General features: G+C 39.4%; 1 protein-coding gene across 3 annotated transcripts; it reads left to right on the top strand.

Moving 5' to 3' along the window:
• Positions 1-37,365: 37,365 nt before the first annotated feature.
• Positions 37,366-121,916, top strand: UBE3C (ubiquitin protein ligase E3C). 3 transcript variants are annotated; one of them, XM_075212116.1, is made up of 24 exons: positions 37,366-37,533; positions 41,261-41,373; positions 47,745-47,798; positions 48,288-48,362; positions 49,390-49,530; positions 50,650-50,765; positions 51,415-51,572; positions 57,858-58,011; positions 64,085-64,305; positions 64,705-64,853; positions 65,732-65,919; positions 82,573-82,659; positions 82,832-82,989; positions 87,043-87,275; positions 90,074-90,178; positions 91,956-92,043; positions 94,853-94,950; positions 96,213-96,345; positions 96,903-97,150; positions 110,436-110,648; positions 112,325-112,513; positions 113,324-113,390; positions 114,609-114,739; positions 121,046-121,916. In XM_075212116.1, the coding sequence occupies exons 2-24, from the start codon at positions 41,308-41,310 to the stop codon at positions 121,214-121,216; spliced, it is 3,243 nt and encodes a 1,080-aa protein (XP_075068217.1). In that variant the 5' UTR covers positions 37,366-37,533; positions 41,261-41,307; the 3' UTR covers positions 121,217-121,916. The 3 variants fall into 3 exon arrangements, with proteins under 3 accessions (XP_075068217.1, XP_075068218.1, XP_075068219.1); XM_075212117.1 differs by having other exon boundaries at positions 37,367-37,444; XM_075212118.1 differs by lacking the exon at positions 37,366-37,533 and adding an exon at positions 38,781-38,799.
• Positions 121,917-144,179: the final 22,263 nt, after the last annotated feature.

Here is a 144,179-nt window from a genome sequence, read left to right as displayed (position 1 = left end):
CAATTCTGAGCAATATCCAATTGTTCCTAATTAGGTGTTGACCGTGACTGCTCATAGGACCAACTAGGGATCAGTTTGGTCTAGAAAGAACTTAAGTGTGAAACATGTATTTTCTTACACCAAAGATAAGAAGTCGGTGGCTCTCCAGCTAGAAGTACAAGTCCTAGCATTCCATGCCAGCTGTAGGGTGTGTTGGGTTTCCATAACATATAAAAAGCCACAGTAGGTCCACAATGTCTTATACACACTGTGTAATTTTTGTCAATTGACAACCGACTTAATAATACAAACTTTTTATTATTCTCCCTAAATGTTCGGCATCTCCATATTTATAGAGTTCCCCCTTCATAGCTTGCAAAGCACAGTATATTCCGTAATTCTCAAAGTCAAGCTATACATGTAAAAGGTCACTGCCCCTTGATCTCTTTTCACCTTAATCTACTTAAATTTTTGATACAGAAATTGAAATGCTTTTACGATATTACCCAATGCAATATAATAATCATATAAATTACTTAAACTACTGGGAAGCCCCATAAATCTACATGACCAATTCTATTTACTTTTTTGTCATTACATAGGCCTTTCCACATAACACTGATTTTGGGTCTATTTAATTTATCTTAGGTCACCCATATAAAGACATAAATTCATAGCTATACATACATGCTTCCATACCTGTGCTCACAGCCTACATACTAATTCTCATCTATTTTACTGTTGTTGCTGGGGGTTTTTAATGTCTTCACCCAATAAATCATCTGGGAATTTCTGAATCTGACGTAAAGCATATGACACCTCAATCTATAGAAAGACAGTGCATGCCATGGAAAACCAGTTCTATTACTGCAGTGCGCTGTATCCAGAATGACTGGCTTGTTTCTCCTGTTTCCTCACACCTCACTAATCTCCATGTTGGCCATTATGGCACAATTGGGAGTATTTTACCCTATGCATAGTACCACACATATACTATATTGTAGGTGTCCTTTTATGTAGATAGTATAGCATATATTGATATAACTTGTGTATTATTATTATTATTATTATCATTTATTTGTTAGGCGCCACAAGGTTTCCGCAGCGCCTTACATAGTACAAACAGTAGACCATACAGGGTGAAACAGTACAGAACAATAAACACAAAGTACCAATGCTTCAGAAACTGCGGGCAGACATGTGGAGTAAAGGCGGAGCAGAAGAATAGGTATGGAGACAGGAGGGGAGAGGGGCCCTGCTCATGCGAGCTTACATCCTAAGGGAGGGTGGACAAAACAGGTACGAAAGGGAGGCAGTAATGCAAGAGAGAAAAAGGGACCAGGGGAGAGAGGGGAGAACGAGCGAAGGAGATGAGGGGGCTAAGTGGATGGTTGGTAGGCTTTCAGGAACAGGTGAGTTTTGAGTGCCTGTTTGAAGGAGCACAGATTGGGTAGCGAGACGGATGGAGCGAGGGAGGTCATTCCAGTGCAGGGGGCAGCTCGGGAGAAGTGTAGTGGTAGCATTAGGGACAATTTCAATATTTTACCTTAACAATTTCTCAAATGAAAAGTGACACATTACTTTCTTATTTGAATGAACAATGACTACTTTAATATATATATATAAAACTCATGTAATAGAAGCACAAACATCCTATATGCTATAGATCGTAAGTGTGGTGGTCGAGACGGATGGGATTTCCTTACCTTACCTTGTCCTCCAGACACGAGCCACGTTCTTTTCTGTTCGGATATCCGGTGGTCAGGAGATAAATACTTTAATGAAAGGGACAAGGATTGGTCAAACAACTTGGGTTTATTAAGAATGCGGTAAGGATAATTTTGGTAAGCCATCGCGCCACTGACCCCTTCAGCTTAATGGTAATGACAAATTAATCGTTTGATCAGCATAGAGCTCAATAGCATTTAACATAAAATATACACCTGGTGAGTATAAGGCACAATAGCGATAACATCTTCAATATCAATAAATCAATTTTTAGGTAAATCACTTAACATTAACATTCATCTAAAACATTTGGTGCACCAATATTATCCCTGGTAACGTTACCATATTTTACACTCAGTCCTGGGTTCAACTGTGCACGGGAATTTTGTAGTGTTTAAATATCCTGCAGAGGTTTCCAGAAGGGTTAATAATACTGATTAAGTCTCTGTACTTTCTCTCTAAAAGGTAGATGTTAAACTGTAGGCAGTGTTAAAGATTATAACAAAACACAGGACTGTTGCTCAATTCAGTCACAAGATGGCGCTGTTCTCTCATCACTCTTCCTTCTGACGCTGGGGTGTGTGCAGTACACTGCAGGCTAGGATTTTACCTTGAAAAGGTTCCGCAGTTCGTGGAGACTGTGTTGGACGCCCCACTGTGTGTCCCCAGCCGTTCTCCAGCCGTGTGTGTTGGCAATGTCACCAGTTCCAGCAGCAGATCAGTCTCTCATGTCAGCTTTCCCTTTCTTGTTGCTGTATCACACACTCTTCTTTCCTGCACATCCTCCTGGGTACGTCCTTTCAGTTCAACTGTCAACTGTCATTCCCACTGTGTCTTCCTCAGCCTCTAGTAACCCCTTGTAGCCCTGCATTTTAAAAGCGTTTATGCACTTCCTCTGTGCTGTTTAATAGGGCTTTGGGGCACCACATAAGCTTATGAGCAGGGCCTTCTTACCTCTCTGCCTGACTGTATTACCCAGTATTGTTTCATTACTATGTTTGGTCCCAATTGCAAAGCGCTAAGGAATTTGCTGGCACTATATAATTAAATGTTTTGCCAAAAACAGTTTAGGGCTTTAGGCACTGTAGGAATGGTTTGACTGATTGTCACCACCTATAGGCCACAAGGAGCATTGCAGTAGCGGAACCACTTTTTTCTATTAAATCCCATTATTCATCAATAATGGGATTTGATTCTGGATAAGTGTAAATCCCCCAGCCATCCAAAACAATCACCACCAACACCTTCATCCCTGTAATCAGCATAGTGCAACCTATACGCTACCCATATTCAAACAGATAAGTGTAACATTAGCCTACTCTAATCATGGATGAAGTGTGAGAGGTTCGTAACATGTATTATTTATTTTATCATAAATGTTTTTTATACAAACTTAAATCTATTTATTCACTCTAGTATTACAAAAAAGGTGTAAAATAAATTTTTAACAATACCATGAGGAATTTGCTATGGGAAATGATCTTCAGTGCTCTCTGTTTTAAATTGAACCTAAGCAACATAAAATCTAAGTATTAAACTGCGAGGAAGTCAACAAGATGTCATTTTAGCCATAAAACATCTTGTCTAAACATTTCTGCATAATTAATTCCTTTGATGCATTAAGGGACATTATACGCAATATTCATCAAGAGGAGTGCCAATAAAACTGTTATTTATGTGTGCATATTAGTTAATTCAATCCATAGGTTTGTTGAAATTCTTTACAAGTTTTCACTGAAAGTAAAACGGATGACGTTCCCTTTCAAAACCAGGGCTGGATAAATATATGGCTTCCATTCAAGTGTGTCAAGGAAGTCACTATACTTCAATGTACAGCTTACACCTTCACAAGGAAGCTACTTTAAGCCTCTATGTCTTAGTCGAGTGCTATAAATGACTCATTTAATTGTGTTGCGCCTTCACTTTAGGTTTGTTTAAACAATAATATTTCTATCAGAACACAAGTATTGAGTGATGCACAAGGCTGAAATATATTACAGCTTCTGCTAAATCACTGTGTAAGTGAGTGAGAAACAGATGTGAATTACAGACTAGCACTGTCCGACATATCCATTTTGTAGTACTCTAGTAGCGCACAAAGGCATATAAACTCTACGGAAACGGAACACAAGGAAGGAATGAGATCATTAGGGGCATATTCAATTGGCCGCATTACTGTCAAAAATAACGCGGCCTGCGCACTATTACCGCTACTACGGTAATAGTGCGTTATAATTACCGTTAGTACGGTAATTTCAATGCCGGCTTTTTGCTCTCAGCTCCCTGATAAAATTACCGTATTAACAGTAATAGGTTTAACGCTGCGGTGTTAAGGGGGCAATTTTATTCCCCCATTAGATTAGGGTGTAAATGCCTGTAATATTTGTTTTCAGCGTACCCACTTTTAAATGTGTGCTTTTCTTTCTCAGTGATTTTAAAACACTATATTTCATTAATAATGTCCTAAAATGATTCCAAAAGTTATTATGCTACCTCAGCTATCATTAGTGATAGTACAATGGTTGCTTCTATGTAATGGACTATGGCAACTAATTGGAATTTACTGCAAGAAGAGCACCCACACAGCCAGTTAAACAAAAAAACCTCCACCTCAGTATATAGTAAAGGGGTATATAGTAATTCCTCTTAAACCCAATAACAATTAAATAAACACACCTTAATGATGTTATTCTTCAAACTGTCATCAAAACCTCCTCATTAATATACTATTCACTCCAAAACAATAATTAATGGGTAACATGATTAGGGAGAACCCCATGTTGCAGCTATCCCCAAACTCACGCTAGCCAAACAGACTGGCTGACACAGAGGCTGGTTAATGCACATGTTGGTTGAATGGGCGGAGGTGTTAATTCACCCCTTTCAGAGACCATACTATGGGCAGCACGGTGGCTAGTGGTTAGCACTTCTGCCTCACAGCGCTGGGGTCATGAGTTCAATTCCCGACCATGGTCTTATCTGTGTGGAGTTTGTATGTGTCTGCGTTGGTTTCCTCCGGGTGCTCTGGTTTCCTCCCACACTCCAAAAACATATTAGTAGGTTAATTGGCTGCTATCAAAATTGACCCTAGTCCCTCTCTCCCTCTGTCTGTCTTTGTGAGTATGTTAGGGAATTTAGAATGTAAGCTCCAATGGGGCAGGGACTGATGTGAATGAGTTTCTCTGTACAGCGCTGCAGAATCAGTGGCGCTATATAAATAAATGGTGATGATGATATTTGGGTTTGTATATTTATCCTTGACCAGAGGTCAAAGTGCGGCGATATACGGTGGTATGCCATACCACCACTTCTCCTACTGACTTCAATTAAAAACTTGCATTTTCCATACCACAACTTCTAAATTTCCACTTTGACTCCTACCCTTGACACCAGAGGGTGATATGAAATGCTGGGCCTGGTTGTGTTACTTGAATAGGGTCCCAGTTTTTGCAATACTTGCCTCCACCCCTTGATGACCAGCTCCGGCTTGTTGCCTTTATTATTGGATGACCTTGGGCTGCAAATCCCTCCAAAATAATGCTAGCCCTATAAGAGGACTTGTTGTTAAAAAATGACCTTTTCATCTATTAAACAAAGGAACACTGATCGTGCTAATGAAGTCGCACTGTTTTTTATTAATTTATTCAATGATAATTTGATGTTTATCAAAGTTTATTCCACCAACTTGTCAAATGTTTAACGGGAAATGATCTGTAAAGATAATTAAAAAAACAATAGTGAACAAACAACTGCACCCACCACACAATAAAAACACTTATACCTTTACATAATAAAGATAAACAAAAAATAAGATTAGGCTTATTATTGTTATTAGAATAACAGACAATACTGATAAACTATTTTTATTTCTTTGCACCATGTTTGTTAATGCTTTTATTAATTGCATTCAATAACCTATTTACTTTTTTGTTTAGGATGGCAGAGAGAGTATACATCTTTTCCCAGAGATCAAGGCAATATAATATTTCTTAAAATATTTAACTTGTCAGAAGTGTAAATATTCATAATAAAAGTTTTGTTTTAGGCATTTTTCAGATTTGTGTTATTAGAGTCATCACAATTTTCATCTGGTCATATAGGCACATCGGCAAATTAGAGGCCATGTTGTTCGTCCTTTGTCTCTTTTTTACTTAATTTTTAAATATTTAACTTGTAAGGATTTTAAATATTCATTATAAAAGTTATGTTTTAATAATTGCTGTGTGTTATTACTAATACCTGATTCTGTGCTGGATTGCCTTCTACATCTTCTTATTTTTAACCCATAACTTACATGGTACTAGTGACAACTTAGGCATACCCCTCCCCCTATTAGACCGTGAACAGTTCCGAGTCCTCGGCAACCAAAATAAATTTGGGCACTAGATTGGGAGCATGGCCAAATGTTGTCCTAATTTTTTAAACTGCAGCCTTGGAAATTATGCTTATGTGAGAAATGTATTATCCTACGTAGATAGAGGATTTTATATTGATATTTATATTTATTATATTATATTTATTAATTATATATAATGCTATGAGTAATGGTTTTATCTGGCTAACTTACACCTTTAATAAAGTAGCATAATGCTTTAAAAATAACCTTTAAGTCTATTACTTTATTGAATATAAATAGCATTTTGCCTATAAATATAGACCACTATGTTTTCTTGTAGATTACACAATGTTTTACTGCCTTGCCTGCCAAAGCAGCGGCATTCAAGTAAAGCTGGGTACACACTACACGGTTTTCGTCCAATAATCGGCTCAATCAGCCGACATACGACCGCTTTATCAAAAGTCGGGTCAGTGTGTGTAGTGACACGATGGTCGAAAGTCTGCCCAAATGGACGATTGTTGTCTCATTTGGTCGGTCGTACCGTTTAATATTTTCGTTCCAATCTCGTTTCTGCTGTGTAGTGTGTATAAACTTCCGACCGATCCACAACAGTGAGTACGAAATTACAGTCATTGCTCACAACAACATGGCTGTAAAAAGTCGCTAAAGGGACGTCCGCTCTTCCCTTTATCGTCCTAAACAAGGCTAGTGTGTATGCAGTCCATGGACCGAGCGATCGGACCATCGATCGCATGTAAAATCGCTTGGCATAAAAAGTTGGTTGAAATTTCAGTAGTGTGTACCCAGCTTTAGATCTCTCCAGATAGGTTGTAAGGCTGTTAACAATGCCACAGACAATAAAATAGTAATTGCTCACCGCAGAAATCATTAGACACAGACTAAGAGGTAAGCTACAACTAGAGGCTTGACTGGTTACATGGTTCAAAATGGCATGACATTAGTATTTTGATCTTCATGATCTTCTATGCATTTGTTAATTTATTTTATACATGACCTATACATTTATTTATTTTATACAGATTGGGCATGGAATAGATTAGAGCTATGGGTCGCTATAGTGATGGGGTTAGGGGGGCAAATTAAAATCAGCCTATAGGGTCATAAAAAATCAAACTCTGATGTCGTTTAGAACACTTGTATGGTAATGATTTAGATTGTAAGCTCTCACAAGCAGGGCCCTCTCTACCCTGTGTTACATGTCCACACCTTCTCCTTCAGCCATTTATATCCTAGTCCTGTTTATATGTTCTTTGTTACACTGACTGTCAGTCAATGCAGTATTTGGTAACACATTATAAATGGATACTGATGATGACGATGATGATGATTATGACGACAATGATAGCATATTTTAGAAATATGGACGATACAGTTTCACTCAGCCTTATAAACCAAAATAAGTACTCCATTATACTTTATTAAATGATTATTTTTACTACAATATGTCATTTCTTCCTATTTATGCAATATATTTCAATGAAATGGAAAACAGAGAGCCTTTTCAAGGTCAATGTGGCTTTTGGGATAAAAGTAATAAAATAGTGTAATCTAAAAATAATAATTGAATATAATACTGCAGTATAAAGAGTCATGCCATTATATAAGGCTAAAGTTGCAAATTATGTTCAATAAAGAAATTGAAGCTAAATGCAATTTTCAAAGAATAATGCAACTTTTATGACTTGTTTCACTATCAAGCGGCATTAACTAATGGCAATGATATGTTTAATGTCAGGGATTTTGAATAATGCCTGTTAAAAAAAAATCTCACATAATTTACTTCGTTGAGGGGACGATCCCTTCTGGGAGGAAAGTGAGCTCAAGCAGATATATTTACCAGGTTTATTGCAAATGACTGATAGATTTTAAAAGCACTTTGACCTCAAAAATGTTCTTTGATCATTTGAGCTTAGTATAGGGAAATGCCTATGCATACATAGGTTTATGTTATCACTCTGTACAGGCTATGAGCAAATGGGGGTGGGGGGTGTTTCTTCCCTTTGAGGCCTTTCATTTTTAGATTAACTGTACTGCACCTCATAGATTGTAGTCCTTGTCTAAATTGCATCCACCATCATCCCCTGCTACTAAGTCTTGCCCAAAAGCCTGACTGGGCTGCAGCCTAAGGTGTAAGGCTTGAGGGATGGGGGCATGGGAGGGGGGCATGGAAGGGGTGGCGGGAGGGGTGTTGGTCTAACATTGATATGGCCCTTTTAAAAAGCCAAGTGTAGATGAAGGAAACTGGATTTTAAATTAAGGAGGAGTTCTGTTTTTACCTATCACGTATTAGCCTGGCATGGAAGGCAAAGGGACACCACAGGCATCTTAGCCTAGGGCAGCCTGTACCATTAATCAGGCCCTGGTCATGCCCTCAAGCTGTTTTATTGTAAAAGGATAATCCCTGGGTACAACGTTAGTAATATTTTTATATACATTAGGAAAAGACATGTAACAGGAACATTATTATATTTTAATCTCAATATTTAAATTACACAAATACAAAGGTAAATTTACTAAGTTGGGTTATTAACCATATATAAGGATTCATCTGAATATTGAATTCTGTTACAAAAGATCAACCAAGCCAAATCCAAATTTCAAACAAAAATTATTGAGAGTCCCCAACTTCATATTTTTCACTGACTTTCTACAGTGAGTGTTACATAGTCTAATTTACAATTACTGTTAGCTGTTAGACCCTCCTCGTTGATTTTCATAAGTCAAGAATTAAATATCTGTTTACTTAACCCATTTGACATTTTATTCGTTTCTGTTGGGATGGTTGCTGGAGCTGTGAATTTAACCGTGTTGCGTAGTACCTGTCAACATACCCAATTTTCACCACACAGTCCAGATTTTGAACAGCTGACATGGCTTCCAGGGAAAGGGGTAAGTAATGTTAAACTGCAAAAAATAATAATTAATAAATACATAAAAAAGAGGTTAAAAAACTGAACAACAACTAACACACGAGATGGAACTACCGGCATCCAACCTCCTACTGTTCTCTTCTCACTGCATGATGGGTGTGGCGTCATCAAGTCCCGATAGTGTCAGCTAGGAAACCAGTGGCACAGAGAGGAGCCACAAGCATGAAGAAAGAAGATAGCCGAGAAAGAGAAGAAAGAATGCCAAGGCAAATATAAGTAGAGGAAAGGAGGCAGTGGGCACAGTGTAATAAAAGGGAAACTGATGGAGAGTACAGTTTGATGGTGAAGGGAGCCTGAGGCACAGTGTGTTACCGAAGGGGCACAGTGTGATGAAGGGGGCTAGGGGCACAGTGTGTAACAGAAGGGGCACAGTGTGATGGTGAAGGGGACCAGGGGCACAGCGTGATGGTGAAGGGGGCCAAGGGCACAATGTGATGGTGAAAGGGATTATGGGCACATTGTGATGGTGAAGGGGGCCAAGGGCACAGTGCGATGGTGAAGGGGCCAAGGGCACAGTGTGATGGTGAAGGGGGCTAAGGGCACAGTGTGTAACAGAAGGGGCACATTGTGATGGTGATGGGGGCCAGGGGCACAGTATGAAGGTGATGGGGGCCAGGGACACAGTGTGTAACAGAAGGGGCACAGTGTGATGGTGAAGGGGGCCAGGGGCACAGTGTGATGGTGAAGGGGGCTAGGGGCACAGTGTGATACATAATGGGCACAGTGTGATACATAAAGGGGGCAGAGACACTGTGTGATACAGCAGGGGCACATTGTGATACAGAAGTGGGCCAGAGGCACAGTGTGATACAAAAGGGGTCCAGAAGCATAGTGTGATACATAAGGGGGGCAGAGGCACGATGTGATACAGAAGGGGCACAGTGTAATAGAGAAGGGGCACAGTGTGATACAGAAGGGGCACAGTGTAATAGAGAAGGGGCACAGTGTGATACATAAGAGGGGCAGAGGCACGGTGTGATACAGAAGGGGCACATGTTATGCAGTATATTTATATTTCTTATACTTGAGATCTGAAGTAAACAAAACAATACTATTCTTTTTTTTTTTTTTGTGTGTGTGTGTGTTTTGTTTGCACCTAGGTCGACAACTCGCTAGTTCCGTGTCTGAACTAACAGTAGTTTCTATTGAATAAATAAATTCCTTTATAAACAGAACACAGGATTACCACTCTGACATACGGGCAAAGTAGGAATATACCATTAATGTACCATTTGGTGTTCCTCCAAAATGGGTTCCTACTGCACAAAACTTCACAAATATTGTCTCTGCCTGAATTTGTGGACAAACAGTAATCGAACACACAAAATAATACAAAAGAACACTTAAATCTAAAGTTAAAAACCACATTAAGAGTAATTCACAAAAGAGGGAAATGTTGTTCACCTAGCATATTCATAGGTTCATGCCCAAATCCCAGTCTAAGGGCCCCTAATAAAAACAACACAGGGGGCCATTGTCCTCTTGGAAGCAGGCATGCTCATGAACTGTGCGGACACCTATGAAGTAGCCCAAAACAGTTTAAACTGTACCGGCCCCTGCTCTTGAGTACCCAGAATATTCAAGATCTTTTTTACACAGTTAGGGTTACTGTCTTAGAAATTAAACACAGTTTATCAGCTTGTAGGGGGAAGATACACCTTGATCCATAGCAGTGGAGGATAACAGACTGAAGAGGGTGTCCCAGGATTATATGAGCCAATACCGTGATGATCACACACAATACTTGGACGCTCTCTACAGGCAGGGACGTCACAATTTAGCCAGCAGTTTCCATCCCCATTAAAACAAGAATTATAATATGTGTTTCAAATAATTGTGTTATATTTTTTATTTTTAATCAATGACCACAATGCTCCATATGATTTAACTACCTCTCTACCACTAAGCTGTAAATGTTCTTCCATCAGTAACTGGTTTGTATAGATTTTCATACTTAGGGCAGTCACTGGTGCCTGTTACATAAAACCAGAATGCAGAACAGCACCTTGGAAATATGCTTCAAACATCTTATATAATTCAGAAAACATCCTTGGACAGCTCAGGAGTAATAGTTTGGATGAACCTTAACTAATCAATTATTCATTTTGGGTACATCTTTGTAAATTACATAAGTTGAACACAAGTTCATTTTGAATTTAGGCAAGTTGAAGTGCCATTGTTAATAGTTTTACAAGGCGACCCTGTATATATGCGAACTCTGGTATGACTTAATTAACATTGTCGGTTCCATATGACATAATACGCCCGCTCTGTCTGGTCTCGGCCAGAACTAGATACAGAACTACAACTCCCAGCATGCTTTGTGATAGAAGAGGAAGAAGGACAGTTATTTAGTATGCAGAGCTCAGTTGTTGACAATTGATAGGAGGGAGTTGGATAATGTGATTGGAGAGTGAAGTACTGGAAAGAGGTGTCAGTGAGGAGAGCTTGAATGAAAGGTAAAGACAGAGTAAAGAGATATTAATAAAGATCATAAAGCTTGTCAGAGAAGAAGCAAGAGTTATATAATAAAGAACAGAAGAAAGCAGATTGGAAACTAAGAATTATTATTGGCAGTGCTTTTTTTTGTAAGAATAAAGGTGTCGGAACTCACATCACATAGTCAATCACTGTACACATGCCCACACACGTCAGTTGTGTAAAGAAACATAGCGGTCACCGCCCGCAGTAAGCTCTCAACGCGCGACCAATCACAAGCTGAGCAGCGCCACAAGCCGAGCAGTGCCATCACAACCAGCGCGGACGAAGTACGCATGCATCGGACTCGACACACAAGCAGCCCGCATGCACCGTTTTATTGATTTTGCCGCTGACCTGCTACACTCAGCAGGGCGATTCAAGTCCACGTGGACCAAACTTCAAATGTTCATAATTTACTTTTAAAACTTGGAAAATCCGTTGAAAAAAAGGTGCCGGAACTCAGTTCTGTGAGTTCTATGACAAAAAAAGCACTGATTATTGGACAGAGTCTTCAACTTTACATATACTAGTGTCCAGTGTCAAGCGTGACAGAAATAGAACTATGCTAAAGTGAAATCCAGAGTATCTAGTGGTAAAGAGAAATCAGGTGGTAAATGTATCAAGCTGAGAGTTTTCCGGCGGGTTCGAAAAGCCAATCAGATTCTAGCTATTATCTATTTAGTACATTCTACAAAATGATATCTAGAATCTGATTGGTTGCTATAGGCAACATCTTCACTTTTCAAACTTGCCAGAAAACTCTTAGCTTGATACATTTACCCCCAGATGTGTTTTCAGGAGAGATTTACAGAAAAGACAGACAGATAAGTAAGTACTGCCAGCATTACACCTCAGACACCTATGTCACCTTGATACCTGTATAGCACCACTCTCACATTGTTGTGTAACTTTGTGTTATATGGAATAAATTCAAGAAAATTATCACTCAAGAGCTAATTTATCGTAACCATCAGTACAGTACTATAGTTACACAAAATCTTTATTTACACAAAGCGGAAAGACATCCTTTAAGATCTGTGAGATATTAAACACAGCAAAAGACTGAAAGCATTATAAGGGAATACAGAAAAAGGTTTCCTACTTCCAAAATCCATAATTATAATGTGAAAATAATCATTGAGGCCCGCTACGTACATCCAGTGCACCAACTAAAGAACATTGTATTGGTAATAGTTGAATTAATTATTGTATATATTGGATGTGTGGAAGAGAGACATGTCCGGGAGTGATCGCTTTACACCTATATTCGGAGTGCAAAATGCGTTGAACTCTAAATAAGGCCCTTTGAACCCTCGATGTAGCCACAGACTTACACTGTATTTTCAGGTGGCGTTATTTTACTTGTACATTCAAACTGCAAAATTGCTGCCTACTTTGTATGAGGCTCACAGTGATTTAAAATACCCCATAAGAAGACAACAAACAGTACTAAAAATCAATAAAACTAAGATTTAAAACCAATAATCAATCAACTAAGAGTCAAGCTGAAATGTTATTTAAAACATATTTTTCATCACAGCGACCCTTTAAAATCATAGTCTGTCCCTGCAACAGTAGCTAAAGAATGCAAATAAAACTACCAAACTTTGTTAACATGTTTGTGTTTCTGACACAAAATCAGAGAGACAAATCCTGCCATATTTTAGAGATAATTATCTGGATTTATGTAGTGTTGACAAACCCACTTTAAAAAAACGATTATTTATCTAATTATGTACTCTGTATTTTGCAACATAACAAATGATCTGTGAACTGGTCTTGATCTGTGAACATGTTCATAAGGGCTCTGATTACCTAATAGAATTTTAATGCAACAAGTTTTAACAAGTTGTAATAAGATTTGTTGTCTGTGACTCATACTCACCTGGATATCCTGAGGTAAAAGGTGAAGTGGCAGATTGTGTCTGTGTTTAGAAACACATTAATTCAAATGATTATCATTTTTTTATTTTGCTTATATAATAAATCAATGAGAAAGGGGAAGAATAACATCTTACAGAGACATAAAACAAGATATATGTAATAAAATGTATTTTCAAGTCAGAACTTAAATTTCACAATAACAATTCAATAGAGTGACATTTGTATCTCACACTTTCTCTTCAGGTTTATCAAAACACTGCTGTGCAATTTGTTGTAACCTTGAAATAAAATTATTTGATGCACTAAAACCCATCTGGCCTATATTGTATATAGAACATAGACCATTTTTACAGCAAAGCAAAAATTGTAAGTTATGAGGTGAGTAAGAAATATATATATTTGAATTGTGCTGCAGTCAAATAATTGGATGAAGTCATTTTAAATTAATAAATATCGGTTGTTATAGTTTCCTGTGCAATTGGGATTAGTATGCAACAGCGTACAAAGGTTAAATAGGCAATCACATAGGAAAACACAGTAAATACATCTACATTTGCATTTGTAAATGGTTCACTTTTCATAAAGTTTCCAACTCACTTTCTTTTATTATTATGATTTAGAGATTTTTTTACACAAATGTAAACCTACATTAAAGATATTTATGGTTCAGATCATAAGAAATGTACTGTGTTTGGTCTTATATTAATCCACATTTCACCAGCAGGATTCTGGTATCATCGGATAAGCGATCGCACATTACGATCACTAGTTACAATTCGATTAGCATAAGATTAATACTCGAAAATACTCTGTTAATGGGTTAGTTTAAACCAGATTTTTTGGCGGTTCCCCGAGGCAAGACACATACACAACTGTTGGAGTAAGTTGCCCCCACCTTTGGATAAGCATCGTTTGTACTGACCTATGACCTGCATTGTACTGGACTATCTTAAACTCTGATCCAATGAAGAACTATATTATTGTTATCTTTGTGTACATTGTGATATAATCACTGTTTTTTCCCAAACCAAACTGTATATAAACAGGCCACTGGTACAGTAACAGTCTCTTTGACAACACAGACTTCAGGATTGATTAGCTGTTACTGGATCCAGTGCGCAAGCATATGTATAAGTTATACCTTGTTATATTTTGCTATTAAATCTCATCGGAAAATCTATTGGTGATAACAGTTATGGACATAACAATTGTAAGGATGAAATGTATCTTTATAGCAGCCCTTAAAGGTAATTATTTTTGCAGTTATACATATTAACATCTTTCATGCTCTAATCAGGGCTGGTTTTAGGATATGGCAAGAAGTGCATTTGCTTTGTAATCAGATGAAAGCAATTGAATATATTCCAGTACAAGTATCACACGGATAGGCTACTTTAAAGGTATTAGTTATAACATTTTTCAATAAAAATGAATGCTGGAGAAACGGATTCATTCTGGGCTCTGTCACATCTAATCGGGAACTTGGCTCTTATAAAAATGATATTATATATGATGTATAAGGTAAATATACATAGTGGTTCCTCTGGTACTGGCTGACATTGGGTGTAAAACCTGATCTGGAACACAGCAGAGGATTTCAATTTGTGTAAAGAACAGATCTATAAAATCGTGGTTAGATGGTATTTAACTGTATCCAGAGTGGCAAACGTTTTCCTCACTCTTTCTCACCTAACTGTATCCCAGAGTTTTTCTTACTGTGGATAAAATCTGTTCTCTTCATGCACCCTCCTCATGTGCATATTAGCAACGCATATCTTTACATAGAGGCGGAACTAGCAAGCTGTGGGCCCTGGTGCAGGGACGTGGGGAGGAGGGAACTGCAACCTGCCTCACCAATGGTAGTTCCGCCACTGTCTTCCCAACCGCAAAGTAACTCTTGGTGGCCATTTTAAAGAAATGAACCCTGCTGATTGACTAGAACATACCTTGACTAGAACATACCATACTGCTCACTCAGCCAAGGTGGTAATTACATATTCTCCACAGACACCAACAGAACAGTCCTTCGAGTATCCAAATGTATTAAAAAGGATATATATATATGTTTGACTTTACAAAGTAATAACCTCTTGACAAATCATCTCACACCATGGAGTTATTCTTGTTTAATTCAACAAGCAGTGTCCTATAGTACATATGAGTATCCCCATTTTACGTTTAAATTAAATAGTTTTCAATATACTGTCCCATGTAAGATTCACTCTGTGCCTCATGCCTCAGTGATGTCACTGATTCACTGGTGATTTTCTTCAGCCCACAAAAATGGCTGCCTTTACCGTGTAGGGTTGTCAATTATCAGTAAAATTGTGTGCTGTGCAGTAAAGAAAACAGATATCCAAAGCATGTTTTCAAATGACGAAATTCTGCCCATTCGTCGTGAAGCTAGCACTATCCACCCTGTTATGTCATCTGAGGAAATGCCACGGAAATATGGATTATTGATAGAATGATTTTGAGATGAGGTGTAGTGTAGTGAGCTCCTGACTTATAATCCATGACTCCATTTTGTTGTAGACGATGCTTGTATCAAGTGTGGACATACTTTACATATAGAATAACCAGGTGACAACAAACACATCTAGTTGTCAGTAGATATTCGATAAAATTGCCACTAAATCAATTTTCAACAATTTGCAGTTCTGTGCGACAGTGGTACTAATGCCCATGTAAATCTATACCATGTAATCTATATTTAGCATTATTATAACACACATATAGATTCCAAAACCGCTGCTGAATTCAGCGCTTATTTACACACACACACACACACACATGTGACTGTGATATACAACTCATAGTCCAAAAGCTATCCCAAATGAATTTATAAACTAAAGGTTTCAACTCTTGGAAGGATTTCAGCAAGATTTGCGTATAAATTGGTAAGTGAGGTGAACTCTTCCTCTGATCCCCACAGAGCAATAAATACAGGATGATGTGTATTTGTATTTGCCTTGGAGGCCGCAGTCGCTGGTGCCCTAATCTGTCCATACCAATTATGACTCTTGGCTGAACACTAGGAAATTATTTAAACAAAAATGTCATTAGCTCAGTCTAAAAATTAATGGAAGTTTTAATGTACTTTCTGCGAGATCTATTAATTTGCAGCTAATCTGTTGAGAGTCACCAGCGTAATTTATGAGATCACAGAAACAAACATGATCTTTCCTAACATCTGATTAGAAAAACAAATATTACTTTAATATTAACTTTAATGTGGAAAGTGCTAGGAAATAGAGAAAGTCTGAATTGCTATAAAAATAGATCAAAGAAAACCAACCTAGCACTTATGTTAACTGGTAGAGAACAACAGGGGCAGGCTAGGCTGGGGGGCAGAGGGACAACTGCCCCCAAGGCCAGTCCCGTAGTGGGCCAGCTTGGGCTGGGTCATTTGGCCAGCTGCATTTTTTTTCCCTTTAAAGTGTTCCTAACAGGCCGCTGAGTCAAGTCTTGCCCCCTGGGCTAAAATTTGCCAGCCCTTCCCTGGAGAACAATAATTGGGAGCCCTGTCACATCAGAATAAACTTTATGTCACATTTAACAGTGCCCCAAGCATTAGCATGTATCCCAAAAGTCTAGAATTTCAGACCTTCAAGAGATTTTGGAATTTCGATTTGCTGAAACATGGGTGTGGCTGGGTGATTAAGGACATGGTTATGGTGGATTAGGAGCATTTATTTGGTCAATAAGAAATAGGGCTTATTTTGTTCCAAATTTGCTTTTATAGATGTTGGCAGGTCAATGACGAATTATAATGGGGGCAGATGGAACGACTGCCCGGGGCACAGACAGTGCAGATGGGTTGACCTATAGTTTCAGCCATCATCCTTAGAAATGGGTAAGTATCAGTATTATAGTTATATCACAGTAACAAAAAATGTTGATAAGACGATATTGCAATTGTTTTTATTGCCGCAGCCATCACGTGGTAAGATATCACTGTGCTAGAGAGGGGTTGCTCTCTCTAGCGGAGGTAACAGAGAGAGAACTGCAGATGGGAAGAGCACTTCACAGAGAAGAGTAGAAGGTACATGTTACTCCACTTGATATATATTTGACACGCTGTTTTGATGCGGGTGGGATGGGGGCCCATGCCATATGTACAGCCTAGGGCCACAGATTGTCTTAATCCAATGGTGCATCTAGGTTCTGACTATCTTTTAGAGGGGAGCTATTATTATTGTTTATTTATATAACACAATCACATTACACAGCGCTTTATGGAGAATATGTAATCATTCACATGAGCCCCTGCCTCATTGGAGCTTTAATGAGGAGCACAATGAGGGGATCATTTTTAAATGTGTTTTAGTAGAGCTTAGATATGGTGCTCAAATTTAGAAGGGGAAAACCTTATCCTGAAAATCCCAATTCTTAAGGATGAAAAATCACCTAATTTCTTCAATCAAACTGATAAATTGAATGTACAATAACTAGATTAATTCAATAATAATTTCTCCTATTGCAGACCTGGCCAACCTGTGGCTCTCCAGGTGTTGTGAAACTACAAGCCCCAGCATGTTTTGCCAGTAGATAGCCAGTCGATAGCTGTCAAGGCATGCTGGGACTTGTAGTTTCACAATACCTGAAGAGCCACCGGTTGTCCTATTGTATCTCAATGCTTATAACACCTTGCATATATAGCCTACTGTGTGCAGTGCTTAACGGTGTTAAAATTAGAATGATACTGCACAATGCCCCCATATACAACCCAATAGTAATACAAAGGATGTAATATGCCAATTAAAATTCAAAATAATATGCGATATGCCCAATAAGATGTAACATACCAAATAATAAGCCCAGAAAGATGCAATATGAAAAGTAACATGCACAAAATGTGATCTTGTTAACATTTATTCATATAGCCCGAGAATACTCCACAGCTCCATGCAATTGGGAAATGCCAAGCAATATGTAATATACCATTATATGCCATGTGTTCTATGCATGTCGATGCCCAGCATGATGTGATTTGCTCACATACATGACTGTGGTGTGCCAGGCTCAGTAGCAAGTTCTGTACCAGTTGTGTGCCCAGCATTAACGTACCTTAGATACCTGCCTTCTTACCCAATGTCATCCCTCTGCCCAGGTCATGATGGCAGGTCAAAGCACTAGTGGCACTGTATCACACGTCAGATTAGATGCGTACCCACCTGGAAGCTGGCGTGCCCTTGCGTTAATTATGCGATGTGTGATACAGTTTAGACAGATTTCCCCCAAAACTGGAACATTTTCCGCCGACAGATGCAGTACATTTTGATTAGCCCAGGATAGCCAGCCATAAACCCCTCTCAGAATTAGTCTCTTTTCATGCAGACCATCAGCAACGGAAATCAATAAAGCTCTTTCTGTCTATATTTCTGTCCATAACAAGCCAAACACACATTAAGCACAATGTACAATATCTAAGATTAACACCTTTCTTTTCTTACTTTTGAAGAATTTCCAAAACTAATTATTCACGACCTTTCTCTTATAACAAAATGTATATTAAAAAAAGTTCATTAAAATAATTAAATCTATTGAAGTACTATATAATGTGCCATTGTTTTATCGTCTCAGCTCACTTTAGGACAGAAGGTCAGAATCATTCTTATTTCTATGTTATTTAGCCTTTCATCATTAGCCGGATGAAAAGCTCTTTTCTCCTCTCCTAGAGACACTTTATCTCACACTTAACCCTGAAATCAAATGCATTTGCCATATTGGGACTGAAATGTCAACTAATTGTTAGCACCACACATTGATTACTCTAAAGTAATTGATTAATTGGCAGAAGGCTAATTTTTAAATCACAGGTAATAAATTATTTCTATTTTGAACTTGACCACTGAAATGATGAAATAGAACACTGTCAATTTGGTTTTGGTCTCTGCAGTATTTTGTTCTTATTGTGTATAGTATTTAACATGTTCAACTACAGCATTTGTTTTCATTTCTCTTAAAGATATGTATGGTATATATTAAACATTTAATGGATTAAATTGTATTCATTTTGAAATTTTATTCTAATTTTTATACTATATCTGTCATTTTCAAACATTTGTATAGCTCATGAGACCTTATTTATGAAGGATACCGGAAGAACACCACAAAACACCTTGGTGATGCGCCTAGATTATCCACCTACCGCACTTCAAGGTGCCCACCTACTCTCCGCTCTAGGGAGATGCCTCCACAAACAAATAGTATGCCTAGGTTTTGTGGGGATGCAGAAGAAGCTGAAGATGAGCACTGTGCAAAATTGTAAGAGGTGCCTCTTGGAATGACACAAACCCTTCAACTTGTACTCCCCTCTTAAAAACAATTCTGATACATTTACGAGATGGAAATAATAATCGGTATACTGTGGAGCTCCTCATTCTACTATAATAAGACATGGTTGACATGGATGTAATTTAATAACAGCCTTCCGCCAACCTTTTAAGCCAATCAAATATCTATGAACGTGTTTCCACTTCTGATGGCATTTACTCAGAGTGGCACTATCCAAAAGGATCCCACTAAACCTTGCCACCTCCCCCCTTAACTTTATGTCCTTGCCCTCTACCTCACTCTCCCGTTTTCTCATTGTCATCAAATCTAGACATCAAAGTACCTATCGCAGATGTCAGAACTGTGCTATAAGGATACCTGGATGGAGATCAGGGAGAGAATATTTCGCACCTCAATTTCTATAATCAAGGAAACAGCACACAAATTCTATTATCTGTGGTATTATACACACAATAAGCTGAATATAATGTTCCCCTGGGAAAACCCGGCGTGCTGGAGGACCTTCCCTAATATATCATTATTTTGGCCAAGATACACAGAATACTCAACTCTATGATGGAAGCTTGGATCCCTAAGATCCATTGGTCTTTCTCCTTTCCTATCCCCCTCAAAACTTGTTTAGGGGATCCACAAAAATTGTTCTTGCATATACGAACAGCAGTCAAATCATTTATTGTATCCCACTGGAAACAGGCAGACCCACCTCCTCTTTCTGGCATGTTGCATGCATGGAGAAAATAACCATCTCCAGCATGATGACTTAGTGGTTAGCACTTCTGCCTCACAGCGCTGAGGTCATGAGTTCAATTCCCTTCCATGGCCTTATCTGTGTGGAGTTTGTATGTTCTCCCTGTGTTTGCGTGGGTTTCCTCCAGGTGCTCCGGTTTCCTCCCACACTCCAAAAACATACTAGTAGGTTAACTGGCTGCTATAAAAAAAAATGGAAATGCACCCGGAGGAAACCCACGCAAACACGGGGAGAACATACAAACTCCACGCACATAAGGCCATGGTTGGGAATTGAACTCATGACCCCAGCGCTGTGAGGCAGAAGTGCTAACCACTTCGCCACCGTGCAATCAAATTAAACAACATCTGGTATTTTGGAACGACTATTGTTTATTGTTTAAGTATACACACTAATCATTTATTGTGTGATTGACCCAATAGTTGGCTGAAAAACCTGTAGTATGTATCCAGCCCAGATTGTCTACTGATGTGAATGAGTTCTCTGTACAGCGCTGCAGAATCAGTGGCACTATATAAATAAATGGTGATGATGATGATGATGATACACAAAAAATTCCCCCAGCACACTGCTATAGCCAGCAAAAGACCTGCCATTTCTACTGTAGATAGAAATGCAACAGTCTTAGTTGCACACATTTGCAAATGTATGTTAAAGCCACCCGCCACTACACGGCGCTTTTGCTAATAGGGTAGTCCTAACTCTAAACAGTGAGAGTCCCATATATTTGGACCATACATATGTGTTTTTAAATTGAGAGCTAACTTACCAAAGAGGTACCCCAGAAGCCTCCAAACAGCAATTCAGCGCCAGCACTCCCCCTCAGCTACTGACACCAACATGCCTCTCAGACAAATATAGAAGTGGAAGTAGCTCAATCAATTTATAGGCTCATAGCAGGTGCTTGAAAGGGTGGGGTTATTCTAACACCTGCTATGAGCCTATAAATTGATTAAGCTACTTCCACTTCTGCATCTCCATAATACAGCATATTTTTTCAAACAAATATGGGCTCCCTGGATCTTCAGAAATGGCCAAAACCCTCCCTCTAACACTTAGAACGCCATCCTCATACACTCAGGATTTATCTCTACCTCCATAGCTGCTCTGTACCTCCAATGCAGGCCATAGACCTCCACAATCATTGACTACTATCTAAGCCATATCTAATGCCTATTCCATGATAGCCTCACCCCTCCCCCTATTGCCTTTATTACATGTTCCATTTTTGTGTGTTTGAAAGTTTATTTCTCTACATTATTCACAATGGGCAAAGAGTGCCTATAATTGAAATTTTCTGCCGAAGTACAACTCGACAGTACAAAATATTTTCTATTAAAAGTATAGGAGAAGGACGATCTCCATTAACTCAGAATGGGTGCAAAATGCAAACTGAAAGTGGCTATGCGCCCAAGCAAGAAAAGCCCCTTAAAATATGCCCCCTCCACCCCTTTTTATTTCAAGAATCTCTCTGCTAAATAGAATCTTGTTTTGGCATTGCTCAGTATTCAGATATACCCTAGTTTTACCCAACTCCTCTTACTAGCTAGTGCAAGCCTCTGCTCTTCAGAAAACCCATGCTCTTAGGTAAAAATCTAGGTAGAAAGGACCACCAAAAAGATTGTTGTATTCTGCCTTGGCAGTTTGGTGTGTCATAAGTAAGCTCTACCGGATACTGACATAGGTATGGAGGTAGCTCACATGATTTTGTGATCAATGGGAGTCATTAATCAACTGGAAAATATGAAAGCCCATCAGATATTTTTGTGCAATGGGTCAATTCCTTCTCCCTGCGCATACACAGCTGGAGATCCCAATTCCTCATTTTAAAGTGCGTCCATGCTGATTGCTTGTGTCCAAAAATGTCACTTCATATTCTTGTCTGCAATCACGACACTTTTGTACAATTGTTGACAGTGCATTGTTGTCAGTGAAACAGAGTTCTGTCTCCTGCATTGAGGTAGGAAGTTGGCAATGTTGTGAGATAGTAGCATACGTGCCTACTTTCCCAAAATGTACAGGAGACACCCGAACTTTAGGTAGTTCTCCTGAACTCTTGGGAGAGCAGGTCACCCTCCTGTATCTTAGTGAAGTGGGTTGGAACAGGGGCCTCAATGACTCAAATTACCACGTCACGTACTCACGTTAGAAAAAATGGATAGTAGTTAAATGGTGTTAAATTGTTTAAAGAATTATGACTGCCTCTAATTTTGTAGGTAAAAAATGCACCTAGGGTTGCCCATGTGGATCCTAGGCCGATGTGTCCTGTACCCTAGAGGTAATCTTTTAAAAGGCAACAAATTGTATTCTCCAAAAAAACGCGTTCCAACAATAAACAGACCATGCCCAGCAATACATCTATTTAGGGCTCCTAATATGTGCCCAATAAATCATGTAGGGGAAATCACAGAGCCTTCCATGAACTCATTTCATTGTGCTGTGCATTGCTACAGAATGCCATGCACTGGATCAAAATAAGTCATATGTACATAAAGCTTAATTGTAATGGGTCATTTAAGTAGCTATGTCAGGAATCGGTCATTATACAACTTGTGATCTAATATTTGAATAATAGATCCAGGAGGTTATATTTGAAGCAAAAAAAGTGAGGAAGTGCAGCACAAAATAAAAATTTCTTCTATTGTTTTTTTCAACATCATAAACCTATTTTTGCAGAAATGCAACTGGTTTTACAGACGCTTCAATGGGATGGATTACAAGGGGAGCATATTCTTGCTCCTCATGATTAATGTTCCCTTTAAATTTAGCAAGCAGAATTTAAACAGTTAAATGTTCATGTAATTTAAACAATTGTTCCTAGAAAATTGCATGTTTACTATTAGAATTTTGCTTAGTTGGAGGGACCAAAGTGTATGATGGAGGACCACTGAACATGGGTGGGTTGGGGGGCTCCATAAGAAATGCGGGCTAACCAGTAATACACTCAGATATTTTTGCACAATTTCTGTGCTTGAATACCAAAACAAAATCTTATTTCACGAGATGAGAGGTGAATTTTGAGAGGTAGAGAGTGGACATATTTGAAGGTGATCCCATAGAACATGTGCAAAACAAACATATTTTTACATCAGCTAACAGGCGGCAATAATTGGATCACAGCCACTACTTTCAATGGGACACCCTCTACATCATCATCATTATCAATTTATTTATATAGCGCCACTAATTCCACAACGCTGTACAGAATATGCACTCACATCAGTCTCTGCCCCAATAGAGCTTACAGTCTAAATTCCCTAATACACACACAGACCGACTAGGGTCAATTTGATAGCAGCCAATTAACCTACAAGTATGTAGGTACATTTTACAGTGGAAATGCATTGATGTGAGCACGTGAACCAAAGAATAAAAAATTGAAGATGTAAATGATGCTCTAATGTGCTGTGTTTTAGATGGCAAAAAGTTTTAACTGTAATTAGGGGAAAGGGTTGAAATATGATTGCTGGTCATACTTTTGGGTATGTCATGACCTTTAAAGATATGTGCATTTCTGTTGTATACTATCCCTCTGAGTTTATTATAAATCCTATAGAGTGATGAAAAAATACTTTTCCAATGTCTGAACAAGCTGTGTGCACATGTACAGATTATAGTACAGAGAATGGAACTCTCTGAAAGTCCTTTTTGTTTGTTTCTGTGTCTCCTTCAATTCTGTAAAACATTTACAAAAACCAAAGCCCTACACACTGTAAATAATTAACCCTATACAATTTATGTAAAGAGTAGCCATGATTACTGAATGGATGCCTCCATATGCTCAGCATTTAGAGATATCTTAGTCTTTAGTTGTACTGACAGAGCATGCTGGATGTTATTGTTCACCAACTGATTTAAGTGACACGGGTTGTGCATTTCTGGTAAACAATATGGCAGAGTGTTATATTAAAAACCAAGGTACTAAATTTGTTCATTGGGCAGCCAAGTACAAAAAAGGGAAAGGTGTAAATAAAATAAACAGGTGTCATTAGTGTCTCAGCCTTTCAAACAGGTTTATAGAAAAGTGATGAGTGGCAGGAAACCTTCAGGTGCAGTGCACCCATCATCTGTGACTAAGTATGTTCTTTGCCTTCTGTGACTTGGGTTCCCCTAGAGCAAGAGTGTCCAACATGAGGCCCGTGGGCCGAATGTGGCCCTTACAGCCCAACTGCATAACTGGAAAATGAAAGAATGGACGAGCGCATGCGCCAACATTGCAAAATCACAGACCAGCGTAACAAGCATGTGAGGGCTGGCAAACATTAGCTCGGGGGGCAAGTCTCAATTCAGCAGCATGGTAGGAAAAGGAAAATAAAATGCTGCGCAGTGACCCAGCCCAAGCTATCCCACTATGGGACTTGCCCAGGGGGCAAATGCCCCCACCACAGCCAGCCCCTGCTCCCGAGGACCCCATTAGGCTCTTTAGAGCATCGTAAATCCACACAGAAGCCCCTTTGGAAGAGAAGAGTGAAGCAAGGCCGCATACAGAGCCTCAATATGCATTTGCCGGTCCCACGGATGCTCAGAAAAGCAGAGTAGGGGACTTGGGGTGTCATGGTCGGGCCCTCTCGCAAATTTTGCTATGATGCCTGAAGATGCCATATTCGGCCTCTGATCATATCATAGTGAGCTCCTCCCAAAATGAAATGTAAGTTTGGGATGGTATTATGATTGCAGATTATCTTAAAAGTGTGGACAATTTCTTTAGTGAATTCAAAATGTACTATAATGTGAATGTCAAGATCTGAATAGTGTCATAGGAAACTGATATTCTTATGTGTCCAAAACATCACAAACCAATATAGATAATAACAAGCTCTTAACACTAAGTGGATACAATATGTTCTTTCTTGCAAAAAAATGCATTGAATCTGAAAGAGATAATTAACCTTTATGCAGTAGGTGGCGCTTGTTGGTCGCACAGATCTCTCATTATCCAAGGAGTATATTGAATTAGCTTATAGATCGTAACCACACCTTTGCCCTACAATCATCTAAATTAGCTCAGCCCTTCACACTGTGCTTATACCCATCGATGCTCAGATACTGTAATTGGACAAACTCATTAGCTTCAGCAGATCATCGTGAATTATTGATCTTGACAACAGCACAATTAGGAGAGCAGTCACCAGAATAACAGCTAGTTAAATATCTACTCAATGAACACAGGGCTGTCAGACTAGAAATAATTAAATTAGAGAGGAAATAAAGTAGAGGGCCTACAGAGGACAACCCTTGATCTATGGTTAATCAGTATTATTGCGGTGTCTGGTGAGATACCACTTTTATCTTAATTACCAATTATTGTTTTGTCATGAAGTTTCAATTGAATAATGGTTGTAAAAGTTGGCGACAAACACAATTCTTAAAAACAACCTTGTATTTCCTTTTGGAACTCAGCGCTTGTTTTTATTAACATCTAATTTGACACTAATAAAGTGAATAATGGAATCAATTAAAGAAATGTGCAGTTCCCCAGTGTAATGGGTCATCATTGTATCTTCATCATGGTATCTATAGCTTCCATATGTTTTACTGATGAGAACTAAATGGATCATTGTTTTCTCCCAAGTAACATTTTGACATAAGTGTAATCTCTAGACATGCTACAAAAATGTACAAAGGTATATGCATAAAAAACTAAAAGGGCACATGAACACATACAATATATGTGTAGTGAGATATGACAGATCCAGCCACAGATCTTGTAGGGCCCATTTAATGTATAACATTGGATAATGAGTGCACACACTGTCAGATCACATTGTCCCATCACCTTTTATACTAGTCCTGATCAGCACCTGATATAAATCAATCACAGGTCGATTGGGATTGTCGCCAAAAATAAGGGCAGGATGGACTGGCGGATCGGGTAGGGGAGGGGGGGGGGGCGATTGGGGCAATTGCCCCCCAAGCAGGGATGTTCTGTCTGTCTGTCTAGCTGCTCTGAATCAGAGCGGCCGGGCAGCATACCCTGCCTGTCTCTGCAGACAGAGACCGCGCATAGTGTGCAGCTGCAGACAGAATATCCTTGCTATTGGGTGGGGCACCCGTCAACCCATACTGCTAAAAAAAAAATGTAAAAAGGGGACAGGGACTAAGTCACACCCCCTAAAAAAAATTCTAGATCCGCCCCGAGCAGCATGGTGACACAGTTGTTAGCATTGCTGCTTTAAAGTGCTGGGGTCATGAGTTTGATTCCGACCAGGGCCCTATCTGTGTAGATTTCTTTCTGTGTTCTCCAGTTAATTCCCACAGTCCAAAAACATACCGGTAGGTTAATTGGCTTCTGACAAAACCTGACCCTAATCTGGGTGTATTTTCTTTGGAATTTAGACTAAGCTCCAGTGGGGCAAGGGCTGATGTAATGAATAGATAGTCTCTGTTCAGTGCTGTGTACAGTAATATGATTAGTGGTTATAGAAGGGATATCTATCAAGCTGCACACATGACTGCTACCACTAATATGTGTTTTATGTAATTACTGGGTATGGGTGGTGTCACACTAGTGTTTCAAGCTAGCGTTTTTCCAGTTTTATGTACTTTAATTTGAGAGCGTTATTATTGAGCGCTTTTACATTTGTCTAAAATGCTGCTTTCTGAGTTTTGAAAACTGCTTAATTTTGGAGACAAGTCAGACAGTTCTCCTCCACCCACCTTCTAGTTACCCTTCTCGCAGGAATGGGCGGTTCTGTTCTGTACACTACGTCTTCCAGACTGACTAAAGGAAACAAAATAGCTCCTATTGATAATACTGGCCGTAGCCAGAAAGTGTATTTTACAACAGTTGGATAAAGCAGAACCATCTTCGATGTCTTTTCTCCAAAGGAAACTATGCTATGCATTCCGCATAGATTGGACAGAGTCCTCTTTGAGTAATGAGACACGCACTAAAGGAGCATATTCAATTAGCCGCAACGTTCCTCTGAACATCGCGGCTGCGCACTTTCCCCCGTACTGCAATACCACAACATTGCGAATGTCTCCTTCCACCCCTATGAGGGGAGGGGGGGATACCCACAATGTTACATCGCTACGGAGTGCCCCAGGAACGGTCGTGAAACCACTTGCGACTAATTGAGTATGTCCGTAAGAAATTTTTCAAAATATGTGAACGTTTTATTGACATTCTATCAAAGACATTAAAAACTTAGATTTTCACATACTTGAAATACACCACTTGGTATAAGACAGAGTTCTTCTGAATGACATTCAAATCTGATGTTTCCAACACCTGATAGGAAACAAGAAAAACCAATACGTTTATGCAATTATAGGTTCTTCATTGACGCATTCTGTTCTTTGTTGGGGTAGGGCTGAAGCTCTTTGTATCTTGGAAATAGATGTATAAATGAACGTTCTGATAAAATGTTGCATATTACATGCTTAAATCCCTGTTGATATGTGCTTACCACTATTAATATTGTTGCTATTGGATATCATGTTTGACTATTAACTATAAAATCCGATGTTCAGGATGCTACATTTTTTTCTGCTGCTTAGAACAGAAAAGGAAAATATTTATTTTGATGTTGCTGTTATTTGTTCCAATAAAGAGTTGGAAAAAAATAATAAAAGAAAACGGCTTTAGTGATTAGAAATGATTTCATTTTAGTCATAGAAATGATTTCAGTATGGAGTGATCACATGTGAAAAGCATTAGTATGACTCAACCTTTAGTGGAAAATGGGGCTGCCTTTATTTTAAATAACCAATATGTTTACTATCTTTTGTTAAATACATTGGTTTACATTGGCAGATCATTGCATACTGTGCTTTACTTGAAGTGTACACAGCACATGTAAATAGAACAATAATGTAACTAAACAATCCCACGCAGGATAAACTAAATTTTGCAGACAAGTACATGTGTATTGCAGACTGTAGCTTCTGCAGTTATTGTACAGGTGAGACAAATAGCCATATACCGTGTTTAAAGTGGGGCATTATGTGCCAGTATGACATACTGACACTGCTTCGCCCCACTTCCTTACACTACCGCGCCCTGTAAAAAAAAATAGTTGTTGCCACATCCGGCGGCTGTGCCCTCCTCATTGGCTGTCTGGCGTGACCTCATCACATCAGTGAGAAGCGGCACAGAGAGTAGCCAGAAGACCGAAGAAAAGACAGAAGAGGACAAGAAGAAGACAGAAGAAAAGAAGGTGAAAGAAATGTAAGTAAAGAACTTAGGGGGCACAGAGTGAGGAAGGAGGGGGCACAGTGTGATCAAGGAGGCTGCATTGTGATGATGGAGGGGCAAGAGTGTGAATTCACTAGTCAGAGGGAACAATAGGAGCAGGAACAGGAATATATAGATATCAAGGAGTAAGGGAGGAGCAAGAGATGCAGGATGTGAGGCACAGGGGAAAGCAGGTAGGGGCAATGAAGATAGGGGCACATAGTAACAGAGGAAGGAAACAGATCAGGTAAAAATAAATGTAAGAACACAAAGAAGACACGAGGGAGGGGTGGAGGGACACAGAGGAAAGGTAATTGGACACGGGAGAGGTGGGGGTCACAGGGTGAATAGCATTGCATCATTAATATGTGTTATATTATAGAGTGTTAAAATGCATCTAAAATTAATTTCAGTCTATCAAAACCCCTAAGCCTTCGGGGGGCCTGGGCGGCCCCTAGCCATTCATTTCAAAGTGAAAATTCCATACCAGCACTTCTAAATTTCCACTTCAACCACTTATATAACTCATATATATAGCCATGATATATTCTGTGTAAGTAGTAGCAGCTACTACTAATCTCTGGGGTTTACTTGTTACAACACTGCAATATTGTGGTGCCTTCAGTTATTTATGGAACACAAGAACATCCATAGGCTATAACACATTGCAATACTGTTAGGAACCCCTGCAGCCGGTACAACAAAACCCAGAGTCTGCTCTGAAAGCCTGGTGTTCACTGGAGCTCCTAGTGGTGGGGACAGACTTGGCCACAGACTAACAGAGAGTTGTGAAATGTGCACCGGCTGGGGAGAACCCAGGAAAGCGGAGAGAAGTCCAGGCAAGGGTAGAGGGCCGGCAGCAGACAGCGAATCCAATAAACAGGCCGAGGTCAGAGGTCACAGGCACGGTAGCAAGGTCCAAGATACAGGCAAGAAGGGTGAGGGTCACGAGCAAACAGGCAGGGTCCAAATCCAAGCAAGGGGTCATACACGAGAGAACAATCAGAGTTTAAACACTAACAGGGCTCAGAAGCAGGCAGCAGTACTGTGAACAGAACGCTATAACCGGCAGAGAGGCTGCAGACCTCACTGCCTTAAATACAAAAGGCCACCAATCAGAGCCTAGCTCTGAATCATACACAGTTCCCTGATTACATTAATCAGCCCACAGGCTGTACTGATTTGCGCGCATGCGCCCGGCTACCAGGACCGCCGGGACACAGCGCCACATGAAAAGCGTCCGGCCGTTGCCTTGGCCGGGCAGGAAGCGGAAATGACGTCCCGGTCGTCAAGGTGACGCCCGGGACGCGTGACGGCCGGGACGCCAGAGGGCACCAGAAGCGAGCCGCGGCGGCTGTGAGTGCCGCCGCAGCTCGTGACAAATACTTAGAGAAACACAGAGTAGCGGTAATAACAAAATCCAGAGAACCATACCAACCAACAATCTCCACTTAGACAAGCGTACAAGTCCATGGGTACAGAGCAGAATAATAAATGCATGGATGCAATTAACAAAATAAATTGCATGATATACAGAAATAATTCAGCATCAGACATGACAGGGACAAACAAGGAAGACAGGCTGGACACATGCGAGACTTTGGGTACAGGAGCCTGCCTGTGAGAACTTACATTCTAGAGGGAGGGGGTACTGAGAAAACAATAGGATCTAAATGGACATTAAGTTTAGCAGTTCAGGTGGGAATCAGAAGAGGTGGCAATCGAACTGGCAGTAGGGAGGGTTGAGGTGGCAATAGAGTTGGTTGAAGTAGGTGAGGATATTGAGCTGGGAGAATGCTGAAGAAGGACACAAGGAAAGAGAGATAGGAGGGGAGTGTGGAGAGGAAGATGGTGCGGTGAGGATAAACATGGAAAGCTGTTTGGAGAGATTGGACATACTGAGAATTTAAATAAAACAAGGATTGCAAGTGGTTCATTAAATCAGAAGTGATCTCATCACCAATGCTAGCAGATCATTAAGAAAAGTGCAAAACAGGTGCTTGAGGTGGAAGGTAACAGAACTGTTATTTTTTTTTGCTTTGTCGTCACAGAATCTATTCCAGATCTTGCTGAATATCAGAGTTGTTGTGTTTCTGTTTGCTGGAGGTTGCAACCATACTTACCCTGCTTCCTGAGCTGCTAATAGGGATTCCACATTGCAGCTGATTTATCAGCTCTTGCAAGACTTATCCCTGCCCACTACCTAGCAGATGATCAGTCAACACCTTCTGATCACAAATTTCTACCCAGCAACAAATTGGCCAGGACCTACATAAATACACTCATTGCCATAATTGCCTTGTTGGTGTTAGGTTTACATATGCTAGTTCCTGTATCTGTATCCTATATAGAATGGTATATCTTTTGCTGCTGGATTCAGTGTTTTTGACCCTGGCTTTGTTTACTGGACCTTGCTATTGGACCTTTACCTACCCTTGAACTCTCTGCCTATTTATTGACCTCCTGTACTCTTACCCGGCTTGCCAATTGACCATCCTCTTCTGTGGCCTGTTGGTCTTGTTTTGTCTATGTCTTAGTTCACAGTTTCTCTGACTCTACCTCACTCATGGCTGTTAACAACTATACACTACTTTGATCAAGTCCAGGGGGCATCCAAGCACCAGTGAACAGTGTGGTTCCACGAAAGGCGGCTGCTAATGATGAAAAACATCCCATGCCATAGGATCTGTATGGGGGTTATTAGTTTCTGATTGTGGGGTTCATAACAAGGTCTCACTGGAGTGTTGGATTTTGTCCTCCTGTATTTGTGATGTCAGGTAGAGTGTTATCCTCCAATTTATCTCTTGTTTAACTCCAGTATAACTCTGAATTATTCTATATTAATCCTAATAGAGTTATCACTAACACACTTTGCACTTTTACTAAATGCATTAGCTATGCAGCCAACACTGACTTACAGCCACTAAACATTCATTATGTATGGATAACAAACACATGTGATCAGTGACTTCAATCAGCCCCCAATAAACTCCCACAACAAAGGCTAGCAATAAAAGTTTTAAACAAACAAGCAGAGAAATAAAAGCATAGCATGTATTAAAAAAAAAAATCACTTTCTTAAATTCAGTTATGACACTGGTATGGATAATTACCATGTATTAGAAAAGAACGGTCTTAAATTCAGTTTTGATACTGGTGCAAACAAGGTATGGGTAATAACAAGGAGCAGGCTAGGCTGGGGGTCAACTGCTCATTGGGCCAGTCCCACAGTGGGCTACCTTGGCTGGGTCACTGGGCTACCTGCATTTTCTGTTCCTTTAAAATGTTCCTAATCGTCTGTCGAGTCTTGCCTCCCGGGTTAACATTTGCCAGCCCTCCATCTGGTAATTACCATGTATTAAAAAAAAAACAACACTTTTTAAAATTCAGTTCGGACACTGGTGCAAACAAGGTATGGATAATTACCATGTATTAAAAAAAAGCACTTGCTTAAATTAATTTCTGACACTGGTGCAAAACAGAGCTCTGACTTCAGGCACACCCTGTCAGTTTGCTGTGGTAAAACCATACCATCCATATTTTTGAGGAAGCCAAAGGCGAAACGCGTTGGTTATGCTATATACCTGTTTTCATCTTATCTCCATGCATGCTCCAATCGGAGCTTACGAGGAAACAGCACTATCTACATACAGCCACATGCACAGATCGGACGAAGTTGGGGCCGCCGCTAGTCCGTCACCTTGACTACCATTTCAACGTTCAACTGCAGCGGTACAGACGGAAGGGACTTTGAAAGAGAAACATCGCTATAGCCCTATACAGGGTAAGTTTCTGCTTCATGTAGCATCATGGTACCACTCCACCCAGATTGATTAAATCTGCCTTTTTACTCCTACATATGGGTGGAGGAAGTGTCCTTGACACCGATCTCCTATTAAACTTTACTGAAATCTATTCTGCATTCTGTACATTCTCACCTTTTATTACTGCGGAATATACATATATAGGTTGGTCTATCCAGAGACTGGAATATTGAAGACCAGGTTACCGACCACCTGGCAAAATTTGGAGTGACCGTCTGATGTTTACTGCATCACCTAAATCAGACTGACATTTCTATCTTGACATCCTATATTAGAAGATTTTTACCTCAATACATACACCGATCTTGGTACCCAAAGACTACGATATTGAACCTATAGTGGTCACTTGCTGTTTTTTTTTTATTGATTACTGTGCGATATGTATGATATGTGATATCTTTTGCCACTGGTAAGAAGGTATAATAATTTCTGCTACAGGTTGCAACCCCTTTTTTATACAATATCAGATGTATATTTATACCAGCAATAGATAACAAATATGTTTGGATATTTGATATCTGTATTATATAAGTACTGCTTACTGATTACCAATGCGCCAAGGGGACCATCTCCTTTACGTAATCCCATTGATAATTCAATGCCAGTAGAGGTTGTTTATCCAGAAAGCAGGTATCGCCTCCCTAATCAAGCCTTCTCCAGAATCCTGAGGTAACTTTTGGTCAATTATAATTTCTCTAACTCTAGGAAGTTAGTACAGTGTTAGTTTGCATGAATTCTAACCTGGTCTTGGCTGCATCATTCACATTGCTTTTCAAAGAAAGAGAGCAGGCAATAAATTGATTCAGGATTGAAAAGGAGGATGAGGTCAATGAATTTATCTATTGCTTTAAACAGTGCCGACCCTGTGAAATATAGACAGATGTTTCCCCATTCATATTGAAATGCATGGCCCCACTACAAGGAATGTGGAGACCTCCGTCTATTTTATAGGCATGGTACTGTTTTTTCTCATCTCACTGATATTGAGGCAATCTTCATTGTGTGAAACTAATGAAAACATGTTTGGTAATTTCTATAGCAATTTGCTAAGTTGATCCTGCACATAGTATATTTCTCCTGTTCCGAACTTAACAGTGAGAAATTGGTAATGGGATTTTACAATGCCTGGTAGCTAAAGGTTAGCAAAATTGGTAATTTGTGGAGTGACTTGATTTTAATGGTCTATTATTTTGAAATTAACATGTAAATCTCTAATTTCTGAAAATTAGCCCTTTGTAGACGCCCCTCCTCCTTAGGGTACCTCATGCAAGCTGGTCTGGTCTTCAGCTGAGAGCCGAATACAGGGTCATCATTGAAATTGACCATCCTCAGAAGTGACCAAATCGGACAAGATCTGGGCATTCAGCTCTAGGGACAAGTAACTGGATTGCATCCAGCATCATTGTGGCCCGTTAATTGTAGTCTAAAAACGACCAGACATACAGGCTGATAGCGGTCATCTTCTGGCTCCCATTTCCGCTTCAGAGTGAGCACTTCAGAGTGAGCAACGGCTCACTCTGAAGCGTTCGTCTTGGCTGTTGCTGAACAGCCAAGAGGTAGTTCCTAATGGGCTTACTGCCCCTTCCGTCTTGGCTGGTTGCTTAGCAGCCGTGATGCCCCTGTTAGGGATAGCAATCTTGTGACTGCAATCACCTATGGCTGCGGGGGGCATTGTGGCTGTTCATTAGTTTAAAAGGCAGGGAGGGCTTAGCCTCCCTGCCGTTATAGCTTCCTTGCCCTGCATTGCTGTGTAATCTGCTGTATTGCTGTGTCTTTACCTACTGATTGATTTCCTGTTACCTACCCTGCTTGTCCCTGGACACCCTTGTTTGCTGCCTGCCCCTTTGTTTTGTTTACTGGACTTTTGTTTCTCGTTGCCCGCCCAGAGCTTGGCTTGCCTCTGGAATCCTGGTTTGCTGCCTGCCTCGACCATTGCACTCTCTCTGTATACCTTGTTTCTCTTGGCGTTCTGCTCTGTTCACCAGCTGCCGCCAGTCTCCATACACCTCCACTATCTGCCGCCAGTGATAATTTATTACTACTCTGAGCTCATATCCTGGGGGCATCCAAGTACCTGTGACAACATAGCTCTCGCCGGGAAAGGCAGCTTACTATAGGAGTCCTCTATTGCCTTGTTCTAAGAATTTATCCAGAGAGCAATGATTTCAATAGCATTATTCTGTGGCATTGCATGGTTTTAGGGCGATTGTACAGTGGCCTAGTGGTTAGCACTTCTGCCTCGCAGCACTGGGGTCATGAGTTTGATTCCCGATCATGGCCTTTTCTGTGTGGAGTTTGCATGGGTTTCCTCCGGGTGCTCCGGTTTCCTCCCACACTCCAAAAACATACTGTTAGATGAATTGGCTGCTATCAAAATTGCCCCTAGTCTCTCTGTCTGTTTGTCTCCCTCTATGTCTGTGTGTGAGTGTGTGTCTACATTAGGGAATTTAGACTGTAAGCTCCAATGGGGCAGGGACTGATGTGAATGAGTTCTCTGTACAGCGCTGCGGAATTAGTGGCGCTATATAAATAGATGATGATGATGATTGTAAGATATCTGCTGCGATATTTCTCCTGTTTTTTTATCATAATAAGGTTTTTACAACTGCCACAACCAGTACAAGGTTACGCATTTATTATTTATTCTGGTTCAGGGAAATCCATCTACACTTTAATTTAGAAGTGGCGACTTGGAAACATAGAAGTAGCAGTATGGAAGTGTAAGTAAATGGCATTTGATAAGTTTTACAATGAAAGCAGCCGAAATGCTAAGGCACACGGTGCGTTAAAGTCGCCAAAGCTCTGCTGATTCCATAGCTGAAGAGTTACAAACTTCCACTGGCATTAATGTAAGCACAAAAACTGTGCACGGGAGCTTAATGGAATGGTTTCCATGGCCGGGCATCTGCATGCAAACTTCACATCACCAAGCCCAATGCCAAGTGTTGGATGGAAAGCACACAGACACTGAACTGTGGAGCAGTGGAAACATGTTCTGTGGAGTGACGAATCACGCTTCTCTGTTTGACAGTCAGATGGGCGAGTCTCGGTTTGGCGGATGCCAGGAGAACATTACCTGTCTGACTGCATTATGCCAACTATGAAGTTTGGTGGAGTAGGGATGATGATATGGGGCTGTTTTTCAGGGTTTGAGCTAGGCCCCTTATCTCCAGTGAAGGGCAATCTTAATGCATCAGCATACCAAGTCGTTTTGGACAATGCTATGCTTTGTTGCAAAAGTTTGGAAAAGGCCCTTTTCTATTCCAACATACTGTGCCCCAGTGCACAAAGCAAGGACTACAAATACATGGTTTGATGAGGTCAGTGTGGTAGAACTTGACTGACTCGCAGGGCCCTGACCTCAACCCAATCAAACACCTTTGGGATGAACTGGAATGGAGATTGCGAGCCAGGCAACATCAGTGCTTGACCTTATAAATGCTCTACAGAATACTTCCAAGAAGAGTGGAAGCTGTTATTGCTGCAAAAAGGGGGACCAACTCCATATTAAAGTATATGTATTTGAAAACAATGTCATCACAGTTCCTGTTGGTGTAATGGTCAAGCATCTGAATATTTTTGTCCATACAATGTATATACTGTGTGTGTGTGTATAATATATATATATATATATATATATATATATATATATATATATATATATATATATATATATATATATACACACACACACATATATACACATACAAATATATATATATATATATATATATATATATATATATATATATACACACACACACAAATATATACATTTATACATACATATATCATCACCATTTCATCATCACCATTTATTTATATAGCGCCACTAATTCCGCAGCGCTGTACAGAGAACTCACTCACATCAGTCCCTTCCCCATTGGGGCTTACAGTCTAAATTCCCTAACACACACAGACAGTTCACACCAATATATTGCAATAGGGGGTACACACACAAACGATCTAATCACAATGAACTGCAAAAGTGGCCACAGATACACAATGATCTAACCACAGTCCACTCCAATATACTGCAATAAAATCCACACATGTACAATGATCAAACCACAGTGCATATCAATATACTACAACAATACGAGCCAGAGTTGCAGAATAATCTAACTACAGTGCACGTTAACATACTGCAGTAGGAGCCAGAGATGCAAAATAATCTAACCGGCTGCACGGTTTAGTGATTAGCACTTCTGCCTCACAGCACTAGGGTCATGAGTTTGATTCCTGACCATGGCCTTATCTGTATGCAGTTTGTATGTTCTCCCCGTGTTTGTGTGGGTTTCTTATGAATATTCTGGTTTCCTCTCACAATCCCAAAACATACTAGTAGGTTAACTGGCTATCAAATGATGTGTGTATATTAGGGAATTTATACTGTAAGCTCCAATGGGGCAGGGACTGATGTTAACTAGTTCTCTGTACAGCTCTGCGGAATTAGTGGTGCTATATAAATAAATAATAACCACAGTGCACACCAATATACTGCAATAAGAGTACAGATATACAATACACAAACCACAGATCACACCAATATACTACAATAAAACGCCACAGATACCCGATGATCAAACCACAGTCCACATTATACTGCAAAAGGACGCGCAATGACAACACCACAGTGCACGCCAATATAGTACATTAGGAGCCTGGGCCGCGCTAAGTACACCGGGCACATATCATGTCATCCTATTATAATATTGATCATGATGATAATAATAATCTATCAATGACTCCATCCTCAGGAGTATTTTTTTTTTTCAATGATGCTTTATTTAAACAGTAACGTAATAACAATCGGCTGCACAGACTCTGTCAGTGACATCATGACGCAGCTGGCAGAAACACGAGTGACACCTCCTCCTGCCAACTAGAGGCAGAGGCTCCGTGCCGGCTGCCTCCAATCTGGTGAGCTGCTTGAGACGGGTTGCTGGGGGCGGGACTTCCGTTGTCAAGGCAAATGTCCGGAGCAGCTCCTGTTTTTGTTGCTGAGTGGTACCCGGTCTGAGCTCCCAGGTAACGGGTCGCCTGTCCCCAGGTCAGGGGAGAGAGGACCGGCGTGGACAGGCAGGGAATAGTCCCTGGTAGAGAACGAGCAGCTCCCGGTGTGAGTCATATTGCGACATATCGTGCGCTGTAAACCTCCCGTCTGTCCTATGTTATTGCTGCTGAGTCATATGTGACAGGGAAACCCCGCGGCCACTGTCGCAAGAAGCCACTGTCACAGGAAGTTACCAATGCTCATGACGTCATCTCGATGATGTCACTTGTATCCTACCCTTTGTTCTGTTGCAGGGCCCATTATGTCACTGGGTATTGGCACCATTGTCTGTCCCACATTACCTGGTCTAATGATTCTAGTTACACATTGGGTTATGTATTGACGTCCAGGGGTAGAGATGATGTCACTGGAATTCTATTTTGTCTGCGATTTTCCTACTAGTTCACACTGTGAACAGAGGTGGTGATGAGGTTACCAACTTTACTGATGTGCTTGAGGTTTAATTAGGGGTCCAATAAGGGCAGGTTTATTATACAACCTTCTGCTGTCCAGCAGTTGTGTAAGTAGTACATATCCCATCATGCTTTGCTTTCCAATGACATAAGGGTAGTGATAACATGATCTGAAGGGTCCTGCTGATTATTGCGTGCTATTGATTATGTGATGTGTGTATCACATGTTTGTCAGTTCTATAAAATCACACTTTGTTATGTTTGTGGTTTTAGGAGTGCCAATAAAATACATTTATTGGTTAGTTTTCATTTAATTACCGAATGTTGAGCTCACCTAAGCCTCAACTTAAACAAGACTCCTTTTAGCTGTAAGTGCAATATATACTGTTGCAGCTTTTACCAAACTGGGCTTTCTGCTGGACCTTGTTTGAGTGGTGGGGTTCAGAGCAAATGTTTTGTATGTCAGCAATGCAAATATAGAAGTAAGATAATATTTAGTGTTAATGCTGTTAGAACAGTGCCAATTTTTGTGTAAATCAGTCTGACTGTAAGCTGTGTTAACTGTTTTTAACTTTTCTTTTGTTGATTTGTTCCCTTTTTTTTCTGGCCTTTCCATGTCTGGATTCAAAGCTAAGGACACACAGTCCAGTCTGGACTAAAATGACCATAGGAGCTGGTTTTCAGTAGTCATTATGCAAACTGCATTCATATACGTAAATGTTAACGATGTGAGAGCTAATATAAAGTTAACCTGCAAGTGACAATGTGGGTAGCAAGGTTAACATATTCATAATAGTAATGCTGGTACAAAATAGGTCTACAGGTATACAGATGATTGCCAACCCAAAATATTGAGGTGACATAAGATACCCATGATGGTAAAGCCAGTCACAAAAAGTTATACTGCCCCATAGATGGTAAGCTTACAAGCAGGGCCTTTTTACATCTGTCTGTATGTATTTCCCAACATTGTTTTATTGCTGTATTTGTTCCCAATTGTAAAGCTCTATGGAATTTGCTGGCGCTATATAAATAAATGTTGATGATGGGTCACCATCACAGTGCCTTTCACAACTGCTTGCTTTGGTGTATAATTTGCTGTTTTTTCTTTCTTTTTTGTAATGTCCCATGTTTTTCTATTGTATTTCATTCCCCCCTTAGAGAGTTCATCTACCTTTTTCCTACTTTGTCAAGAGACATAGATAGACCCGCATCAGAACATGGTGCTCCTTCCTTCTGCCACTATGCTGCTCAATACGCACATCGTCAGTGAGGGACTGATAGACTAAGTCCCTCACCAATAATTTCAGCTGTCATCCGCTGCAGTGAATATTATACATTGGTGGCTGCTGATCTTAAGGAGGGTTGGTAGCTGTTTGTATGCAGCCAACTTCTAAGTAACGTCCAGCCAGTTGCTGCCCTAGAAATGTTACAGCTGTAAACTTGGACTACAGTGGCCTTTTCACAAATCTGGGTTTCACAGAACATCTCCTACTTTGAGACTAAATCCAAAACCAATTGTGTTCTGATCCTTTCCTCCTTGAGCTCCTGCATGTTTTCTATATGCCCTAATGAGTGTTTTATGTGCTCTATCATGCAGGATTTAATTTCAGAAATTGAACCTAAAGTCCTGGGCAAAACGAAAGTTATATGAGAAACAGACTCGCAGACCATCTATCCTATTATGTTTAATTAAAAGTTAACATATTTTTCCCATTCTATGCAGATATTATTTATTTTGTGCTTTTATACCAAACGTTAAAGTGCATTTGTCGCAATCAACATATTCTGCGTCTGTAGTATTAAACAAATCAGAGTTATATTAGATAAAGAGAGAACTTGCAGTGAAAAAAACTTTTTGTAACATGAAAAAATTGTTTCAGAAACCAAAATGTAAAGCCTGACAAGTAGGAGGCCTGTTTTTATGCAACACAGATACATGTGAAAATGGATCCGTCGGCAAAGGTTGCCAAATTTAACGTTTTTGTGGGGCTTGCTTAGTTTGGGTTTGGTATACAAATGCACCTAGTTACTGGGATGTGATTATTTAAATGAGATTCAAGGGCTGAATAAGGCACATTTAGGGGGGAGTATCCTGTTTAGCAGAGGGCCACAAAGCATTTTTCTACTTGCAAACGGACTTTATCTAATTTTATTAGACTTCTTCACAGGTGGCTGAAACCAGACATCAGCCTATTCTTTTGTTAGGACACCAGTAGGCGAATAATTTCGACCAATGAAAATGCATAGTCTGTAGTAAAGACAGTCCCAATGCCGCCTCAATGCACACATGTATATTTTAAGATTAATAAATGACGTTACTGTTGTGCAAATGAGGTTAATGTATATTCTTTGCCATTTCCTTACTCAAGCATAATGTTTTGTGGATTTTGTGGCTTGTGTAATATGCTGTGTATTATGTGTTGTCTGCACAAGATGTTTTCTGTATATACATAGTAGCAAACTAAGCATGTTTAACTGCCTTTTTTTTATCATTTCAAGTTCTTGGAGTTCGAAAAAGAACAAATGTGTCTCTTGAAAATGCTTCAGTATTTTCTCGTAGGATGCTCCCTTAGTATTGAGCATTAATATAACTCCATGGAAATCTCTCTTTGCCTTTTAAAATTATTGAAGTGCTTCTTTATAGAATAGATGGCAACCGATGCCATAAGTTTTTCCATTCTCCATTGGTTGTAACTCTTTCAGATACTATTCACGTACTTGGCTGACACTCTACAAAGCTATCGCTGTGTGTTAAGGGCATTCCAGTATCTAAGAAAATTGCTACTTCATTGAGTCTCCAGTGGCTCCAATACAATTTCTGACCAGCACAAGATCCATTGCCCCATTCTCCCATTTTGTGTGTGTGTGTGTGTGTGTGTGTGTGTGTGTATATATATATATATGTGTGTGTGTGTGTGTGTGCGCGCGCGCGCGCTCAGGAAACTGCATAGTAATAGCTTTGCATGTACCTGGCGAGATTTTTATTTTTTTTGCAATGTAAAGACCTTTACATTTAGGATGCATAGATTCTTTCCCTAGGGATACATAGGAAATCTTGTCCTGGACCATTTTAATATAGTGTCTGCATTAAAGTCACAGCGCCGCTTGTTTGTAGAAAAGTATTATGATTTGAGAGCGTCATGGACTTATCTGTATGTTTCACTGCAGGAAGAATGCATGTTTTGTGTGTTTTCACACACTAGCTGTGTAACACAGTATAGCTCTAAGCAGTTCTCTTACTGGTGGTTAAAGATTTCTGATTGCATTTAGCAGGTGACTGTAATTCCACACTTGACAAGTTTTTGCTTTGTCATAATTGATATTTTGGATGCCTGGTTGGCTAAAAAAGACTTTATTATCTTTATTTTTTTTTAGTGACCCACCAGAATCGCCATACGTTCTAGATGGGATAAACTGTAGCCATGTTCAGCTTTGAGGGTGATTTTAAAACCAGGCCGAAGGTGTCGCTGGGAGGAGCAAGTAGAAAGGTAAGGAGAATTACTACTGTGTGGCTTTTTTTTCCTCCTGCATGTGAACCAGCGATGCTTAGACTTCAGTATCCTGCCGAGCAGCACCTTCATAGATGCTAGTTACTGGCAGAGCATCATGGGAAGTCAGCACTCCCATGATGCTCTCTGTAATCTACAGCCCCTGTAGTCCCAAGTGTTGTCCATATCTGATCAATGTTGGCCAACTGAGACTGTGCATAAAGATGTACATTTAATTTATTTGAGATGAACATAATGCAACATACTGGCACAGGTATGTTTTACGCTTTCACTTTATTAATGGTTATTTATATAGTGCCTTCATATTACGCATAATATTAGTTGTTATGAACACAGCAAAAAAAGTTTGGCATTGACCTGGGCATTTTATTTTGATGAAAGTCTTTTAGATATTCTGTTACTGGTAACACAGAACCCTCTAGGCATTGTTCCAAACGTAGGGCCAGGCACCACAAATATAGCAGTTGACTTGTTATGTTTAGGTTGCTTAAACTGATGAACAGGTGTCTGTGACCTTGAAGGTATTTATTTCTCACTTGCTCAGTCACTTAAAGTGATGTTTAATTCTGTTATAGTGATTCATTTCCCCTTATCGAACAGTAAATTATACAAGTATTATTTTGTAAGTTTAAACTACTGTTATCTATAATATAAATGTCTAGTGGCATGTGTTAGTCTGTCTGTCTGTGTGTGTGGAAAAAATAAAACCAAGCTGCAGCGCCACCTGCTGGGCGGAGTTATACACTGACCTACTAAATTCTTAGTGTGTGTGGAAAAAACAACTCGGGAAGGGCTGAAATTTGGTATACTAAGATGTTTTTAATTTGTTAATTTAATTTGTTAATTGTTAAAAGTGTTTATAAAGATTTAAAAAATATATATATATATATTTCTTGAAGGAGAAGTGACAGTTGGGAGTGGTTGGTGGTTGCCGGGGGTGACAGTGGGGAGTGGTGGGTGGTTGAGGCCTGGGCTATGGCCCAAATGCATGACAAGAACCTTTTTAACACCTTAATTAGCTTGATTTGACTAGAATGCATGAGTATCATGCACGGGTTAACTTGTAAATAAATAATTGGTTTAGTATATATGTTCTCGGAAAACGTGCATTGCTATGTCAAATTTTGGTTCTTTATCAATACTGGATAATGATGATAAAAAAAGAAGCGCACCATTTTTTATTATTTTTACTGTTTGTAGTTCTTTTTCCTTATGACGAATGTACCCTGCCTGGTAAATCATGTTTTATTTCGGCGTAATAGGCACTGGGATGGTTAAAGTCTTACGATCATCAATAAGTATTTATATTAAAGAATAACTTTCTATAAGCATGTTAAAGCTATTGTGTGGATAACATTTTGAGAAAATCCACCAGCAGTTTATTGGTCCGAGCAGGAGGTCCTCTGTTTTACCCCTCAGAGATATTGTGGAGTCATATGGGTTAGATAGTTACTTGGAACCATGTACGTCAACTTGTTTATTTTGTTTAACTTGCCTAAATCCACCTAAAACTAAATTTTATCTGATTGGGGTCTTTTAGATGGTTCAGCCAGATCTCCTGCTCTATGGTCACCTCTTTAGTTTCTATGATCTCCTTTAGTCTCTATGATCACCATGTTGCAAGCAATAAATGCTTGGTATCATTACTAATTATGGGATAGTGCTGTATACAGGCGCGGGCTGGCAGAGTTCAGCCTGGGGGGCGCCCAGGCGCCCGCATCACATGACACGTGATGCGGCCGTGTCCAGTGACGTTCTACAATAGTTAAAATGTTCTCCAAAATAAAAAAAATACTCCTTTGTATTCATGGATGGAAAAAGTTGGCTGCATATGCAGTCATTTTTACATGGATCTCATATGAGGTTAATTGTAAAGTGTTGTGTTTTGTTTTATTTTTATTTTTTTTAGATTTTTTTTTTTAAAAGTGATAGTGATGTTAAAATGAAAAATGTCCTTTTTCGGCAGGTATGGGGTTATTGTGCTAATATATGATGAGATGTGATGGATGTGTATGTAATTGATTAAATATCCTATCACTATTATTCATAAAGACATTTCTAGCTCTCGTTAATGCTATGAAGAACACTAATATTTAAAGACCAGTTTTCTCCGGAAGACGACAAAACATGCAATTATACTGTGCGCTGGATCTAACCATTTCTCTTGCTAATAATTACTTGATTTGGCATCTTGTTCTCACTTCGCTTCTAAGAAACTGGGATGAAACAATGATAATACCACAATGTAGTCACTTGAATTTAATTACATTTAAGAGTGGACTGGAGAAATCCTGCTTCATCTCAGCTCATGCATTTCTTGCCAAAAAAATGTTTTTGACTAAATGTTTATATTGATGAAAACATTCATGGTTAAAATTACTTTTATTAATAATAAAAGTATGTAGTCTATTATCTGCTATGTTTGGGGCATGGGGTTTTTCCATAACTTGGAGAACTATGCTTAAACTAAGCTAAATTTACTATATAAAAATCTTTGCTTGCTTAATATATGGGTTTGGTTGACAGATATCTGGAGGTAGAACAGTTTTACTACCAATTCGTGATACATCATACCTTTTCTAGAATAGAACAGGGGCTTATTTCCTGGAAGCTGGTTCATTTATTTACCAAGGTTGAATAATAAACCCAAGAGTTTATTTGATCATTCAACTCTGCTGTTGATGGTTGATCTCTTTCTGCCAATAACACATTTGGAAATGTGACACCTTCTGGCTAACGTTAATGGGTGAGAGTTAGTCACAGTGGGAGGAGTATTTCTCTACAAATGTACAGATGGTGCCACTACCCATATTATGGGGTGCTTGTAGTTTCCTGAGGGCAAAAAGAATTTTCAAAACACCGGCAGTATCACTTGGAACAAAACTGCCAGGACGGGCGGAGATATAATTTGGACTATTCCTGATGGTAATCAATGTGTCAAACTGTTCCTGTGTAACAACATTTTTTATTTTTTTTATTTGCTATTATAAGAACCTATACATGGTACAATGAGTGTCTCTAGGCAACTTTGAAGCATGGTTGAGGTTCCTTGCAAGTTTGTGGCTGCATTTCAGCAAATGGAGTTGGAGATTTGCTCAGGATTAATGTTGTCCTTAATGCTGAGAAATACAGGCAGGTACTTGACCATCATGCAATACCATCAGGGAGGTGTCTGATTGGCTCCAAATTTATTCTGCAGCAGGACAAAGACCACGAACATACAGCCAATGTCATTAAAATCTTCAGCGTAAAGAAGAACAAGGAGTCTTGGAACTACTGATATGGCCCCCACAGAGCCCTGATCTCAACATCATCGAGTCTATCTGGGATTACATGAAGACAGAAGAATTTGAGCAAGCCAACATCCACAGATCTGTGGTTAGTTCTCCAAGATGTTTGGAACAACCTTCTTGCAGAGTTCCTTCAAAAACTATGTGCAAGAGTACCTAGTAGAAATTGATGCTGTTTTGTAGGCAAAGAGTGATCACACCAAATATTGATTTGATTTAGATTTCTCTTCTGTTCATTCACTTTGCAATTTGTTCATTGATAAAAATAAATTATTAAAGCTTCTATTTTTGAAAGCATTCTTACTTTGCAGCATTTTTTTTCCACACATGCCTAAAACTTTTGCACAGTATTGTAGATCACTGTTGTTGGACAAGGGTTTGTTACCCGGTCCAGGGGCACTATTATATCTTGGCTCATCGCCCTTTTGGCTATAGTATCTTTAGCCTATTAAATCAGTTGCCTTGACATGGACTTACAGCAGGGACAGGGTGGACACCATGGCACATCCATACACAGTTCATATGTTGCTTTTCTTGGTGGATGCTTTAGACTCACAATATTTATAAATAGTTTTAGGAGGGTGACACCTATAATTGTCAATACTTCTATGAAGATAACCCTCCAAAAGTTGGGGTCATGGAATTTAATATTGACCTTAAATAGGCATTTACTGAAGAAGCTATCTATTAATTGGCTTGTGGTACGAAGGCTGAAATAGGAGACCTACATGACGCGACTTACAAGCTCAGAGAGCCACGGCGAGTGTCAAATTCCAACAAAAAAACGTTACATTCTACATAGAGCATAGAGCTCTGGTCAGCCAGCTCAAAATGTGGGTTTGAAGTGGGATCCTTTTGGTCCAAACATACAAAGTTTTTGGAATGCTGTAACGTTGTATATTCAGAAGTTTGGTGTGCTCGCTCCTTTTTGTTATCCGCAGGGTATACTTACTCGGATTACCCCTAAACAATGTTTAAAACGGTTGACAAGCCAATGCGTGATAAATTTACTGGAAGGCATTGGCAGCTTTCAAAAATGGGTATCCCAAGTATTTCTATGATAACAAATCTGGTCAAAATTGGCTCGATTCCCAATAAGCAATGTGAGGCACAGTGGTTAGCATTGCTGCCTCAGAGATTTGGGGTCATGGGCTTGATTCTAACCAAGGCCCTATGTATGTGACGTTTGTATGTTCTCTCCGTTCTCTGCACTAGTTTCCTCCAGGTACTCCGGTTTCTTACCACGGTCCAAGAAAACTTACTGCTAGGATAGCTGGCTTCTGGCAAAATGTGTGTGGTGGTAGGGAATTTACTTCAATAGTATTTTTATTAATTTTTCAGAAATTATGGGGTACAGAAAGAAGAAAGGAATGGGGGGGGGGGGTAAGGAAAGGACCCAAAAATAAAAAGGGAAAGGATTGAAGGGTACATAGTGGGGAGGAACACCTTAAACAATTCTGCTGTTAAACCACATTGAACATATGAGGGGAGGAACCCAATAGGATCCCTTCCAATTCGTGAAAGTTACACTAGTTGAATGATCACTAGGGAACTACTAATAGGAACATTGGGGAACTTCTCTAAGTGTAGGAGATGCAGGTGGTGGTAGGGAATTTAGAGTGTAAGCTCCATTGGGGCTGGGACCATTATGAATGATTACATATTCTATATACAGTGTTGCGTAGCATGTTTTGAACTATTTTAATAAACAATCATAATCTTCTGAATATATATTTTTAAAATAAGCACTTTTTTTTATTAATACTGCTGACCAGTTCAATGGGAATATAGAAACTAAATATAATATATTTTCCAGGTGTTATACTTGTTATATAGACTTTGTGTACCATATGCAACAAACATAACTATCCCTATTCTGCTACATGGCCTTCTCTGTGACTACTGTATTTTCCAGATGAGAGTTGCGTACAATAATAATAACAATAGTGGTTTGTATAAGACGGGTTTTTTTTGTTTGTAATTTTTAAAGGTTTAATTTTTTTTGTTATGGTTTTTTTTTTGAAAATGTAAAACTTTGATAAAAAGAAGTGGAACAATAAGAAATAAAAAAATGAAATGTAAAGAAGACAGACACAGACACACAGACACAGACACACACACACACACACTCTGCCATTGGCACTCCTCTCCTCTGTAAATTGTTTAGCAGGGGCTAATAGAATGCACTTTGTGATCAGGTCAGGTCATGACCGTTTCTCCAAGCAGCAGCACTGATTAACTTCCCTGAACTCCCGTACCTGTAATTACCGCTACTGAAAACAAACTGTGTTCTGTATATATCATGATATTTTTTATCTTTTTTAATTTAACTATATTTAACTTCAGTAGCAAAAAAGTAAACTTGTAGGTCCCACTCATGTTAGTGAATGCAAATATGCTAGGATATAAGGTGTTTATGGCAAGCTATTATATTTATATATTTTTAGTGAACACTTATGGAAGAATAACAAAAAAATAAGAATATATATAAATATATTATGCAAATATGGCATAAATACATTATGCCATATTGTACATTTCACAGCATATGTAGCCCAAGCACAACTGCAATATTCAGTAATAAACCAATAATCCAGTGGATCATTTTTGAGTATGCTGCTAAAATGCATTCAGAAGATGAAAGCTATCAGCCTGTCTGCAGCCATCTCTATTGCCTGTATTAGCAGGCTCCTCTTATGTCGTGTGTGTGATCAAGCTGCCCATACATGCTCTGCCCATCAGGTAATTTTAGACTTAATTGGTGGTACATCACAGCCACGTATATGATCACCATCCTACCACGCTGGGTATGCACTGTTGGATCTGACCCTCCGGCCTAGGTGCCTAATCTCTGTATCTTTCATATTTGGCCACACTCACGTATGTAGATGTATAGGAAAGTCTGGCGGATATCTGTCATTGGGAAGATAGAGATGCGTGTATGTGTGTTTTTTCGTTTTGTCTTTGTTTTAAAAATTGTAATACATATGCATTTTTTTTTTCTTCGAAATAACTGTTATTCATGTCTTACATAACACAGTTAATTTGATTGTCTTCTAGGAAGAAAAGGCATCTCTTCTCCACCGTACCCAGGAAGAACGTCGTAAGAGGGAGGTATGACAAAGACCTTTTTGTAATAACAGTAAATAGGATCATAGGTGAATAGAACTGATACGGACCCCTTCTTGCCATTTTCACAAAACTATCTTGGCTCCAATGGTACAACCATATGTTATGCCATGACAATGAGCTGCCCTTGAAATGTTAATAAAGTTTGTAACACGTATATCCTTGTTCAGTGTTTTAATAACACCTCTCTGGTAACAGGGAAGAAATATTTTATTTTCCCTTTATTTCACCCTTTCCTGTCTCGCCTTTCATAGAGTGACACTAACATTGAGTTAGAAATTTGAAAAGGAAAATAGAATTTACAGAATAAATAAATAGTAACAGGTTGCAGGATGTATGCTCAGGCCAATATAAAATACACAAGATTCTGGAGGGCTTCTATTGTATTTCCATATGCCCATGGGCACATTGAGGACGCCTCTGGCATTGTATTTGTGTATTCATAGAAACATTGTATTCTGTGTTATATTACAGGAAGAAAGGAGAAGGCTAAAGAATGCAATAATTATTCAGTCCTTTATTAGAGGCTACAAGGACAGAAAACAGCAAGTATGTATGTTACTGTATTATTATCATGATATTGGCCATTACAGTGGACACGGTGTACGATGTGAAATAGGACATTCTTCAACCCATGGATTCTTGTCTTTTTTATTAGTAGAATAAATAATTATTGTTGTGTTAATGCTTAATTGTGTATTTAAAATATGTATTGCATAGAAAAAAAGGCACTGCAGGCTGTTTTAATGAAGTACATCTAATCTGAATATACATTATATAGGGATTTGTAGTTTCTACTCTAACTTTAATAAACAATGTCCCACAACTTGTACCTTGTTGCTGTCATAGAAAATGTGCTTTAATCATGGGATATTTCTGAAAGGAGATGCTGGATAGAACTAATGCAGGCTCCTAAAAGGAAATAGAGCCTGTGCTGTTGTATGGTTGGTTTTGACTTTCATTATTCTTATGTTTTGAGGAACCAAAAATTGAAAAAGGTTCTCCCATTTATGCCGGTAAGCATCTTTACTTTTAGTGCTAGGAAGCTAAAGAAAATGAATTGGATTTATATGCAGAAAGTAGAGCTTTAAACCTACAGCTATCAGTGATGCTTCCTAACCAATCCTCCTTTTATACACTATTTACGAGTATTATACAGAAGTTCCTAGTATTATTTCCTAGAACAGTTCGTGTTCCTATTTGCTAGCTTAGAATGTCATAGTGTGTTACATCTGGCCCCACTCATTCATGTCATCATAGAAGACCTGAGAGTTGATTAGTGTGTATCAAGCAATCCACACAGTTTCCAGTCACCATAGAGTTCATATTTAAAAAAATGTCTATTTCATCATTCAGTATAAATGGACATTTTGTCGATTCAATCTCTATGGCAGGTTGCAGATTACATCATGTTTTCCGCTATCGTTTTGCTCCTTCGTCCTGCACTTGTTGGCGTTTCCCATGACGTTGAGGCTTCAGCAGCTTCTTCACTTGTTCCTATGTAATGTGACAGACTGACATAACTGGTTCGTGCAGCCACCAATTACAATTGTCCTATCTCCTGTTTCTTTTTAAGTACTCCATCCAAAGAAGTGAATTTGATTACTGCGCCAATTCGCCCACTTTCAGTGTGACGTCTGGAGATGGAACCATCCTTACACTTCTAGTGCGGAAACTGCTCTTTTTTTACACACAGAACGAAGATTCAAACCGTTTGGTAAGGGTCAATGTTTATTACTGCTGACTAACAGGAGAAGACCCTATTTGTTGTACTGTATGTAATGTACAGTGAAGGTCATTTGTGAACCAGAATATTGAACCTTTGGGATTTGAGTGTCCAGTAAATTAATTTAATGAGTAACTCCAGCAAAATGTCACATCTTGTTTTGAGTTCAGTAAGCGATGTTAGATTTGGTCTGGTGTTTCCTCTGGATGCAACATTGCACACCTCAATTCCATCAAGGAGGGCTTATTTCAATCACACCGCAATGTTGTTGACTCCCCTTCCCCTCATCTTCCCATTTGCTGGAGTGGGAAGCTAACAGGGGAAGGGCATTGACTGAAATAGGCAGGTAGTAGTAAGAGAGGAGTGCGACGCTGGGCCGCTACAGCCCTTGTGGATCTCATTGGATCAGGAGGGAACTTCGGTTGGCAGAGAAGCAGAATTCTGTTTTCAGTCATCACAATTAAGAGACGATGACTATAATAATGCCAATAGATACATAGAATAGATTTGAGATGTAAAATATTCAAGTCACATAGCAGGAATGTGACACATCCTGTAAGCATATCGTGAAGTCATTTTGGGATTGCTTAGTGGATTCAGAACTGCAGGAAGATATGTTGGGTGCATCAGACATAACCATTCTTCAGATGATATTTAAGTGAGATTATGTTAGAGGCGACATCTCTGGCATGCAAACAGGATGATAATGTAATCCTGACTTACATCGGATGAATGAGATGCTCTTGCATTCTGCAGTGGAGTTTACTTGTGAGGGATTATTCTACTGGAGTAAGACATGATTCTCAGATAGTGAGATTTGTGTCCTCATACCAGATAGCTTTCCTTTCCTCCTAGTTGTTTGTAAATCGTTTTAATAGTTTTGTGGAATATAAAATCAATGCTACACTACTTGGAATGAAATAAGTGTCCAAACACTTTATTATATTACTTCAATGCATGTGGGGGATCCATGATACCTGGAAATAAAGGTAAAATCCAAGATAATAAAAATAATTTCCTCCTTTCTTTGCATTGCATTAATGAAACAATCTGAATGACAAACCATGAAGTTGGATGCAATAAACAATTTTTTTTTTTATTCTCTTACAGATCTGGATATGTCAGAACCTGATAAAACACAATGCTCAGTTTGTGAAACAACTGACTGGTCCAGACAGACTCACTTGTCTCTATCAAATCAAGAGACTCTTGGGGTTATGTTGCAGGTAAATAAATCATTTCCTACATTTTTATTCCTCATTTTAAATATTCTTAGGGCAGTGCTATAATTTATTTTTTACCCCTTCTTCTGGTAGTGTCAAATCAGTCTGGTAGTAACTGAATACTCAGAGTAATGAGAAAGTAGGATAACTTGTAGGAGGATATTTAGCATTTATTTTCCTCTAATTTATGCAGACACAATTTTACAGGTAGTGGAGTAAATTGTTGATGAACCAAAAGTATTTTTTTTTTTCTGCTGGCAATAAAGGCATAGAAAATGGTGATACATTTTAAAGAAACTTTTAAATCCATATTAAATATAAAGTCTGCACAAATAGCTATATGTTATATTATAGCTCCAAGTGTCCCTCTAGCTATTCTCCTACAGAGCAGGGGCTGGCATGTTGTCTTGTAATTCATTGACCGCTAGATCGCTGCTGGCTGTCCACCAGAGGTGTAAAATAGGTTGCATTTACTATACTAATGGCACTTTTTACCATGAACCACTTTTTCCAGATGAAATTGGCACAAGTTTAAACAAAAAAGGTTTTCGATCACTTCTATACAAGTAATTGTATTTCAATAATAGGTTTATTTCATTATTGCAGTTTATATAAAGTGTGATTTATTCTGGTATTTGTTTGTCCCATGTAGGTTATTACAGCATTGTAATGATGACAGTCTCAATATTGCACTACCTATGAGGATGGTGGAGGTCTTTTCCTCAGAGAACACATATCTGCATGCTCTACAAGATGCCACAAGTGTGGCCTCATTAATTGAACAAATTTTGCACTACATGATTCAAAAAGGTTGGTGTATTTTAAACACTGTTTCTCCTTTTCATTTTCTACACAGCGAGGTACATCTATAAAAATGTCTAAAACAGGGGGTCATTTAAAATAGTCATTCATGTGCAAGACATTTAGAAAGCTGTGCTACTTATAATAAATATGGCATTGTCCATGCATTGTTTCACTTTTATAGCAGTCATGTGAATATTTCTATCCTTGTTTTCTGCTACTAAAATTGTCTTTGCTTAAAAACAAAATAACAACTGTGATGTCATATAAAAGAAAGCGGTCGGAGGGGAAAGTTGTGCACAACAGTTTAAAAATATGTTGCAATTATATTCGTTAGATTTTTAGGTTTTCCAGCACTGCTTATAACGTTGAACATGTCGCTGTGAATGTATGTTACTAAGGGTCAGAACAGGGTTTAAATCTTCTCAGTTGAATGAATATTCTATGACCCCCGTGTAAAACAGCAATATTGAATGTTTAGTGCTGCCTCTTCTAACACACACAGTCTCCATATTTGATTTTAAAAGCCCAGTTCTTCATTTATGATATGAGGCAAGACTTCTGTACGTCATTTCATAAAACAGCCAGGGAAATAAGGGTTGCACCTGGTACATCAGTTAAGTGAATAACTTTTATCAAAGTGTAAGTGTGAAAGTGTTGAGTTGCCCATGTGCAGGACAATCTGGACACTCGGACTGATCCCTGAGCAGCAGGATCACGTCACATACATATGTGTGGCCTAATCTGAAAGATCCGATTGTTCTTTTCTTGTGCCAAAGGACCAGATCATACAGGGCACAGTTAGTACGGTCATTGTCCGACCTAATTTAGCAGCTGACTTGGTCAACATCTGGACAATCCTGGTCATATGATAATTGGGCTAGGCACTCATTTTTGGCTCATTCATGATGAAACTTTTTTTGAGCAAAACCTGGTTATTTTCCTGCTGTGCTTTTGTTTTGCTCATCTGTTTTGTGCTCAAGATTATCTGGCTTATTTATGGATACATCATTCAGAAAATCCACCACGGTATATTTTGCATCTGTATCTTTTTAAAATGTAATTTTCTCTTTCATCCTATCTGGGGGACACTGCTACCATGGGGTTGTATGAGGGGAGCGTGGAGTTGGCACTTAGCTTCATACATTAAACAAGTTAACTAGCTAACCAACCCCTCCCCTCTGCAACCCCCTGTAGCTCCTCCGTTTAGATTGAGTGCCCAAGGGAGTTAATTTTATTTTCCCTTTATTTTAATTTATTTGGATCTGAGGAGTGTGTTCTACAGATAGAGAGCAACTCCTATGGGGCAGCGGCACTACTCTGTCTTGTGAGAGCCGAACGGCTCTCACTGACAGAGCTGGCAGTGTTTTAACAGTGTTGACAGGCGGCTTAATCAAACAGCTGTCACACTAACAGCCTCCTGAAAACTGGCGCTGCCTTCACAGGCATAGAGTGCCGGTACTCGGAGCGATGGCGGCCGCCATCTTGCCGATGCATACCAAGTTCCCCCCTCAGAGAAAGGAGGGGGAAATCTTAGCTTAAGCTGTAGGATCCGTTTTCTATGTTCTTTAGCGTAGCTAAAGAATATAGAGCTCCCCCACCTCTTCCACATACATGGATGAACCCATCTGCGCGCCAAAGGAATTGCCCGGGAAGACAGACTTCCTCAGCCTGTTACTATCTTCCGGGGACGCTGCTGATTGACTCCTCTCCTGCATGTCGTGCTTAGCTGGAAGACTAAGTACCATTATGATATACCTTTCTATTCATATTAGATAGAGGGATATTTTGGTCTATGTGTGCAAGTAGTAATAAAATCAGTTTGTATTCTACTTAGCCAACTTGCATCTTTTCATAGTCTGGTTACAAGATACAACTTTTACTGTTATAGATTAGTTTCTATACTTGTATTTATTCAAGCTATATCTTGTGTGACTGTATTTCTATTGCTTAAGTGTGTTTTCCTCTCAAAACAAATGTCAGATAAGGGAAAAGCACCACTTAACCTTACATTTTGAACAAGTGAAATATTTTTTAAGTTGCCTATTGGACAACAGAACCTGGTGGAACTTTGTACTGACTGTGACGCAGGGACGCTCACTACACAGGCCCAGTCTAATGTACTACCACTACTGGAGGAACCAGCATAGGTATCTTCCCTGGCGCAGTCTGTTACTTCTCTGGTCCAACTACTTACTAAGCCTATGGGGCTAACAATGGTTTCTGTTGTTCTCCCCGCCAATTCAGTGTAAACTACCCTCCCTGTGTTATTAGGGATGCCAGAGAGTGCTGGGACATCGGAGGTGGCTGTGGCAGGTCCATCATGCGCTGTCCCGAACCCAGGCCCTAACTCTGGAGAAACAGCATGGTCCTTATCCTTGGTCAGAGGCCTGGATAAATTAAATCGTTTTCTAGAGGCTCCAAGATTTGGACTCTCTAGAAATAAGAGGCTTCGGTCTACAAATCCTCTCCTATCCCTCTCTGATTCTGAGAGGTCTTCAAAAGAGGAGGGCAAGGCCATTTTTGACTCGGATTCTACGCAGGTCATGGACCCGGAAGAATCCTCTAAATATCAGGGCATTGACAATCTGGTCTTGGCAGTGAAGCAAGCCTTGGACCTTATGGATTTGGATGAACCCAAATCTTCGGATCGGGGTCTTTTTTTTTAAAAAAAAAATGAGAAGACGCGCTATCCGTTGTCCACCATCGGTGGAATTAAGAGACATGGCAGAAGCACCTTGGAAACAGCCAGACCTGAAGTTTACGATTCCAAGGAGATTCCCTACCTTGTAACCGCTACAGGAAGAGAACCTGGCCCGCTGGGGACAGATCCCCAAACGTTGACACTCCGGTAGCTTGTTTAGCACGCCAGACTGCGCTTCCGGTGCTGGGTACAGCAGCCCTGCAAGATGCCAATGACCACAAGATCGAGACTCAGTTAAAATCTATTTTTTTAGCGGCAGGCGCCTCTTTCAGACCCATGTTTTCATCGGCGTCGGTTGCCAGAGCAATGGAAGCGTGGGCAGACCAATTGGCTGAGGGACTGCAGGATTCAGAATTACTTCCCCTTGCCTTGCATCTAAAGGAAGCCTCTGGATACTTATATGAGGTGGCTCAAAATGCAGCTTCTGTTTCCTCCTACATACAGGCTTCCGTGGTGGAAGGGGTCCTGGAACGCAGATACATAATCTAAAATCTCTCTAATATGATTTGCCAGGCCATGGGTGGTAAAAGCACTTTTCTGCCAGTGAACACTACTAAGACAAAACCTCCTCGATTTGTCTCCTTTCGGGGGGGCTCTTTGCTAGGGGTCAGACGACTAGAGCAGACCGACCGGTAGCAGGGGACTCTCTTATAGAGGTAGGTCCTCCCTTGCTATGAGACGGCAGTCCGCAAAAGATACGGAAAAACCAGTAACCTGACTGCCATCCACCCCTTCTTGCGGCAGCAGGGGGGGGGGGGGTGGGGGGGTGGGCGATTATTCAGTGTTGTTTGAACAGATTCCGAGTCCTCCTAAGAGCTTTTGATTCGCGGGATCATGGCGAGAGGGTATATGATAGACCTGTCGGGTCCAGCCCCTCATCGCTTCTTTGCAACATCCTTACCCCGCGATCCAGAAAGGAGACGGCAATGCGGCTCTGTGTTGCTTCTATTCTTTCTGCAGGAGTCATTTGCACGGTACCAGACAACCAGAAAAGACAGGGGTTCTATTCAAACCTGTTTCTGGTCCCGAAGCCGGATGGATCATTCTGACCCATCTTAAATCTAAAAATGTTAAATCTACAACTAAGGGTGGACAAGTTTCGTATGGAAGCCCTCCGATCAGTGATCAATGGACTGGTGGCAGACGAGTTTTTTAGCGTCAATAGATATACAGGACGCTTACCTTCACATCCTCATTTGGGAGGGACATCAGGCACTTCTCAGTTTTCAGGTAGGATTAGCTCACTACCAATTCTGGGCACTCCCCTTCGGCCTCTCTACAGCGCCCAGAGTGTTCACAAAAATCATGTCCGTAATGGTGGCGTGTCTTCGTTCCAGAGGGGTCAAGATAATACCATATTTATGCAGATTATCTAAGCCATCATGTGGTGATGCCGGAGGAGTGGTCACTACATCTGGAGGTCTTTCAGTTGCTGATCCTGAGATGGGGTTTCCCGGACCTGAATCTCATTACGTCGAGGAAGGTCCCAAGATTCTGCGCAAGGGCAAGGGACGTCATGACCATGCCTTGAGTCTTCAGGTTAGGATATCTGTTCACCCCCGGATATCCATGATTCACCGCGTTCTCAGACGAGTAAAGCAAGGGGTACTCCCAGTGATTCTGGTAGCTCCCGCATGGCCACGGAGAGTATGGTATGCAGATATTATCTCGATGGCAGCAGGTCAAGGAGTGCGTCTACCACTGAGATATGACCTCCTTCTCCAGGGTCCATTTCGACATCAGTACTTGCCTCAGTTAACTTTAACGGCATGGCTGTTGAAGCCAGCCTTTGGCGGTCTAGAGGACTCTCTCCTAGAGTTGTGAATAATCTGTTGCGAGCTTGTAAGCCAGTTTCGGCTCGTATCTAGCATCTGGGGGTAAATGTATGAACCTCTGGATTCTTCAACTCCGGCGAGTTCAGCGTCTTCAGCGCTTAAATTTAAAGCGGCGCTGCCTTGTAAAGGGAAGTCTCCATTTACAAGGCAGCGCCGCTTTAAATTTAAGCGCTGAAGACGCTGAACTCGCCGGAGTTGAAGAATCCGGAGGTTCATACATTTACCCCCTGATCTGGCGCACTTATGCACAGGTGGTGTGAAAATCGGTCCTGGCATACATCGTCTTTTCGTCTCGCCCGTTTCCTGGCTTTTCTCCAGGATGGCCTGGATGCAGGTCTCCGTTTGGCCTTTTTAAAGGTACAAATATCAGCCCTTTCAGTTTTCTTTCACCTTCATTTGGCAGACATCCCAGATATTAGGACTTTTATGCAGGGAGTCTTGCATATCCAACCGCCAATTGTTCTGCCTACTGCACCATGGGACCTCAACCTGGTACTCAATATGCTTAAAGGGCCTTCTTTTGAATGTTACAGTCAGCTAATCTAAGGTTCTTAACGTGGAAAGTAGTGTGCCTTCTGGCGTTGCATCAGCTCGCAGAGTGTCAGAATTAGGAACCCCCACTTGTCGTGAGCCATATTTGTTTTTTCATGAGGACAGAGCAGTTCTGTGGACTATTCCTTAGTTTGTACCGAAAGTGGTTTTGGGATTCCACATGAAGCAAGTAACTGTGGTTCCAGTGTTTTGGAGGGGGAGTGGTTCCACCCTTAGCGGGGCTGCTTTAGAAAGTCCCCATGGTAGCAGTGTCCCCCAGATAGGATGAAAGAAAAAAGAGGATTTTTATACTTGCGATAAATCCGTTTCTCTGATTCCATTTGGGAGACACTGCGTTCCCTCCTTTCTGCTCTTCTGCTGTATGTTCTTTGGTTGTTTGGCCCATCTTCCTTGGGGCTTTATAATTAAACTGAGGAGCTACAGGGGGTTGCAGATGGCAGGGGTCGGTCAGCTTGATACATTAAACAAGTTAACTAGCTAAGTGCCAACTCCACGCTCCCCTCATAGAACCCCATGGTAGCTGTGTCCCCCAGATGGAATCAGAGAAGGGTGTGCAAATATCCTGTATATGTTTCCTGTAGAACACTGCAAAGGTTCTGAAGTTGTAGTTTGATCTCCTTCTTCTTTTTTTTTTTTTTTTTTTTGTTTCGGTAGGATTTTTGATATAATCAAATTAAACTATCCACAGCCACTTGTTTCACACAGGCTCTGAAGTCCTATTTTATTTTATTTATTTATTTTTTACCTGCATTGATCGTGTCAACCTTCAGTATGCCCTGCTACGTTGACTAGCAGATTAGTAAATAATGTTTAGAGAAACTCTTAACACAGTGATGGGCAACAGGCAGCCCTCGGAGCCTTCACCTGCGGCCCCTGGCTCCTTCCTGTTTTATTGTCAGATTTGTCTGTTATCACTTGTAACGCTTATTAAAAATGTTTGCTGATATGTTATTATTGATAGACACCTTGATGCTTGATTATAGCTGAGATTATGGGTAATGTGTGGCTCTTTTGAAGGTTAGAGTGCCACACCATGCGGATCGAAGTTTATCAGGTTGTCTATCACTGCCTTAACATCACAAAATTACAGGCACAGTCAGGGACATATGTGGGCTGTAACATCCTGTGAGGTCTTCTCAGGATAATAGATTGCAGTTACAACTGTTGTAATTACTGACCTTGTAAATTATTTTTTTTCACTAGGATACTACCGGTCACTCTACTTGTTAGTTAACCACAAACTTCCATCCAGCATTGAATATATAGATGTCTTGAAAGTTCCCATTGCAAAGATTCTATTAGAAAATATTATGAAACCATTGCACTTTACTTACAACTCCTGCTCTGATGGTGCCAGGTAAGAAATGATTATAATGACCCTGGTTTATATGTTTACAGTTTATGTGCGCCCTGTGATGCTTGGGTATTATTTGCAGCACTCTGAGTATTGGAATCCTGGAACCTAAGGATTGTAGGTGGTGGTATGTCAGCTCTTGGGATATTATTACTATTCTGGTAAAACAGCAAAATACTTCATTAAATTCCTGGCACCAGAAGAGGGGCTTCTTTTGCTCTACTTTGTGCTATTACATAAATGCTAATCTATCATGAGACGTCTTTCCTCTTGATGTCGTGTAATTTCCTAGTGCAAAAGAAAGTCATTACCACCTACCTGCCGGGCCTGACGCTTTCCTTCTATGGCTATATGTTACACAGGCACTTTATGCTATGGTGCGTTTCCTTAATCAAAATATTCTCGTTTTAAGTTATTTTTTGTATGTAACCCCCTGTCACTGTGTGTAGTGTGGGGTGCAAAGGGTACACAGTGCACCTCCTTCTCAAGCCCTGGCTAGCTGATGGGCATGGGTGTAAATGATCAGGGGGTCCCTGCACATGCAGGTGTTTCTTTGTAGTTAGTGGGACACAGGTAATGTCACTTTGGTGCAGTGTAATAGAAGTCACAATAATTTGGGCGCCAGACCATCTCTATAAAAAACTCAACTCTTTATTTACACTCTTCCTCCAGCACGATAATCATAATGGTTGCAGCAATAAAGAAATATATGTACAGCTCCTTACTCTCTCCAGCACAGTTCTTAATGAGCAATACGAATATGGTTGCAAATATATCTCATTACTCCTCCTGCACAGTTCTTAATGTTATCCAGAAGTTATGTAACATAAATCATTGGTCTCTCTTACACTCCATACTCACTGCAGATACCCTTTCTGCAGGGGCACATGCATGGATGCTAATAGGCAGGCAGCCTCTCCTCCATGCAGCTCTGACACACTCTGTGTACCTCTCAACTGCAGCTCACCCCTCCTCTGCGGGGATGATGTCTCCTGTGCTCTGACACGTCACTCTGTGTACTCTCAGCCTCAGGATCTGACACTACAGCTACCAGGCCTCTTGTAGCAGCCCTCACTCCAGGGCCTCTTCCATGCAAAGTGTCCCCCTCTCTCTTGGGTTCTCTATAGTGGCATGGAGTTCTCCCCCTCATCCAGGGCACACATTCCTTGCCCTGGCTCAGTCACCATGCTCAGACTTCCAGGGAATGCTGGGGGAGCCTGGGAGCTTCCACCCCAGGTCCCCAGCTACAACTCTCCTCTTGTGTCTCCCTTCTCAGTTCCTATCCCCCCTTAATGACAGCCCCTCCTTCCTCTCACTTAGTCTCACAGGCTGGGCTGGGTTATCACCATGGTAACCAGTTTATGTAACTTTTCAGAAACTTCTATCTTACCCTCTAGGTGACCCCTCCTCTATTCACTGAGGTAAAGGTTTAACTAAAACACCACTAGGGGGGTGTTACATGTATCTGATGCCTAATGATGATTATTTTTTATAAAAAGTTAATATAAATTTTTATATGAATAATGTGTATTAAAACACATTGGGCCTGAGTCATTAAGGAAAGTAAGGCAAAAAAAGGAGTAAATTCTTCGGGACAAACCATGTTACAATGCAAGGGGTGCAAATTATTTTATTATTTTGCACGTAAGTTAAATACTGGCTGTTTTTTCATCTAGCACACAAATACTTGATCGCTTTATTTTTACACTGAAATTTAAAGTTAATCTAGGACATGTCCTATCCCAACTATAAATCTGTCCCCACATTTTAAATTTACCTTCCCTCCAGTGCAACATGGTTTTTGCCCAGGTGCAAAGTTACTCATTTTTTTATTTTTTTATGCTTTGCTCTCCTTAATGAATCAGGCCTATTATCTTGTGCATCGAAGATTACAGTATCAAGTATTTTTCTAGAAATTGAAGAGTCAAATCTGTACAATAGAAGCTAACATCCAATATGTACTAGAGAAACTGAAGCTATTTTGACCATATAGTAGATGGAAAAGACAGGTTTGAAGATACAATGGATAGACTGCCTGATGAGGGCTAGATCTAGTCACTGCATGTCCAACTGTTCTGTTTTTAAGCCAAAATAATTGTGATGTCAACCCAGTGGTTTCAAGCAACCAAAAAGTGATGGTGACTTCATACATGAAAATTGTCTTGTCCTTTTTCTCCTTAACCACAAATGTGAAAATAAAGGATACTTGTTTTTCATGCTCTGCTTTGTTATAGTGAGGTTGGTTTTTTTTTTGTTTTTTTTTTCTTTGCTCCATATTTTCTTGTGTTTTGGGTCTTAGATTTTAGAGGACTTCTTCTGTCCACTACACACAGTGGATTCAGCAATGTCATGGGCTGAACCAATATTCATTACAATTCATGACCATGTAGTAAACTCACTGATGCAGGGCACGCAAACTGTACGACCACTATAACCTGTCTGTAAGTGTGGTGGCCCAGGGAGAATTTTTTTTTTTTTTTCTTTTTTTTTTTTTGTGCTTATGATGTTAAAGAAACAAATAAAGGCTCCAATAGATCAAAATTTATTAAAATAATAACAATAAAAGATTGCACCTACAGAGCCATAAGCAGTATCAGCATATAAAGGGTTAACCCTTCCTGTGTCTTTAGATAGAGGATCCTTTAACAGGCAATGTGAGAACACTTCATATGGCCCAGTTGCTCTCATAATATCCCACGTTGACTATTACAAATACTTTCTTACTGGTCTTCCCCTAACCAGCCTTTCAGTATTGAATGCAGTGGCTCCTCTAATTGTGCTGTGAAAACGTTCTTCTGCTGCTGCTCCGCTGACCCAGTGGTGGAACTACAGTCACTGCAGGGTGGAGTGACCACTACAGGGCTCAGAGGGCTGTTTTTCTTTCCAATTGTAAAGTGCTGTGGAGTATGCTGTCACTCTTTAAATAAGTGTTGTTGTTTGTAATCACAACCATACAGATAAATTCTGATTTGATGTTTTAAAGGCACCGATATAGCTTTTAGTTGGATAACTGGTCCAACTAATTTAAAAATGTAAAACTTAAAGGGAACCTGTTATGCGTTTTTTAAAAAAATTTACTTTAATAGTATGGCTTGGTGAAAGCCCAATTGTAATATACCGTTATTAACAAACATATCATTATTGGGGAAAATAAGCTATAAAACTGTGCTCCTCCCTTTCTGTGTCATAAATGCCTTGAGCATTATTTGAATTGGCTGTTGACGTGGGCAGAAGTTCATATTACTGTGCTTTCAGTTCACTGGCTCTGAATGATCACATGATATCGGGCAAAAAGATGATGTCACAAGAGGAGTCTCGGGAGAATAATGAGCATATTCCATGCAGTACAGGGGACGATGACACTTGTTTCTACTACTGACGTTTCGTAGCTTCCTTAAAAACTGGTTAACTATCTGTTTAAAGTACAATTGTGTGTAGGTGATAGCTATTCTTTAAAGGGGAAAAATAGATATGCGTGTCCGTGCAGGTGACAGACAATTAGTTTGTGTGCCCAAAAAGGTATTAATGAGGAAATTAAGCTAAGAAGGTAGCGGAAGCATCTCTGAAATGGAGCCATTTCTGTAACCTATTAAAGATTGAGTAACTGCAATAGAGTCTGCTGGAGAGTTGTTGTGACTTCTATAAAAAAAGGGCAGCTCTAGAGAACTCCTGGTGGATAACAATAGAGGAGAATTATAAATGGCTCTTGGAAGAGCATAGTGGGTGACTGGGAAAAATTACCTATAAAGGGGAGTGCAGGATTGTGTATATCTTTGTAGGCTAACTGTACTCTTTAGAATGTTATTCTAGACACTATGGGCCTGATGTAGAGTCGGACACAAGTCCAACTCATCAGCGCAAATAGCACTTTTACCCAAGGATCCGTCTCCGTATTGCATTCTGACTGAGACGGATCTCCCCCTTGCACCTTCTGCGCTAAGAGAGGTGGATGGGGGAGGTTAGTGGGCGAGCCTAGGAATGTAAAGGCGTCTTCACGCTATTTACATGCTATTCTGAGTTGAAGGCAACCGCAGAGATAGGTCTCTAGGAGACGTATCTTTTGCGGGTGCTTTCAGCTGGTGCAAGAGACCTTGGTGTATTAAAAAAAGAAGTAAAAAAATAATTATTTAAAAAAAAAAAAAAAAAAAAAGTGTGCACTCCCTCCTAAACAGCACAAGGGTTGGTTATTCTGTTTGGGAAGGGGCTGTTTTTTTGTTTGTTTCTGTTTAACATTAATTTTTTTTATTCATGCATCTGCTGTACAGGGCCCCTCTGACTGATTGATACACTTAAGTGTATCATGCACACCGGCCCATAAGGTAGATAAAGAGGTGTGTGTGTGTAATTTGCATAGCACTCTGAGTTGCATGGATCTAAAGATCCGTGTGACTTGGAATATTGTGTAAATTACGGGGTTGCAATTTACACTTGCGAGTCAAGTGTAAATTGCGCCCGACTCTAAATCAGGCTCTATGTTGTTTGAATGTTAAGGTGTGGTACTCAGGATCCCCAGTGAATCTGTATTTCGTTTAATTAATCTTCCTGCTTTTTATTTATGTCTTCGAGAATAGTTCTGGCTGTCATATCCTATCTTTGCTTTTTTATTTTATTTTTTTTAGCTTTAACTTGCATTAATGTAAGCTTGAAGTTATATATGATGAGTTATCCTCATGTTTTACATCTCTTCAAATGCTGCACAATTTATACTGATTACTTTAGGTGAGAAGATTAAGAGACATACGTTCTGTGTGTCTAAGGCACTGGTCTGGCAGCTTTTTGGCATTGAGGATTCCATCAATAGAATTATTATGCTTAATTTAATTTGCCATTTTGCCAGCACTGTCCCTGAGCACGGTCAACCATTTTCAAGGCAAATGTTTCTGAGTAATCTTCTGCTAAAATACTGGATTTTGATCAATGAGTCATTAGGAGGTGGTCCAGAGTCACAGTATGAAAAGTAGCCGGAAGCCATTATCCGCTGCAATCGACCTTTTCCATTCTGTTCCACGTAAATTCACATACTCAGCGCAAATGTAATGGACTATTTGTTTCTTCAGATTTTTTAAATTTATTTTACAAACACAAATCATTGCTTTAGTCTGATTTTACTATAGAAAACAATTTACACACTTATTGGGAGATCTACAATCGTTTCCATAATGACATGTTTTATTTACTGATAAGTGTGACCTTCTCCCAACCAGTGACGTCTACCAGCATTCTGACAATGGAGTTTTATTAGAGTGTAGTCCATTTATGTCCTAAGCAAGATGCGTTTTTCCTGGAGAGTGACCATGCACTGTACAGCAAGTCTGTGCATTCTCAGAGGTGTTTTCCATCTAGAGATTACTGGTTCTCACATGTTTTGTAACTGTTACTTTTCTCTTTCTGTCTCCCTTTCTGTGCATTTCAGCCATGTCTTTAGATCACTGGGCAGTGTTGTATTGTGTGTGTGTGTGTGTGTGTGTGTGTATGTGTATATATATATGTATATATATATGTATATGTGTGTGTATATGTATATATATATATATATATATATATATATATATATATATATATATATATATATATATATATATATATAATTAGTTGCAAGATGGCTTGTGCAAACAAATAAATTAAAGATGGTAAACCTTGCTAACACACGACCTGATGTCGGCATTCAATGGACGGATTTCAGCTGAGTATACGCCTGTCTCCGAGTACTAATAATTCATCAGGCTCCGTATTCGACAGACATGCATTTCTCAGGAAATTTAAGCTGTCAGCACAGGATCCTCCCTACCCTTTGTCTCCTGTCTCTCGGTCCTATCTGTATGTCCCTGTTGCATTGTACGCTGCATTGAGCTATTTACGATGTTGGAACAAAACAAATGCAGCAATACACTTTGCTTATTTGTTCCTGGGTAGTATTTTGTTTATGTATTATTATTGTATTACTGCATGTATTTCATATTGATGTACCCTTTCCGTACGGCGCTGTGGAATCTGTGGCGCCTTATAAAATTAATAAATAAATTAAATGAGGATGAATTCTTGCTGCAGATTCACCATATTCCCTGTGTTTTTCCAGGCAACATGTTTTCTCTGCCTTTACCAGAGAGTTTCTGGCTGCACCTTACACCGACCAGATCTTCCACTTAATCATTCCAGCATTGACGGATGTGCACAATGCTTTCCCTTATGAACTCTACCTGAGTGCGCTACTAGACGAAAAACATCAGTACCCACGGAAAAGTGACCAGGCCCCCTGGCTGTTCTATTTTGTGCTGACAGTTGGGGAAACATACTTGGGTATGTAGTAACTTGTATAGCCAGTCAGTTTATCTTGTATATGTTGCTTAATTTCCTGTGAGGGCATCTAGTCATAGCTTGGTCTGCAAGTAAAGGCCTGAGTCTGATGGAATCTTCATTTGTATACACTGTTCTATGTACATTGAGTGTCAGTGGAGATTAGGAGCAGTTTGCAGGTTTATATCAATGTTTGTTAATTTCTTGTTTTTATGCAGTAGGAACATCCTTATGGATAACAACACATTTTCTACCCTGTAACCTGAACGGGTGTGGTTTTGTTTTGTTTTGTTTTGTTTTGTTTTGTTTTAATGACTCCAAATATATTTTTTCATTTACTTTTATGTTGTGTTATTTAATAGAATTGTGACATAAATGTGTTGCATTGCTCTTTTATTCCAGGCACTCTGTCAGAAGAGGGAATGCTTTTATATTTAAGAGTACTTCAGACATTTCTCTCTCAGTTACCAGTTTCTACTGCTACAAACCAGCAACTAAATAGTGACTCTGAAGATGAGGACGAAGATATCAGCAAAATGGTCACCACAATTGTAAGTTATTGAGTCTTAATAAACTCCTCTTCACTTTTTATTAGCATATTTCCAGCCAATAAGGACTACGAAATGCAGGGTTTTGGCAACAAAAATATTTTACCCTCTCAAATTGTGTACTCACACGCACAAATATTATTTGGTGTGCACATTCATTTTTCACCTATTCGGTCACTTATTGGCTCGTGTAGGATAGAAAATAGTGAATCCAATCCAATTCAGATTGTTTAAAGCTGTTCATTTTACCGTACCAATATCCATCAATCTCCCTAAAGGTCAATGAATTTACTTTCAAAATTAGGAGAATTATCAATAATATGTGGCACTGTACATGCTCAATGCTTGTACTAGATTGGAATCTTGAGTGTAGACTCAAAAGCTAGCACTATTATTAATATTATTTAGTGGTGGTGTGTGTATATCACAGGTTGTGTGTTTTTGGCCAGAGTTGGTGACTGACAGCTTGTCAGTCTTACTTTGTATAAATTGTACATAGTGGTGGGACCAGTGATGTCAGAGTAGCTCACCTGACTGTTTTCACAATTTTTGAACCTTTGTCCCATCCCATTAAATCTCTTTTGCCACAGGCTAGAAGGGTATGCTGGTACTCTATTGTTCCACAATATCTAGAGAACCACAGGCTGGTCAAGATTGATATAGTCCATTACCACATTGTTTTTGGTCAAAATTCTTATTTGGTAACTTAGCCTGTCATGGCATTTTCTTTCCTCCCCTTCTAATGTTGGCTTACCAAAACTTCACTTGTGGAAAGAGGCACCAGAGTTTTCATCCCTTTGCTTCTCATTTGTTTTTTTTTATGTATTGGTTACAATACAGAAGCAGAAGAAATATATACTAAATATAACTTTTATCCCTAGGGTGATTGCAAGATGTCCGTGCAATATATCACAGAAGAGTGCCTAAAGAGACTGGATACTAAACACCAGACAAACACTCTGCTCAACATGGTCTGGAGAGATTCCGCCAGTGAGGAGGTGTTTACTCTGATGGCCTCAATCTGCCACACACTAATGGTGCAACATCGCATGATGGTCCCAAAAGTCAGGTAAATGTTTATAATACCACAGCTTTCTAGTACTTGTACTAAGGTGTACTTAACTGTTCAGGAAGCCTATGTACTCCAGAGTATGACATGTGAATTGCGTGCAAGTTAGGGAGGACATGTAATCACTGATGGTAATCTCATTAACGATCAGTGATATACTACATGCATATTATAAAGCACTTATTAATGAACTAAAATGGGGTACTCCGGTTCATGAGTCCATCATGTATTTCTTTGTAAAAAAAAATAGCAGTGTTATACCATATTTAGGCCGTCGGGAGCGCAGACAGCTCCTCTTCTTCTCTTCCTTGAGCACTGGTTCAATTCCACCTCCGATGCTTGGGTGAGCAGAATCGTAAATTGGGGATACATCATGGATATCCTGAAGTCCCCAACCAGAAGTTTTTTTAATACTGGTCTTCCTGCAGACAAAACAAAATTTTATTGCCTTACAGAAAGCCATTCCGTTCTACTCAAATCTCTTCTTGGTACAGAAACCAGACTGATTCTTTTGGCCCATTCTAATCCTTTAGTCCCTAAGAATCCAGCTTCGGGTTGGCAGCTTCAAGATAGTCTTTGAAGTTCATTATAAATGGCATGGAAAAGAACAAATTCATGGTGTCCATGGACATCAAGGATGTATATTTGCATGTTCAAATCTGGGAAGGACACCAGTGCCTTCTCTGGTTTGCTGTTCATTCCCATCATTTTTAATTTTGGGCTCTACTTTTTGGCCTAGTAGCCATGCAGTGCGTGTTCACAAACATCATGGCAGTGATGACTGCACTTCTGAAGTCCTTGGGGTCGACTGTCATTCCCTATGTGGATGATCTGCTGACCAAGGTTGGGACCTACCGACCTTGCTGCAGGCCCATGTACAAGAGTTGTCCCAGTCATTACAATCTCAAGGGTGAATCATCAACTACAAAAAATCCAACTTCACATATTCCCAGCGGATGGTTTTGTTTGGGGCTGCTGTTTGTCACCGGACAGCAAAAGGTGTTATGCCAGAGGACAACATACTTTCATCAGAGGGACTAGTTAAGGTCTTCTGTTAGCTCGCAGACTGACCTCTGTTCATTATTGCATGAAGGTCTTAGGGATCTGAAACTTTGAGGTAGTGCAGTTGCTCATTTTTTTTCCTCCAGGGAGTTCAAGGTCACACCAATATTTGTGTAGTCAATTCGTAATTCTGTCCACAAAGTTGTCAGTCATTTCTCTGGACACAAGCCTTCAAGGCTGGGGGGCTGTCAGTTATCATTGCCAATTTCAGGGTCCTTGGATTCCAGAAGAGTCAAAACTCTAAATAAATGTGCTGGAACTCAGAGTGATGATCAATGCTCTAGTCAGCAGGTCTCCGCTTTTGCAAGGAAAGGCCATAGATCTAGTCTGACAATGCCATGGCAGTGGCATACCTTAATCAGTGTTCTTCCCAGAAAGTTTTGCTAGCCGGGTGACATTAAGAAGTAGCTGGGTGGGTGCAGTTGTAATACTTTGCAATAATCATGAAAGATGTTGGAGGTTATTGCACACACCTGAGAGGACTGGTGATCAGTGGTCTAATACACACTGTTGGCTATAGTGCCTGTTTGTTATATTAGGAGAAACAATGGTTTATTGTTTTATAGTAGGACTCTTTTGGGCCCCAAGAGCCGGGTGATGAGTAAAAACAGCCGGGTGGAGCACACAGGAAAGAGGTGCTGGGGAGAACACTGTTAATCATCAGGGGAGGTTCCAGGGAGGTTCCAATAACTGTCTTGCCATGAGAGAAACCAGCAGGATCATGCAATGAGTGAAATGTTCCAGTTATTGCAGAGGTGCTTTTTCCAACGGTGGAAACCTGGGAAGCACATTTTTTCAGCAGTCATGGTCTACACCTGGGGGAATGGTCCCATCACCAGAAGTCTTTAACCAGATTGTGGAGATATGGGATCAGCCAGATGTCTACATGATGGCATCTCTGCTGAACAACAAGGTGGCGCACTTCTGAATGACATTGGATCCGAAGGCATTGTGGGTAGATGCCATATTGGCTTCTGGGAATTTATGTGTGCTTTACCTGTTCCCTCTGGTAGCAATTCTTCTGTGTCCTAAAGACAGTGAAAACAGAAGGCACTCAGGTGATCCTATTAGCATCGGACTGACCAAGACAGTGGTACACGGACATTGTCAACATGGCAGATCGAGTTCTCCAAGACGAGACCTATTAAGTTAGAGGTCATTTCTCTTTCAACCTATCTGGGGGACACTGCTACCATGGGTTGTATGAGGGGAGCGTGGAGTTGGCACTTAGCTAGTTAACTTGGTTAATGTATCAAGCTGACCAACCCCTGCCTGTGCAACCCCCTTTAGCTTCTCAGTTTAGATTAAGTGCCCAAGGTAGTTGGGCTTACTTTTTGTGCTAGTAGTTTTTTGCTTTTGTTTTCTCTTTTTTTTATTTTTTTTTGGATCTGAGGAGTATGTTCTACAGATAGAGAGCGCACTACTTTGTCTTGTGAGAGCCGAATGGCCCTTACTGACAGAGCTGGCCGTGTTTTAACAGTGTGGACAGGCAGCTTAATCAAGCCGCTGTCACACTGACAGCCTCCCGAAAACCAGCGCTGCCTTTACAGGCATAGAGCGCCGGTACTCAGAGCGATGGCGGCCGCCATCTTGCCGGGGCATACCAAGTTCCCCCCTCAGAGAAAGGAGGGGGGGAATCTTCGCTTAAGCTGCAGGATCTGTTTTTTTAGTGAGGACGGAGGATAAAACATGTGGCTGCCATAGTAAGGGGAGAACAGCACCGAATCAACGAGCAGCAGCAGGACATGTTGGGGGGAGGAGGGGCTAAAGAATATAGAGCTCCCCCACCTCTTCCACATACATAGATGAACCCATCTGCGCGCCAAAGGAATTACCAGGGAAGACAGACTTCCTCAGCCTGACACTATCTTCAGGGGACACTGCTGACTGACTGCTCTCCTGCATATCGTGCTTAGCTGGAAGGCTAAATACCATTATTATATAGCTTTCTATTCATATTAGATAGAGGGATATGTTGGTCTATGTGGGCAAGTAGTAATGAAAATCAGTTTGTATTCTACTTGCCCAACTTTCATCCATTCATAGGCTGGTTACAAGATACAACTTTTACTGTATAGATTATTTGCTATACATGTATTTATTCAAGCTATATCTTGTGTGACTGTATTTCTATTGCTTAAGTGTGTTTTTCCTCTTAAAACAAATATGTCGGATAAGGGAAAAGCACCACTTTCAAAATATTTCACTTGTTCACAATGTAAGGTTAAGTTGCCTATTGGACAAAGGACCCGGGGGCACTTTGTACTGACTGTGACGCAGGGACGCTCACTACGCAGGCCCAGTCTAATGTACTACCACTACCAGAAGAACCGGCATGGGTATCTTCCCTGGCGCAGTTGGTTACTTCTTTGGTCCAACTACTTACTAAGCCTACGGGGTTAACAGCGGTTTCTGCTGTTCTCTCCGCCGATTCAGTGCAAACTGTCCTTCCTGTGGCATTGGAGATGCCAGTGACCGCCGCGACATCGGAGGTGGCTGTGGCAGTTCCGTCATCCGCTGTCCCAAACCCATTCCCTACCTCTGCAGAACCAGCATGTTCCTTATCCTTGGTCAGAGGCCTGGATAAATTAAACCGTTTTCTAGAGGCTCCAAGATTTGGACTCTCTAGAAATAAGAGGCTTCGGTCTACAAATCCTCTCCTATCCTTCTCTGATTCTGAGAGGTCTTCAAAAGAGGAGGACGAGGCCATTTTTGACTCTGATTCTACGCAGGTCATGGACCTGAAAGAATCCTCTAAATATCAGGGCATTGACAATCTGGTCTTAGCAGTGAGTCAAGCCTTGGACCTTATGGAGTTGGATGAACCCAAATCTTTGGATCAGGGTCTTTTCAAAAAAATCTAGAAGACGCGCTATCCGTTTTCCACCGTCGGTGGAATGAAGAGACATAGCAAAAGTAGCTTGGAAACAGCAGACCCGAAGTTTACGATTCCAAGGAGATTCCTTACCCTGTACCCACTAAAGGAAGAGGACCTGGCCTGCTGGGAACAGATCCCAAAAGTTCAGACCCATGTTTTCATCGGCGTGGGTTGCCAGAGCGATGGAAGCATGGGCAGAACAATTGGCCGAGGGACTGCAGGTTTCAGAATTGCTTCCCCTTGTCTTGCATCTAAAGGAAGCCTCTGGATACTTATATGAGGCGGCTCAAAATGCAGCTTCTGTTTCCTCCTCCATACAGGCTTCCGCGGTGGCAGCGAGAAGGATCCTATGGCTGAGGTCCTGGGACGCAGATACAGAATCTAAGCAATCACTTGAAATGTTACCATATTCAGGCGCAAGTTTGTTTGGCCTTGAATCGGACAATATAATTTGCCAGGCCATGGGTGGTAAAAGCACTTTATTGCTAGTGAACGTTACTAAGACAAAACCTCCTCGATTTGGCTCCTTATGGCAGCTCTTTCGGGAGGGGGTCTCTTTTGCTAGGGGTCAGACGTCTAGAGGCAGACTGACCAGTAGCAGGGGACACTGTTATAGAGGTGGTAGATCCTCCCTTGCTACGAGACGGCAGTCCACAAAAGCTATGGAAAAAACAGCATCCTGACTGTCATCTACCCCTTCTTGCGGCAGCAGGAGTGGGGGAGCGATTGAGTCTGTTCAAAGATAGAGTCCTCCCAAGACCTTTGGATTCGCGGGATCATGATGAGTGAGTATCTGGTAGACCTGTCAGGTCCAGCCCCTCGACGCTTCTTTGCAACATCCTTACCCCGCGATCCAGAAAGGAGACTGGCGATATTGCTCTGTGTCGCTTCTCTGCTTTCTGCAGGAGTCATTTGCACGGTACCAGACAACCAGAAAAGACGGGTTCTATTCAAGCCTGTTTCTGGTCCCGAAGCCGGATGGATCATTCCGACCCATCTTAAATCTAAAAATGTTAAATCTACAACTAAGGATGGACAAGTTTCATATGGAATCCCTCCGATCAATAGATCTTCAATAGATATACAGGACGCTCCCTTCACTTACCCATTTGGGAGGACATTAGTCACTTCTCAGATTTTCGGAAGGATTGGCTCACTACCAATTCCGAGCACTCCCCTTCGCCCAGATTTGACGCACAGATTCTCTGTTTATCCTTTTTTCATTCACATTAGAGGCAATCCATTGCAAGATGGATTACTGTATCTATTAGGCAGGCATACATCAGTGCTAACCAACCTGTGCCAGGTCTATTTACTGCCCATTCCACTCGTTCGGTGGGGGCGTCTTGGGCAGTGAGAAATGGTGCCTCAGCGGACCAGCTTTGCAGAGCAGCCACCAGGTCCTCAGTCCATACTTTTACAAATTTCTATTAATTCCATGTCTTTGCCTCTAGAGACGCCAATTTTGGCCGTAGTGCTCTACGTACTGGGCTGTCAGAGCGGTCCCCCCACCCTTAGGGGGGGGCTACTTTAGAACATCCCCATGGTAGCAGTGTCCCCCAGAAAGGATGAGAGAGAAAAGAGGATTTTTATACTTGCAATAAATCCGTTTCTCTGATTCCATCTGGGAGACACTGCGTTCCCTCCTTTCTGCTCTTCCACTGTATGTTCTTTGGTTGTTTGGCCTATCTTCCTTGGGGCTTTATAATTAAACTGAGGAGCTACAGGGGGTTGCAGAGGGAAGGGGTCGGTCAGCCTGATACATTAAACAAGTTAACTAGTTAAGTGCCAACTCCACGCTCCCCTCATACAACCCCATGGTAGCCGTGTCCCCCAGATGGAATCGGAGAAACGGATTTATCGTAAGTTTTTAAAAATCTTCTTTTCATCATCAAGATTTAGCTCGGGTGGCTTTAACGTTGTGGCTGTTAAAGCCATGATCCCTTAGGGCTACAGGTTTCTTTAACAGCTTGGTTCAGACCATGCTTAATGGTAAAAAGCCAGTTTCAGCCAATAATTATCACAGGGTGTGGAAAACATTATATCTCCTGCAGTAAAAACAAACAAACAAAAAAACGTGATTTCCTAACTCTTTTCAGTTGGCTTGTCTACTGCTGTTCTTGCAGGAGGGCCTGGATAGTTTGAGACTTAGCTCTCTGCAGATTCAGTTTTCAGGCCTCTCGGTTTTCAAAGAAAACGCACACAATTTTACAGGAGGTGTAGACTTGGATAGCTAATTGGAATCTCAATCTGTTGTTGACGGCTTTAGAGCATCCTCTTTTAGAACCTTAGCGTTCTGTGGAGGTAAAGTTCCTTACCAGGAAGACTACCTTTCATTTTGCTATTTCAACAGTTAATACAATTAGGTCTCCAAATCTCTTATCTCATGAAATCAGGACTGTCCTTCAGACTAAACCTTCTTTTCAGCCTAAAGTGATCTCCAAGTTACACCTAATTCAGGACATTGTGATTCCAGTCTTAGGCAGTGGTAAGTGTCCGCAAGAACTTACTTCTTCAGACAAGTTTATAGTTTTCCTCTACCACCCTCTTATTCTTCCTAGGTTACCCTATTACCACCCTCTACACAGCTAACACAAGATAACAACCCACTGACCAATATAGTTGTGTGACTGAGCATACAGTCCTCTAAATACTTTGTAACCTTTGCATTTCAGCTGGACAAATATTCAATATGATGTAGCACTTACCCTTATGTATCAAACCATTGTCCCATAGATTGTAAGCTTGCGAACGGAGCCCTCTTACCTCTCTATCTGCATGTATTACCCAGTATTGTTTTATTACTGTTTGTTCCCAATTGTAAAGTGCTATGAAATCTGCTGGCGCTATATAAATAAAAGATGATGATGACTGCTCTCTCTGTGGATGTTGTCAGGGCTTTGAGGACTTATGTGCACAGGATAGTCAGTTATACACATCTGTGGGCAGCACGGTGGCTTAGTGGTTAGCACTTCTGCCTCACAGCACTGAGGCCATGTTTGTATGTTCTCCCCGTTTTTTTGTGGGTTTCTTCCCACACTCCAAAAACATTCTGGTAGGTTAATTGGCTGCTATTAAATTGCCCTTAGTCTCTCTCGGTCTGTGTGAGTATGTTAGGGGATTTAGATTGTAAGCTCCAATGGGGCAGGGTCTGATGTGAATGAGTTTTCTGTATAACGCTGTGGATTTAGTGGCGCTATATAAATAGATGATGATGACAGGACCCATGAAGTGTGCAGGATGGCTGGCATTCAGGTAGACCATTGATATATTGTCTTCCTTGCAAAAAAAAATAAATGATTCTCTGTTAAGTCATTTCGAAAGTGGGTCGGTCATCTTCACATCAACCAAGCAGATGTTGTTAAAACCTCAATTTGTCTAGATCCATCTGTTAAATATAATCTGTAATTTATTTTTTCTACCATTTCTACAAAGAACAGTAGAAGGAGCAGACTTTCTTACACTTCTTAAATGCTACTGAATTTGTCTTTTGCATACTGGAGCCACAGGCATTAGGTGTCAAATTCCAGTGGGAAATCGAGAGATATATTAAAAATTAAGGAATAGTTAACCCCCCCCCCCCCCCCAGAAGACAGATCAGTCATGGCATATGGTTAGCTTGTCTTATACTTTGTGTGACTATTATGTGACCAGTTGTGGGTATGTGGACAAGATGATACCAGTGCAACTTTATTAGCCCTGAACGAAACCGAGAAACACTGAAAAGGTGACGTTTGCTCCAAGAAAGTGATCTCCTCTTTGGTTGATTGGCCATATGTAAGTTTGTTGGCTGGAAATTGCTATAGGGTTCATATTGCTTTGTTTTGCACTGAGAATTGAGATGGAGAACTTCAGTGGATGTTATACTTCAGCAGATATACCTGAGTGATTACAGCTAATGTCCTGTTTATCATGGTATGTAGAGAGACCATAAAGTGAACTTAAGTCCAGTAAGGCATTGATGTGAATCCATTTCAGCCATAATGCAAACAGCACTGCAGCAATCTCATTAGGGTTTGTCTTGGGCGACTGATGTTTATTGCTGTCAGGAAGTAAAATGTCAGGGAAGCTGTCATCCTTCGATTAGGGCCATTAGCTTGTTTTCTGAGCTAATGTCATTCAAGCAGGATGTGAGAAGTAAGATCATAGTTTTAGTGTTCTTGACTTGTGAAAAACTGTCTTGTCCCTTAAATAACAACAATGCTGTTCTGTTACCTATATGACATCCACTTCATGTTGGTGTGTTTTGCTTTAAGAGACTATGTTAAATGTTCCACTCTAGCACTTTCAAGCTTTATTATGTTCTACTGAAACTGGGAGGTATCTGTGTTTTATACACACAGACATGTGGAAGAATTAGGCAATCACAATAGTTGTCTTTACCAGAGCATACCTAAAAATGAGAATCTATGGAAGTGATCAAGGATAATTCCACCAGAACTTAAAATTTAGTTTTGGGCGGTAGAAGTAAAAGTCTGTCCCAAAAGATTACTTTTTCTAGGGTGAATTCTTGCAGTGCGGCAGCTTCCGTTGTGATGCATAGGCCCACCGCTGTTCCTCTCGCTGACTGTGTTTCATCTATATACCACCTATCTCCTTTATAATGCTAACTCTCACTTACCTCGATTACTTAGCAGTATCTACTTTCTTAATAGTTATATAATGTTTCGTCTTTATCGAAGGTAATCATTACACCGATGCTGGAAACGCCAACATCGGATGCCCCCGAAGCTGTATTTCCCTACAGAGTGGTATTAGTGACAGCTTAAAAAAAACACGTGAAACAATTCAGAGGAATGAAGATCTCCGCGGCCTACAATGGCGTCACTTTGATGGGCGACACTATGATTTGTGCTGTTAAGGTAGTAATTTAAGGAGGCGCCGGCTGTACAATGTTGTTTAGAAAGCCTAGTACATTGCAAAGCCGGCGCCTCCTTAAATTACTACCTTAACAGCACAAATCATAGTGTCGCCCATTAAAGTGACGTCATTGAAGGCCGCAGAGATCTTCATTCCTCGGAATTATTTCACGTGTGGTTCTTAAGCTGTTGCTATTATCACTCTGTAGGGAATTACAGCTTCAGTGTGAACACGTTGGGGTATCTGATGTCGGCGTTTCCAGCATCTCTATAAGGTACCCAACCCATCTATATACCACTTATTATTATTATTATTATTATTATTATTATTATTATCTTTAACTTATAAAGCGCCACAAAGGGTCCGCAGCGCCGTACATTACATATACAGAAAACCGAGAACCAAGACACAACATGATACAGAAAGAACAAAAATATATACAAATACATGTTACAAGGTAAAGGAAATCAGATTATTTCTGGGACAGATAGTGAAAGTGATGGTAGAAATCAGCGAGAAGTAGGCCGAAGCATAAGAAAACAGGGCTAGGGAAGCAGGCCAAGAGGTACAGAGGGTGATGGAATAGTAGAAGGAGCACACAAGGAAAAGGGCCCTGCTCCTGAGAGCTTACATCCTAAAGGGAAGGGGGAGACACAAATAGGGTGGTACTAACTGGGGGAGAGAGCCAGGACAAGGAAGTTATGAGGAGGACTGATAGACTTGAATAAAGAAATGAGTCTTAAGGGCACGCTTGAATCCTTTGAGCGTAGATGCTAACCTGATGGAACGTGGAAGATCGTTCCACAGCAGGGGGGCAGCCCGGGCAAAGTCCTGAAGACGGGAGTGAGAAGAGGTGATCAGTGAAGTAGTGATGCTAACCCTCGCTTACTTACCTCGATTACTTAGCAGTATCTAATTTGCTAATCATTATACAATGCTTCATCTATATACCACCTACCCCTTTTTTAATGCGAACCCTCGCTTACCACAAAGTATAAAAGTCCTTCAGAGTGTATTAATTCAATTGTGTCTGCTTGATTCTGCTGCATTATTACACCAGTTTAGGCCTTTATTGTAAGCTGATGCCAAAAAGGTGGAGTACTGCATTTTATTACAAATGATACACTTGCACAAGTAACTGTAAAAAGAAATAAAAATAAAAATTACATTATTCAATTAAAAAGTGAATAATAGGTCCTGAAGTTGATTGTCTAACCTGCTTCCAATGATCTAAAAGCTTAAGAACTAGTCTGTGGGATTCTTTGTGATTCTGTATTAAAGGGGGGGATGCTTAGATGACCTGAGTGAGCCTCTGAGACACAGTATTTGTTAGTGATTCATTTCTTTTTTTTTTTTTCTGCTTCTATGAATTTAGTGCTGGAACACCATCCAAATGAACAGTAATTCAGATCATTGTATTTAATTACAACTCATTTTATTGATAAAATCTTGGGATCTCTGAAACCACTCAAAGGACAGTGCCAGATATTTCATTAGTGATTGCACAATTCTCGTGTATGTGTGTAGTGGCATGATGTGTGACATGTTTAATTTATATGTAACTACAGCTTGATGAAAACCGTGGTTTAGTGGCATAGGAGAGAAAGATTGGCATCCGGTGCTCATGAAGAATGTGGGATAATGTGGATGGGGAAGACCGCATGACTTGGGGCTCATAGCTTTATACACACATATCTTTATGCTAGATTATAGCAGCTCATTATTAACAGGGTAATCTGGGCATGCATCTAGACCCTTTAATTGATGTAGAAGTTCAGAGGAAAGCTACATGAAATCTGTGTATCTCAGCCATGTTAGACGTAAAGCTGGATACACACTACAGGTTTTTCACCCGATTATCGTGCCAATCACACGATAAACGAATGTTCGATCCGATATCCCATTAGTGTGCACGCTCCCACAATCATGTTTTATCATACCAAAGCACATCGTATCGTTTCACTTTATAAGCAGACTAAAAATCACTCTGAACGATGTCGGGCAAATTCTGCAGTGTGTACGCACTCACGACGAGCAGTGTGGGCAGATCTCCATAGAGCTTACAGAGTCCCAATCTTTTCAGCAGATGGTTATGACAGATGAAGATCACAGATCTGACTGTAAGTTGTGTAGGTGTGTACACATGAATAGACGTGCTGATCGGGACTTTCAGTCGTTTGTGAAATCGTTAGATATCGCATTGGGAGTAATTTTCTGTAGTATGTACCCAGCTTTAGAGATATTTGGTGAATGTGATTTAAACTGTCTGGGAAGTTCAATACATAGATCAGACGTTTTATCATAGCTATCTACCTTCAGTGCGGTAAAACCGCACCAAAATTAATATGTGATCTAATAATGGCTAACAAGAAAAAATTGCAAGGAAATCTATCGGGGGGGGGGGGGGGGGGGGGGGGGGCTTTTTGAGAGAAACACATGGTGATATTTGCTTAGCATCACAGAAGTTGCATTATGCAATAAATTATTCCTTACCTTTAAATTAACTTATTTATTTGGTTTTGTTTACCTCCTGGGTTAAGCTTGTAATGATGATAATAAGAAGGGGCCCAAAAAGAAGCCTTTAGGTGAAGCTGGGTACACACTACACTGTTTTCATCCAATAATCGGCTTAAACAGCCGACATACGACCGCTCGTTCAAAAGTCGGGTCAGTGTGTACAGTGACACGATGGTCGAAAGTCTGCCCGAATGGACGATTATCGCCTCATTTGGTTGGTCGTACCGTTTAATATTTTCGTTCCAATCTCGTTTCCGCTGTGTAGTGTGTGTATAAACTTCCGACCGATCCACAACAGGGAGTATGAAATTACAGTCATTGTTCACGACAACATGGCTGTAAAAAGTCGCTAAAGGGACATCCGCTCTTTCCTTTATCGTCCTAAACAAGGCTAGTGTGTATGCAGTCCATGGACCGAGCGATCGGAACACCGATCGCATGTAAAATTGCTCGGCATAAAAAGTTGGTCGAAATTTCTGTAGTGTGGACCCAGCTTTACACACACAGTGATCCACCTGAAAATCTAACAACTTTACAATCTGATTACAGGCACCATGGCAATGTACAATGTGAAATAGCAGATCCATTGCATTGCACTTTACTAAGAAGACATATGTTTAAACCAAATGGGTTTACTTTGAGTGGACATTTGTTAGAGAGTAAAGATATGTTTTAATACCTCAACCAGCTTCCACGTCTATATTGACATTTACAAGGAAAACTGTTAGCAATCAGCAGTCCTCTGCATTCCAGACCTGTTAAGTAATGGTATAAAAACACAGTCATCCTCGTTACCTGTCTGACGGCTACCTAATCAATAGGGTTTTTTTTTGCAATACAGAAATGTCTCAAGGTTATTTGTCTGCAATTTAGTGTGGAAAATGCTATTTTTTTTTCTTCCTTTTTTTTTTTTTAAAATAAATTGTTATAGCTTTCAGCTAATTTATTTCTACTTATTCTGCTATTGATTTTTTTTTTTTTTTTTTAATGTTAAGTGAGCAAATGAGGGAATTGTACGTGTTGGCTTGTCACTTACCGAGCCCAGTATGCTGATAATTGTGTTTCATAGGCAAATGTCACAGTAAAAAATCTAGATTGTATTACAAAGTAAAACAAAGATTTACTGTTTGATTCAATTTAGAAGTCAATTTAACCTTGGTTTTTCCATAGCTACAAACAACCAATATTTGTTGTGGCTCCCCAGGGCATGTCAGGTCTGCACTATTGATTCCACTAATCTTTAAAGTGCATTACAAGTCTAAGTCTACTTAGCTGCTCTATTCATTTGTGGCTTTCTGGGGAGGAAGGTTTTCATTCAGAGGCGTTTTACTGTTGATTGGTCAGATGACTGCTTGTGAGCGTCTATTTATACTTGTCTACACTTCACTATGGATGGGCTGAATAATGTTCAGACATATTCTAGGCAGCTGGTGGCTCGCCAGCTGCTGAGGAACTACTAGTCCCATCATGCAGAGTTTGGCAGGGCATGCTGGAGGTTGTAGTTACACAACAGCTGAAGAGCCATACATTGCCTATGTTGGTTCTAGACCAAGTAAAACCTCACAAGTGACATATTTATTGTCATAAAGAATTGTAAGTAACAATATATTTTTATATAAAGTGTATAATTGTTTTTTGTTTTGCCCTTTTTTTCTTGTAATGGTTTCATTTAATATTGTAGGACATGGTTTTTCTTTGTGTGTTTGTTACATTAGTTTAGCCAAGTGTTGGGTGGGGGCAGAATATAATTTTGCCAATTTTCCTGGTTTTCCCAGAACAGTGTTGACATTTCTTACTTAGAATGGTTATTTCCCCCAATTTCAGACTCCTTATGTAGATAGTATAACAGGATTAGGATCATATCACTTTTACAGCATTAGGCACCTGTAAGGTTGAGCAAATGTTATTTAACATGCGTGTCTCTGTTGCCAAATTCTATCAGTCCCAGCATAATACTCAATCCCAGCTACAAAATAATAATCCGTGTGTGCTTTAATTGCTGTGGCACGCTCTATAGGGCGGTTTCTGTGTTCTTTACAGACTTTGCTTGATAGATACAGTATGTGGAGCACTCCTGGCTCCTGCACAAAGTGGAGGCCGGCAACTATTTTGTGGGCCAATATTAATGAGAATGCAGCTTAAATATTCACTAGGAAGTGAAGTGTCTGATGTTTCTAGGTCGTCATCATCATCATCATCATCATTGTTTATTTATATGGAGCCATAGATTCAGTAGTGCCTAACATAGTCAAACAGATGAGATCTATATGAGAACAGTAAGCATAATAATGGGTACAGATAAGCATATAAATACATGAATGGATGCTATTAACAGTACAAGTCACATGGCATACAGAAACAATTCAGCAGAAGACCTGACAGGGACATGTGAGACTGGACAGACATGAGACAGGATAGAGGACATTCTCTTTAGATTAGTTGGGACCACATACACGGCAGGTGCATATCAAGGCTAATATCAGATGGGGAAAATACTATGCAGTCTGTGTATAAGAAAAAAGGTGAACAAATAATACTTTTAAAACTTTACCGATGTTACTTGCCTGTGTGACAATAGCTTAGCCAATACATGCTAATCCGACCCAGCTATGATAATGTTGCAAGTACAATTTATGAAACTTTGAATATGGGAAAGAACTTTTTGCAGATTGTATAATAACAATAATAATGGTAATAATTTTATCTTAAAGTGTGTGTGTGTTTTTTTTTTGTTTGTTTGTTTTTTTGCCCCTGAAAATGTTAAATCTCTGATTCCTTTCTGGCTATGTTTCACAGTATGTCAGTGTAGATGTAAGTGAGATTTCCTGGTGTTTCACCGGCAGTATGAATAGATTCAGACTTTCCTCACAGTCTCTACTTGTCATCAGGAATACAAAGTACGAAGCTGGTGTTCTGGTACCTGTGTTTTAAAAAATAAAATATAAAAAAATGCTATAACTAACAGCTAGCGGTCAGATGTTTGCGTTCATTTTCTAAGATAGGTGAAAAAAGACTGGTTTACAGCACATTTTGTATTGCTCCATATATCCTAAAGGTCCCCATTTTTAATGTCGTTTTAGCTTGTAATATGGCTTCACCATTTTGTACGTTATTATTAAAATATGGTGCATAATTCAGAACACTTAAATAGAAAACATTCTGCAGAAAAGCGTTTTCATTTAAAGGTTTAATTACTAGTCCTAAAGTAATCTGAAATGTCCGTTGTAATAAGGGGTTAATAGAAATCCTCATACCTTTTGGTTTTCTAGATGATTTGTTGAAGTGTTTGCTGATTTTTGGCTAACTGTTTAACACTGATAACCTGTGGCTTTCATCCAGTGCTAATCTGCTAAATAATCTGGGAACACTGACACCCAGGTGTGATGTTGGACATACCACACAGTACTTTATGTGAAAACCATACATCCCTATTCCCAACTTTCATGTGTCAACAGTGCATTCCGTGACCTTCCTTTCAGGGGAAGAAAGAACAACCTATATTAGATTTTTCCCTTGTAATTGCCCTTTGATTGTGTTTTTCCAAGAGATCCGCCATTGTATTTTAATTGTTATCTTTGTGGTTTATCAGCGAAATACTATCAGTGCTGAAAAGGATGAATTGTCTTGACCAAAGCACTGTCCATTTACAGCTGGGTGACAGGATACATGAATAGATTTCAGAGTATTGGCTGCCATGTTCTCCCTGTGACATCTTGTAGTTTGGTAGAGGTGACAATATTTTGAGGCTTCCTTTTAAAGCCTATTGTGTTGACTTCATTATGTTAAGTGATTGTAGTGGGAAATAGTTCCATGTTTATGACCCAGGCATATTTAGGAGAAACTCAGCATTCAGCTAATTAAGTTTTATTGGTGTTTCTGCTGAATAAAAGCTTAATGAGTCATTTAATCATTGCATAGAAGGAATTTCACACTTCATTTTACAGGCCTTAGGCAAACATGAATCAACTTTGTGCCATGATTGGCTGAGATGCCTTTTAGGAACATAAGTTACATGCCATTCATCAGCCTTTTTATGTTTAAACAATGCAGTCAGACAGTGAAATAGATTTTAAAGTGTTTGACACCTGCACACATTGGCAGCAACCATTCTGTAAGCTGAAGCAATATTCCTTGTGGCGTGAGACGCTTATAAATGTGTCTGTGTTCATAGAAAATAAAGTTTAGTAGTTAAGAAAACTTACATAGGCCAGTACTAACTTTTCATACAGCGGCTCTCCAGACAGTCTGCTTCAATGACAATGAATGTGGAAACTGTGTGCGCTTAGACCCAATGGGATGTGAGAGGTGTAATGCCAACAGCTGGGCTTGACCCACTGTTGAGGAAGGACAGCGGAGACCTTGGTTGAGCATATAGTGAGGATCCTTCAGACGGAAAATGTCATTGTCACCTGTTTTAGTCCATCATTTATAGCAAGCGTGTAGACTTGGAATATTCTGTTTTGCTAAATTATAAATTAAATTTGTTAAAGATTAAGCAAAAGTGCCAATATACATCAAAAAGCACTTCCATACTTGAAAGTGATAAAATGGTTCACTGCACGTTAGTAGAGGAAATGGCTTGTTTTATGGCACCTAATGTTTATCTATTTCACTTAAACACTAGGCATTCTATAATTATGGTTTATACTTGCTAAGCTGACAAGTCCTCCCACAGATGTGGTCAGGGCCTGGGAGGCGTTCTGCCAAGGAGCTTTTGTTAAGTGTAGAAAGCGCAACAGGTCACTCAGCCATTTCCTCTGTAGTCCAGGACCAGACTAGTGCATCGGAAGGTCACATTTGACAATTACATTTGTGAGATTGCTCTCCTGTTCAGTCTGTTATTGATAAGTGCAAATTGCCACAATAGTCCATGAAAATGTTGGCTTAAAGGATAAATACACCCCTAAAAGATGCCACCAAATTAAAGTCATTACCCTGTATACTAAAAGTTACTGGAATCAATCCTATTACTTAACATTGGAGTTCTGATGAAATTGCCTGTTAGAAAGTGAAATAGCGGATCTGACCTACCAGGAGCAGATTTCGTTGGGTGCAGAAATCTAAATCACAGTGTCAAATTAAAGCCACCAGGTATTTGTGTGCTACATATAAAAACAGTACTTCCCTACATGCAAAAATTGTGTTTTAACCCCTTATGTTACAACATGGTTCGTCCAGGTTTGCACTGTTTAATCACATTTGCTCCTAACTCTTTGTAAGAACCACATTGTTGCTGCCAGTTCATAGGTTGAGAATAACTGACTGTTTGTCATGTGCAGGTATTGGCAAATTCTGTGCTGTTTTCTCACAGTGTTTGTTTTCTTTTTTACTTTTAGGTTGCTTTACAGTCTAGCCTTTAATGCTAGATTTTTAAGACACCTTTGGTACTTAATTTCTTCAATGACCGCAAGAATGATTACAGGGTATGTACAACTACATTTTATAGTTTTTGAAATACTAATCTTGTCAGATGGATAGATATATAATGATGACACATTATCTATTCATCTATAACAAATTGCTTTCCTCATTCGTCATCATCGACAATGCTTGCCCTTAACTGCTATAGTAATTTGAGTGTCTTTTTGTTACCAGGTCTATGGTACCGCTTCTCCAGGTGATCTCCAGGGGGTCTCCAATGTCATTAGAAGACTCAAATCGCATCATCCCACTGTTTTACCTTTTCAGTTCATTATTTAGTCATTCCCTGATTTCTATACATGATAATGAATTCTTTGGTGACCCTATTGAAGGTAAGAGTGCTGAGATCCTTTCAGGACACATTAAAGTGCACCTGTTGCCTGCACACCTTTAATGCATATGTCACGTGCACACACACAGTGGAGGCAGCTAGGTTGGGGGTATATGTCGCCTACACACACCATGGAGGCAGTTAGGTTGGGGGTATATGTCACCTACACACACAGTGGAGGCAGTTAGGTTGGGGGTATATGTCGCCTACACACACAGTGGAGGCAGTTAGGTTGGGGGTATATGTCACCTACACACACAGTGGAGGCAGTTAGGTTGGGGGTATATGTCACCTACACACACAGTGGAGGCAGTTAGGTTGGGGGTATATGTCGCCTACACACACAGTGGAGGCAGCCATTTTGAGTGCAAACTGATATTGATGCGCCAAATAAATTCACTGAAATTAGTGAAATCAGTGAGGTATCTTATTCTGGAGGTATCTTATACTGAAAAACTGCAGTTTCCAAAGTCCCAGATTTTAAAGGCTAACCCCGCCCCCTGAAATCTGGGTTATTTTTTAACATTGACTAACTGTACACTACATTTCCTATCATTCTGTATGTTGGATGCAACCCTATACTTACTGTAGAGAAATGAAAACCATAAAAGTGACAGTCTTCTCTCGGCCCAGGAAAGGAAGTTAAGAAGAGGTAAATGGTGAATTTATAATTGACAGCAGTTGGCTGCTTTGAGACTTTTATTATTATTATTATTATTATTATTTCTATTATTATTATTCGTATGGCACCACAAGGTGTCCACAGCGCCATACAAAAATACCATACAGACAGTATACCAGGGTTCAACAGTACAGAGTAAAACAAGTATAACCAAGACTTCAATATCTCCAGGCATAGCAAGTATAGTGGTGTAGGAGTAGAAGAAATGGTAATGAGACAGAAGGGAAGATAATAAGAGCTTACTTACTAAGGGGAGGGGAAACAGGCAGGAGAGGAGTCAGTAGAGGGGATCAAGCATAGGAGGAGACAGGGAAGTGGAAGGTGATGAGAACAAGGAAGGAGAAGGTTAAGTGGATGGCTGGTAGGCCTTGAGGAACAGATGGGTTTTGAGAGCCCGTTTAAAAAAGCTTAGATTAGGGGACAGATGGATTGAGGAAGGGAGGTCGTTGCAGTGGAGGGGGGGGCAGCACGGGATAAGTCTTGAATTCTGGCGTGGGATGAGGTGATCAGTGCAGAGGAAAGGCGATGGTCATTGGCTGAACACAGGGAATGTGCCGGAGAGTGTGGATGGAGAGGAAGTTAGAGATATAAGGGGCAGTGGAATAGGAAAGGGCCTTGTAAGTCTTCTGTAATGTCTAGTTCATATTTTAGTGGTTCATGTCTTCACCTTTCACTGTATCTTCCAGCTGTACCATATCACCAGTACCTGCCCATAAATGGCAGTGCCCAGTGTCTGCTTTCTTATTGGTTGCTACCTTTTAATAGCTACACACATTTTCCCCACCAACAGCTATGATTGTTATTCCAACACCTTCTATATCATGTGTTTCCCTTGGATTGAAAGCTCACCGTTTTACCTTCTGTTTCTCATCATTTGTATGTATTTTGATTTTCATGATCCCCCTCAATGCACAGTGCTGAGTAATATGTTAGTGCTTTATTTATAAAGGATAATAATAGAGAAGTACTTGTATTGCTAATAAATATTCCTAACCCATGAGGTTTAAATGCACCCTGAATCTGTCTAGACAACAAAGTTTGTAAACTATTTAAGATGCACCTATTGAGTAATAAATTGTCCCTGGAAATGATAAAGATATTGGCAACTAGAGGTAATAACTATATGAAAATGAAAACGCCAATATAAAGTCATGTAGGGCCACAATGTGATATTGAATCTTCCAATATCTGAAATAATGCCAGAGTGAAGCAGTACTTTAATCTTTGAAACCACTTGTTGTATAATACACTTTATATACCCTTGTCCACTATAAACATGAGTTACACATATTGCCATAGGTTACCCCTTTTCAGGTGGTGTCAGCCATTCTCTTCACTCGCAAATATACATTACTAGATGTGATCTGCAACCCAACTATTGTATCCCAATCTGTTTACTTCTTTGGCCTGTTCTAGATGAAACTGACTTAATTCGCCAAAGTTTGGATTCTGCCGTTTATTGTTCTGTAGTTGTTCATCTGTTTTGCGTTGTATTTCAAATTACTGCACGGATTGCACAATCCTGGAGTTTGTTCTTCCACCCACTGTTGCCCTATGCTGATGCTGTTTTTCCCTTTGAGATTCCATACTGCCATCACCTTAGACACTGTTGCTTATAATCATTTGCAAGTTGTGCTTGTTCGTTGAAGCTCTTGCCAAACACGCCTCTCTATCCATGTCTCTGAGGCCTACTTTTGTCACCAATGCTAGCATTAACGGTGGGCAACCATTGCAGATTTTTTTTTTTATAACCTGATCCTGACTATGCTGGGATGATTTTTAAGTTTTCTTCATTTGACCTGAATCTCACCTGTACTGGAGCCTTTGCATTCGGTATGCTTGTCCCTCATTTACCCAGGTGTTTTAATTTTTTTTGTCCACTACCTCTGGTGCTGACATGACTGATTATTCACATGTAAGTTTTTTTTTTCCTTTAAGTATTATTTGGCATTTCTGTCAGTATATTTTATACTGAAAACTGTATAGAATATTAAACCCTGCTTGTAATTGGGATACTTTATTTCTTTTATGGGGAAAAAAAATCTCCCAACAAAACCATAATTATATATTTAACTTTAATATACAGGGTAGGCTTTCTCACCAGACTCCCAGGCCTATGCTTACAGGCTGCAGTGCCTTAGTGGCAGCCTATGAATGCCTTCAGCTGCCAAGGTTAGTAATGACCTTATTGGTGCCCTTTCCCATTCATCTCCCCCTGGGAAACGAAGAAGGCGGCTGCCATTGTGGTGTTTTACCGACAGTGCTTGACATACACTCTGCCATGCAATATTAAGCAGGGAGGAGGCCTGTTTGGAAGCACAGAGGATGTGTGCGCAATATTTTAAAGAGTATATCTGTAAAATAATAGGAGTAATACAAAAATAAATGCATTTGTTTTGATCTCCTCCTGTGCAAGGTTTTGTTTTTTTTATTGTTCCTATATCTGAGCTCAATGGCCCTTGGGTTTTATATTTAACGGTGTATTATATCAATTTGTTTTTTGTTTTGTTTTTCATTTGTCTTTGTTCATCATTTGTATTGTATTTGCTTTTCTTGAAAAAAAAAATGTATTTGCATTGTTTGTTCCTAGTAACATTTAGACAATCAAATCCATATATCATCTAGTCCTGTATATGTTGATGTAATTCAGCTCAGTTGAGTTAAAATATAGAGGACTAACTATATGTGTCTAAGTGCATAATGCCACTAGGAGCATGATCAAGTGGGACTTTCATACAAATGTCATTTTTCAACCTTTTGAAGTACAGATTAATTACAAATAAACAACTGTTGCTCTTTAAGCGGATGCCTTCCATACTGTTTGATGTTTTACAATTACTCCTGCATAATTCCTAATTTTTAACATTCCTTTTGATATATTGCTTTGTATTTCAACTGCTATTCACTCTTAAGTGAATCTTAAAAATGGTGAAACTTGTGAGGTTTTAAGGATGTTTTATATAAAGGGGGTGTAGCTAGTGGACAGGTGAGGGCTTTGGGCATCAAACTCAGTCTACATATAGTCTCTAGTAATGTAAATGTTGCCCTGACAATTTAATGTATGGCTTAGAACCTCAGGCGACAGGCTGTATGGTGCAATAAGGAGGGAAATTGTATATTCTTTTTATTAAAAGATAAAAGCCTTTACCTGATCTTGGGCTTCTGTGGCTGCTGGGCCCACGCATGGCTCTGAGACAATCCTCTCTCACCTGGGACAGGAATTGCCAGGTATTTTCTATAAATAAATTAGCATTGTTAGCATATTGGCATTGGCATATGACTGTGTCATGTGCTTCCTGCACTATGTTTCCCTGTCCCTCAAAAGTGAATCCATTAAAGAAGTTTTTCTTTTTTTTTTCTTTTTGCTGTTAGTGGCTGGTCAGAGACAATCCTCAATGATGCCTTTCACATTACAAGAGTTAGTCATTTTGTCCCGCTGCTTACGAGATGCATGTTTAGGAATCATCAAGCTGGCGTATCCAGAGACCAAGCCGGAAGTGCGAGAGGAATACATGGCGGCCTTCCGAAGCATTGGCGTCACCACCAATGTTGAGATGCTGCAACGTATTCAAACAGAGCAAAAGCGATGGATTCAGCTATTCAAGGTACCCGTGTAATGTTATTATTCTCACCCCATTGGAGGCAGTCTCTCTCAAACTGGAGCAAGCAGACGGTGGGGGTACTTTGTCCTTAAGCTGGTAAACTGGAAATATGATTTATTTATTTTTAAGGACATCTCCACTTTCTCCTTTCTTCACTTCTATGTAGCTAATGAGAGGTCGTATGGCTGTTAGTACTGCCTAAGCATCTTCTACCTTGCCAATTGTAAAGCGCCACGGAATCTGTTGGCGATATATAATTAAATGTTGATGATGATGGTGAAGTGACTCTGCTGTATTGTTTTAGGCGGGTGTAAACGCGGAGCCTGCTTCTCTACCACTACCAATAATTATACAATTTGTTATTCTAGACCTCAACATCTGGTAAAAACCCCCAGAAAAGAATCAGTTTGGTTGTCTATGTGTGACAAGAAGTGTTAATGTGTTAAATCCAGTTTATTTAATAGCACATGAGGATTTGTTTAATGTTGGGGTTAATAGAGCAAATGGAAAGTAAATCATTTTCTGGTGACACTAGAATATATCTTTTTCTATGTTTCTTTTTTTTTGTCTCTCTTTTTCACCAATGTCAGCACTCGGAGCTTAAAGTAACAACAACCTAGCAGAGCCCCGGATGCATCTAGTGCTACAGAAAGAGGCTCTTGACTTTATTTTTCCAAGCAAACGGATCCAGTCAGCTAAAAACTGCTCATTAAAGACACAGGAGCAGGAGAAATGCATTTTCCAAATTGAATGCTAGATTTACTGTCCGTTTAATACCAGCGACCTCTCGCACAGTAATGTTCAGCTGGAGTCATCAGCTGTCCCTCCAGGTCTTTTATCACTGCTTTTGTCAAGCTATCTATTTAATTGAAAGAAGTTAATTGAATGAAAATGATCAACTAAGCTTGTATTAATATTGCTAATGGAACTTTCTTCTTGGCCATGTTTGGAGAGAGATGTCACGCTAGACTTTAAGAAGGACCCATTAATGCGTGCACTTAACCTGATGGGCTAATTAAGCAATGCTTATTCATTCTACAAGCCTACAATAGCCTCTATCCAACCCATTCGCTCTGATTTTACAACACATTTCACTTACAAGCATGGGCCCGATGAACATTAGCTGAAGTGAGACTAAATGATAATATTTTCATAAGAGAGAATCCAGCGTTAATGTGTCGTAATATGCATGGTTTTCCTGCCACCCATCCATTTGAGTTCCACTTAAGTCTTAAATTCGACCAAATAATTTTGCTAATGGTGTTGCCAATTGCTCCTATTTTTTTAAAAACCCCCACAAAGCGCTGGCTAACAGATTGGTCTCGTACAGTAGTTTGAGTAGCTTGTACTTTGTAACTTTATGGAACTATATCGGTGAATCTTTGTAGTGTGTCTCCGTTTCCTGTGGAAGTAATTGTGAAATATGTGGTGGGTCTGTGTTCTTGGTTGTCACCGCACACACCACAATGACCTTTATTGTGTATGTTAGCAATATTTATTTATTTATTTTTTAAAAAATTAGTACTTTATAGTCTTTTTTGTTATATTTATTTTTGATTAACAGGGTACAAAATATATGTAATTATGTAATTGTCAGCTGTCTGACACTGGAATTCTTTATTCCATTGTTTGTTTGTTTTTTTTTTATTTTATTATGTAATTATTTTAAAGCAACATGGATGTTTTTTGCCTAGTGGGATTCTTGGTATTTGTCTACATAATGTTTTTTTGCTTGATGACATGTAGTTCTCTGATAAACTGCAGAGTAGGGTGTATTGCTCTTCTCATAATTGTATTTCTGCTTTATGTAGTTCCACTTTTATGTTGTTTTTTCATATATAGTTACCTCTATTGCTGGCTCAATTGTCTTTATTTAGGCTCATTATATAACATTCTATTTATTTTAAATATATTTCTATAACTATTCTCTATAGATCACATAAGGCTGGGTAAATACTGTGTTTGTGGGCAGTCACAAGGTGAACTTGGTAGTAGCTTGAAATAGGCAACGTGGATTGTGCAGGGATGCACTTGTTATTTGCGCTCCCTTTTTTTTTTTTTTTTTTATTATTATTTTTATGCTAAGATACATTGTAGTATCCTTATGGAACATGTTTCCAATTGCAAATGTTATGAGTGTTGCATTTAACATGCATAAAAAAAAAACCGCAGACAAAAACATTTTGTATGTACAAAGCCTATGTATAATTTGCCGCTCAATAGATATAAAGCAAACTTCGTTCTGGAACCCCAATAGTTTGTGTTACCTTTTTTACTTTTTTGTACTAACTTGAGATATCCATAATATTGCATTGTTATTGCTCCTTGTCATGCACACCAGACTATTTCACAATGCGCTTATTTCCCAAATATTTGTAGCCTCTCCTGCAAATACTTTCTTACAGGAGTTCTGTCATTGTCTTCCCCCTTACCAGTGTCTGCACATCTGATTGGTAGTCTGTCATGTACCATAGATCTGACCCAGAAGGCAAATACAAGTGTAAGCTCTCTGTAGATCACGCTGCTTTCCTTAGAAAGTCAGAAAAGTAAACCTATTTTTAACTGACTGTTTAAAAAGCAACTACATGTATAAATGTGCACTGTACAGAAGAGGTGTTATAGAAACAAAAGAATAATGGATATGCAAAACTTCCAGCAAATTGTTACAATTAACAATACTTATGAGCCCCTCAGAAGCCCATTTCCATGTATATTGGGCTTCTTACCTTTTTGGAAGTTTGTTGAATTGCACAGCAGAGATCCCATAAGAGTTTTTAATCTGTGACGGTTATTTACTGCAGGTAATTACCAATTTAGTAAAGATGTTAAAGGCTCGGGATACCAGAAGAAACTTTTGTCCACTCAATCACTGGTTGTCAGAACAGGAGAACATTAAAGCTGACAAAGTAAGTTTCTGTGTTGTACACACAGTCACGGCACTAATTGTCTATTCTTTTATTATTCCTGTAGTAATACAATAACTTCCATGCCTTCAATACCAAGCAAATGAATTTAACAAATATGAAACAAGACAAATATCTTATTATGTAGTTTATATTTTTGTGTGCAGTAAATGTTCCTACACTACAGTCAGCAGTTTTTTTGACATTTATAAACCTCATGATTTCCCACTCAAGGACAGCAAGGGACTAGATACCGTTTTATCCCTCCGCCAATAGTTCAGTGTGAACACTGTGGGCCTAGTTCGTGTTCGGACGCATCCTGCACACAACTTGCACGTCCCTATTGAAATCCAAGCGTATCTCAAGATAAGTTTCCATTTGAACGTGGGTGTAAGTACAACCCGCCTAAACGTTACTTGCGTTACGTAAACAGACAGAACGGCCTGCAGTGTACGCACGAGCATATATGTAATATAAGGTCACATCAGAACGCATACAAAAAAATTCTATTACAAACTAAATGAACAACTCTAAACAGTATAACCATTAATAAAAATATAAAAAGACAATTGTTGTCAGCACTTATCCTTAACACTGCTTATCCTTGTGAATCTAGCAAAATAAAAACATGAGGTATTGATTTGTATTTTGAGCAAAACATTTAAGCCTGCATCCCAGCATCAAGGGCACCTCATTATATGCAGGTCCTACTCTGACCTATGCGCTTCAAACACCATTAAAATGCAGTTAAAATCAGATGCACTCACCTCCCAGGTATATCGGGGCTTACATCAAACAAGGACTAGCTTGGAGGCCTTAAATAGGTGATTTTGTACACATATATAAAATAGTAACCTTAAGGCACTGGATATGGCAATAGTTAAGGGACAATCTGTGCAAGAAATGAGAGAAAGGAATGCACTAGTGGTCAGATAACGACAAAGGAACTGTGAACTGAAGTTAACCCGTGCATGATACTCATGCATTCTAGTCAAATCAAGATACTTAAGGTCTTAAAAAGGTTCTTGTCATGCATTTGGGCCTAGCCCAGGCCTCCTCAGGGGAAGATCGTTACTTCCCGACGCAAGCGCTCTTTTTAATGTGTGTTCATGAGGTAAAATTACCTCACGAAAATGAGTTTGAGCCCTACCAAATTTCAGCCCTTTTTTGAATTTTTTTTTCCCACACACACTAAGAATTTAGTAGGTCAGTGTATAACTCTGCCCAGCAGGTGGCGCTGTTTTTTTTTTTTTTTCCACACACACACACAGGCGCCACTAAGCATTTATATATTAGATATAGATATAGATATAGATAGATATATATATATATATATATATATATATATATATATATATATATATATATATATAATCATTCATACATACATACATACATACATACATACATACATACAATTTATAAATCAAGGTGTTCTTAAGGTGTACTGTACATAAAATGAGTTTTTATGGTAGGGCTGAACCAAGCGTACTTGAGAGAAACCCAGGACTTGAATCGGTCGTAAGTGTCATTTGCATTCAGACATGTATTGCGTGTAGTTGCATTCATTGGCGTAATGTCCGTCTCGGAGCATGCGCAGAGCTATTTGACACATATACGGCACAGCTGCTTCCGAACATGAATCGGGCCTTGTGTGTTCAATATGGAAGTACTTTGATAAGGAACTGTATAGTTTTTGTGGTGCTGGTACACAAATGTATACAACTACATTGTTGTGTGTTCTGATTTAGTTTTTAATTCTCCATATTTTCTTTCAAAGGTTACACAGCTTTATGTACCGTCTGCAAGACATGTATGGCGTTACCGGAGAATGGGGAGGATAGGACCTTTACAGTCTACTTTAGATGGTAAGTACATAGAACTGGCTAAGTTGGCTTAGTGGTTAGCACTTCTGCCTCACAGCACTGTGGTCATGAGTTCAATTTCCAACCATGGCCTTACCTGTGGGGAGTTTGTATGTTCTCCCAGGGTTTGTGTGAGTTTCCTTTGGAGTGTAGGAGGAAACCAGAGCATCCAAACACATACTAGTAGGTTAATTGGCTGCTATCAAATTGACCCTAGTCTTTCTCTCTCGGTTTGTGAGTATGTTAGGGAATTTGGACTGTAAGCTCCAATGGGGCAGGGACTGATGTGAATGAGTTCTCTGTACAGAGCTGCGGAATTAGTGGCAATAAATAAATTGAGGAAAAACCCAAATGTGGCAACACTAAAGTATAGAGTCAACAATGCTGCACAGATACAGGGGTGTCCCTCCCCTTAAATATACACAATTAAAACAAAGGTACTGGCGCAAATTATGACCTGTATAAACAAATGAGGTGCTGATATAAGTCAGAATAAAATAAAATGTAATAGGCAATGTTTAATATCATAAATAGCCAGTGCACTGGTAATAACATCAATTAGACCATATAAGAAATGGCCATATGAACATCATTACATAATGATATAGGTTGACTTGTGAAAAACTTCAACCGTTATGTAACATGCAATCCTATAGCATAGGGATACATGCAAACAGATAGCAAAGTCTTACTGTTAAAAATATATAAAATCACAGCTGTAATGCTAATGTTTCATAGAGGAAAGGACCTCTGAGACAAAAAATATGTATATGTCTTGGTCCAATACAATCAGTCATTTGATGCAGCAAGAATATGCCAGAAAGTTGCCATTGCAAACGGATTAATGTATAAGTGAAAGTCCTTTGTAACGGAACTGGTACAGAAAGTTTCTGACCCGATGCGGCCAGGAGATTCTATCTTGACTTGAGTGTAAAGTCCAGAATAAAATAGATGTAGAGAGGGGAATCACTCACCCATATGTGGTATAGGATAATTGTGACAGCAGAATCTTGCCAGTGAAAAGCTGGATTCCGTAGCGTTAGATGGCGGTAATACCTGGACGTAGTCTCCTCTTCTTCCGCATAGCCTCTTTCTGGACTGTCCAGCAGATTGGTAGATTCTCCTGTATCTGAGAATGGATGTAACCGCGCGTGTGCGGGTCGGTCCCGTGTTGGGAAAAATGAATGAAAAAAACCATATAAATGTAAACCCTGATGGAATTAGGATAAACCACACCCACATTTTTGTTTGGCTCCCCTTGTTTAAGGAGGTGGCAGTTCCATTTTCTCAAGCCTTGTCTAATGATATACTGTATGCATAAGAATAAAATGATGCACCTCTGTGTACCATAAGACCAACATAGGGCAAATTGTGTGTGTGTGTATGTATGTATATATATATATGTGTGTGTGTATATATATATATGTGTGTGTGTGTGTGTGTGTGTGTATATGTGTATGTATATGTATATATATATATGTATATATATATATATATATATATATATATATATATATATATATATATATATATATATATATATATATTTTCTTTTAAATAGCTATTCAGTTGCACTTCAATAGGGAAAAGTATATTTATTTTTAAGATAATTACGGTTTTATAATGAAGTAACTGCCAGTCAAATGTACCACAAGCTGTAACTATACAGAATACAATGCTTATTTCACAAGTATACACCATACACAAACCAAAGAAGATGGGACCAAAATAATGAAAAGTACATACCAGATGCTGCTCCCAGAGGAGCAATTTCACTTTAAATTAATTGCCATTTGTTTTTATTTTTACATTTTATTTTTAAAATAAATAAATAAGTAACCAAGTCAGTAAACTAAAAGAAAATGTAGGAACAGGTTAGGATTTGTGTGGCTGGTCTGTCTGCCAGTTTAAGCTAATTAAGAAGAAAGTTCTGTATAAAAACAGCTGGCTGTATTTACTTGTGATTCCTCATTCCCCTAAGTGGCATTCCTTGGGCTTCTAATGCTGTGTGTATTGACATATTCTAACCATCATTCTCCCCACATTGAAATCTTGATGGTGAAATGTAGATCAACGTGACTAATTGACCAGAGTAATTGAGCTCCAGCTTTCTAATTGAGGCTTACCTTTGCTGTACACGCAGTTCTGTGTTTAAACACATATTAACCCTTACACATTCACTGCTTGCTTTGACAATATGCAATAACGGCAAATGCACAATATTAACTTCCCTATGAATAATAATTTCAATACAGTTGTGTAATAATCCGCCACAATAATTTGATTACAATTATGTTACACATTTTTTGTAAAGAGGCATGTTAAGGCAGTGAATTTGAAGCGAGCTTTGGGCAGCAAAGTGGCCTAGTGGTTAGCACTTCTGCCTCACATCACTGGGGTCATGAGTTCGATTCCCGACCATGGCCTTACCTGTGTGGAGTTTGTATGTTCTCCCTGTGTTTGCGTGGGTTTCCTCCGGGTGCTCCGGTTTCTTCCCACACTCCAAAAACATACTAGTAGGTTATTTGGCTGCTATCAAAATTGACCCTAGTCTCTCCCTCTCTCTCTCTGTCTGTGTGTGTGAGTGTGTGTCTATATTAGGGAATTTAGACTGTAAGCTCCAATGGGGCAGGGACTGATGTGAGTTCTCTGTACAGCGCTGCGGAATTAGTGGCGCTATATAAATAAATGATGATGACCTTCATTGAGAATAATGGACACGTGAACCACTGGACTGTTCTTCAGCTGATTGGTTAAGTAAAAACGTACTCTTTCTGAACAGAGTAACCACCATATTCTCCTTTTATTCCAGTGGGCATGGAGCCAGCACCTCTGTCTGTCTCTGAAGAGCGTCAGTTAGCAATATTAACTGAACTTCCATTTGTAGTTCCTTTTGAAGAAAGAGTAAAGGTATTCCCTTTTTTTTTTTTTTTTTTTTTTTTTTACTATTCTTATTCTTATACCAATACTTACACAAAGTTATATAATATAATGTATGTACGCTGCATTGTTTATGCTCTGCATTGAAATCTAATGCAGAGTGCTGTGTACTGTATTGGAGCATCACCTTCTCTCTTTATGTTCTGCCATTGTAAATATTCCTTGGCCTATATAATATGCATTGTTACCCCATGCAAAACACCCACCGAAGCCATATGCCAGCTTTGTTGGGACATAAAATGTAATTTCCATTTGTGAGTGCATAATTACATGGTTAGATTTGAAAAAGACACAGGTCTGTCAAGATGAACATTTTTCTAAACTCTTGCTGTGTTGATCCAGAGTAAGGCGAAATAAAATCTGTATGAGAAATTTCTTTCTAACCCCTTACATGATAGTCAATTCCCGAACATTGTAATGCATTTTTTTTAAAGCTACCACTCCCCTCACATTATGTTGTAAGAAAGGCAGCCAATCCAATTTTAAGTCCATTTGGTAAATCTGCTATCACCACCTACCTTTGATAGGGAATTCCACAGCCTTATGCTTTTACAGTAAAGAACCCATAGACTGGTGGTGAAGCTGTCTTTTCTCTAGTCTCAATAGATGCCCCCTTGGCACCAACATGGTCTTGCCTATGACAAGTTTGTCACATGAGTGTATTGAGTCTACTACAAAGAATCCAATTTTACTAGTATTGTATACAAGTGTGACATTGTAGATTTTTTTTTTTGTTGTAATTGGTGGGGTTTGCTGCCATACATCATAATAAACATTGTAATAAGTACAGTTTTAACTAATGAATTAAATGGCCAGTAGTAAGTCTAATATTCATAATTTTGAAATATGTTGGTGCTTTACATACCATAGTAGTAATGCTAATACTGTAAGAATATTTATAATCACCTTGGCGTTCATAACCTATACAATAGGACTGTTTGTCCTTGTATACTTCTGCATGCTCACATGACTCCTTGTTGACTTCTAATATCTGCAGTATGGGCACTTTATGCACTATGTAATTAGATTTATGACCAACAGCATTTTCTCAGTAGAACTGCATACATCAGTAGGTATTTTATGTTATTGTTTAATATATAATGTAGAATACATGTTGTATTTATTTAGGTTCCTGCTGTTGTACTACAAGTCTCTCTAACATTGCTAGCCAGAGCCTCCACAACTGCTGGAGAACCAGCACATGTAATGTAATGTTGTATGCTTACTTCTAGATCTTCCAAAGACTGATCTATGCAGACAAGCAAGAAGTACAGGGGGATGGACCATTTTTAGATGGAATTAACGTCACCATTAGGAGAAACTATATATATGAGGATGCATACGACAAATTGTCACCTGAAAATGGTCAGTATCAGACTTGTATGTTTTTCTTTCAGATTTGTAGACTAAGCATATTGCTTAGAATATTACCTTTCATAACTTTCCATTGTGAATCTTTAGTTTGTTAAATTTGGTGAAATAGAGGTGGGTAAAATTATATATTTTTTGAGTCTGCAGAGGTTTTGGTTCCGTTAAATGAAAATACCAGCTTCAGTCAATGTTGGCCGTAAATGTGCATGTTTGAGTGTATAAAGAATGTGTCTGCCTGATGAAATCAGGATGTTACTTGAGGTCCAAAAATCTGGTTAGCTGATGACCACATTGTCATGTATATGATCATTTGCTGTCCAGATTGCATAGAGCTCCTAAGATCTAGATCAACCTGCCACTCCGCCAACAACAGATGAGTGCTATTGGTCTGTCTTGTGTGTAGACATATATTTGAATGGTCATAAATTCTGTGGTTATGTGATCTGGTCCAACGACCTGGTTGCCAGGTATGCTCAGTGTTGGTAAAGTGTCACAAGTAACCAGATAAGTTTCCTATTTAACACTTCACTGAATTGTCTCTGTCCTTGCAGAACCGGATCTCAAAAAGCGAATCCGCGTCCATTTACTTAACACACATGGTCTGGACGAGGCTGGGATCGATGGTGGTGGAATATTTAGAGAATTTTTAAATGAGCTGCTGAAATCTGGATTTAATCCTAACCAGGGATTTTTTAAAACTACAAATGAGGGTTTGCTGTACCCCAATCCAGCAGCGCAGATGCTTGTCGGAGACTCCTTTGCCAGGCACTACTATTTCTTGGGCAGGATGCTGGGAAAGGTAATAGACATTACTGCTTTCTATAAAGTCATGTGGGGCTTCTTGTTGTGGAATATTTGGAACTGTTATTTACCATCTTTAACGTTTTGTTTTTTTTGTGTGCCCCCAGTTACACTGAATAGACCAATATGGTCATTTCTGCAAAATAGGACCCATTATCTTCTTTAGTTGGTTAGATGTTCTTTCATAATGTATGTAATGGTATATCCAGTTGTAAAATGTTCTTGTTTCATGACAAAGAGCTTGTACGCACCATCAGCAGCTTTGAAATCCCCATCACAAATAGGTTTTGGTGCTGCGGTTTTCAATGCTGCAGACATTAGCAAATCATGTGTCAGTGGGAACGTGATGTATGAAGGACTCTACCTCTTCAGAAATGTGTTCAGCTGCAGGTACTGTTGGATGCACTTTACTAGATGGTGGAACTAATCAACTAAATAAGATCGGTCTGAGCCTTTATTTAAAAATATCTGGAGGGTTTTTGCCCCTTCATGTTGATTTGGCAAGCAATTTTCACTGGGAATGTTTTTTATCTTATTTTTTAAACCCTTATATTACAGAAATAAACTTTATATTATGTTTTTTAGGGTGGGTGGGCTGTTCAGGACAGATAGTGTTTTTCTTTTGGTTGCGTATTAGAGTTTGTTTAATTTCATGGGCCTTATCTGCACAGGTATACAAAAGAAATTGGTAAAAAAATAAAACTTTTCTGTTGATTCCTCCCACAGTTAGTTCAACCAATTAGTGCAAACCCAAATATTTATTTCAAACTGTAATTGTTCTACAGAGAATACCAAATAACAGTACTTTTATACAAGGACTTAACACTGGATCTAATAGCTTCTCCACTGCCACGAACACTGTCTGAACCTCACCTGCTCCACTATTGGTCCCCACCACCCAGGGAATTCCTTATAATGTAAACAGGATACTTGGTATTCCCCCACAGTGACTGCAGTGTGTGTAGAGGGCTAGGAGCTGAATTGTTCAGCTCCTGCCCCATCAGCAAACCCTTAAGCTGTCTGACAGCTTAGGTCCAATGAAGGTGATGATTGTGAAAGAATGCAGCCACCATTAAAAGACGACATAGAACGTTGGGACACACGGCGGTCAGTGTATTGATGTATATATTTTCTTTGTTCTCAGAACTTTGTGTTCACTGGTGATTGTTGTTTCCTGAATCTGTCTTGCAAGACAGCAAATCACATGAACACACCACACTTGTATGTGTATATGGATCATCAAGGAGCTTAAAGGATTTCATAACTAGTGCTTGTTGGTAGTATGAGGTTCCACTTGAACTGCAATTCCACCACTCTATACATGGCTTGGACTATTCCTCATATATAGAGTTGCAAATTCTAGTTCAAAGTGTACCTCACTGTACTAGCCTCTTCACAGTAAGGTGCATAGCATGTCAAAGGGTGTACCAGCATTAGTACTATTATTTTACTGGACATAGACCACAGGCATTACACAGTTAATTCCTTACGTTTCAGATCTATCGACAATATATAGAAATCAAGCTATTAGGCAGTGTGTGGTCAATTTTGTTTTCCCCTTCAGTAGATGATATCACATGTATGTAAAGATAAATAAAAAGGATCCAAGCAGGAGGAGGAAGGGGGGGGGGAGTTGATATGGAGTGTAGTGTACACGTCACTTAATACATATCTATCTATTAAAGTACTATAGTTTGCCGGTCTCAGTATCTGTATACCGCTCTCGCACAAGGTTGGCAGTGTGCCGGTCTCAGTATCTGTATACCGCTCTTGCACAAGGTTTGCGAAGTGCCGCTTTCTGCTGCTCATGTCCAAGCAGGAAAACAAGCTGCTCTGACAAACCGGTCCATTCTTAGCTGCACAAATGGATAATATGGCTGCACGTTTAAACTCTACATACCCTGTGTTTTGAGTTGTGAAGGTTCGTGAGCTATGGTTATTCCATTTGTCCTTGGAGCGATAAGGTGCTTCTTTATCAGCCAAAAATAAATGTATTGAGCCTTTAGTTTCAAATGAGTAGTTGCAATGTTTGCAGGCAAAATTCTTTAGATCTCCAAGTTTTATGTCCGTCAGTAAAGATGTAGCAAAACCGTCGCCTCAGGCGTGTCCCCATGTAAATATGGCTTCATTAGAGGTGTAACGGTAAGGAGGAGGTTTGTATTTATCAAATGTGTGTAGCGCTCTTTCACTTGTATCTTGATCTCCATTTTACTGAGGAGCCTTAATGCCTCACTGTCTTTCAGGGGTGGATCTAGACTTTATGTTTAGGGGGGGGGGGGCGATTTTGCATAATCATGCCCCTCCTTTGCTCTGATTGGCTGGCCTGCGATAACCCCGCCTTCCGCCCGCGATTGGCCCCGCCCCCTCCCGTTGCGGTCGCCGGCTGGGACCACTCTGATTGGCTGGCCCACATTTAGCCCCCCCCCCCCCCCCCCCCCCGCTCGCTCTTAGCCCCGCCCCTCCCGTTTTACTCGGGGGCTGGGACCTAGCTTTTTGCTGCTAGGGGGGGGGGGGCGAATGCCCCGATCGCCCCCCCCCCCCCCCCCCCCCCCCCCCCCCCCTGGATCAGCCACTGCTGTCTTTCAGTGTATGGACATCGTTCTTGCAGTATCAATCTAGTTGCAGCAGATATCTGGAATCTATTTGGGCCTTTTGACTTTTTGTATTTTATTCAGCCAGTACGGCGAAGTACAGCCCCTTACCTGACTGTGTATTGTACTATGTCTGTGGCGCAGAGAAGTGGTTACAGCAACATCTCTTATTTTATTTGTTTAAATAGAACGTGTAAAGGAAAAGCCAGTTTGCCTCAGATGAGGTCATAATTTTAATGTACAAGTGATGATAAATTGCTTAACAAGATTTAATAGTGCAAAGAATTGTGTTTGAATTGATTTGATTTTAGGATCTGCATTTAATCCATAACTGAACTCCTTGGCATTATATATGAGTTTTAGTAAAATTGTGCCAAATGTATATGGGAAATAGATTCAAATAGTAGAACCCAAGATAATTAAAATGAGTTCAGAAATATGAATTTCTTTTCAGCCAGATATAGTCATCTTTGATATAGTGTAAAGCTAATGGCTATCACTTGAAGCTGTGGATATATTACATTGAATACTTTTGAAGGAATTGTAATTTACACGTCGATTCTATTTCCAATTACAAAATTAATTTCTTTCTCTGCAATAGTGCATTTAAAATGTGGAAGAAAATTTGTTGCATAATAATTACCACAATGAACTATATAATGTCCCTCTAACTTCTCAAACCATACTTTCAGCATGACAGAAAATGAGAAAGAGATGCAATATATTTCTTTTAGGGATGTAATAGTTTAAGAATTCTTAAAGTGGAACTCGCCTAGTAACAGTGGAGATAGCGATTTTCTGGGTTTAAATAATACTCGGCCAATTGTTTCACTAGGAACTAGTCCACTTTAAGGTATTGAGATGTCAATTGAAGGGTTAATAGTTGGCTGACAAGACTGCTAGCAATAGGATTAACAGAATGTTCATCAGTGTATTATACTCCTTCTATGTGTGTAAGATAAACTATTAGGGTCTGGAGATGTCTCCTCTCCGCACTCTATTCCTCCACCCTACAGGTCTTACGAGGTACTTGTGTAGTATTGTAGATAACTGCGGTAAATAATCTTCTGTATTGGTGCTGCGTAGCCAGTGATGCCATCATTGTTTTTTGCATACATTTATTGCAATAAATAGATAATACTCAATTGATATCTGGCCAATCAGTTTCTCTAGCAGTATTGACATACCCCTGCTATAAAATGTAATTGCCTCTCAGAACCAAAAATTGAGGGATTTAGTCCTCACTGAGAGAATTGTTGGCAAATGTGGAAGTTGCTCCCTATGTCCCTTTTGGTCAGCTATGCAGCCATAATCGTTGGTTATTAGCACAGCTACAGCCAGATATGTAAGGCCTATAACTTACATGCAGAGTTCCATGAGTCCATGGCATCTATGCTGGGCTACTGTGAAACTCATACAGAGCAACCATGTAAGGTAAAGTGAGCTCATAGGTGCCATATTTATAATGGAGCCCTCTGTAGCCTAATGGAGGATATACACACATGTAATACTGAATAGTCAGTTAGACAGTAACTGGTAATTCATGTTACCTGTTGTTTCTCCGTTCCCTTTCCACGCCACTGTACATATTGTGCAATGTTTATTTAAGTTCCTGTGGTTTTAGAAAAAAACCTCAATAAATAGGTAGTGTATGTAGATGTGAGAAAAGGTGACCAGAGGCCGATGGTTTACAAATGGAAACAAAGGGGGATAATTGTTGTGCTCATTAGTTTAACATCTAAGCAACTGATAAAAAGTCAGATGTCCATTTAATACAGATAAATGTGAAATAACCAGTACATGCCTAATTTTTATTATTATTATTATTATTATTATTATTATTATTATTATTATTATTATTATTATTTTATTTTGTGAAGTGCCGTCATTTCATGCACTGCAGTATTTTGAGGGGATCATGCTACCGGCAAATTACGTACAATGACATGAAGCAGAAGGTAAAAGTGACCCTGCCCAAATGCGCCTACAATCTAGGAGGTGCCAGGCACCCTTGCAGAATAACAATTGTAGCTGGTGGGAAGTGTGTGCTGCTTCTGTATAACAGAAGCTTCATCAGACACCAATATGGAAGCAGCCATTGGTGACTGGTATTTCTGTACAGCTACCGGTGGAGTTGTTATGGTTGCAATGAGGAGAGACAACGAAAAGGTGGAGACATAATAGATGAACCAGTCATTGTAGAAATCTTAAGAAAGCCATAACTGTCCTCCTCCATTTATCTTCTCTGAACTCCTTCCCCTCCTGGTTATAGAGAACTCTTTGCTTTTATGCTGTATGGGCATTATTGTGGTTATCCTTCAGCTCAAAGCAACGGTGAGCCTATCCCTTAGTGTGTTATCATTGTGTAATTTTCATCCTCAGCATCCATGGTGTTGGAATAAGTTAGGACGCTAATTATACTCTTATATTTAAAAATTATTTTAAAAAAAACGTTTGGTTTTTTTTTTGTTTTTTTTCAAGGCTGTCAAATAGCACACAGTCAACCATAAAGCCAATGCTACCTGATTTCTGTCCTTCTACTTCAGATGCCCTCCCCAAGTGCCCAATGGCACCCTGCTGAATTGATACTATCCAGTTGCTAATGAGACTTGTGTCATGTGATATGCTGTATAATTTCCATTTTGGCCTTTTGACTTGTGGGCATGTATTTAAAATTGGACATATAACCTCTATGCATTCCCCACAATGAGATTTACTGTTTGCTATGTAAGATGCATAAGATGTGTGTGAGATATTCTGCTGCAAAAAAAGATTACTCACTAGAGTTTTCAGTCTAGAATATGTTTCACAGTAGAATATTAAGCCGCTCACAACCAATCAGATGCTGTTCTCAGTGGTACCGAATGCCCCCAACTTCTTCAACGCCACTGAGGTGTACAGTGCAGTCATTAATACGGTACATTATCACCATCTCCCCGTGGCCTAACTTTATGTAATAATTACCTAAGTATTAAATGACCAGTAGAGTCTGTCTGTTTAACACTAAGTAGCCTATTGACTGTTGGGAATATTTATGGGGTCATAATGTATTTAACTTTTACTTAATGTATATGTTGGTGAATGTTTACCATTATAAAGTATAAAGCGATCCCTGCATAAGAAGAATTACCTCATGTCATTGGTCTCTTCTCCGCTAAAGGTTCCATTAGTGAATGATTCCTCCTTTGGGTTTGTGTAGTGATTGCATTTTATTGCCTGTAAATCAGCCCTGTGGACAGCGAATAAATAAATAGTTAAAGTACGGTATACGGTAATAACATCATGATCTTTTGGAGAAAGCTTTGCCTAGTTAACTTAAGAGTATTATTAGAATTAATTCTTCTTGGTAATTGCTCCATCTGAACATTTCGCTCTGCTATGGCTTTTGTGATTTAATGTTAACATTTAATATCTGTAAACACAAGTGTTTTTACTTGAAATTCAATAGTAATTTCTTATTTGTAGTTTTGTTTGTGTGTGTTTTTTAATTTTATAAAATAGCACTAATGGCCAGATCTGTCAAATGCCATTAAAGCCAGAGTTGTTTGTGCATCCTAAAGGAGTGTAAACTCTGTGTAATTTTACAGCAATGATGCCGCCGTAAATCACTACTGTAATAAAATGCTTGCGGTTGGCTTGTTACCATCTTATGTAGTAATATTCTAGCCAGTCTGATATCTGTATATTGTATTGCATTCATGTACATGAAAATGTACCTGATTTATTTATAGGGACTACTTTGATTTTATTTCTCTGTAAATGTTCTCTATACCATTTGGACATAACTTGTCATTTAGAAGGTGCTCACTCAGAATTACTTTTCCACTTAACACCCTTCCCCCTGTGCCAGGCCTGGGATGTCCACCGTACTTCAGTCTGACCAAGACACAGCCCGGGTGACTACTGCTACTGACTGGTTGGCTCTGCAGATCTACTAATATATCTTAGCTGGTGTTACTATGTAAAGAATGAGCTGTTGCAACATGAGTCGCTACCCCCCTACATTGACAATAGCACATTGTGGACAGGCGTGTCGGGTTAGAGAGGTTGCTCCTCAATCCTCCCATGTCTCCGGCAGAACAGGACTGCAGCAGTGATTCATGGGGCATGTATGTCAGCTGTGTATAGTGGTATCTGTGATCGTTACTTGTTAGCATAGTCCCTCCAATAGAAGGTAGTTTAAAAAAACAATTGTCCAGATATCTGAAGCCAAATCTGCTCTGAAACAGGTATTCATGAGAATTCATTCAGGAACTTTACTAGGGACTTCATGGAGGTGACCAATTCTGAGTTGTTGATTTCCAGTGAATTGATATTGTTGTAATATCAGGGTCAGCATGGTGGCTTACTGGCTAGCACTTCTGCCTCACAGCACTGGGGTCATGAGTTCAATTCCCAACCATGGCATTATCTGTGTGGAGTTTGTATGTTCTCCCCGTGTTTGCGTGGGTTTCCTCCTGGTGCTCTGGTTTCCTAACAAACACCCCAAAAACATACTGGTAGACTTTGTATTCCTGGTACTTGGATATTGCTTTAGACATGTACTGTTGTACTTTATATACACCTGCTGTTCTAAATAAAAAGTAAAAAAAAAAACATACTGGTAGGTCAATTGCCTGCTAACAAATTGACCCTAGTCTGTGTGTGTGTGTGTTAGGGAATTTAGACTGTAAGCTCCAATGGGGCAGGAACTGATGTGAGCGAGTTCTCTGTACAGCGCTACGGAATCAGTGGCGCTATATAAATGAATGATGATCATATCATGGTCCTGCCACAAAATGGTACTTCGGAAGCATCATTTTACATAAGGCAGTGGTGGGCAACATGGTATTTTTAAGGGCCCTCACAAGTGGCCCTTCATCACGCAGTGTTACTGCATGCCTGATGCTACTTCTCTGGTCACAAAACAATTCTCCACAAAGTCCAAAGAGTAGATTAACCACCCAGTCATTGTCTACTTTGCTGCATACACTGAGTGCGCTCCCCAGCTCTGTGATATTACAACCATTAACAAGAGGTCCAAAAATTGGGACATTAGTACATGAAAGAGGGCACATGCAACCCTCAGATTGCATTTTACCCCCCACGCATTGGTTCTATTGTGCCACACTTAACAGCACTGTTTTTACATTGTACACTACATGCGATAAAGATTACTGAAAGAGAAAATGTAGTCGCTGTATTTACATTTAATCTTCTCAAAAGTTGGTGTAAAATAGGGTAGCAGAGTTTATATAGTTATTAGATGGAAATCTAAATGTTCACTCTGTAACTACTTCCAGATTGATAGTGATGCATTTGAAAAGCATTATTTTTTTTATTGATTCTTAATGCAGTAAATTACCAAAGTTATTTGGCAGCAAACAGATATGGCCTGTGATGTTGTCCCCATCCATTCTCATGATAGCAACACAATTTGCATTAATCACATTCCCAACTCACTCACTTATATTAAAAGGCTTCTACCATAATTAATCCGTTTTTATTTCAAATCATTTTGGCACAATTTCTGGCAATAAACACTCGCAAGAGACGGACACTTGAAAAATAACGTACACGTTTCTGCAATCTACCTACGACTTTCTCTCCCGAGAAGTTGAGTTATTGATAGCCCTGTAAGGGCATCTGATGCAAGTGTCTGTGGATTAAGACCAATATGACAAATGTTAAGTGGATTATTTTGCATAAAAAATAGACAGTTTGTAGAGTTGTACAATTAACCTGTGTTTAGAAAATACCTTGATTTATGTTCACACCGATATTTGTGTTGCATACATTATGGAAATTTAATTTATAATCCATTTCGTTGATGCGGTCATGGTGCTTAACACAATCATTTACTTAGCCTTCAATATTGAATGCGTTAAAGGTTTAAACTTGGTTTTTATTTTATTTTTATATTTTTCTTATAGGTGGCAGCTGGGGAGAGAAGTGGGGGGGGGTTATTTTCTGCTGTAGTTTCCATGAGTCACATAGGGAATTTGTCGTTTTCAACCAGGTCGCTTTGATATGTATTAAATTACAATGGCGGTTTTGTTCTCAGTATAGCAAACAATGACCTTGGGTATAGGCTGAAATGCTATTCTTCACGCCTTCCGTTTTCTTTATACAGCCATCTGCACACACAGGAGTTTACCGTACACACCTTGAATAAATCATAATATCCTCTATGGAGCTCTATTTGTTTTCAGCTATTATTTTTGCATTTTTATGTTATTATAACCGTGTACTATCAATAGACTGGTAAGAGTAGCTTAAAATGGCTTTCTTAAGTGCTGAACAAATTGATCTATGGTTTAGTAGCGTATAAGGAGGCAGAGAAAGAAGTGCACCAATTGAGGCTGCTAGAAATGACCGCCAGGAGCCAGAATTACATTTGTTTCATGGACTTTTGCAGCTAGGCGGTTTATGTGCCAGTATGTATTACAGTCATAGATCATAAAGCCATGACTGAGGTAAGCGGTTTGAAGTTAGCACTGGACAAAGAATAGATGTCACTTGTGCATTTTGTGTACATATCATATCAAGACGTGAGGCTGCCAAGTTTAACCTTTTTTAATGTCTAGGTCTGATCCAGAAGTAGGTAAGATAAAAACCACACCAATTTGGCTGCCAATGTAACCTTACTACGGAGAGAAAAATAATCCTTTCCTGACCCCATAAATGGTCATTCAATGTGTTTCCTCTATTAATCCCTGCAATAATGTTATGCTTAGTATTCCATTCCTTGAAAGAAAGGCTTCCAAGGCATTTGACTAGCGACACTGCCGTTACTACCTCCTTTTAGTAGATAATTCCTGAGCCTGACCGCCCTTACAGAGAAGACCCCTTCCTATGCTGATGGCCATTGTCTCTTCTCCTCCAGTCAGCGTATATGTCCCTTTTGTCACCTACATACTACTGTGCGTATAAAAAAATGGACATCATATTGTTATAACCTTATATTCAATCTCAGAGATTGACATAATATAGTAATATGGTTACACAAGTTTAGATTCTACAAGAAAAATTCTTTTCATGATGTATGCATCTGTGACATGTAAAATAAAAGTCCTAAAAAAATGCATTCCCATTGTTGCATATAATGATTTTCAAAGATAATATCTTAATATCTAATATTTAATAATTTACCCCTGCTTTACCGCATACTTGCCAACTCTCCCGGAATGACCGGGAGACTCCTGCATTTCGCACGAGTGTCACGGACTCCCAGGAGAGTGTGGCAAACTCCTGGATCTGCCCACTTCCTTGTGATGTGGGCAGTAGGTCCAAAACGATGCGATTCACCGGGAATCATGGCATTTGGCCAAAATGATGCAATTTTTGGAGCCCCGCCCCCTGCACGCCCACCTTCCCCGTCAGGCTCCCGGATCATACTTGCCATAAGTTGGCAAGTTTGCTTTACCAATAGCAAAATTGTGGAAGACATATACCTAGGATCTCCACATTTACTAAGGTTTAGGTCCTAACAATGTTTAAATGGCAATTTGAGTATAAGACAATGGTTGGAGCCGTAAGGACATTTGGAACTTGAACTGTCTCTATCACAGTTTACCCTGCTGTGTGCTTGCTGCAACACTGCAAACGTGCGCTGCAGCCGCTCCCACAGGGCGAAATTACTACTTGTTCACTTGCGACATGTGCACGATCCTTCCATACAGAGATTCAACTTTATTAACTTCCAGTTTCCTACAGGAGTGTAAACATACTGGGGTCATTTCAAGTGCAGAGGCCTTGGCTGCTCTGCAGGGCTTCTAATAGCTGCAAAACCACTAGGCAAATTGTAGTAGTCATTATGCCTCAATTGCTGTACACTGTAAATAACCCACCTTGTATTGAATGTGTGTAAATTCACACTGAAGACATGTGAAAATACTTCACCTACTGCAAAGAATATAATCTGATGAGATAAAAGGTGCACACAAAACATCCACGCAGTTATTCTTGGTCTGTTTTCGTTTGCTTTTTTTATGATGGAGGTGAACAGCAGAGTCTAGACCTACTTTAATGTCTGCAAAGTGTTTTGATTTATTACAAACTAATATTTAAACTACCATTATTAATAGCACAAATGTTTATTGCTTTTTAATAAATATTACACTTAAAAAAATGTATTTACTTAATTAATTTAAGAATTGTAATTTTGAATCAATTTAAGGGGGCATTTAAAAAAATAAAATAAATCTGTGTATGTGATACTGTATTTCATGCACATATCTGTATCTCCGCTACCTTACAGTATATTCATTCAGTGTTTCCGCATTGCATTTTAATGCAATGTGGAGTGTGTGCTGTTATGCCTGTTTTGTCGCTATCCAATAACGATTGTCGAATCCCGATTTGTGGTTCCAAAGCACAAAGTAATTTTAATATCCAAAAGTAGCAGAATAATAATGCGAAATAAAATAGTACAGCCGTTACTTATCGCAGGTGCTCTGGATCCAGTGTACAGTCATTCAGGTCTGAAGGCTGTGGTTAAAGAAGACTGGTCACTAGGTCCAGAGCCCCTGCCTATATGCAGTCAGTGAATACAGAAAAACAATGCAGATGATGTGGCTTGCTTTTATTGGTCCAGGCTTCAGGAAGGTCCAGTGTACTGCAGATCATAGGCCAGTTCAAACCAAAATATCCAAAGGTGGGGGTCATCTCTCCAGGGGATGTGCTCCAACTTTCCCGCCAAGAATCCAGTTTCAACTAGTCTATTTGCATTATACAGTCGGTATCCCTTTAAACATTTATTCCCTAACATCGCTAACTAGAGTATGCAATGTGCGATCTCTTCGGCGAATGAACCGGACAGCTGTTGATGAATAGGGGATTACAATGATACTAAACATGACATAGTTCCTGCAACCTGAACCTTTGGTTTCACTAACATGTATAGAACTGATAATACTAAAAATAAATACTGCTATATTTCGACAACAAATATCTATTTGTTGCAACTACAATTAATGTGTACTAATTATAAATGTGTATGTGTGTAAAACCCATTACTGGCATATGTTGCGGCTTGATACGCTCCTCCACGCCGTAGCGTGCTCTACGCATAATTTCAGACAAATTCAACCAAGTTTGCTCGATATTAATTGAAATGACTTTATCCAATTTACTGGCTTCGACAGTACATTAGTTCATGGTAATGTGGAGGCTTATAATATGTAATGTGAGCTGGAATCTGATATGATGTCAAAAAACTTTCTTTGATCAACCACGTTCATATATAATGAACCGCACAACCTGATGTTTACGGGCATTGAATGAGAAATGCCAGTAAGCCCTTCATTTTTATTATATATATATATATATATATATATATATATATATATATATATATATATATATATATATATATATATATATATATATATATATATAATAAATAGGGGCATGCATGAGTGTAAGAAATATTGGATACTAATCTATGGGAGGATAATAAAGCTATAGGTTTGTTGTACAATGTACTTTTATTTTCTTGTCCTTTTTGAGGTTTGAACTTCTATCCCAGCAAATACTTGCAGGCAGGAATAGAGATCAGCTGCCGAGGTGGAAGACCGACAGAATGGGATCAGTAGCGCGTACACATAAGAGCTATAGACATAACACATTGATTCTGCTTGTTAAAGATAATCTACTTTAAAACAGTTGCCTATATTGTGTGTGTGGTATTTTTTTTTTTTTTTTTTTTATTATTATTATTTTTTTAATGTAAGTAAGGATTTCTGTAAGGGCCATATTAAGATTATTTAGTGCGAAAATTATATGTTTTTGTTAGCTTCATATTGTGGAAAGTAAGTTGTAAGATGGTGTAATGTAGAGTGTGCAGGGGCGCACTACTAAATTGAATGTGGAAGCTGGACCCACTTGTGCAGTCTGCCTCCACATTTTGGGACATGCCATTTCTGTGCCAGCTTATACCGCTTTCATACTGCCGCCCAGACAATATCCTGGGTATATGAACACGGGATATTGCCAGGAGGCAGAGGCTCCCCCGGAGTCAAAATCCTAAGTAGACCGCGTTCATACTGAACACGGGTCTGCCCGGGATCCCCATGGCAACGTCACAAGAGGAGCTCTGATTGGCCCCTCTTGTGATGGTTTTTTTTTTTTTTTTTTTACTTTAATATTGTGTCTGGTGAGACCCAGGTTGAAAAACCTGGGTCGCACCATTTATATCTGATGACCCGGGAAATAGATCTGGGACCATTCATACTGCACTTCGACCCGGGTCATCTGGACCTGCCCTGGCAAAAACCCTGGTTTTTGGTGCAGTATGAATGAGGTATTCGTGGAACTCCTGTAGTTGGACATTCCATTTGTTTGCCAGCTTAGTGGTACTCCTGTATTTAGGCACCAGTTCATGTGGTGTCTCACATTTTAGGCAAGCTGTTTAGGCGACAGTTTTTTGGCCTACAACATTTTCGCTCCAGGTTATGTGAATAGCCATTTGGAACTGTATTTATGTGGAACGAAAGTATGGTTGGGCCATGGGAAATGCAAAAACGACAAACATTTATGGAAAAGTGAAAACAAACCATACTGTATATAGGCTACAGTACAGTTTATCCTGTTATGTGGCCAGCCAAAAAACAACATATAAACAACAAAAAGGACACATCTGCTAAAACATCCCCAATAATATGAAATTGCAATATTAGGGTGAAATTAATGGTCTGGTATTTATTTCTGCAGGCCTTGTATGAAAACATGCTGGTGGAGCTGCCCTTTGCCAGTTTCTTCTTATCGAAGTTATTGGGCACAAGCGCTGATGTAGACATTCATCATCTGGCCTCTTTGGATCCTGAAATGTACAAAAATCTACTTTTCCTAAAAAGCTACGAAGGAGACGTAGAAGAACTTGGGTTAAACTTTACTGTGGTTAATAATGATCTCGGAGAAGCGCAGGTAAGTTCCCAGGACTGCCGGCTAATCATTAATTCCATAGTCACATTCATATTATTCGGGTTTTCAGATAAGAATACATGTGCCTGAAGTATTTGCTTTGTTGTTATTTGTGGTGTACTATATATGTTTGGAATGAAGGGAACCTGTAATTATCTAAACCAGTTAGACCATTGAAACACAGAAGTTGATGGATTGTTTTATTAGCCTTCAAAGCACTAAGTGGCACATTTAGAAACCCAGCTATTTCATGTTTTGTTTTTTTTTCTTGTTTGCTTCAAGTCTGAATTTTATGAATCTCTTGGGCAAGCATTGTATATATTTTCTGCCTGGGTGACCTAAACCTTCCAACAATTAAAGTGTAGAGATACCGTAAAGATTAGACATTATCTTAAAATTGCTTCTGGCAATAAGCAGCCCTTTTTTGTATTCCACTTGTATTGAGCTAGGTAATAATAAAGCAATAATCCCGGATGTCGAGGGCATTAACGGAGAGTTAAAACTTTTACTGAAGCAATGAGTAAAATTCTAATGCACAAGTCGTTAATTTGTAATTGTTCTGCAGCCAAAATAGATTATAGATATTTTGTATGAAATGATCCACATTTTTATATGGCCTCAGTCAATGTTCTAGACTTCTCCATGCCTAGGGTAGTAAAGGACTTGTGTTTTGCGTTTACTAATTATTCCACATTCCATAGGGGAAGACTTTCAGAATGTGACAAAACTGGTTTGGGCCTGTGTCTTATAAGGATTCGCTACCCAAATTTTTTTTATTTTTTTTTAATACTTAATGCCCTCAATTGATAAGATCACTTACAAATCCTTATTAGAAAGGGAACGTCAATCTTCATGGTTTTGCTTTTAAAAATATTATAGATTTATTTTTAGATGGTCATTAGAGTTATTCTCCCTATAGAAAGGTTCTATGTTTATTTTTTTTTTATTTCTTATTAGCAGGATGTAGAAGTTTATATTTACCGTTGCCAGTGGCTTCATGCTGGGGACTTGAGAGTTGTAATAGTCTTGTAGTATGGATAAAGCGAAGGCAACATGGCGCACTTCTCTCGCTATCCAATTGTGTGTTATGTTTCTTGTTACGCCTTATGCTAAAATGTATACATATGTGTATATTATGTGACCATACAACTTTTTTCTTTATTAAAGAGTACATTCCTGATCACTGGCTGTTCTTGGATTTCTAAATATATAACTTTTTTTATCCTATAAAGAATACACCACAAAGCATGACATTCTGTGCAACTCTAGTCCTGTAAGATGGGTTATTGCTGAAATATAGAATCCCCAGAACTCAAGCATTCCTGAGCTGCATTTGAATTACTGTATAAATGGAGTGGATAACTGCACTCATTTACTGTACAAATACTGCTTTACAGAGCAAAACACACTCTTAATGCAGCTGCAAGTGTGCCATCTAGTGTCCGAAACCAGTCCTACTGCTCTGCTAATAAAACTATGCACAACCTTACACAAATTACACTACTGAGCTCTCTATTGTGTAAAGTTAGGAAGGGATAAGGTCATAATAGAACAAATGATGCATCTAAATAAAAAAGAATGGGTGTTTCATCTGATCTCTTAGTTTTGTGATCTCTTTCTATAGCTCCACAAATGTCATAGCGATGTACAGTTCTGACTTATTGTGTTTTGCTGATCAGGTGGTAGAGTTGAAGCTGGGAGGAAAAGATATCCCTGTAACAAGTTCCAACAGAATCGCTTACATCCACCTTGTGGCTGACTACCGCCTAAACAAGCAGATCCGCCAGCATTGCCTGGCATTCAGGCAAGGTCTCGCCAATGTGGTCAATTTGGAATGTCTGAGGATGTTTGATCAGCAGGAAATCCAGGTATGTTCTCTGTGAATGCTGTTCTGTGTTCACATGTTGCCTTGCCAATGTAAATGTATGTCTAGCAAACCACATAAACTGGCTGTAAGATTATAATACAGGTAAACACCACCAAGCGGAAATGGGTTTGGAACAAAATGTTTCTTGGACACATAATGCAGACTTTGGGCTGTAATGTGAGGTTATGTGTTGCTTTTTTACAAAAAATATTAGTCTCTCCCTAGTTGTTGTTATTTTAATAATAACACAGGGAAACAATGTAATTTGCTAAATACAGTTAAAATTACTTCCAAAGGAAAGCCTTGTATTATCAGGATTTCAGTTTGGTATAACCCGTATCAATAAGTGGACATATACCTGTACATATAAAGAATGGAGACCCTTGTGGCGCTAGTGTGCATGGGCTCCTGTAAGATTTTTCTCCTGACTGTTTGTTTGTTTTTAGGTTTCTTTTGTTTTTTAGATTGCTGCATATTTTTATTTGTCTTTGGGCCAGTTATTTATGTCATCATCTTATTTTCTGCACAATATCCAAAATATTTTCTTATGTTCTGGTGCACACTGAAAACCACTCATTAATAGAATTTTTAATTTGTGCAGCTCTAGATATGGGTAGTTCAGCAATTATCTTTTCATTAATATTTACCACCCGTTTGGAGTCAAAATGTTGCTCAGTTCTTGTGGCCGAGTTGGTGTTGGTGTCTATTGTCGGATGCTGTCACTGGTCTGTATGAGGAAAGTCTTCTCTGATTTAGTTGGTAGGGTAATTTTTACAATGCTAAATATTTCTCATTTATATTCTGTTTGTAGGTTTTGATTTCAGGGGCACAAGTTCCAATCTGTCTTGATGACCTAAAGTCCTTCACAAACTATTCAGGTATGTATCAATATATACTGTGAAGCTGAAGCACAGTGTTACTCTTATGCCTCTCACTTTTAACTGGATAAGTGTAAAATAGGTATACATAGTTGTATGTGATGGGGATCTCTTGAAAGATAACAGAAATGTTTTATAGATTCTTGGATATGAGAAAAGTATTTGAAAATAGACATCCAAGGTTCATTGTATTACAGATAGACACTGAAAGATAAACCAAGATAGCCAAATGTAATACATTAGTAGATTGTTCTTTTTAATTAAATATATTTTCCATCATTAATGTGAGGTCATAAACCATGGTATAGGAAAAATCCCATTTGGATACATTTCTCAAGGGTAAATATAATGATGTCGTAGAAGAAAGGAGGTTGCTCATGGAAAATTTGGGGATAATGAAAGAAAAGAAGTTCCTCAGGAGAAGGTTTAAGGAGATATTAGACTAAAGGTTTCCATGAACTACACAGAGATGTATACTGCTTTTCTAGTCTAGAAGGATGTTTTATTTTATTCCCATCTCTCGAACTATGATTACCGATGCAACTTTTTGTTTTCTTTCCCACCTATTTGAATTCAAAGGGAGAGATACAATTAGCTGCAAAGTGTCTCTGCAACGTCTGCAAGACACTTTGCAGCAGGGATTTCTACTTTAATTGTCGGCAAAGTGCGCGGCGTGATGTCCACGTGCCACATCACCGGCTTTTGCCTCTCAGCACTGAGAGGCAAAAATGCCAGGAAGTGTCAGGAATCGAAACTCATGAGTTTGATTCCTGAAGATGGCCTTATCTGTGAGGAGTTTGTATGTTCTCCCCATGTTTGCGTGGGTTTCCTCCAGGTGCTCCGGTTTCCATCTAAGCTCCAATGGGGCAGGGACTGATGTGAATGAGTTCTCTGTACAACACTGCGGCATAAGTGGCGCTATATAAATAGCTGATGATGATGGGTGCTACAAAAAAACCTCTGCCATATACACAACGGCTACACATAGCTTGTATACAAAATGTAGGGTTTTGAAATATATCCGTGAAAAAGTAAAACCAGAAAACAGTATTTTCACTTTTAAATTTGTTTATATTTACATTATGGGAATGTATCTTCTATATGCTCTATGCTTTTCCAGTAAGCCATATGGAGCACGATCTATATTAAAATGCTGTATAAAAGAAAGGTTTGTTTATAGAATTCTCATTGTCTCTACTAATGGTGCGTTTACTTTAGGAGGATACACAGCCGATCATCCAGTGATTAAAATTTTCTGGAGAGTTGTTGAAAATTTTACAGATGAGGAAAAGCGAAAACTACTGAAATTTGTGACAAGCTGTTCTCGGCCACCATTACTAGGTTTTAAAGTAAGTGTTGCTACTCATTCACTTTCTGTGTTAAAGTCTATTTATTAAATAATTTTATGAAAGTGGCAACCCCACCTTCTATCCCCGCTAAGTATAGAAAATAAGTGTAATTCCCCTTCATTACCTGAAGTCTGGAGATGGCCCATGCTGTGGCTCTCCGAGCCCGAGAACTCGTTTTGTCCACAGCACTTCTGTAGAGCGCTGTTGAAGGGCTAAGGATGACTTGCAGTATGTGTAGGGAAAATGAACAGAATTCAGCGTGAGCTCCGGGATTGTTTCCGAAAACAATATGCACAATTACAGCAAATTGCTGATTGGTTATTACTATGGGTTATTGCATATTTCCTCTCCTTTGTGTGAATAAAACTAGTTCAAATATCCATCTCTTTTAAAACACTGGTCCTTTTTCTTTGCCCCATAGTGAAAAGTGTGGTAAAGTGGCAATTTGGTGATCCGGTACATCTGCGAGTTCCCCTTCCACCTTGAACACGTGTGTACCTTTCACAGAAGAGCCCATGGTTGTATGTGCTGTTCTGTGTTATAGATGTTCTTATCTCAAACACCACTAACCCCGGAACAAGGGGTCCTGTTAGTTCATGACCTGTTACATTAAAAGTCAATTTGAGGCTTAGCTGAATTTTCCGTCAGGGAGAGGCATAAACCCCAGATAAATTAATGTGAATAGACCAAAAGAAACACCCGTTAGATCTATAAGAAGCATTGAAAATGAACATGAAAGCGCTCACTAACTAGTGATTAGTAAATAATTAGACTCTTTCCTTTCAATGAGGGGTGTGTACGAGATCATGTGCTGGATAAATAGTGAAGTGAGAATGTTTGCTTTGGCTTAATCCCTTATGGATGTTTTATTTGTCTAAATAGTTGAAAATGAGTTCTGACTAATGTCAAAAAGCTATCTATGAATAACCTCCTGCCCTATAAATATAAGCCAGGCCAAACACAGCCCACAATACGCTGCAGCAGTGTAAAGATTGACACAATTTATCATCGGCATATGAATGTGTACTGAAGATTACACAAGGATCATATAATGCACATTGGCGGCATGTTAAAATAGTCATTATTTTCCAATATTCATTGTACTTGCTGACAAATATTGCTTTTAGGAGTGGTCTGTTTCACAGTGGAAATCCTTCTTTAGATCATAGTTAAACAGTGAAATATGTTTTATCATGATTGGCCAAAGATAGCAATAACACATATTACATATTCTTACTTTACTGGCGTTAATTTCATGTTCACATAAAACTCTAGTGTCTTTCCCCCAACACAACATAGACACGGGTCTTCTTTCTTTTTAAACTGCCAGATTGCTTACTAAATTTGGTTCTCGATCTTAGTTATATGTGTACAATACCGTGATTACATTCATTAAGCATCACTACCTTCTTTTCAAGTCTAACTGTACACACGCTGCAATTCTTCTGTATTTACTGCAGGCGTTGTCCTAATGGCTATCTGATCTTCACAGTGCACTCCCTTCTCTGGTTGCCACAAATGAACAGAGACAGAGCAGACTGTTAGTTTACCAATCCTTCCCCATTTCCCAGGGTCATAATGTGGATTACCAGTGTTGGCATTACTGCTGTTAGCATGCGCTATGATGGTGCAAGGCAGCTGGTGCATTGACATTCAATCCGCTCATAGGGGCATATTCAATTCTTTGAAGTCCCCGCAGCGTTAAAACTATTACCGTTATTATGGTAATAGTAAGCTGAGCCGCGAGCGGGGCGCAAGATTTTTGGTGTTTACGCCAACAATTGAATATGCCCCATAATGTCTACAGTTGTTACTGGAAAGTAGGGACTCATCCTTTACTTTGCTGTGATTGGTCCACTAGTATACCATGCTAACGATAACTAGAGTTGATAGCTTGGTTGTAATGTGAATATCCTTCGCCAACCCCTATTCTTTTCTTGTTGTCTGTAATATTTCATTAACATCCTGATCTGGAGCCTTTGCTATAATGATACCATTTTCCTTATTTTTACCACTCTACATTATGAAAGAAATATTCCCAATAATTATCTTTAATTACTTTTAATAAACAAGGTGTGGTATTTCCAGCCAGTACCACGTCTGATGTAAAATCTACAAATAAGTATTTACAATGTTGTGAAATAAAAAGCAGGACATTTTAATCTGCCTTTTTAAGGTTAACTCCAATTTAAACAAAATCAAAATAATAAGTATTTTATATAAGGATCATTCTACAAAAAAAAGGTACTTATAAGTATAGTAATGTATACAATAATGTATAGTATACAGGTAAACCTGTGTATATTTTTCTCTGCTTACAGCAGGTGCAGAGTCCTCCTAACATCTCTCACCTCTCCACACGCAGCCAGTACTCCAGCCCCCAGCAGTGCCAGAACAAAGACTGACAGTCTGCACTATTGCAGTTTATTGCTTGAGGCTGTCAGTCATCGGCATTGCAGTGCAGGAGGATTGCTGTTCACACATTGTTACTGCCCGATAATAATGTGTGTAGGGGGCAGAGCCGAGTGTCAGCACCATCTATAACTAGATAAGCGTTTCTGATAGGTGTAGTTGTAAAAGAAATCTCATTTAGACTTAGGGGGGTATACAATTGTCGGCGGGATTGCCGAAAATCCCGCGGTCCGCGCAGGTTTACCGTTATTACAGTAATACTGCGCGGAAAAACCGTTAATACGGTAATTTACTCGCTGGAGAGCTGCGAGGTGAAATCCAGCGAGAGATTACCGTATTAACGTTATTAGTTTTTCCGTGCCGGATCCCGCGGACAACTGAATACCCCCCTATGAATTTAATCCAGAGACTCCCAAAGTGAGGAGTACATTAACCATACTCGGCATACAGTACTTGCATGGTGTGGTCCTCCAGCCTTGTGTGGGGCCGCACAGAGGAAGGAAGGAGAGCACAGTGCACTCCCTCCTCCTCTGGGTATGCCATGTGACCTCCCTGCACTGCGCGGAGGAGGTCATGTGACGCTGAAGTCTGCTGCCCCCTTCTGATGAGATCGGGAGCAGACACCAGTTTCCCACCAATGTTCTTAATGAATCATGCTCCATCTGTAGGTAAAGAATGATGTAGGGTTTAACGATTTAGATGTTGTTCAAATTTGACTTCTCTTTTAATTTGAGTATTTGCATGATTGTTGTAAAGTGTTGTTTAAAAATAAACCTTGGTTAAGTTGTGATTGTGTTTGGAAAGTTTGACTAAATTGGACAACCATTGTACAGTGTGCTGGCTCTGACATGATTACTATACAAAATCAAAGTCTGCTCCCATTTGTTCAGGTTTGGTAATAGTGGAAAACAAATTTGCAAGATGACCGGAACATGGTAGTGCATTGTGATTTGGTTGTTTTTTTATCAGTGCAATTTGGCCATCGTGTAAAGCAAAGTTGTTCCCTTTAGGTTGTTCTACATAATTTACATTAACAGATGGCATACTTCAACTAAGGGTCTGATGCTGCTTATTAACGTAAAGGTCTACTAACCCAGTATGCTGTACAGATGGTTTAAGAGAAAATTATTCTGTCTCAGGAAATATTTAAGACCTTTTCTTTAGAAGTCTATTGAAGGGCTTCACAGTGAGCCTTTTGTGAGCATAAATCAGATAGTAATGAATAATGGCTTCTGCTTGGCTACATGTACGTGTAGATACAGTCTGTGGTTGAAGTGGGCTTGTGTACAGTGGTATGTCATATCACCACTGCTCCTACTGCCTTCATTGTAAAACCATAACATTCCATTCACTTACATTTTCCATACTGCCACTTCTAAATGTCTACTTTGACCACTGCATACAATCAAATGCAAATGCAGAGGAACATTTGAGTGCATATTTGTGAATTCTGACAAATACACTTTTTTTGTTTTGTATTTTTGTTATACAAACAGATGTTTTTATGTTTATTAACTTTTGCCACTGTGCACATCAAAGGGGGTAATCTTCTAATAATTTTTGCAAACTCATAATTTACACACAGTTCTGTTCATTTGTTTCTGGGGCATTTCTCCATTTAAATGGATTTTATATTGAAGCATTATTTGTAGTAGAAGTCACTCAATATTTCTTTAATTTTGAGGAACTGCTGAGTGTGGCTAGGAATCTAGTAGCCAATGGACACGGTTGCTGGAGGTTCTGGTAGCCGGTTAGTGTAGTTTGATGTTCTGGTAGCCACTGATTGAGACAGAGTTTGAAACAGCTACTCAATGTGCTGAGGTTTATTGTTGCAGTTGTATCGCAAGGCTTGCAAGTCCCAAGACTCTGCCATTGTTCTGGAACTCCAAGTATTGTTGTTCTGGGGCTCCAAAAGAATGCATTGCATATCTGACAATCAGGGGAGCCCAGAGACAGATTCTCGGATTACATTTGAAGTCAATTGATGGGTTTATTTAATTTACCTTGACAGTGTAATTCGTGCTGAATCTTATATAATTTTGTGAAAAGTTACATTTGGTCAAAAATTGATTTTGTTTAAAAAAAAATAAAAAAATGTGGTGAATTGTCTTGACTTAAAGTCTTCGTATTGTAACTATCCCTTGTAGTACTGCTAAGAAAAATTCCACTTACTGTAATACATATACCTGGTCTTCAGGCTTCCAGTCTCTTACTCATGTACATGAATATTAAATATTACCCTAAAGAAGCTGGCGATAGTCTCCACTTTAAGGCTTTATAGTGTTGCATCCTGACAATTTCTAGACATTATTTAATGTTTGTAGACTCTGGATATCACAAGGTTACACCATTAACAAATTAAGAGCCCATTTGGAGCCAGATTAAATGTTACAAGATAGCATTTTCTAAAACTAATTAAAGCTTAATAACTTTAATTAATTGGGCTGCTGTAGATACAAAAAAAACCTACATTTGTATTAGAGTGGGCAAGAGCGAAGTACCAGTCAGGTCAAAATAATAAATGGTTTCTTTCCACTGGTGAACTTTTGTCTCCCCTAGTTGTAATGTAATTATGCAGTTTTTACTTTGGCGAGCCACTGGTTTTACGGTAGCACTTCATTCTGTTGCATTACTAAACCTTTAAAGTGAAAAAAGCCAATAACCTATGTAGAGATAGCTTTGAAATGCAGCAGCTTGGCAGTCAGATGCATTTAAATTCTTACCTTCAAAATAGACGGTCTTCTATGTTAATGACCGTGTGGAGACCTTTCCCCTATGTGAAAGTTAGAGAGGGCACTGATTATACTAAGTAATGTTTAATATTGGGGAGGTTTGCATGCCAGTAATAGAAATCATTACAAAATATAGAAACAATGTACTACTTACAAATAGCTGCATTTATGTAACAGTAAAAGTAGTCTTTTGAAAATTGTGCTCCAATATTTACATCTTTGTTCATTGCTTATCCTAAGGCAGATGCTGCAGCAGTAGGGCTTAGTATGTCCAATCCACTTCAGTAGATAATGTGATTTACTAGCTGCTCACAATCTGCCGCCATTCCTTCTTTTCAACTCTGCTGGTCTATCCCATGGAACCATTGAACCTGGAAGCTGGACTGCGCCACTGATCTGAAGCCATCTCTCTGCATAGGGGGATTCAATCTGTCCAGTCTGAGTCAATAGACCACAAGAAAAAGTGCTCTAACCTGATTTATTCAATCGGACTGGATTTTGGGCCTGAGTCATTAAGGAAAGTAAGGCAAAAAAAGAAGTAAATGTTCTACGGGACAAACCATGTTACAATGCAAGGAGTGCAAATTAGTTTATTATTTTGCACATAAGTTAAATAATGGCTGTTTTTTTCATCTAGCACACAAATACTTAATAGCTTCATTTGTACACTGAAATTTAAAGTTGATCTAGGACATGCCCTATCCCAACTATAAATCTGTTCCCACATTTTAAATTTACCTCCCCCTTAAATGCTACATGGTTTTGCCCAGGTGCAAAGTTACTCCTTTTTTAAGCTATGCTCTCCTTAATGACTCAGGCCCTTTGAGTCCTTCTGCTGTTTGATTAGTTGTAGGAACTTGTGAATGGTATTACCTAGGGCAGGTAACCCCCCCTCCCCCCCATCTAGTTTTTATATCTGCCGGAGGATGGTAGCAACCATTGTTGGGCCCAGTCACACTACAGAAAATTTGCTATGCCCAAAAAAATTTTTGCTACTTGCTAATTTATTTTTATTTATTTTAGTGAATGGGTTAGGTAACACATGGAAGTCAGAGTAATATGCACTGTATTAAAATAATTAAGTATGTATCTAGAAAAGTAATGTTGGCAATTAAGTGATATATTTTACAGTTTTGTTTTTTTTTATCTATTCTCCTTCTAGGAATTGTATCCTGCATTTTGTATCCATAACGGAGGGTCTGATCTAGAACGGCTTCCCACTGCAAGTACCTGCATGAATCTCCTAAAACTTCCAGAGTTTTATGATGAAAACCTAATGAGGAGCAAACTGCTTTATGCTATAGAATGTGCCGCTGGCTTTGAATTGAGCTGAGTTGGGATTTTATTCAAGATGAAATACTCCAATGAGGGACTCAAAACTGGTGCCTAAATAGAATTCCCCACCACATGGAGATGTTTGAGGGATCCTGGCATTATTACATCAAGTCGATATCAAAATCTGCAATAGATTGCATATGAATTTCTGTTTGATTTGGGAACAATGTTCCAGAAAGAGCACTACTCAAATAAGGTGACCAGTCTGCAGAAATTACCAAAGATGATGATTTGGCTTAGTGCTGTTTGGATGGAAAATCTCCAGAAGCTGGCAATACGTTTACACATCTAGCAGATTGGTCGCTTAATGGCTTAAAACAGGGTCTGGATCATTTAGAAGACACACACATCTGCCTAAACCAGAACAAAGGGATGCGAGAGGCGCATTAAAGCCAATCCTCTTTCTCCTGCATCAGAAAATAGTACAAGCATTTTAACTGTTTACACTGTGTTTTTGCTTCACTACCTGCCCTAATGGTTGGTAGACATAAAGTGTCATTTATAGTATTTTATTTCTCCTTTGGAAAGGTTGGACTATGAGTTTTAAGTGCTTCTGTACAATGTACATCATGATGAATATGATACAGTTGTGAATATAAGATAATTGCTTTGCTTCAGTTCTCATCACTGTACAGTTTTTTTGTATCAGTATGGAGGAGATTAATCAATAACATCTATTAAATATTATTTCAATCCAAGTTCCCAGTGTTCTTAAGTTCTAGTTTGGGAGATACTCATCAGCACCAATCACACAGCTTTTTACCTTCCTACTTGGACAATAACTGATATTCAGCTTTGGGAAACAGATGATATTACCCAGACTAATTCAACTGTCCTGTAACTTGTAGAAATGAAAAGAAGATCTACTGTGAGAATCAGCCCTGTCTGCAGCTGTTTCCGGTTTTTCTCGTGGCATAACAGAAGATCAAAAGCTGATTGCTTTTTTTAAACTTAGTCTATTTGTAGTTACAGGTATGAAATGTAAACTGTTAAAACATGTGATATTGGGGAGTCTCATAATTTCATGCTACACATTACACTAAAGATATACACCAATCAGCCACAACATTAAAACCATCTGTCTAATACTGTGTAGGTTGCCCTTTTGCCACCAAAACAGTTCTGATCCGTCAAGGTATGGACTCCATAAGTCCTCTGAAGGTGTCCTGTGGTATCTGGCACTAAGTCGTTGGCAGCAGGTCCTGTAAGTTGCGAGGTGGGGCCTCCATGGCTCAGACTTGTTTTTCCAGCACATCCCACAGATACTCGATTGGATTGAGATCTAGGGAATTTGAACGCGAAGACAACACCTTGAACACTTTGTCATTTCCTCAAGCTATTCCTGAACAATTTTTGCAGTGTGGCAGGGTGTATTATTCTCCTGCTGAAAGAGGCCACTGCTATCAGGGAATACCATTGTCATGAAGGGGTATACTTGGTCTGCAACGATGTTTAGGTAGGTGGTAGGTGTCAAAGTAACATCCACATGAATGCCAGGATCCAAGGTTTCCCAGTAGAACATTGCCCAGAGCATGACACTGCCTCTGCCTTCTTCCCATAGTATATCCTGGTGCCATCTCTTCCACAGATAAACAATGCACATGCACTCGGCCATCCACATGATGTAAAAGAAAACGTGATTCATCAGATCAGGCCACCTTCTCCTGTTGCTCCGTAATCTAGTTCTGGTGCTCACGTGCCCATTGTAGGTGGTTAATAGGGGTCAACATGGGCACTCTGATGCACTGTGTGTTTTGACATGTTATTATCATAGCCATCATTAACTTTTCCAGCAATTTGCGCTACAGTAGCTGTTCTGTGAGATTGGACCAGACGGGCTAGCCTTTGCTCCCCACATGTATCAATGAGCTTTGGGCGCCAATGGCTGTCGCCGGTTCACCGGTTGTCCTTCCTTGGACCCCTTTTGGTAGGTACTGACCACTGCATAATGGGAACACCCCACAAGACCTAGCATTTTTGAGATGCTCTGGCCCCAGTCATCTAAGCATCACAATTTGGTCCTTGTCAAACTGACTCAGATCCTTACGCTTGCCCATTTTTCTTGCTTCCGACACGTCAACTTCAAAAACTGACTGTTCACTTGCTGACCAATATATCACATCCCATGACAGGTACCATTGTAACGAGATAAATCAATATTATTCACTTCACTTGTCATTGGTTTTAATGTTGTTGTGGCTGATTGGTGTATACTGTATAGCTGACACCTGCAACAGCTTATCAAATTAATCTATTCTGAAGCAGCTATTTCCTAGTATTTATTGCATATCCACGAACGTCAGTAAGAGTAATATGGACACCCTGAATGGCGTAGAATAAAAGAATTGGTGAAATGAACTAGGAGCTTTGTCATCAGTGACATGTGATGTTAGCGCTCACCGATTTTATTAAAGTCATTCTGCACATTAACTCCTTCACTAGACAGCTGCTGAGATACTCCTCTGTAGTAGGTATGATTTACTTTCTCAGAAACTTGTAAGGTATGTTGTAATGCTGGGGGTAGGCAAGATATTTATAGGAGGGTGTATAAATAATGAGCTCAAACATTTGAGATCCAGGTCATCTGGGTTCCATTTGATTAGGACGATAGGACATTTTTGTACCAGGTTATCTGGGCTCCAGTTTATTTAGCCTCAAGCTGATTTAGGTACTAACATTTACACTTAGTCATTTGATAACTAGTTGTTTCTTCTGGGGTCACCATTATTGGAATACATATTAGGAACTGACGTTAGATATAAGGGTTATGGATTGTGAATTAAAGTTGGACATTAGGGACTGGGGACAACAATGGAGCCAGAGACGAGACTTGGACCAGTGTCATAATTTCAGTGTGGGACCTAAATTAATATAGCCATAACGAAAAGTTCCCAAATTAACTAAAGTCAAATAAACTGCCCAATGGGTGTATCCCAGATAATATGTACAGACTGGGTGGAAGACAGGATAGTAATGACAGCAACACGGTCTTGTTTTTTCTTTTTTGTTTGTTTGGGATCTTCCTGGCCCCAGGAATTGTGAGGCAAAGAATGCCTACGTATGCCCCCAGTGGTAAGAGGGAAAGTGTTCACTTTATTTTTAACATATTTTATTAAGCATTCTCAATCCAGTACCGGGTGGAGAACTGTTTTATATATAGTTATTTAATTTTTTTTAAATGTGTAACTAGAGTTATTTGAATCCAGCTACCTCTTTCTCCCCGTTATATATTGCTTCTTTTTGCTCTTTAAATATAAATTAGAGATGTGTGGTTTGAACTCGGAGACACCTGACAGGTCCGAGATTTGGAGTCCTGAGTGAAACGGAGTCATGACCTTGTTTTCTCATGTGCAATTTCAGAACAAACTGTATGTAGAGAGGAGGTTGTCTACAGTGCTGTGCTCTGAAAATAGTGTACAGGGTGAAAGAGGGACAGAGAAAGCAAAAGAATGGTTGTGATTATTGTAAAGCCGTTCTGTAGAGATAAGTCAACTAGAATTGTTTGCTTTTAAGTTCAATCTTTCAGAGTTTAGACGGACTAGTGGCTACTGATTGTTGTTAATTCATATATAATAGTATTCGTATATAGACGGCGTTGGATATCATTCTAAACTAAGTAGTTTATTTAGTGGAGAAAAACAGTGTGCTTTTGCTGTATGACTATTGGCAGCAGCATCCAAAAAACAAATAGATTTATGTCTTTTAAAAACTTTAGGTTTTTCTAGTGAAAGTAATCTTGTGTGGGGCAGTGACATCTGAATTAAGTTTGAAAACAACTGGGTGTTTTTGCTTGTGAGCGTCTCTGCAGTAGAACCTCTCCAAAAAACTCTATATTCTAAACTTTTTTTTATTTTGCAAGTTTTGTCAATTTGTTAAAAGATAGTGTTTACATATGAGGGTTTTTCATCTGCCATGTCACCAACTGAAGCAAGCCCTTTAGATAAATTAAAAACAAAAAATTTAGTGCAAGAGATAATAATGTTTAAATGCTATGCACACGCTAAATTTGGAATGTTAGACAGCATGCATCATGGAGAGTGAAGAGGCAGTAACAATCAGATGTCATTGGATGGACAGAGGCATCAGTAGTTATTTAGACAAGTAGATGCCCAATTGTAAAACACTATGTAATTTGCTGTCGCTATATAAATAAATTATGTTAGACAAAGGTGGCCTGCAGTCATACTGCAAAACTTCAAAGACTAGGCACACAATACATTTTGGATGTTACAGGGCATCCATCATAGACCGTGAAGTTACAGTAACAGGCAGAGTTTATTGGATTGACAGTGGTATGAATGAATAAAGTTAGACCTTTATAAAAGTAAATAGACAAAGGTGGCCTGCACCCATTCTAAAAACCTCAAAGACTAGTACTATGCACTTCTAGATAGGCAGAGCATTCATCGGTAGCCAAGAGTGGAACTTTGAAATACCTTGTTTTACTTTATATGCTACTAGTAAGGTAGATCTGTGCGGTAATGCTGACCTTGTGAATCAAGCAAGGGAACTCTGATATAAATTATGTCATGTATATCTACAGCCAGTTACTATGTCCAGTTTACAATTAAAATTTCAATCTCGAGTCTTCATTAAGAATGCCCGCTGCAGACTTTGGCCAAAATTGGTGAAAATTGGGACAGTTGTGAAGGGATCATTAGAAAATAGACTGGAAGTGACTGGAAAAGAATGTTAATGCTATACATAGAAAGATAGAATGCTCTGCCCGCTTCTCCATGAGCAAAGCACTCATCTTGAGCCAAGATCGGAGCTTTCAAAGACCTTATTTTACTTAAGTGGTTGTTTAATAATTCTGCTACGAGTAAGTTAGATTTGGCTAAATACAGGAATATGTACTGTAATGCTGCCCTTCTGAATTAAACAAGGGGACTCAAATATATTTATGGAGGGGCTGAAGAATCAATCCCTCGGGGGGAGTTTCGTCCAACCCCAGGGATAAAGCGGACTGCCCGATACTTGCAGCGAAGTTGGTTCCTGGACCCATGTATATAAATATAGAATGTATATAAATAATATATTTATATTTTCTATTAGTGAAGTCTAAGGAATATGTAAAACAGACAGTTCAGATAGGCCAATAGTTGCCCTTCCCACACAAGTAAGTATGTATAATACTCACATTGATGCAGATTTGTTTAGCCAAAACATTTGTCTAGACAATGAAATGAAAGTCCACATCCTAAGAAATTAAGAGGACAGAATTTGGTCCTGTCAAAGAATACATGTAGAGATGGAGTTAGAGAACCGTATAGACTGATTATGACAGAGAGGCCATAAGCCAAACGCACTTAAACTCATGTGTTTGTACAAGTGTCATTCACTTACCCATTTGGCATTAAGTCTCCTGAATTCCCAGCCAATATGATCCACAATGAGGGTCTTGGGCGTCTCTATATATTTTGCCCCCAGTGCATGCTGGGTCTCTTTGTTTGCTGCATCAAATACCTTCCTCTCGCCCTGCCAATGTACCTGTTTTATTGCATTACTGTCTGTATCAACCAATTTTGCATTTTCCCTATCCCAGAGAAGGCACAGTAGGCTGGTGAGCATTGCAGTCAGCGACTAATCATATGGTGCTACCGCTGATTGCCTGCAGGTCACTGCCCTTTTCGAAGTAACCTGACTTGGTCCTTTTGTGTAGAGGATCTCTTGACCTGCTTTGTGTGTGGGTGTAGTCATTCTAACGCCAGATTTAGCACCGGCCAATCATAAAGGATTGAATCCAGGGACTAATGGCGTAATGGCAATTTGACCTTCCACTGATTTATTTTGCTATTAGTTGTTAGCTGACTCGCGTTGCTCTCTCCACCACCATTTTTGTTTAAATAAAAACTGAACTTTTGCCAAATTTACATTAGTGTCCTTGTGGTTATTTATTCAATTACAGTAATAGTAAGTCTGAACATGTGAAGGCAGTTTGGGTGCAATGAAAGGGAGATATCAACACTATGTGGGTTTTTTTGGAATTGAATGCGAGAGAGGAAGTGCAACGATGGCAAAATTACAAAATCCTTCATTAAGACAGTTCACTGCAGACTTTGGCCAGAATTGGTGACAGTTGTGAAGGGATCATTAGAAAATAGACTGAAAATGACTGGAGAAGAATGTCAATGCTATAAATAGTAATATATGAGCAAAACAGCTCGAACTAACATTATTTTACTTATTTTTAACAATTTTTAATTAAATTCAGATCCAAAAGTGAAACATTTCACAAATTTTTGGGAAAACAAGTTACAAAACCAAAATGCAAACACGTTTCAGAACCAAAATCTCATTCAATGCCAAAATACGGGGGTCAGCGCACATCTCTGCCACTAATACATTATATATATATATATATATATATATATATATATATATATATATATATATATATATATATATATATATATAATGTATTTATATTTATATTTTAAAGAGGCCTAATTGCCACACCTCACCTGCATAGGGTCAGGTGCAGACCAGGTAACATAGGTGTAGCATTACATTTGGGCTCTGTTACTTGCAGGTGTGAGACGTGACAAAGTAAATGTAAAGGTGTGATTCTTACTTACATGCTTTGAAGTGTTTTGTTTTTTTTTAAACTCTTTATTTTTGACAGCATTGCAGAAATAACAACCATGAACAAAAGATGAAGAGGGGAGAGCAAAAAGCAGTACAGTACAGTGCGATGAACCAATATACATTGAGCTTAAGCCCTAGCGAGAAGTAAATCCCACTCTTCCCCTCAACCAATGCTCTGCAATCCTTTTTTTATTTTTTATATATTTATTATAAAATTCAACATATCTGTTTGATTTTTTACTTAGGGAAAGAAAGGGGGAGTGAAAAGAGGAGGGAGGAGAAAAGAAATAACGAGGAGGGGGAGAAGAGTTTCAGTGAATTCCCCAGAGGGGGAGCGTCCAGCGCAACCACTCCTCGGGGGATAACCAAATACAAAGATAAAATGGATAGATGAATAAGGGAAGGATTGGCATCCCCCCTCAAATTGGATTATGAGTTTACCATCGTCAGGAGGCTTTGAAGTGTTTTATTTCCACAGCTAACAGCAGAGCTGATAGGGGTGTCTGTACGGAATAGGAATTATAGAGCACCTGAGGAAAATTCCTTTAAAGGCAAAGTCGGAGTGTCGCCTGTCAGTCACCCAAGGCTGTGGGAGGAGTCGCAACTATAAAAGATTGTGTATTGTGCATATATTCATTGCTACCGATGCCAAATAGTGGCCGGCTGGTAGAGAGGGAAACTGATGTATAGCCAGATGTAGATTGCCTGGTGTTGTCCCGATAAAGTTGTTTGCTGATATTGTGACGTAACCATAAACTTGTCCGTGTTGCTGATGTCTGCAGTGTGCCCGTGTGACAAGAATGGTGATCTTGCTAATATATATATATATATATATATATATATATATATAAAATATACATACGCACTGTACACAGCAGCACTTTATCCCCACTATATGTGTTTTCAAAGCTCCTCCCTTTTCCCCACATTTATAGAAAGAAAGGGGGTGCCCCATAGTGAAAATAATTCCATTAAATAAAACAATACATGTGTACCACTTTAAAAGTAGAATACTGCTTTCCAACATGGACAATGTGTAGGCAGTCATACTATCGCCATAGTGAGATTCAGGCACAGAGAAAAAGAGACTTGTATGCTGCTCCACTGCACTCTTATAATGAACTGGCTTGTGTCAAGCCACTTACCAATGTCAGAAGTGTGGCTTTGAACTGGGGCAAAATGGGCAATTAGTGAGGGCTCCTACTTCTGGACAATAGTCTTGTAGCTGGTGTAGTCCATTGGTTAATGAAGACACTCATTCTGATTGTCCAATCAGCATTCAGAAGGTGTGCACGTAACTGACAATTTAGAACTTCTGAATCATGCACTCGGATTGAATGTATAAAAATCTGGTTTGAAAGTGGAAAGTTGAAACTACTTGTGATGTGTGGTAGTTTGCAATGTCCCAAACCGCATACCACTTAGAGCAAACCATGGGATTTTGGCCAAACCACCACAAATTCGTGATTTTATTTTAGACATGGTTTTGACAGGCAAAACAGCATGTAGTTTGTGCTATCTAGTCTTTCAGAAAAGAAAAATAATAAGGTATTTATACATTGACTTATTAATTATGGGAAAATAGTTATTTATTAAGCAGCCAATTTAAATTTAATATAGCCAATAAAAATAAATTATTATATAATGGTGGAATTATTATTTTACAACTGAGCAATATTATGTCATTATTATCATTATTATCTATACTAATATATTATTATTTTATTCATAAAAAAAATCCTATCCCCCCCCCTTATAAATCAAATAGCATTACCCTGTAATCAAATAACATATTTGTATTGTCCCTTTATAAAATAATAAATCAATATTGCCCGTTATAAAATAATATTGCCCAGTCATAATATAATAATTTTGGCTCCTAGTCCTATTTTTCTCTGCATTACATTGTGCATCAGGGATTTATATGGGACCAGCTGTCCCTTTTTATTTCAATTCAGCCTCCCTATTCTATCCCTACAAGTTCTTGCTCATTTATACGTGCAAGAAAGGGTGTGACTGCACGGATTAGTGGGCCTAATGGTACCTACTATACTTACTGGCCCACTTCCAAGTACCTTGTTACAATAAATTATCAGAAGCTCTTGGCACTTTGGAACACTCTGTCCTGCACAAGATCCTCCATCATCCTGCACCCTCACTAACACCAAAGGGTATTGCACTTGCCCTACCTAGAGGTTGGGTACGTTATACCGGTGCTCTTTTTTTAATCTATCAGAATTACTGCAATCAGAATGATTTGGTCGCTTTACCGGGTGTCGGCATTCCAAGCAGCGGTATAACGACTACCATCGCTGCCTAGGAGTGGGCAGAAAGGCAAATCTCACCCACCTGATAACCATAGCTTGATCCTGTACACAAATAATTGAAGGGCGACTAAACGGAAATACACATTGATCTGATATAAAAATATGTTTTTAAAAATTTTCAAATGTTGTTTTGTGAAATGTTTTCATATGATGACATTAGTTCTAATTTTTGACATTTTAGTCTAGGAAAGATACACCACATAGGCCTGAGTCATTAAGGAGAGCAAAGTATCGAAAAGGAATAACTTTGCACCTTGGCAAAACCATGTTGCATTGGAGGGGGAGGTAAATTTAAAATGTGGGTATAGATTTTTAGTTGGGATAGGGCATGGCCTTGATCAATTTTAAATTAAGTGTAAAAATAAAGTTATCAAGTACTTGTGTGCTACACGAAAAAACAGCCAGTATTTAACTTACGAGCAAAATATTAAACTAATTTGCATTCATTGCATTGTAACATTACTCCCTTTATTTTCTTTGCTCTCCTTAATGTCCACCAATTGGCTTATTTCTAGGAAGCCTGGTGTGTGTTTAGGGACAATGCTTCCCTGTGATCAAAGTTTTATCCCAAATATCTTATTCTGATAGGCTCCTTTTGAAATGTAATAATTGGACGAAGGTGGTAATCAATAATTTCTGTACAATACAATTGTTTGCGATACGATTAATACGCAACCTAATCATAATCTTAGCAACATGTAAATAAGTTTAATCTATTTATTTTAGTTAATATAAAATATTATGTGGTGAAGAAGTTAATTAATGTTTCCAACATATTAATTACATTGAGTTTGGTCTCATTCTGATTCGCATGAAAATGTTTCTGGTACTATTTTGAAGCGTTCGTATATAGTGAATGCTAATTATAACTAATATTACTTTTCATACACCAAATAGCAATTCCAGAGAAGTCTTAAAAGAACCAGTTTATACAGGTATAGAGGCGGGAGCCTGAGGAAGGACACCTGACCACATATGGAAAGATGACCCCCACCTCAAGGAACAATGATCAGAGGAATCAACCAATGAGGTGTCCAGTTCTTGGGAGGTCATGACCCTTCGACCTATGAATGTGGACCTAATTACTGTAACTTTGTGATGCCATTGCTTTTTATTACTGTACAGTGTATAAATTGTTCACCTCTGGCTTTGGAAACCAGAGCTTTCTGATAGAAGCTTGTTGTTGGTGCCACCGTGCAGGCGTATGCATGCGATACTTTGCCTTGTAATCTATTTTGTGAATAAAACTCAGCGATCGCCTCAGAGAATCTTTATTACATATGGACGTATCACTCCTGTGACCTTGTAAATGGTCAGTAAATGGAGCTATTTTATTTAAAGCCATTTTACTTTCCAGATTCAGCGCTCCTTTAACTGATTAACAATTACTTTTACAGAAAATCTTTCAAAATTCTGTAAGTTTTGAAGCCAAAAGTTTTATTTTAATTTATTCTTTCTTCTGTTTTATGGCCATTTCATTAGTCACGTGACTCCAGCATTCAATTTGCATAAATCAGCCTCTGTCAACAGTCTACACAAATAATTATCCAGCCTCATCTCTACCCGCACACTTACTAATTCAGTTCATACCACAATAAATCCATAACATATTCCTAGTCTCCTAAAGTATCTGAATTCATTGCAAGCAAGAAGTGTAATGTATTCAGGGAGGATGGCGTCGTTGTTGGAAGTACATTATCATCCATTACTGCAGATAAAATATCCCATAGTTCAAAGTGTTAAGCGCTGTCATAAACACGGGTAGAAGGGAAAACTTGAAGTAATATACAGACTGCAGAGGTGCACTGTACACAAAATGGTATAACTTATCAACATGTTTCCACCTTAAGTCATAATCAAAGAGTAATTTTTCCAAGAGCCGAAGTAAACTGCAATAAAATATCACCAATGGCTTCTATTCATTAAAGAGGTGTGAACGGTCAAACCAAATGTATGCTAAAACATTTTCTAAGTACAATTTGGCAATGTGAGTGTTGTGACAGTGTACTGGACTGACAGAAAATACTGCCTTAATTATTCAGCATTATAGTTGAAATCCTTTTAAGAAGCATTTTGTAACATTATGAATGGCAGGTTTTACAGAAGAAGTAGTACAAATCCTGGCTTTATACATATAAAGCTGATAGTAGAGGACACCATCTGAATTCTGTTCACCTACCAGAGATGGCCAGTGGGTGATGAGAATGTATCCAGGAAACAGGCGATCATTTCTAGGGTAGTGATTTAGTAAGAGTTAGTTGGACTCATGCTAAGACAGAAGTGAGGAATTTAATAGGGTGAAATATTGGGGTGAACAATAACAAAGATCTGAAAATGGCAATGAAATAGTTTACATGGGTAACGGTCTACTAAACACCAACATTTTCAGATGTGAGGCATATAGGTACAATAATGTGCATATTCTGCAGACCATGAAAGTAAGCCTGTCACTCACACTCTGCTAGCTCAAAATGATATAAAATAACAACACTACTCCTTCCTAACATAGTAACCTGCTGTAAAGCATTGAAAGAGAGCATACTAGACACATTGGGACTGATTCATTAAGGAAAGTCTAGCAAAACAAAATAGTAACTTTGAACTTTGGCAAAACCATGTTGTATTGGAAGGGTGATAAATTTAAAATGTGAGGACAGATATATAGTTGGGGTAGGGCATGTACTAGATCAACTTTTAATGTTAGTGTAAAAATAAAGCCATCAAGTATTTGAGTCCTACATGGAAAAACAGTCAGTATTTTCCTTATATGCAAAATAATAAACTAATTTGCACCGATTGTAACATGGTTCTGCCAAGGTACAAAGTTACTCATTTATTTGCTTTCCTTTTGTTAATGAATCAGGTCCAATTTGGTTTTTTTTAAAAATAAAATAAAAATGCACATCTGTATTCAACAGGGAGCGGATGTAAAGATAGGTCTGCTGATGAATACGGGACAATACACTACAGGATATGTACAATATATATGTGGAGTATAAAGCAATTAAAGAACTCACAGAAAAAACAAAAAATACTATTCAATGATTGTCATCTGTTAATAGTTTATTCATTAATGACAAAACATTAAAAATAAGTATTTTTTCTCTATAAAATACACTAATTCGGATGTTATTAATGTCTACTGTACTTAAAATGCATTTTTACAGTTGCTGCTCATTGCAAACAGATGTTCTAGCTTATAAACGCAACAGTCATCACTGGAAATTGTCACTTTAACCGGACCTGTAGCTGGTGCAAGGGATTGAACAATACATACCTTACAGATGTCCAAAGCTTGAATCAGATGCTGCTCCGTGTCGAGCACACAAGTCTTGTCACGTTGTTACTGTACATTGACTGCATGCTTACGCCCAGTCCCCTCCCCGTTCCGGACATGAAATCATAAGGTGTAGCAAGGGTCCTTTGTGCTCATTGCCGTGTTCACTGGCATATGGTCTGGTTCTGAATATGCACAGTGCGATTTTACGCAAAATATGGCACGCATCTGCATTTACATTTCTTCTGGAAAGCTTGGCAATTGTAGAGCCTAACTTTGATAGCAATCACTTATTACATCAATTATATGTGCTGTTTAATTTATTAATAATGTCAAATATGATTTTAATTAGAGTTGTATTACAGACATTTATGTAACAATGCTATTTCAAGTTTGGATAGATACAGCATGTACTTATTCAGGCTGAGATTCACTTCATCACTATAGCTTTGGCTACAGAAATTGTGCAGACGACGTCACATAGTGACTCAGTCTTTTACGCTGACTGAGCCTTTCTTCCCTTTTGCTTTGATTGAATGCACAGAGTAATTGCAACATCAAACACCCATGATTAGCACTGGTGCAATCAAGTACTCCAAGAAATGTGTTTTAACCTGAGTACTGTGGAGGTCACATTGCTGAAGCTGCACTCCAGTTAAACACTGCTCTTAATTTTTCCAACCTCACTCTCTCCTACCACTTCTTCTAAAAAGCTCTGGGACAGCTTGCCCTCATATGTCTATAATTATGCCCCTGGCTGTGATGGCTAAAGAAATACATTTTGTGCCGTGAGATACACAGTGGGGTTGAGTGGCGTCGAAGCCTGTTAGGCACAATAACATCAAATGGCTATTAAAAACTAAACTTGATTACACAAAGCTTCAACCATGGAAAGACTTGGGTCAGAGAGTTACATGATAGTTACAGCAGATGGAGATTATGCCACAGCACCTAAAGAGTTAATAGCAAGGGCATAACTACTACAGGTGCAGGGGGAGCAGCTGCTATGGAACTCATATATGACGCATCTGTAGAGGGCAGGCTACCCTGACTTGTGCACACTTTTATTGCCCTGAACTTACATGAATGCTCCTGAGCCATTCCAGATTCAAGAGCATGCTACGTTCAACCCAAAATTTGTGTGTAAGTTTTGGTGCATGTGCAGTAATGAAAATTCATTTTTACCTGGTGCAAATGTCGAACTCTAAATCAGGTCTCTAGAGTATAAGTTTCAAAAAAGGATTCAGGAATTTAAAGGACTACTGTTACACAATTAAAAAAAACTGATACATCAACATAATAGATCTTCTATATGGTCACTTTTTAACATCTCAAAAAGAAGTAAGATATTAATCAGAGTTTGTCGAAAACCTCTGAACTCATAGCATAAATAATTCTCAATGCTTTAGAATTCTCACTGGCTAGTTAAAATTCTAAAGCCAGTAATGCTGTGAGAATAGGTTTTTCTTTTTACTATAATCTGATTGTTATTTTTTCTTTTGAAATATTAACCAATGACCACATTTAAGTAACATTATTTTGCTGTAATAACAAGGCTATTAGTTTTTCAATTTTGCGACTATGTTGTTATGAACTTTATGGAACTTGGATGAACTCAAACAATAAATGTATACATATGCTTATTCTTTAAGAGTTAATGGCCTGCAGAAGGAATAGTCTGCTCAAGCTGCAGTCTAGCAAAGAGGGAGATAAGGCACATACCTGTTATACCAAATTACAGGAAAAAACAGATGTACTGTGGACCCCTGCAAGGTCAAACACTCTATAGGGGGGAGTCCCAGGGTAGTGGTAGTCATATTCCCGGCAGTGGAAATGCTGACACTTATTCTGTTGACACGAAAATGTTGACAGGGTAAATGTCGACACATCCATGCTGTCCACATAGTTAAAATGTAGACATTGTAATTTTTAAAAGTAGTAATGTCGACAGTCACAATGTCAATATTATATAAGCAATGCTATATAGCCTCAGGACCCGCCAGCACAAAACACAAAAAATCCACACATTGATAAAGGTTAAAAATACCCCTCTCCCTCCACCTCCTAAGATATTTAAAAACGTGTGCTGGCAGCTGGCGGACCCTGCGGAAATACAGCTGCTGGACCTACACAAGCCAGCGACATATAAAGGGTTAAAAAAATATTGTGCCCCCCCTTCCCAGTCAGATTAACCCAAGTGCTGCCAACCTAGTGCTGATACTACCAAAATTGGGGGGACAAAGAGTGTGGGGTCCCCCGATTTTACTACAGCCAGTGCTAGGCTTAGCCAGCTGGGGCTGGTGGCACTATAGCAAGGGAACACTCGGTGTGGGGTCCCCCTGCCATAATGACAATCAGCCCCAGGATGGTCAGCACAGGGCTGGATTCCCAAGGGAGTTGGGGTCCGCAAACAAAAAAGTGGGCCCCCTCGCTAGGGGTATTCAACCCTGTGCTGAAAGCAGTAGGGCTCTTCCCAAACCCCTGGGTGGTTGGTGTGGGGTAAAACATTTTTTATTAATAAAGACACTATTTTACAACAAACATCAGAATACCCATGGCAGCCAGGGCCCACTGTGTCCTGTAGTGCACCAACCCAAAATTTAAATAAACCACAATCTTCATTTTACCAATCATTTTATTAAAAATACAAAACCTCAGTAATACTTACCAACATTGTGTTCTGTCAGGCTGTACCTTGGAAAAATGCCTGACTCTTCCTGTCGGACGCGCCCTGTTGCCTAGCAACAGGATACTGCTTCTCTCTGACCTGGCACTAATCAGGCGCATGCTCGCATCCTGCTCTGCAACGGGACGCTCTCAGTATAGGAGGTTCTCCAATACAGTCACCACTGCTTCGGTGGTGACTGTATTGGAGAACCGCCGGGTATGTTAGACTCTGCGCCTCCTAGATTAGTTGTGCTAATACCGGAAAGTAGCCCCATCCAATCATCTGCTTTGTGACATGTTGTTCATCTGTAAATGATCCAGTCTTATAAACTTTACCAATCCAAATGTGTTGCTCAGATTCTTGTTAGAATGCTACACTCATGCGTGAATGCCTGAATCTAGAAGCCCACATTTGCATTTTTGACTTATGATTTTTGACTTCATACGGTTGGTAAAATTCTAAAATTCTAGCTAAAACATTGTTCTAAGCAATTAGCTAGCTCCTGAATTGAAAAGGTAAATCAAGTTTTCTTACATGGGGCAAATCAGATCCTTTCTGTAAGCAATATTTAGAATGCCTAGGGAATTTAGTTCCATGCAGAACAGCCTGGGATTGGTTTGTTATTATGGCAGGGAGACCCCTTGCTGCGTGTCCTCATGGTATAGTGCCACCAACCTCAGCAGGTGTAAGCACACCTTTTTTGACATTTTCCTACATACATTTTGGGCGCAAATATGACCAACTCTATAGGAGCCTTGTTGATGTGAAGTGTCGCCTCTTGAGGAACTTACAAAACAAAGGCACTATTAAACTGTAATACTGTCCAACTGGAACTGTGATCACAGATGCATTGGCCAAGTCAATTTTGGCCACAACATAGTTATTCTACAGCCCACCTACTTTGATTAGCAGTTAAAGTTGTTAAGGAAAGTATAATACAGAATACATTAGCCGGCAGCACATTTAGAAGCTCATATAGAAATTCGTAAGACAGACCTACAGTGTCCAGCTCTAAAGGCGCTCCTGTAGCAGAATTGGTATCGATGCCTGAGAAATTTGTGGGCTTCCATTATTATTATTATTATTATTATTAATATAAATTTATTTATTACAGATTCTGTAGTGCCGGATACAGAAGCAGGTAACAAATAGATGAGGTAATAGACATAAGTAACACAGATGAGTGTGAGTAATGCTATGGGAACTCACACAGAGTGCAGCAAAATACATGACAGGATGTACGAGGGACAGGAGACAGACGTGAGACAATAGGTAGAGAGGACCCTACCCGCGAGCGCTTACATTCTAAAGGAAGGGGTGGTGAGAGACAGTGGGACCAACTGGGAGAAAAATTTAGATGGTAGACGAGGAAGAGGAGGTGATGGATATAATGGTTAGGCGATGGTAGGATAGGCGAGCTTGAAAAGGTGAGTTTTGAGTGAGCGTTTGAAGGACTGAAGTTTGGGGGAGATACGAGTAAGACAGAGTAGGGAGCTCCTAAGATTAAGGGCAACACGGCACAAGTCTTGGAGGAGGAGGTAATGAGAGGTGAATTGAGGCGGAGGTCAGAGGCGGGGTAGGTATGTACCTTGAGACAAGGTCAAAGATGTAGGGGGGAGAAGTGTTGCTAAGGGCTTTGTAAGTGAGGGTAAGGAGCTTGAACTGAATTCTGAAATGGATAGTAGCCAATAAAGGGATTTATGCAGAGGAGAAGCAAAAGATGACCCTAGCCGCAGCATTCTGTATGGATTGAAGGTCAGAAGTGCGAGAGCGAGGAAGACCAGTGAGAAGGATGTTGCAATAGTCAAGATGAGAAATGATGAGTGAATGAATCAGAATTTTGGTTGCTTCCTGAGAGAGGAAGGGACAGAATTTTCATAATGTTACGGAGGCAGAAGTGGCATGATTTGATGAGGGACTGGATATGAGGGGTAAAGCTGAGGGCTGAGTCAAAGGTGACTCCAAGGCTTGGGTGACAGGAGAAAGAGAGATGTTGTCAACCAAGAGGGAGATATTGGGAGGGATAGCAACATTAGCAGGAGGAAAGATGATGAGCTCAGATTTGGAGATGTTGAGTTTCAGGAAGTGCTGTGACATCCAGGTAGTTACAGCAGAGAAACAGCTAGATACCTGGATTAGGACAGCGGGAGAGAGGTTAGGGGAAGAAAGATAGATTTGTGTGTCATCAGTATAGAGGTGGTATTGGAGGCCAAATGATTGAATGAGAGAGGTGGTGTAGAGAGAGATGAGGAGAGGGCTAAGGACATGGCCTTGTGGGACTCCAATAGAAAGGGGAAGAGGGGAGGAGGAAGAGCCAGAAGCAGACACACATAAAAAGCAGCCAAAGAGGTAGGAGGCAAACCACCAGAGAGCTGTTTCGCGAAGACCTAGGGAGTGAAGGGTGGTGTGAAGAAGAGAATGGTTGACTGTGTCAAAAGCAGCAGACTGGTTGAGGAGTACGAGAAGGGAGAAGTGACTATTGGACTTAGCTGAGAGTAAGTCATTCATTACTGTAGTGAGGGCAGATTCAGTTGAGTGAAGGGAATGGAAGCCAGACTGGAGAGGGTCAAAAAGAGAGTGGGAAGAGAGAAAGTGGGTCAGACAGTTGAAGACAAGTTGTTTGAGAATTTTAGAAGCAAAGGGAAACAGAGGTATGGGGCAATAGTTGGAGAGAGAGGATGGGTCAAGGGAAGGTTCTTGATAATAGGAGAGATGAGAGCATGCTTGAAGGCCGAAGGGAAGATACCAGTGGAGAGAGAGGTTAAAGAGGTGAGCAAGGTGACAACAGGCATTGGAAGAGGGAGTGGAGGAACTTGGAGGGGACAGGATCGAGAGGACAGGTTGTAGAAGAAGAGGAGAAGAGAAGAGAGAGGATCTCAGGCAAAGTAACAGAAGGGTAGGAGCCAAGGGTGGCATTGTGAGTGATAGAGAGGACAGGTGGGGGGAGGCAAGTTTGACGAGAACAGATATCATTGTGTATAGAGTCAATTTTGTCTTTGAAGTAGGTGGCAAAGTCAAGAGCGGCGATGGATGAGGGGGGAGAAGGTGGGGGAGGATATAGTAGAGAATTAATGATAGCAAAGAGGCGTCAGGGTTTATTGGACAGGTAGGAGATGAGGGATGTGAAATAGGTTCCATCTGTATGAATGCTGAAGTTAAAGCTTCTACCAATTGGTTTCATTAACTTTTCCCTTTTTAAATATAAAATGCACTAAAATGCACAATAATTTAATAATATTTATTACAATCAAAAGGTCCTGTTTCCAGCATGATGAACAGGAAATTAGGTGCACATTTTCCATTAACAACAAAACTTATTCCATTTTCTGAGCAGATTTATAAACGTAACCTTACTGCCAAACACATCTTTGCAATTTTGTTCATCGAAGCCTGGACATAATCCAGACAGTAACGGCTGGTCTAGAAAGCCTTTGAAGAACATCCAAAATTGCTATAATAAATTAAGATTGAGTTACGTTTCACTATAGTTCACATATTATTGACTCATTCCCTTTTGAATATCTATTTAGTAACATATAGTATGTTTTTAATGTTTTAATCACTTTTTTACTTAGACACTGTGTAGAGGTTTTTTTTAAAACCTCAGTTTAATTACATAAGTGTGAACAAATAATTCTCAAAAGAAAAAAAAGAAAATAGGCACAAACAAAACTTGTATCCAGCGTAGTTCCACTAAAAAAATGATAATGTTTAATTTGAAAAAAAAAAATAATGAGGCTAGATTTAATTAAAATTATTATATTTGGTACTGCAGTTTACTGGAACTTGAATACTGGTACTTGAATTTGACTTCTGTCTGAAATCACCTATTGAAGTTTTAGAAAAACACTGTTGCTGGCGTTTGACTTGGTTGTGAGTAATTGAACTACTTTAGCAATATCTGTAACCATGGAAGCAATCATTGCAGTACACAGTTTGTTTCTACAATCTCATGTGTTGCTAAATAAGATCACAACCTATAAAATTGCACCAATAGAGTGTTTTTATTTCTGCATTTTCAACAGGCAATATCTCTTTAATTTCATAGCTAAACTATTATTAAACAAACAATAATTTAGAGGAATGTTAAAATTAGAGAAGGGAAAATATTTCCACATCTCCAGGAGTTCCTGTTGTTGACCAATCTCTGATCTCAAAGACATCTGGAAGAAAATTTGTGATGCCATCCTTAGGGCCTCAGCTTATCTCAAGATATTTGGTGACAGACATTGTTGAACATACTCTGTTCTATATCTTGGAGATAAGGTATAAATTTCCACTAACATATCAAGATTAAAGTGCCCTCTCTCAAAGTAGCCTCTAAGTTCATTTCTTTTTGCTTTAAGCTGCCTACCTGGTAATCAGTTTTTCGTTCAAGAAAACTTCCCCAAAGCTACTTTTGATGGATCAAGATAAGATTGAAGTAAAGCACGTCTTTGATTCTTTGATGATTAATGGAAAATTATTTTATTTGGATGATTGAAAAGGCTATTGTCCTGAAGAAAGACGCTGGTTCAGAGTTTATCATGACCAAATAGCCAAGAATTTACATCTATGTTTTCCACTTAAACTGGGTAGGATGTCATCCAAAAGATGGGGACTACTGTCATCAATGAGAAGAGGGCTACTACATCATAACAAGGTCAGAGGCCTTACGTACAGGACCATCGTAATCCTAGCTGTTACATACACACATGCATGGACCTTCTTATCCCTCTTCTCTCCTTGGGCATACAAGCGCACATCTGGGTCACATCTGCTAATGTATGCAGGAGACACACGCTGTAAGACTGGAGCAAGAGATATTGAGGCTGATGCAGAGTGAGCACTACATCAGTTTGTGTAGTGTATCTTGTGTGAAATTACTCTGTGCATGTCCAGAAAAGGGAGCACATGTATATGCCCCCAGGGACAAACGCAGGGGGTTTCCACACCACGCCACCAGTGGGCGTGACCAGCATGCATGGGGCGTGGCTATAATGTTAGACAGTGCTTGGCTTCTCTCCAACTCTTTCTATCCGCATAATATACATGGGCAATGCTGCATGCACTACTGTTAGGTGCACGCAACTCTCCTTTATCAAGCAGAGCCATGTGAAGAGGGGGCAGGGTCCAGACACCTCAATTATACAGTGCCCCAGGCTTGGAGGGGGATTTACAGGCACTAGGAAACCCCCCCTCGGTTTTCCTATGGCCCCCATGTAGATTTGTGTGTTTTTCTTTGCTCCTTGATAGGTGAGACGGGGGCATTCTACCATAGGCTGACTACAGTAAGGCTATATTTGCGCAATTGCGAACAAATGCAGACATATTATTTGCGGGTGGTCAGGGGCAGGTGCAAATAGGAGATGATGATGATGATGATGACGGTTCCCAGGAGTAGTAACCCCCCTTGTGATTGGATGTTTGTGAATGATTTGCCTACGTTGATTGGTGATTTTTTTTTGTCACTCGGTCATATATTAATCATCACCATAAACATTTATTTATGTAGCACCAGCAAATTCTGTAGCGCTTTACAGTAGGGAACAAACACAGTAATAAAACAATACTGTGTAATACAGACAGACAGAGAGGTAAGAATTCCCTGCTCACAGGCTTACAATCTAATGGCTATATTATGTTTTTGTGTGTTTGTTTAAAGAATTAGTTTTTTTGTACAAGAGATGGAAAGTTGTTTCATCTGTATTAAAGAGCAGCTTCATTAATGTTTACTAATGAATGTGTTTGTTGCAAATAAAATAAATGGTTAAAGACATCGGCAGAAGTGGGATGTAAGTAGATGTGATGTATGTGTGGTGTAAGCCATTTGCTACTTTTACCGACCGGCACGCATCTTAACATAGTTGCTGCTTTGCATATGGTACAATTTCCCTATTTAATGAACGCAAATTGGTCCTGTGATTCGGGGCACAATTGTGACCAACTATGCATTATCCCCATTATGTGCTTCTGAGTCTAGCCACCTACTGTATATTGACTACCAGTTACTGATGTAGCTAGTTCCTAACTTTATCTGTACCTGCTTTCTTGCCAAATTGATTTTTTATTATCAACCCAGACTTTTCTTTGGCCATTCCTCTATGTTTGACACACTGAACTGTGGTTAGTCCTATGACATTACACCTTTGCTGACTGTCCTGACCCCTGGACCCAGTGCAATAATTAGTTCAGAAGGTCATTATAAGGTAAGAATGGTAGTGATTAAGGAGCCAAGATTTCAGATTTGTTTAGATGACATCACTATTGATGTCAATATTTCTGAGAATACAATAAATTCACTAATGACATTACTGTGACACTCTGTGATCATGTTTACCTGATAAAATAGCTGCCTATACTATATGTAGGTGATGTGGCCTGTGGGTGGATGAGATGGAAAGGGTTCACTTATGAATGGAGTGATTTTAATTTAGGTAAGGAATCACAACTAAAGAGACAAGATAATGGGACTGAGTGGTACAGCTTTAGAGGTACAGAGGTACAGGTACTATGCAGAATTATATTATATGAAATATAGAACTTGATTATGAGCAAATAAGCAGATGAGGGGCAGGTTTAATGAGAAAGAAAGATGATCTATTTTAGCAGAAGAGTTAATGTAGCATAAAGAAGACTGATATGACAAGCATGATGCCACTTAGTACATACAGGATAAGAGGAGGACCACAGGAGATTTTAGTTGTGGCTAATGTAATAAAAGGTCATATTCACAAGAGAGACTAGTGACTTGATAGTGATAATAGATGTTAAATACACATTTTACATATAGAATGCAATGAGATACAAACACACAACATCTGTTTATCACTTTATAAATATAATATGAATCTTCATTCCTGTAGTAGTCCAAATGGAAATGACGAAAAAGAAATGCAAATAGACGAATTCAACTAGACATAATATAGACGCAATGTTAATAAATGAACTACTATTGACTGGAGAGGTAGTATGCAAACAAACAATCTGATTGGTTAGACAATGCTGCTGGTGTCATCATCATGCCACCAGGCCTCAGGTACTCATAAAACATACACCTGTAGGAAGCATCTCCAGGGGGTGTCCTACACTTGTACATGTACACGCTTCTTCTGTACTTAACTTATGCTTCCTATCTCCTGTTCCGCCATTCCAAAAGGAAACGGGCACAAGTCTACGATAAGCACAAATGTAAATGCATTTTGGTGCACATGTACAGTAAGGAATATGAATGTTTATACCACAAAACTAGATTACATCAAACTCCCTATGTTAGCATTTAAACCATCCTTTCAAAACAACTTGTATATGAACATTGACAGAAACTAAAACATATATTATCTTAACATTTCTGGTTCTAACTCTATAAATTTAGCATTGAAGATGTCTAATATTTGAATGTCTACTGCATTGCAATCTTAAATAAGTAGATTTTGTGAAGGAGAAAATGTAAGTGTTTTATTCATTGCCAAAGTGTTAAGAACAATAAGAGAGTAACAGACCAAATAGATTAGGTTTAGGCATTCAAGGTCAAAATCCTTATGAATAGTTTTGCAGTTGAACCTTGACTGGACATTGCCTTTTAAATATACCATCAGTTGTGAGAGTAGAAGAGCAGATTGTTCCTGGAAATATGTGAGCGTTATTACAGTATAAACCATTTCTTTACTGCCAGGTCATTTTCTCCCACATGGGTACTGAAAAACATGTACATATAACATTTGGGCACAAAGATCTTTTATTCAGTGATTTCCCATTACAATAAGAGTCTTATGACAAACATTAAGGGACTTCAAGGAAAATTGTAGGTAGAAAACACTCTTTGATTGCTATGGCACTCGTAATATAATAACAAATCTAATTTATTATAGCAAATGATTGGTTGCAAATTTTAATTAGAATTGCAGGTCATATAGCGTTAAAACAGTTTCATGTGTTTCCCTCACTTAGTGAAAGTTAAACTGCTGCTACTGCAATGTATAAAAGCATGTTTTGGAATCTTCCTGCTAATACAGAGTTGGCCCCATATTTTTAGAACTTCCACCTAAATAAGCCACATGTAAAAAAACGTATTTACATGCATCATCATCATCACCATTTATTTATGTAGCGACAATGACTG

The sequence above is a fragment of the Mixophyes fleayi genome, chromosome 5 (genome assembly GCF_038048845.1).
Source record: "Mixophyes fleayi isolate aMixFle1 chromosome 5, aMixFle1.hap1, whole genome shotgun sequence".
NCBI classification, from domain to species: Eukaryota; Metazoa; Chordata; class Amphibia; order Anura; family Limnodynastidae; genus Mixophyes; species Mixophyes fleayi.
The sequence above is the reverse complement of the archived record's forward strand: the minus strand, read 5'-3'. Positions and strand labels throughout refer to the sequence as shown.

Excerpts from the sequence above, each read along its gene's own strand:
- UBE3C (XM_075212116.1), top strand. The coding sequence starts at position 41,308 with ATGTTCAGCTTTGAGGGTGATTTTAAAACCAGGCCGAAGGTGTCGCTG. Across the intron at positions 48,363-49,389 it reads ACAAGGACAGAAAACAGCAA|TACTCCATCCAAAGAAGTGA; the intron begins GTATGTATGTTA and ends TTTCTTTTTAAG. Across the intron at positions 82,660-82,831 it reads ACCGCAAGAATGATTACAGG|GTCTATGGTACCGCTTCTCC; the intron begins GTATGTACAACT and ends TTTTGTTACCAG.